General features: G+C 42.0%; 3 protein-coding genes across 12 annotated transcripts; all 3 read left to right on the top strand.

Moving 5' to 3' along the window:
- The first annotated feature begins 39,990 nt into the window (after positions 1 to 39,990).
- On the top strand, positions 39,991 to 59,498 carry CDC16 (cell division cycle 16). Of its 3 annotated transcripts, none has more exons than XM_052664744.1 (18): positions 39,991 to 40,152; positions 40,509 to 40,560; positions 41,135 to 41,232; positions 41,864 to 41,902; positions 42,386 to 42,526; positions 44,421 to 44,580; positions 45,235 to 45,329; positions 45,930 to 46,063; positions 47,938 to 48,017; positions 49,501 to 49,550; positions 50,190 to 50,263; positions 51,836 to 51,961; positions 52,053 to 52,205; positions 52,649 to 52,712; positions 54,230 to 54,291; positions 56,295 to 56,430; positions 57,585 to 57,675; positions 58,140 to 59,498. In XM_052664744.1, exons 1-18 carry the CDS (start codon positions 40,105 to 40,107, stop codon positions 58,403 to 58,405), a joined length of 1,869 nt encoding a protein of 622 aa, XP_052520704.1. In that variant the 5' UTR covers positions 39,991 to 40,104; the 3' UTR covers positions 58,406 to 59,498. The 3 variants fall into 3 exon arrangements, with proteins under 3 accessions (XP_052520704.1, XP_052520703.1, XP_052520705.1); XM_052664743.1 differs by having other exon boundaries at positions 40,506 to 40,560; XM_052664745.1 differs by lacking the exon at positions 39,991 to 40,152 and having other exon boundaries at positions 40,506 to 40,560; positions 41,137 to 41,232.
- A 2,177-nt stretch (positions 59,499 to 61,675) lies between these two features.
- On the top strand, positions 61,676 to 84,993 carry UPF3A (UPF3A regulator of nonsense mediated mRNA decay). 4 transcript variants are annotated; one of them, XM_052664753.1, is made up of 10 exons: positions 61,676 to 61,902; positions 62,237 to 62,343; positions 69,417 to 69,523; positions 71,791 to 71,889; positions 71,980 to 72,090; positions 76,019 to 76,074; positions 76,166 to 76,324; positions 78,661 to 78,821; positions 81,470 to 81,544; positions 83,577 to 84,993. In XM_052664753.1, the coding sequence occupies exons 1-10, from the start codon at positions 61,699 to 61,701 to the stop codon at positions 83,809 to 83,811; spliced, it is 1,314 nt and encodes a 437-aa protein (XP_052520713.1). In that variant the 5' UTR covers positions 61,676 to 61,698; the 3' UTR covers positions 83,812 to 84,993. The 4 variants fall into 4 exon arrangements, with proteins under 4 accessions (XP_052520713.1, XP_052520714.1, XP_052520716.1 ...); XM_052664754.1 differs by having other exon boundaries at positions 81,470 to 81,708; positions 83,577 to 83,755; XM_052664756.1 differs by lacking the exon at positions 69,417 to 69,523 and having other exon boundaries at positions 61,789 to 61,902; positions 81,470 to 81,764.
- A 4,777-nt stretch (positions 84,994 to 89,770) lies between these two features.
- Positions 89,771 to 100,856, top strand: CHAMP1 (chromosome alignment maintaining phosphoprotein 1). Of its 5 annotated transcripts, none has more exons than XM_052664735.1 (3): positions 89,771 to 89,910; positions 90,356 to 90,456; positions 97,169 to 100,856. In XM_052664735.1, the coding sequence occupies exon 3, from the start codon at positions 97,228 to 97,230 to the stop codon at positions 100,072 to 100,074; it is 2,847 nt and encodes a 948-aa protein (XP_052520695.1). In that variant the 5' UTR covers positions 89,771 to 89,910; positions 90,356 to 90,456; positions 97,169 to 97,227; the 3' UTR covers positions 100,075 to 100,856. The 5 variants fall into 5 exon arrangements, with proteins under 5 accessions (XP_052520695.1, XP_052520693.1, XP_052520696.1 ...); XM_052664733.1 differs by having other exon boundaries at positions 90,356 to 90,471; XM_052664734.1 differs by lacking the exon at positions 89,771 to 89,910 and adding an exon at positions 90,074 to 90,207 and having other exon boundaries at positions 90,356 to 90,471.
- Positions 100,857 to 133,152: the final 32,296 nt, after the last annotated feature.

The following is a 133,152-nucleotide window of genomic DNA, read 5'->3' as shown; positions in this document are numbered from 1 at the left end:
GACAACTGGGGTTCACACTGTGGTTACTACACTTGAAGAAAGCAAAGATCTCCACTGCGGACCCTGGGTGCTGAAGAGAAGTCTACCTACTGTTCCTACCACTTGCCTTTGCAAAAAATCTCGCATTTTTGCTGGCTGTTGCTGCAATGCTGGGCCAGGAAGAGGCCCAGAAAGAAAATGGCTTTAATTACAGGAAAAAGGGGCCAGTGAGAACTGGTTGTTACAACAGCCGAGATAGGACACTTTATTTTCATGTTGTATGCTTTTAAATTACTTTTTAAAAGAACAATTTGCTCTTTCTTCAGCACTTCTAAAAATCTGTCAGCCTGATGTCCTTCTAAAAACTGAAACTGTGTTAAAATCCAAGTCACTACAGCCAGCTAGCACAGAACATTTAGTATCCTGATGAAATTTACCAACATGAAATATCTTCAAGTTAGACTTGTAGAAGCACTGTGTCCTGGCTTATATCTGCTTTACTTCAGCCCATTGGCTTTTATTTCCTATTAAGGAACAAATCCCTTTATTCTTCCATAAAAGATTATACTGTAATGAAATTGCATTAAAATCTTACAGGGAAAGAAAAAAAAAACCAACCCCACAGTGATTACACACAAGAATGAAATGTGGTAAATTTTACTGCAGTTTAGTAGATGTGCATCCATTCTCATCTCTCCCACATCAGCTTTTTGTGGACCTGCTGTAAGCACGCAAAAGCAGCAGCAGACAATCCTAAGAAAGAAAAACTGAGCAGCAATGGGACTTCCTGCCTTTTCTTAAAATACTGGATACTGCTGTTTACAATAAATACGTGGTTAAGCAAACAGGCATATAAATGTTCCTATTTCACAAGTCACTGCATATGGGTAGCCATAATCAGCACTTTCCTTTTTTGTTTGTTTTTTTTTTTAATGTCATTGCTTCACTTACGCTCTTTCCTGTTCTGGATGAGAATTAATTGGACAACACAAGACTCTATCCTTATTCTCCAACTGTAAGGCAAAGCTTCAGATTGCCTTAATTTAGCAGAGCCAGCAGTATCTCTTCCAAGGGGACCCTTAGGATAGCTGATACTGCAGCTTCTCCCTCCCATCACCATCAGGGAGTGGTACAGTGCCCAGGGGGAAGCCACAGGGATTACACTACCAGCCCCTACCTGAAAACACCCATAAAGCAAACACTTCTCTGGCTCCCAGCTATGACCCAGTTTTGTGGCATAAGAAAGATATATGACAGATGCTATAAAGTTTACATCAATTTGGAGAAGCTCTGCATGATTTATGCACAACCAGCACTGTGAGTAACACAGCTATCCCACACGAGGCTCTAAGCTTTTAATAGACTTTTCCATGTAGTCACACATTTACTGTGGGTCAGATCCTGTTGTCTTCGATTTGGTCAAAAATCCCATTTCCCACTGAAGTCAACAGTGGCGGGTCAGCATGTGAAAGCCAGGCTCGCTCTCCTTGGTGAATAGCTTCCATTCAGCTCTCTGGGATTAGTCATGGGCATGAGTAACATCCAACAAGGGCAAAAGGAGCAAAATCCGGTCCTCATTAGGGACTGCTAAATGGAAACATACCTCACTCAGGACCACTTGTGCAGGGAACTCTGTTGGCAAGGTGCTACCTAAGAAAGACAATGCAGCACAATTTGGCACTGTGCTTTAAGGCTGATTTTTTTCTAGCAGAGGCTAATTATCCAGGAATGACTGCATGGAGGAGCTCTCTCCCATCACAGTGCATGAGCAAAGATAATCTTATAGCATGAAACACAATTAGCCAGATGGTTATTTGGAAGTTTTTGGAATAGCAGCAATTTCTCTGATCTGTGAGATAAAAAGTAAAATCAAAGCTGAATTTAAAAAAAAAAAATAAAAATCATATCACACTTGATTCCCAAGCATTTAATTACATACTATCATGGGTAACTACTAATCTGCCCCAATTATGCAATCTTATTTTATTGATGTTGGAAACACATTTATGGCTACTATATAATGTGTATATTTAAGTAAATATCTGAGCAAACAGTCTGGAAAACACATCATTTGTACCCAGATTTGGTTACTAGCACGATTATCATCCGCCACCTGCTGGAAATAGCTGTGATATCTCAACTTAGTTCCACAGATGCAAGCTCTGGTCACTCATCAAGCAAGCACAGATGCCAAAGAGCAGAATATCCTCCTTAAAGACAAGAGTATATTCCTCTTGCACGCAGGGGGAAGGTTGATTTGCACATGAGGGGCTGTCAGTGCATTCACACAAAGCCCATATTCATAGAATCATAGAATGACCTGGGTTGAAAAGGACTATTGTGACATTGTTTAAGCAAATAGGAACTGAATCTGCAGAGAACAATGTCATTTGCTTGTATTTGACCAGAAAACAAGATATATAAACTGAAATTAAAGCATCCAATTACTGCCAAACTGGCATAGTGCTGCCATAGGGGATCAGAGGAATTTATTCCCTTAACCACACCGGCTTTGAGCTTCATTTGAAGAGAGATGGGCCATTCTGCCATTATGGCTGTCCCTCAAAACCCTTCAGAGGAACAAAACCCGCCTGTCCAAAACATCTGTTCTCACTCAAAAATAAAAATAAAAGAGGGAGGTTTGGATCTGGATGTGGTATTTCTTAGAACGTCAGAGCCTTGCAACTTGCTACTTCGGTGCCAGTAAACCAGGGCAAAGAATCCAAGTAAGCCAGAGGGTGAATCTAAAGCAGCATTGCAGGACCTGCTTTCCCCTCTGCCTTGCATGGATGAGGCTGGCAAGACATGCAGGTGAGTCCAGCAGTTCTGGTCATGCATGTGATTTTTGAAGGTTATCTGGGTCTGTGGGATGGAGTAGAGAAGGAAAGGCAAGAAAAACACTCTCTCTGATAATGCTCACATCCAGGCATCTAATACATTTATAATTTCTAACTTTCTCCACTAACTAAAGCAGTTAGATGTTTAGAGCAGGAAGAAGTAGTATAAGCCCTGAAAGCACTACTTAGCAATTTACAGCAAAATCTGAAATGCAGCGCAACGCACATTAGTAAGGATTAATGCTGGCATCTGCTCTTCTGCACACACCACTGGGCAGAGCAACACACGCTTCTTGAGCAGGCTGCTCCAGAGCAGCAATACTCACACAGTGAGCACTAACCTCAGCCCATTGCTGCATGCCAGCACGCACCCACCTGCACACATACCAAGCTGTGTTTCTGTTGGCATTGGTTTCTAGCCAGAATCACAGAATTATTTGCATTGCAAGTGTTGAAAGCCCATCCAATTCCAACTCCCTGCCATGGGCAGGGCTGCCCCCCACCAGCTCAGGCTGCCCAGAGCCCCATCCAACCTGGCCTTGAGTCCTTCCAGTGATGGGGCACCACAGCCTCTCTATGCAGACTGTGTCAGCGCCTCAACGCCCTCTCAATGAAAAAAAAAAAACCTAATCTGTCTTCCTTCTTTTGGTTTAAAGCCATCTCCCCTTGTCCTATCACTACCAGACTGTGTAAAAAATCAGTCTCCAGCTGTCAGCACCAGGCTATCTGGCATTTTTTATGTAGGTCTTGAATATTGTTCAAAAGAGTTTAAATCATATATATAACATTGATGGATACATACACATATATAAAACTTAATTACAGCAATGTTTTTCCATTCCCACCCCCCGTCCCTCCACTCATTTCTCTGACGACAAGTGGGTAACAAGTTTTTTTCTTCCCAACCAAAAACTAATGCCTGCTCAAAGCTTCCATAAAGGGTCAAGCATAAAGGAAGCATCTGGCAATCTGCTTTAGTACAGTAGCAGGTGCCCAGCCCTCCCTCCTTCATCATGACAGCACTCAGCCCTTAGACAGAAGTGTCCAGGTACACTGCACACAGGGACAGAGCGTGCCCTCTCACCCCAGCAGCTTTTTCCAGTTGCTTTTTTTATCCCCCTGACTATAGACAGACTCCTCAACCCCTCGGCCGGGTGGTTTGCTTTTGAGTTATATGATAAGTATGCTCCTTTGCAGGGTCAAAGTCACAGCTTTGGATCCTATCATGTAACATACTGAACTGGCAGAAGAACGTTTTGGCTTCTCTCAGCATCTCCAAATGCTCATCCAGGGAAAGGCAGTGAATGAAAGGAGTCTGGGCATGATCCTCAAGCACACCCACAAGTGGCTTCAGTCATGCAGCTCAGTCTGTTCAAGTGCTCAGAGTTGGTCACATGAAGATGCTTCATAAAGTAAAGCGAGGAATTGTCATGACTGTAAAACAACCAGGAAAGCTACTAACAAAAAATATTATTGTCCTCTTCAAACATACAGAAAACATTTAAACTTCAGAAAACGTATATTCAGCTTCTTATATTTTTCTTAGCATATATACAAAGTTAAAAGCAAAAGCAAATAGCATGAAATTGGATTTTGTTCATAGTGAACAACATTATCTCCAAAGACCTTTTTAGTACCTGGCCATAAACATAAGCAGGTGCTGAACTGGCAGCACCAGAGCCAGGTTATTTCTTCAGCAAAGAAGGTGGAAGGGCCAGCAATTCATTAACCTTGCAGCAGAATCCAAGAGGGAGAGGGAGCTAACCTCACGCTTCCAGTTCCTAGCACCAGCACCACCCTGCAGAGCTTACAGCCCAATGAACAAAATGTATGAACAAAAATCAGAAAAAATAATTAAAAAAGAAATCAAAAGAGAAACCTATGAGAGCCTTAGGTGCTGAGGTATCAGGAAGGGAGCTTAGCACATTCTGAGCTTAATGTATTAAAGAAGCAGTGCTATCGACACACTTCTTTTATGCTACAGGATACACAATTATTTCTGCTTTGTGTGAAAGCTGCACAAATACATACCTTTTATGTACTGGAAAACAATTTTTTTTTCTTCAAAAATCTTACGTTCAATATTTTCTTATTCTTTGCCTGTTCTTCTGAGAAATCATATGCAAGTCTGTTTGCACATAACACAGAAATTACCATGAATATTACTTAATACACTTGTATAATCTAAAGAACAAATGTTTCATGAATATCTGCTTCATCTTGTAGAGACAGCAGCTCCAGTCCTTTGGTTTGTTCATGATACCCTCTGTCACAAACCATAGCTCTGAAGCAGTAGGGAGTTCTTGGCAGGCCACACTGCCATCAACATTAGGGATGTTTCCTTATTTTTTTAAGGGATTCATCACCATCAGTTAAGATAATCCTTTGAATTCTTTTGGATTTAGTGTCCTTTGCATCTCTCAATAAAACATGCAGCATTTAAAAGACAGAGTCTGAGACCCTGCCAAGCAGATGAGGGTCTAAGCACTCCTACTCATCCAAGAAGAAAATACAGTATTGTATTATTGTGCATTAGATTTCATATACTTTTGAAGAGATGCATTTCAGCTTGCTATACCTTGGTATTTGTACTGATAGTCTCCATATCTTTCTGTTACATTAACAAGAAAATAATAAAAACCCCAGCAGCTGGAAGAAAACACTCTAAATTCTCTCATCACTTGTCTGAAAATAATTGTTTTACAAATCAAAATCAGTATGCATCAAAGTTTTAATTTTATGCCTGCTCCTGTTGTTTAAGCACCATTTCACAATAGGTTTAAGAAATAAACACAAAAGTCGCCCAGAGAAGCTGTGGTGCCCCATCCCTGCAGGTGCTCAAGGCCAGGTTGGATGGGGCCCTGGGCAGCCTGAGCTGGGGGGGGCAGCCCTGCCCATGGCAAGTAGATGATTTTTAGGTCCTTTCCACCCCAAGCCATTCTGTGATTCCATGATTCTACGATTCTATGATAAGTTAATCAAGATACAGGTTCAAGGGAGTGCTAAGCTCAATTCCACAGCAATAGCTGCCTTGGACAGCAAGATGATGGAGGTGCTGCCATTCCCCTGCATCTACACAAAACACTGTGTGTAAGATGATCAATATAAGATGATCAATGCAGAGAGCCCTGTGCTCAAGTGGGCTGTTCCTTCTCCTTCCTGGCACAGAGCAGCTCTGGTGAGGGAAGTTTGGAACTCTCAATCAAACCTCTAGCAAACTGTCTGCTGAGGCCCAGTCCTGGGGAGACCAAGCTGAGCTGAAGGAGGAGAATCGGCTTTTCCATTTTTGTGTGGGCCCAAGGAAGCATCTTTGCCCTCTTGGCTCCCTGCTGAACATCACCGGTGAAGCCTGAAATTCAAGACAGCCTTGCACGAGAGCCACTGGTCACTTTTGTAAATAACTGACTTTTGCAGGCCTGTTTGAGCTTTCAGTAACTCAACAGCCATCAGACAGCACATGGATATGGACAAAGAAAGTTGAAGAGGCTATTGAAAAACAGAAATGTTTTGCTATAAACACTGTAGCTTTTTTTTGCTGTGGCTTTTGCAATGTGCATACATATAGATGAAAAAAAGAATGTTTTAAACAAGTTATTGCAGTGCAAAAATGACACCTCACACTGTAGGTTTGTTCATTGCATTAACTGAGGCATACCTTCCAATTAATAACTCAGAAAAGATAGCCTCCTGTACAGCACTCTGCTTATTTACAGAGACGTAGGAAGCATTATTAATAGTTTACACCTTGTTTTTCCTTAACTGGCAGGAGGCAGGTCTGCCTAGTGAAGCATAATTGGTGATCTATTTTATATATGAATAAAATACTCATTGGAATGCTTTGCTGCAAGGTTCAGTTCTTATTTGCTAGTTGTTAAATGTATTGTTTGAAATGCTACCACAGCTATTCATTCTTTTTCTTAGCAGAATACCATGACAACCATCACGTGACTGGCTACAAACATACCACAAGTCTCCAGGGCTTTGCTTTAGGAAGGCTTAGGCTGATATTACTCATGCTTTTTTTTTCTTTTTTTTTTTCCCCTCCAAAGCCCAGACTCAGAGATGCTTTACTTTGTGCAAGACGCATCGAGCCTACCAGCCAGTTTTACCTTGTGGCAGTAAATATCTTCAGCTAAAATGGGACAAAGCAAAGTACAAAGAGCACAGGAAAAGGGGAGGTACAGTTGTCTGATAAAGAACAAAAGCCTTCATGAAATAATAAGCTTACCTAAAAGCTCCAGCTCATCTCTGCTCATTCTTAGTACTGTTATGGAAGCGAACAATCAGTGCTAAGTTACAAGAGACGTGTTTAGAGAATATCCCACAAATGTAGGTATGCCTTTTGTGTCTGTCTAAAATTATCACAGTGATGTTCACCAGAAGTGAAAAAGATGGTCAGTCATCTGCTCCATAACACATTACTGCTTCCTTTTGAAAATACATAAGCAGTGAATACAATTAGTGATGATTCAACTGTATTGCTACCTTAGGAAGATTGTATCACAATATAATTAGCTTTAATATGAAGAAGTAGTTCTTCATTATTTCCAAACCGGGTCTGTTTCATTAACTGTATAAAAATATCTTCCTTCCTTCCTTCCTTCCTTGCATTGTTCCCATAATTTGACTTGCAGGTGGGAAAAAGTTAAAGATGAGGTAGAGAACTGAATTTGAGATATTTTCCTAATCAAATGGGCAATATTGAAATAAATAATTACATTTCCTTCTGCGTGAATTAACCTTGAGAGGCTTACTAGGACACCGGTATGGTCGCCTGAACAGCCGCTCTTTTAAACCAGGGCACTGGTTGAAGTGCAGCAGAAATGCTCCCTGCAGCCATCATGCTTACAGAACTCTCCTTTGTTTGGCATACAGAGCACTGAGTGCGCACACAAGGGCATTCAGAGGCCAAGAATAGAGGTTAGATATCCCACTGCTATATAGCAAAGAGATGTATTTAAAGGGAACAAAACATTTCCCACAGCTCAGCTGCTCTTGGAGTAAACACAAGTGATCGTTTCTGAATTTTTTCTTCAAGAAAAGCAAGTGACTGTAATGTCAGGCACAGGGTGGCCTACCAAGGGTAGAGTGGTGCTCTTTACTGTGGGGTTCTCACCTGGGTCAAGAAGTGCCCAGTGGGATTGGCCAAGGAGTAGGCTCTCCAGGTAGACAGTGTGGACACCTCAGGTCCCACCTGGCTGCCCTGAAGTTCCACAGCACCAATGGACAGAAGGGGAATTAATCATATCATTTTCACAGAAAGTAAAATTATACTGATATGAACTCCAAAGAAGTCTTGTTTCTAAAGCCACTTTTTGCTTTCCAAGGTTGTAACAAATTGCATATCTGTACATTAAAATCACATATTTCATAATTATAACATTTTCCTCTTCACTCTGCTGATTTCCACTGATTGTTACAGTAACAACCTTCTTTTACAAACTCTGTGTTTTATTAAAATTACTTCTTTTTATAAAAATTATTTCAGTAGAGTAAATACTGCCTGAAGAAGCAGAGGAGATAGCAGGGGCAGAAACCAGAACCACTGTAACCCTCAGACTTGCCGAATTCAGTTCCGCCACCCAGCAGAAATGAGTTACTTGGTCCTTTGCAGATTCACTTTCTTGCAGACCACTGCCACGAGCAAGCGGCTGAATGTTTTCACAAGAAGCTGAGAAGTTTTTGGACAAAGATGAAAACTGCAGCAGTCACAATTAATTTTGTAAATTACTCACCTTCTTTATCACATGCATCTCGTGACAAAAATCATGGCATTGTTGCAGTCTCCACAGAAGCCCAGCCAGAGGGAGATCTCTCTAAATCCTCCCACTCTACTCCCCATTGCCACCATTTATTCCATGTGGTTTCTTCAGCTCAAGACAACTCAAAATTTATTCCTCCTCCCCAGGTACTGCTATTGTTTTAACTTCATTAAAATAATTAGATCCAGAATTCGTTTTTAACAATCTTTTTAAAATGCTAATAAGAAGAGGCCTGGGAATAATTTCAACACAAATTGCTTCTAGTGTTTCTTACTTCTTTCTGGCAGCATCCTGAATTTGCATCCCTCTGGAAAACCTGGCACAGCTCAGGAAACTCGGGGCTTTCTTACACTAGTTAAAAGGCTGAGAGACCTGGGGCTGTTCAGCCTGGGGAAGAGAAAGCTAAGGGGGAATCTTATCAATGCATATAAATATCTAAAGGGCAGGTGTCAAGTGGATGGGGCCAGGCTCTTTTCGGCAGTGCCCAGCAACAGGATAAGGGGCAACAGGCACAAACTGGAACACACGAAGTTCATGCAAACACATGGAAAAAAATATGTCCTTTGAGGGTGACAGAGCATCAGAACAGGCTGCCTTCTCTGAAGATTACTCAAGATCCACCTGGACTCTTTCCTGTGTAACCTACTTTGGGAACCTGCTTTAGGCAGGCTGATTTTTGGACTGGCTGATCTCCAGAGGTCCTTTCCAACTCCTACAACTTTGTGGTTCTATAATGAAAACCGTCTGCCTTCTCTTAGAGACTCCTTTATCACCCCCACAGTAACCTGACTGCACCAGCAGAGTTGAAACAGCTGCCTTTAACATTTTCATTTCCCACTACTCTTCTTCTGAGCAAGTCTGGCTTTGCTGATACAATGAATCATATGTTTAGTAGGGTTACTGCTGGCTAGCAAAACAGAACATGACAATTAAAAGATTTCCTGTAATGATATGCAAGGGTATTTCCAACAAAAATGGATAAACATTCCTTTTCTCTTGCAGATCCAGGCAGCAAAACCCTTAGTAGACACAAGTGCCCGTGCAGCTTACAGCTGCCTTTATCTGAAGTTGGGGAAGCTGAAAGTGTTTGTCGGGTGTTTCACTTAGTGCTATCAGGCTTACCTTCATTACCTCCTCTCAAGGAAAACAAAGAGACTACCAGATGGCCAAAAATTTCATTATTTTCCCTCTTCCAGGGACTGCTGTGACAGGACTATCAGGAACCATGGGTAGCACACTCTCAGCTATTCATTATTCTACTTTTTTGATTACTGATTTAATCCATTCAGACTGACAAGCAATAAAGCATTCAAGTATCCTTTTAAAAGGTACTTCTGCACAATCATGGAAAAAAATGACACATTTTTTTCATGCATCAGGAATAAATAACACAATCATCAAGATGCACATGGAGCAATGAGCTAAATAATAGGATGTGAACAGATTCAGTGCACAAGAAATAACAATGGGTAGCCTTGACTGGCAGTTATCCTTCAATATCTTACTGCTCCCAAGAGGTAAATTTTTATTAAAAGATGAGAGTGGAAAATCAGTTGTTACCTAATTAAGTGCTCACAAAAAGGAAACAACAATTTTAAAAAATAGTTTTAAAAAAACAGTAAAAAATATGAGCACCTCAACCCTTTCAAAGACTTAATTTATGACACGGTGCCCCTCAGGCAGTGGGAGCATTGCCCATATAAGGACTTGGGAATTAATTTCCTTAAAATTGTTTATCATCAAACCATGTGACATAATAATCCCCAGGCACTCTAAAATCATTTCACTATCAAAACAATTCATTTCTTCGCCATGCATAAAATCATACGCTATATTAGGAAGAGGATTCAATTGCTGTTGTTATGTTTTTCTATTACTGTAAAAATAGCACTGGTAAAATTCCTCTGAAAATGGAAAACTGCTACATGTTAACATGGAAATGGCAAACCCCCTACGTGTTAACAAAACTAAACCAAACTGAACAGGAACTTGCTGCTCTCCAATTAGCTCCTTTGAAGTACAGGTTCCATTACTTGGAAGTGAGACTACACTCTTAATCTCCTTCTCATCTTCCTTCTTATCAATGTGCTCCAGAAAGAAAGAAATCACTTCCAAAGGCTCTTCTGTACGGGTTAATTCAGAGTCTGAAGGGATTACTTAATGCACCAGTATTTAAGTACATTTGTACTATAGCATGGCCAGTATCTGACCTGCTTTGGTTACAAACCCTAGCAAACAAGGCAGGTGCAGTAGATGCCCTGCAGTAAGTTCCAACTCTCACTTTTGACACAATTTTACCCATTATAATTAATTACAGGAATAATTGAGATTATTAACAGTGTCCGTTTTAAAACTAAAGTGAAAAAGGCTAATCAAGGAAATCCTTCTAATGACGAACAGAACTAGCTTGTACTGCCTCATACATCTCTTTCCATTTGTTCCTAACACCCAGTGGTTGCTTGCAGCTCCTCCAGAACAAAAATGAGCTGCAACTGGGCCGAATCCAAACCTCACTTAAGTCAATGGAAAAATTACAATTTGATCCTAAGCTCACCCAAGCGAACAGAAGGACTCTTATTGACTTCAGAGGAGCCCGGATGAGTCCCATCACTTGTTTGTACAGTGTTCATCACAATCCCACATTTTGATGAGTGCCTATATATGCTGCTATAGGCACAAAGAATAATGATGAGCTTAGAATATACATTGACAAATATTTATAGAAATTCTGCTTATACTTATGAAATGCATTTGCTGTGACTACAGGGGGGTGGTTTAGGGTCAAATTCACTGCACTGCAAAGTGTTTGCTCTCAGTAGGTCACCAGTGCAGTGGTGAAAGAAAGGTTCTCTTAACGCTAGCACAGAGTTTGATCTAACCACTGTCTGTCACACTGTGTGTAAAGGTGATGGGGTGAACACTTAGGTACACGCAATACATCACTGCTGTTTATTGTGGTCTTGTAAAAACAGAAGCATTTCTTATTCCTTCTGTACACACAGTTGAAGAAAGATCAACTGTCAGCCATCTGAAGAGACAACCGCTCGCTGCTGGAGGTGTCCTGCATCATGAGGACAAAAGGACAACAAAAATGACTATGAGGCAAAACGGTAACATCAGCAGCACTATTTCTATCTAATGATCAAGTTACCTTTTCAGTGACAAGTGTTGATAACACAACCTGCCTTGTGAGGACACCTACTTTAAAAGGCAGCCTTAGGTATAATCAGCAATTCAGCAAGTCACTTGTTTGCCCTGTCACACAAGATCCAATGCCTTTAAATTAGTTTCTCAATTTAACAAGTAAGGGAGTGAAAAAAAAAAAAAAAGAAAAAAGAAAAGAAAAAAAAAAAAAGAAAGAGAACATTGCCCTACTTTCAGAGAAATAAATGAAGCAAACCTATTACGTAGCAAAGCTGTTGTTACTGCTAAGTGAGTCATTGCTACTGACTTTGCCAGTTGTTCCTACAGACATGACTGGAAAGAAGGAGGTCCAAAGCTTACAGATGAGATGAAATTAAAAATAATTAAAAAAACAGGAGCGGGAAACTTGCAGAATTCAGGGTATAATTTACTCCTCAAAGGAGACTACACAAAGTATCCCTTGAAAATTTATTATGAGAGAACCACCTCACAGACTTTTGATTCATGAGGAAATTCATATCATTAGAAGTGTGCAGCAAGGGGATGGGCTTCTGAAGTGAAGGTAAAACCCAGGTTGTACAGCAGAGAATAGTTTATATAGCTTAGCTTATAGTTGTTATCTCTGGTTATTCGTTTACAGACTACTTTATCACAGACTGACTGCTCCTCAGGCCCTAAAGTGTTTCCAGACAGCAAAATGCAGCTCAGGCGCCACTGACTCAGGTACAACTCAGTGCTGTCATCCTGACATTTGAACAGCTCCTTGGAAAGACAGGAATGATCTGAGATAGAGTTTGTCATGTCCATATCATGTAAATCCACATCATGTCTAGGACATTACACGCTTGTCACTAGTGACAAATGCCCAGATCAGCATAGGCATCAGCAAGCATCAGTAGAATATGCTGCTGAAGGTATGATTCCATAGGTTATGGAAGAAGAGCATCCTCCTTCTTTCCAGTCCCTCTCTCCTTTCCTAATTCAAGTGGCAAACTCACACTGGATCAATTCTGGTTTTATCAAATCTCTCCTCAACCTAACAAAACTTGAGAAAGCAGCACAAAACTACCAGATAAAACCAATCAACCCTGGTCAGCTCTTCTGCCACTTTCCACAAAGGTTCTGATGAATTCCAGAGATAGAGAAGACCACAAAGCTGGCAGCAATGGGGAAAGGAGCAGGGAGAGAAATGGAAAGAGCCAAGTCCTTCCTTTTCTGGTAATAGGAAACTGCTATGAGATCAGCTTAGCTGCCTGGGAAATTTCAGTGTAAGAAGTCACAGAAAGATGAGGACTCCGAGAAGTTTGCGGTAATATGCTTATCTCGATTATCTTCGTATTTCCCATCTCAGTTCATCAGGTTTGTAAACAAAATAAAGGCATAAACCAAAGCAACTGAAACAGATTTATTGAGCAACTCAGACACCAGTCATGTCCTCACCTACATTGCAGCAATAAAGCAATTTCCAGGCTGGAGGGCAGGCGCTAATTCGAGATAAAAGATTAAACCCACAACCCTCTTGTAAAACGTACCGAATCTCTTCTCTGTTTGGAAGACCATGAACAAAACCTGTCCTTTTAAGGAGGACAAAAGGATTGGGTTGTAAATGTTGGTTAATGCAGATCACAGAGGAGAAAGTCCCCGTAGGAGAAGTAAAAAAGCTTAGGCAAACGTTCCTATGACAGAGGATTGACAGATGTTTCATATTCTGGCTTCCTAGGCGTGGGAACATGAGTAACTGTTGAGAAGTTTGATTCTGTTTATATGTTTTTCCCCTCTAGTTTAAACAGAGACCAATGAAACCAGGAGCTGCAAAGAGTGAACCTAGAGAACTGTGCCATACTGGATAGAGTTACAAACTCTAAGCCGCAGTATCGAGTTCAGAGATGGCATGAGGATTGGCAACGGGCTGAAAAATACACAGCCAACGTTGTAAGATATCTTTGTGGGCGGTGTAAATCACAGAGCCAAAAGGTAATCCTGAGCTTCTGTTTTTCCTTCCCGTTTATTTCTGGATGGGAAGTGCACACAGAGCATTTTGCTGTGCTTTTGGCTTTATATAGTCTCTTTCAAAACATCCAGCAGACGAAAACATAATGGGCTCACAACTGGCTGAAAGGTTGGGCTCAGAGAGCCTCACCTCTGGCCAACATGTTGCAGAAAATGGGGTCACGTTAAGCTGGTGGCCACTCACTAGTGGGGTTGCGCAGGGCTCCATTTTAGGACCAGTTCTCCTTAATGGTCTCATCTATGAGCTGGGGACAGGTGTACTGATTCTGTGGACAACATTAAGATGGGAGGAGCCCTTGATTCCCTTGAGGGTAGCAAGGCCTTGCAAAAAGAGCTTGACAAATTAAAAGGCTTGGAAATCACCAATTGTATGAAATTTGAGCAAGTGTAACCTTCCGCACCTGGGATGGGGCAACCCTGGATCTATGTACAGACTGGGGGATGAGAAGCTGGAGACCAGCTCCATGGAAAGGGATCTGGGAGTTCTGGCTGACAGCAAATTGAATGTGAGCCAGCAGTGTGCTGCAGCTCCTCACAGGGAGCGGAGGGGCAGCGCTGAGCTCTGCTCTGTGTGACAGCGACAGGGCTGAGGGAACGGCATGGAGCTGTCAGGGGAGGGCAGCTGGGGGTCAGGGAAAGGGGCTGCAGCACAGCGCCGTGGGCATGGAGCGGGATGCACAGGGCTGTGGGCACGGACCCCAGTGCCAGAGTTGAAGGAGCATTCAGACACTGTTCTCAGACATAGTTTGGATTTTGGGTGGTACTATATAGAGCTGAAAGTTGGACTGAATAATCCTGAGAAGCCTCTTCCAACTCAAGTGATTTTATGATACCGTGAATCCGTGAGTGCTTTTCAGACTTCATTTAGTTTTAAAGTGCTGTGCTTTCTACAGTCAGAGTATCTTCCACAGAAAGACAGCTCTTAGAAACAGAAAACATTGAACTCATTTGTTAAATGGGTTAAATAGAAAATGTTTAATTCATTAAAGCAGTGGCTTAACAATTCCCTGAGAGAAACAGCCAAACACTGCAGCAATGTCTGCAGTGACCAAATGGAATTTGGCCATCACTGAGGGTTCCAAAACCTACATTGACCACTCTGCGCAAAGTAATCCACTTCTTACTTTCATTACTAACGGAAATAAGTTTAACAACAATAAAAACCAACACACAACCGCTGTATGTGGTATTAGCAGGCTTTCCCAGAAACAGAATATTGACAGTCTTTAACTTTCCATGACCAAACTCTCTGGCTTTGAGCTTGCCGACTCAGGCTCCCAGATTTCCTTGAAAACCAGGGGGAAACAGAGGTGGGCAGCAGTGCCCACCAGGCAGAGAGCTGAAATCACCTCTGCCTTTACTCACCCTCTGCATCACCTGGTCCCGCTGGGCCTCCGGGTGGTATGTGCTGATTTTTGGGATGCATCCTCTGTCATGAGAGTATGACTCAGTCTACACGGGTGTGGTTCAGACCCCTTCCACCCTACATTACCCTTTACCACTAGCCTGAGGACACTGAATTCAGGTTCCTTCTAAACATATGCAAATAGATTTTCAAAGATGCAGCTCATCCAAATCTACCTCAGGCTTCCTGAGGACAGTAAATGGTATTTCTTTTATCCCAGGACTATCCTTCTGCCATAGGATTTGGTCCCAATTCGAGTTCCTAAGGATTTTCTCAGGAGAGGCAAGGTACTTGAAGCAATTAAAAAAATGTTTAGCATTGCAAACAAGACACAGAACTTCTCACCAACTTTATTCTGAGACCATTCTTGAATGCAGCTATATCTCTTTTACTAACACTTCCCAAAATTATTCAGTATGAGGCAGAAAGAAAGTATAGGAGGCTTCAACCCAAACAGGTAAGACTGGACAAAGAAATAAGAACCTATTAAGAGAGACTTCTATTTTACAAAATATTAAGCAGCTTTAATTACTATCATTACAAACTGAAGAATTATACTAAAAGTAGTTTGTTGTAAAGCCAGGTGCTCCATAGTGAGAAAGTACTAAAATTATGGTAGTACATTTTTTCCCCAGGGATTTATATTTTGACCATATTTTCATTTTTGCAGATTTTAACAAGTGCATAAATAAATTCTTCTAAAGAAGTAAACACAACCTGCAACCTTCCCCACGTTGACTGTGCTCCATAAACAGTAGGTACTGGAACATTTGTAAGAAGTTATCACCAGTAAATCCTTTTACTAAACTCCACTTCAGAAATGGCTGAGCCATTGTGAAGAATCACAGAATAATTAACGTTGGAAATGACAACTAAGAATATCTAGTGCAACTGTCCACCTGCCATCAATACTGCTCATTAAATCATGTCCCTCACTGCCACATCCGCATGGTTCTTGAACATCTCTAGGGATGGTAACTCCACCAGCTCTACAGGCAGCCTGTGCCAGTGCAGCACCACTCCTTATGACAAGAAATTCTTCCTAATATCCAACCTAACCTCCCCGGCACAACATCTTGTCCTGTCACTGTTACCTGGGAGAAGAGGCTGACCCCCTCCTTTCAGGTCGTTGTAGAGAGGAGGATGCCCACCAACCCTCCTCTTCTCCAGATTGAACATTCCTTCAGCCACTCCCCACAAGACTTGTGCCCCAGACCCCTCACAGCTTCATTGCTCTTGTCTTGATATGCTCCAGAGCCTCAATGTCTTTCTTGTAGTGAGAAGCCCAGAACTGAACACAGTACTTGAGGTCCAGGATAACAATCACCTTGCTCCTGCTGGCATACTGTTTTTGATGAGAGCCCGGATGCCGTTGGCTTTCTTGCTTACCTGGGGACACTGCTGGCTCATGTTTAGCTGAGTGTTTACTAACACTTTTAGATACCTTTCCTCCATGCAGCCCTCCAGCCACTCCAAGCCAGTAATGATACATGGAATTCTTGTGAAGAAAGTGCAGGACCCAGCACTTTGTCTTGTTGAACTTCATCCCATTGGCCTCAGCCCAGCAATCCAACCTGAACAGGTTCCTCTGTAGAGCCTTCCTAACCTCAGGCACATCAACACTTCTCTCCAACCTGGTGTAATCTACAAACTTACTGAGGGTGCACTCAGTCCCCTTGTCCCAGTCACCAATAAAAATATGCAGGATAGGCCCCAATACCAACCTGTGGGAAACACTTCTTGTGACCTGTTGCCAGCTAGATTTAACTCCATTCACCACCACCCTTTGTGCTCCAGCCACTAACAACATTTGAAGGCTGGAAATATCTACCACAGATTTCTTCAGCTAAACAGAGAAATGCAGTGAAGTTAGAGCTGAGCATAGCATCACTGGAATTATTTGGCAAGATCTGCAATGGTGCTACTGAGTGATTTCTTTTTGCTTTTATAGTACACCAGTCCATGGTCAATCACTAATAAATCAAGTTATGCTTCTCCTCATCGACCATTCTCTCTGTTACAATTTAAATACATAAATATTTTTCATAAATAAATTTTAAATAAAGATATAAATTTAAAGTAAATCATAGAGGCTTATGAAATCAAGGTATCGTCATGTTCTTTATTTTACCTACATTTTTACTGATTTCTTTCTTTCCTGGCAGAAGGAACAATTTAAAAAGAAACAACACAGAAAAAAAGAGAAAATGAGAGAAAAAGAATGGGATCATCCTGGAGAAAAATGGATTCCATGGATGGACAACTAGCTGGATAAGGAAAGGAGAATAAGGAATTGGCTGGATGGTTGTACACAGAGAGTTGCGGTCAGCAGCAAAATGGCCAAGTGGAGACAGGTGATGAGTGGCTTTCCTCAGGGATTAGTGCTGGGGCTGGTATTACTTTACATCTTTGTAGATGATATGGACAGAGAGACTAAGTAGACCCTCAGCAAGTTTGCAGATGACACCAAGCTGAGTGGTGCAGTCAACCTGCTAGAGGGAAAGGATGCTATCTAGTGGGACATGGACAGCCTTGAGAGGTTGGACCATGCCAAATTCATGAAGTTCAGCAAAGCCAAGTGCAAGGTCCTGCATCTAGGTCAGAGTAATTCCAAGCACAGATACAGGTTGGGCAGAGAATGGCTCGAGAGCAGCCTTGAGGAGAAGGATTTGGGGATGAAAGATTCAAGATGAGCCAGCAATGTGTGCTTACAGCCCAGAAGGCCAACCACATCCTGGATTGCATCAAGAGAAATGTGACCAGCAGGTCAAGGGAGGTGATTCTGCCCCTCTGCTTGCTCTTGTGATACTCCACCTGGAGTACAGCATTCAGTTCTGGGGCCCCCAGCACAAGAAGGACATGGAGCTGCTAGAGTCCAGAAAATGGCCACGAAGATGATCAGAGGACTGGAGCACCTCCCCTGTGAGGGCAGGATGAGAGAGCTGGGGTTCTTCAGCCTGGAGAAGAGTTGGCTCTGGGAGACTCCAAAGCAGTCTTCCGGTACCTGGAGGGGGCCTATAGGAAGCTGGGAGAGATGTTTTATTAGGGCGTGTAGCAACAGGACAAGGGGAAATGGTTTTAAACTGCAAGAGGGTAGATTTAGACTAGACATTAGGAAGGAGTGAGAGTGGTGAGACACTGGAACAGGCTGCCCAGTGAGGCTGTGGATGCCCCTTCCCTGGAAGTATTCAAAGCCAGGCTGGATGGGGCTGTGAGCAACCTGGTCTAGAGGGAGGTGCCCCTGCCTATAGCAGGGGGTTGGAACTGGGTGATCTTAAAGGTCCCTTCCAACACAAATCATTCTATGATTCTATGTCCACCACTGAAATGGAAAAGATCAACTAGAATAAGAGAGTTCAAGAAATAGTATTATTCCAGCTGTCTCCTGTGAAAATTTAGGAAGTAGCAAAGGGCTCTTACTCAAAGTCCCCCTTGGGTAACTATGGCATTCGGAAATGTTGCTGTCCTCAGCCTTCTGCTTTGACTTATTCTGGAAGTCTCTCCTTTTCTGGCGTAGTTGTCCAGTAGAACAGGGGTTCATTAGTTGCTTTTGGGATTGCAAATCAACATACATTGCATTAGCATTATTTGATTCCTTGGTCTTGTGAAAGTGGTAACCTTTCCTCTACACTGTTATTTACACTGTACAGCAAAAATTGTGAGAGAAATTGCAGCATGAGCTGGGCTATCTGGGGGAAGCAGGTAGAAGGGGCCATACGGTTTAGAATGTTGTAGTTTTAAGTATCCTATAGGAGTGTAGATATTAAATGCACCATGTTTTCATTACAGTGAAAAAAGCATAAAGCAAGATGGTATAAAAGCCATTTCCTTTTATAATCACTAACAAAACTACTTCGCATTTACAAAAGATGACAACGAAGGAGCCTTACTGGGAAAATCTTCATCACTGAAGAACTGTAGCATTACTAATAAAGTAAGATTAGGGCTTTTTTTCTCCTTGTGATGGTTTTCATCTCAGTATGAAAAACTCGTCAGTGAAAACCCAGCTGAAAGATGATAAATACTTCAGAGTGAGGGCTTTGAAATGCCTTCAGAGGCTCAATGAGCCTCTTCCTACAAGGAACAGTGCTCAGTGGACCAACATTCTCCCAGCACAGCTACAGAGACCACTTCCTTCTTACTCATGATTTTATGCAATGTTTGTGTCAGTCACGGTGATTGCATTCCCTAAGAGAAAATACTAAAAATACAGAAGATTTGTTTCTAGTTTCCCTTTTAATGGGATTTAGCAGCTTGAAAGAAAGAGGAACAGAACCACGTGACCCATAAGCTCTCTGCATGTTACAGTCTACCACTTTTAGACCATCACTGATTCAGTGCTCAGGGCACAGAAACTCATATTCTTAAATGCATATTACTCACTTTTTTTTTTAATTCTTCAAAAGAAAATGTATATGAAAAAAATCACAAAACGATCTCAGCTTAGCAAAGCAAGGAAGCATCAGTTCTTTCAGATGAAGTACGAAATGAAACAAAGCAGGAAGGAATAAATGCCAGCTCTTGCTTTAAGTAGGATTTCATCTCTAATCATTTTGGAGGCTGCCAACTTTTGAAACAGACATCCCAGCAATAACTGTTTGCCTCCTGGAACTTGAGAATGCTTTTTAAGACATTTTCTCCTTCCTCATTTTAACTTCAGTTCAATTAACAATGTCCAAAGCACTAATGATGACCGCCCATTTCCTGAAGCACAGAACCTCTGAAATACAAGACTGTTGCACTGAACCTATGACAGGAATAACAGCTATCACAGCCAGTGAATCTGCCGTGTAACAGGGAACTCCAGACTTCAGAAAGTTTGCAGCTTCCAATGGCAGGATCACACTTTGACAGAAAAACTTCATCTCACCTTAGCGCCTGGGCCAAGAGGGAGAGAGGATCCCTGTTTGCCCAAAGCAATAGTAGGACACACTGTGGCAACATACTGAGTGCGCCCAGACTCAGTGCAGGTGGGGTGATGCCACATCCAGCCGGTTAGGGCTCATCTCAAGCCACCAGCTGCAATGGGAGAGTGGCAGGGCAGGCAGGCTCATCTGTTGTGGGGCTTGCCTGTTCCAGCAGTCACATCAGGCAAGCACAAGCCAGCTGTTCCATCCAACTGCGCTTTGTTTCTAAGAGAAGGGTCATGCACCCTTTAAGCAAGAGCCCACGAGGCAGTAATCTAGTGAATCAAAGCTTCACTAGCAGAAGGAAGAGGCTGGCTTGGCTTCAACAGAAAATACTTTTTTTCCTTCTTATGTCCTATGCCTTTATGGCTATAGTCAAACTGTCACAAAGTCCCATGCTCTGAATGGTTCCAGGTTGAATAGTCAGGGCATTCTGTGAGGGGCTGGCTCTCCTTAGCAAGTTCTATGGATTGAAGCAAGCTAAATTCTTTAAAAGCTTCAAACTAGAGGATAATAAGTTTGTCTGCATGCAACTGCCTTATAATTAAGCAGGTATGTTACTCTCTTCAAATCGCTGCCTTCAAAGTTGAAACACTTTACTGCTGAAACACTGACATGATTATAAGCCAAATACTTAGAACTAAAGTTCCACTATTAAAAAAAATAAAGGTGTTGAGTTACCAGAAACGTTAAGCTGGGTGTCAAATTCTGCATCTGTTTTCACTGCTATAAATCCAGGCTAACAGCCACTATTGCAATTAATGTAGATATAAAAACCTTACATTAAGAAATCGCATCAAAAGAAATGTAAATAAAATAGGAGAGGAAAATAGTTTTCACTGTGTTAGTGAGCTGAAGCAGTTCATTGAAGATGAATTTAAGATAAAGGCCACAGCTGATGCAAGAAGGAGTAAAGCCACATACTCCTTCAGTAAAGTGGAAAATGGTTACTCACTGCCTGGCAGTATTTAACACCAAAATAGCTCTTTTAAGGGTCAATAGAAACACATGGAGCACAGCAAAAACTGTCACCACTCAATAATCCCTACCGGTTACCATGGAAAACTATGACTATGGACACAATCAGAGCTTGTCCAAGTTAGGAATGAGTAATCTCATATTCACCACCACCGCCCCTCTTTTATCTGGACAAACACCAAATACAAGTATATTCATTATTATTTCTTTAAATTTATCACAATACAGAAGAGGATATTACTTCAGTATTCCTGAACTGCTAGTTCCTGTCCACTTGCTTGTGTTTTAAACACAGTTTTCATGATTTCTGGAGAATATCATTCACCTGGACTTCCACGCTCTGGATTTAAGGAAAAACAACGAACTGCGACCATATTGCTTGTGGTTTCAAAAAAAATTAACCAAGCTTTCAAGAGCTGTTGTGTTTGCATTATTGTATTAAAATACAACATTGTGACACTGACAACCGAATTGTTAATCTGTATAGAATAGGTAGAGTTCATGTTTTCCAGTTTGCTCTTATGAAGCTAAGAAATCTTCTTTGGAAGGATTTTCACTTGATGCCCCAGAATCCGGAGAATTGGAAAGACAGAATGAAGGAAACATCACCAATGTAGCAATAAAGCTGTAATGATAAGGATCTTCCTTTCTTCCCAACACGGATGTTCAACTCTCATGGCCAACCTTGCTGAAGTCAGCTTAATTACCCTATGTTTTAGATGTGGCAGTTTGTTTAGTAGGGACACAGTACATGTGCATGTACCTACAGTAACACAGGTTAACTTAGGTGTATTTAAAAACTTCAGCTGCAAAAAGGTAATGTAAAGAAAGCAGCAGAGTCATCCAGAGCTTTCTAAGACAGAGAACAGCATGGCAATTTGTTAAGACCTGGAGTTTATGCTGTTGATTTAGCCCTTCAGCATTAAAACGTGCTTATCCCTTCATGAAGCCTACCATTAAGGATAGAAATGTTATCTCCATCATTGATAAGAGGAACTCCAGCATAACGGCTGTCATATTAATCTGAGGGTCACACATGCACCTGACTCCCAACACCCCATTCACATCTGCTTCCTGAAGGTCAGTTTACATTTCAGAACAATCCAGCTCCAAGCAAGGAGCTCTGCTATAAGAATTCAAACTCTATTCTTAACTATGAAACCAATTCAGCTGTCCCCAGACACTTCATTCTGCAAATTCAGGCACGTTTACTTAAATCTGCAGGCAGACATCCACAGAGTTCAAGGCCCACATTCACAAGTCAGTGAGAGTTTGGTGCTCAGAATACCATCTGTGGACGCCACTTCCTTGCCAACAAGAGGTCCAATTATTCTCTTCTGCAGATGAAAATCTAGAGTCTGAGCAAACATATGAACCACAATGTGGGGAAGCACTAGATCTCACTGGGCTACAGGAAGACACTACGTAATTTGTCATCCTGGAGCATTGTTACAGCTCTCCAAATTGCAAGCCAACTTCTACTGGGATTTTGCACATGGTATCTATAAAACCATACTGCTTTTATTCCCACTGCAGCATTTTCCTTCCCACAAGCAGAGGAGGCTGCTCTTGCAGAGCAAGGCTGAAAATGTTAATAGGGCAGCACACAGTCGCATTCACAGTTGTGTGCACAGTGCAACAGGCAGGAGCAGAGCAATGCTAGGTGCAGGTGATGCAGCACATGGTGACAGCGGCAGATTTCAACCTCAGCCCCACAGTGCAGGGCAGAAGCAGAAATCTGGGCAAACAACAGGCAGGGGAGAAAGAATGTTGCCAGGCTGGGAAAGAAGAAGCCTACAGGAAGGAAGATGGAGGTGCTGTAACTCCTCTGCTACTGTGTCAGAGGCACAGGCTATGACAAAACCTCTATGCCTACTGTTGTTTCAGCCCTCGTGCATCATTCTACCCACAGCAGCCAAAGAAATGTTAAATGAGGAAGGAAAGCTGGGATGGAACGTCCTGGTCACCTCCACATCCGGCATCGTCCTCCGTTTCCTTACTAGCCAAATATAACTCAGATTTGTTTCACTGTGGTATTTTCTTTTGAATCAGCAGATTCTTTGTTGTTCAATTAAAATAAATCATGCCAAATCTGTAGGAAAACACAGAAACTCAAGAGGCAGGGTAACTGCCATAAAATATGTATGTAGAAGCAATGTATCACAGTACCATCTCCTGGCAATTCACCCATCTGAAAAAGGGGGAATATCACAAACTAGTAATCATTTTTAATAAATATATACATATAAATAATGTTGACATTTTTCTTCAACAAATAGAAGTTTGAGATTTACACATGTTGGTAAAGGAAGGAAAACCTTCACCTTCTTCAGTAAAAACAGAGATGGAGCCTATGCAGTAAATCACAGCTACTTTTCTGTAGTGTTTTCTTGTAACTTTTGAGCCTTTTAAGAATCTGATTAAAAAGAATCACAATGTAGATAAGAAAGATGAGAAAGATTTTTGTTCTTATCTATTTCAGCAACACCCATAACCTGCATCAAATTAATCTTTCATTCTGCATCAACCAGCAAATTTTGAGTTGCATTTCAATTTTAAACTCAGTTTTCTTCATGAATTAAATATGGCACCTAGTAATATAATCACTGCAGCAAGGCTGGAATTTTCATTTCAATAATGCATTGATTAAACTCTGCCCCCCAAGAGCTTCAGTTTTCCATATGAGAAAGATTGCTTTGATTATCACATAACTGCATTATCTATGTATTAGGGTTTAAGCACAGGGGCATGATTTGGGAAGCATTTGGAATTGTGCCTGTCATATATAATCTATACACATATGCACAAATTAAAGGCCATTGAGCTGGATTCCCCGGTGCCTTTCTGGAGCTCAGCTGGCATAGCTGCACTGAAAATCGGTGTCATTATCAGGAGACAGACGATTGCTCCTGGCCCCCACCTCCCCCTCCCCAGAGCTGTCCTTCGTGGCTCTGCTTGCTGCATCCTTTGTGCGCTGCCAGCTCTTTGTTGTGGGGGCTGCGGCCTTTGATTTGATCCCGCTGCTGTGTCAGAAACAGAAAGTGGGATTTGCTGAACAGCATGTTACCGATAATTACTTTAATTTCACATCTCCATCTCTGCCAGGATTCTCATGCACAGCAATGCTGGCTGGCTGCACAGCACAAGCTTCATTTCACTTCTAGACTCCTTACCAAGAGGCTTAGCACAAACCAGAACACATACAAGAAGCTAACAGCGCAAAACACCGAGTCTTCACCACACATAGCTCCATTCCCAGAGACAATGGGAACTGAATTTGGGGCCAGCTGCTGGGGACACATACATAACAAACTGCATGCAGCTGTAGCTGAAACACCTGTGAAAACCCACTGTGAAAGGCAAGCAAAGAGGGTATAACCTTCAGGAAATACTGGTTACCCACCAGACAGATTCTCTGCAGCTTTGCTAGCTTATGTCTTTTGCAACGGTTTGATCTCCATGTTGCTGAGCACGTTCATACAGTCTTTAAAGTAATCTTCTTATGTGAAATTAAAGTTCATATTAGTTCATCTTTGCTGATGTTTTAACCTGAGTTAGTGAACTTTGGGATAGCTGATTTAAGATAAAGCTCAGACCTCTAATGGTGTTTTGCAGTACTCTTACAACCTAAATTGCACTTCTGGAAGATATTAGCAGCCAATGGTTAAAGTATTTTATTTCCACAGCTATATCCTAGGCTAGACAAAGCATGATCAGTTAATTAATGTAACAGCATGAGAAGATGCACAGGCTGGCAGATGGAAGCAGTCCAGACCATGTAACTGGTAACATTCAGGTGTATCTGCACTAACAATGAAGTTAGCTCCCTGTTCCTCAGGTTATGTTGGAACATCAGCCAAAGCAAGCCTCACCTCAATTGTGAGACATAAAAACTAGTATTTGCAAACCCTTAAAGACATCAGCCAAAAAAAAAAGTATAAAACATAGATCATATTATAATGCCAGTAATGCAAAACCTGCAAAAGTTTCTAAGTCTTCAGATATGGGTTAAAAAAAAAAAAAAAAAAAAATCCATACAAAACTTTGCTGAACATCAAACAAAATTCCAGAAAACAGGTGCTGGCAAACAGAGCCAGCCTAGACTCGAACCTAGACTGATGTAAGTATGCTAGGGATCTGAGCTGAATGCTTTGTGCAACTCGTTTCAGACTTCGATTTTGTGAGCTGTAGGCAAGGGCCTATTTCCTCTGTGCCAAGTGCAGCTAGTAACAGCTGTAAAATGGTGCTGGCTGCCTGACAGGGCACAACACTTTCATCCTCTGACCTTTCTGAGAAAAGGACCAAGGCTGGTATAGGTACACACTTGCACATTTTTTCCATTACATAACATATTATCCTGATGCAACTAATTATTACACTGTAAACATGACTTTATGTTCATCATTTCTCAGAATGATAAATATCTTCTCCAGCCGAGTTTGTAAACATATACCCTTTGTAAAAATCCTGCTTGCAATTAGATCTTCTAAGTTTTACTTTGCATGCTGTTACCTCCGATATTAGAATTAGATGCATTTGGTCTGCATATCCTGTGCAACAAACATTCTCACCACAACATACTTGGCTTATATGACAAACCATATGGGAGTTAAAGGAAAAAGCAATCTGGAAGTTTAAAATCAGGTGCCCAAATAAAATGCACTGTTTCAAAGCACACTGTGCTGTCAGACCAAAAGCAAAACATCAAACTAGCTTTTGTCGGCTGGCTAAATATGGTTCTGCATCTTAATTAGATAATCAAGTTCAAATCCAAATGTTTGCTTCTATTTTCAAAACATTCCTTATCTGACCACACTCTCAACCACAAGAAGCTGAAGCCACAAAAAATCGAAGGGCAGGGAATCACATTGGGTTAAAGCAGGCAAAGTTGACTTTACTATCTCTTCCAGTAGAGAAGTCCCCTTGAGTTCACGGATCAGGGCCTTGGAGAAGAAGAGGCAGTTGCAGAGGACCTGGGACCTTCACGTTCCTTCACTTCCTTTCTGCACACTCCAGGAGCTAGGTTACCATCTGGCATGGGCTTGCAGCAGCTGCACAAAATAAACTTGAGCAAACATACGGGGACAGGTGTGACTAACAATTAAGAGGGAGAAGTACTGCATTTCAATTGACCTAACAAAAGCTCATGGGGAGTCTGCATCTCTGAGCATGTCATGTCCCACCTTTCAGCTTTATTCTTCGACCTTTGTGGATGGGAGGAGGCTTCAGCCACTTCACTGCTCCCAGGCACATTTTTTGTGTTACACCTTTAACTTTCTCCCTTAAACCATGCACTGACTGGTCAACATAAATATGATAAGCAGTAAAAAGCTTTGGATTTCTCTTGATTACTTTAATTCGCTAAACTCCCTTTCAGCTCCCTGTCCTCTCAAAGCAGAATTCTGTTTAACTTGAAATATAACTTGGCTCATTTATGCAAATGGAGAAATAAATTTGTAAAGAGTGCAATAGACAGCTTACAATTCTGGAAACACATTTGAATGTCCTTAGAGGGACTGGGAAGTTAATAAGTATAGCCTATTGTCTACAGAGGTGACCGAGATCGCTGCTGAATGCCATGTGTCTCCTGTAATACATATTGAGCAAATCTCATAAATAGAAAAGGAAATGACAGTTTTCTCTTCACACAAGAAAAATACATTCCTTCTAGATTCCAAATGAGGAACTTGTGTCCCAGGGAGGTGAAACGCCCACTTCATTTAAAGCCTTGCTACTTGTGATTCACTTGTACAGAATGACCCTGTTAATTTGATTGTGGCAAACGTGTGAAGCTCTAGGAAGTGGTTTTCAAATTCACAGTTTCTGCAAGACTAAACAATTCAACTTAGCTGAGTTCATGAGAATGAAAAGCCTGAATATCAGAATGAGCTCATTCAGAAGACCGCACAGGGCTGCTTAGGTTGTAGAGACTGGGACAAAAAGTTGGAGAAAGCTGCCCCTTGTGCATGGTTCTGTGCTCGGAAAGGCCTGCCAGATATGTTCCTTCTATCTCCCACCCCACTGCTGTTGTGGTTAACCTAGCATGGCCACACACATGCAATGACCTTGAGATACGTCAAGCCTCAGTCCTTTCCTATCCTTTCCTCCCCGCAAGAGGAGGGAAAATGACAGAGCATCATGCAGAATCTGGCTCTATGGCAACAGAAGTTTTCCTCCTCCAGAGGAATTCCCTTCTGGCTATTTGCAAATACAAAACAATCCCTGCATCTGCTGAAAAAGAAAAAAAAAAACCATGAAATCTGGTGATTTTGAGAGAAAGCTGGTTATGAGAGAACCTGGGATCTCTCTGCAGGTCCCTCCTCAGATGCACAGGCCCAGCCTTCAAGTGTAACCTGCTGTTCTTTAGTATGATAGTGCTGAGGTGTCAGCTTAACCTTTAAGTTCTTTATTATGAGTGTGGTGAGGTGCTGGAACAGGCTGCCCACAGAGGTTGTGGATGCCTCATCCCTGAAGGTGTTCCAGGCCAGATTGGATGGGGCCCTGGGCAGCCTGGTCTAGTGTTAAATGGGGAGGTTGGTGGCCCTGCATGTGGCAGGGGGGTTGGAGATTCATGATCCTTGAGGTACCTTCCAACCCGGGTCATTCTGTGATAGTAGATCTGCAAGATCTCCAAGCAGATTTTAAGCAAAGTCCATACAGAGATGAAGGTCTGCATGCATCACAAGAGTGAAGTCCAATCAAGTTAACAGGTGAAGGCTTTGCCAGAACCGTTGGGCAGGAGAACACATGCTAAAAGTGAGTCACTTCACAAAGATCATAAAGCATACAACAAGAGCACACAAAGCTGGTGTACTGGGCTTCCAGTGCGTTATTCTAGAAGCTAAAACAACCAAGTCCATAGTTAGAAAAAAAGCAACTCTTAAGACTCATGCCAAACCAACAGAAACGCCACCTATATTCTTACTACCAACATCCAAATAACTGATCACATTTCATCACGAAGAAACATGTTGCTATTGCCTGAGGCAAGTGCAGAATCTACTAATGAACCCAATAGGAACCAATGAGATATGAAGCCTGAACTCGACAAACAACATTCCAGTTGCTGCCTTATGATTTTGGTGAGATGTGTTTTAAGACAGATTCTTCAGTGGAATTTGTTGCTTTTTGTAAAATGTGTCTAACTGTAGCACAGTGCAATCCAAAACATAGGCAGGTCCCATACTCACACACATCTTACAAGCACTGGCAGCCATGGTGCTTTGAGAAACACCACTAGCAGAAATGAAATGAAGCAGTTTCAAGTGCATGTTAACATAAGGCTCATGAGTCTTGCTTTGAAAGAGTAAAGCATGGAACTTACTCTCAGCCCAGATGAAAAGTCACCTGCTTTACATTTTGTGATCAATATGAGTAGTAAGGTATGCTCGCATTTTCTTTACCAGCTCACAAACAGAACCAGATATAACAACTTGTATTACTGACTGCCTTTACTGTAGGAGCAATCATAGCACCAATAACGTTATTCCTCTGCTTTCTAAAAGCAGCAAAAAATATATCCTCAGCATCTCAGAGTGCAGTGAATTGAACTGCTAAGGGTTTACAGACCAGCAACGTTTCTAGAACTGTATTTATTACACACACCTCTGTTGCCTCCAGAAGCTCCCTGAGCAACACTTCCATCTCCTTCATGCCTATGTTGAGAGCTCTGTGTTTTTCTTCTAACTTGTCATATTTATTTCTCTCAAATTTATTATCTCCTGTCTGAAGATAATTTAATCACAGGGTTACCATGTAAAATTTCAAGAACAGATGAGTTAAGGATCCTATAAGCTGTCCATCAAAACCAGGTTATTCCCTATAGACATCTGTGGAAATGCTTGGAGCAACAATTGTCTCATTTCCTGCCTAATGACCAAACCACTGCAGTTCTACCCACTGATGCCTAAAACATCCCCTAAAATATTTGCATTGATTGGGCATAGCTTTTAAATCTAATAAATCCAAACTGACAGTGGGATAATACTGTGGGGCCTCACAAGCATGAGCAGCAAGTAAAACAGAGGCATTACTGTAAAGCCTTGCTGTAAGAGCTCACTACAGCTTTGGCTTTCCTCTTAAAGCAACCACATATTGTAGGCACTGTGGGGCAGGGCTCCACTATTTCTCTGCTCATCTCACTTTCAGTTTAAAGATCTCTAAAATCATAAAAGATTGCCAGCTACTCAACAGTTGCAAAACACCAGGAGCACTTGAAACTTCTGATACAAGCATTTATACACAGAGCTGCTCCTTCATCCATCTGGAGAAGAAGAGAGGGGATTTCACCCCAACACAGCACTGTCCGTCCCTCTCACCAGATCTCCCCCCTCCCTCCACTCAGCACACAAGCCAAAAGGACCCACGCTGCCAGAGACACTTTCTGGGGTTGCAGTTCTCCCCTGCAGTACATCTTGATCGCACAAGGTGATATTGCTGAGGAAAGACATATGACCCAAAGAGGTGTGCCCTTGCAGTGCAAGCCAGCGCCTGCAGCTTCCCACACTGCACAAGATGAAAGTAATGAAGACTACAGAAAGCTTTCTAATTTCCCATGGTACTCAGGACAAACACTTGGGGCTGATGCAACTCGCATTTCTTGTTAGCCTAAAAAATAGAGGTGATTATTTCCAAACCTAAAATACTTGTGAACAATTCATAAATCACTGTTAGAAAATGAAATGCCCAGGGAGCGGGGCTCTGCCTGCCTGGCCATGCTGAACAAGAGCTAAAGGTACCACTGCTGGGAGAATTCTCAGCACCAGCTGGCTGATATCACTCCATGGCACTCCAGGTCCCATTTGGTTCCATGCATCCAGCAGGAGGCAGGGTCCTTCTCTGCTTGCTCACCACAAGAGGACAAGAATTATTTGTACAGTCACTGGAAGCAGTGTCAAACAAGCAAACAGAAGATGGCAAACAGAAGTTCTGCCCTTGTAAAAACAGCTCACAGAACAGAAGAGAGACTTTGTCTTCCTAGCTCAGCCTTGCTTTCTGTTTGCTTATCTTCCTTCAGGTGAAACAAAATATATCCAGCTCTTGAAATTCTCAATATATCGATGTGAGGAACACAGGTTCCGTTTGTAAGTTGCCCCGAGGCTCAATAAATGGCGTTTAACAGTGACCCCTAGTGTTGTTTAGCAGCACCTTTGCTTTTTGCTGGAGGATTATTCTGCAGCTTATCAAAAATGAAAATAGAAATAAAAAAACAACCCACCAGCAAAATCTGCTATTGGCACATAATATGGATATCTGAACGAGATCCAGATGACAGATTTGTTGATGACATTTTATTTGAACAAAGAGTCTCTATACAATTTCTTTTTTCCCCAGCCAGGCCTATTGCTACAAATGTGACCAATACATGATCTTACTACACACGTTTTTACATCACTTGTATAGTGCAACATGTCAGCTCTTTATGATGACAACCGTTTAGGAAAACCAAAAAGGAAGAGATTGAACTGCATCTAAAGTACGGTACAGGAGAGTAAAAAGCAAGGGCAGAAGAATCTGGAAAGTAAGTGGAAGAGAAACTTCAGATCTTAGGCATAATGGCTGCATAAATAAAATACTTACATAGCAAAACGAAGCTTGACAACGTCATCAGCTCTACAACATTTTTGTTATCTATGAGGATAACCAGACCTACGGGAAAGCTGGAGAGGGACATTTTATAATGGCATGTAGTGACAGGACAAGGGGAAACGGTTTTAAACTGGAAGAGGGTAGATTTAGACCAGATATTAGCAATAAATTCTTTACTGTGAGGGTGGTGAGACACTGGAACAGGCTGCCCAGTGAGGCTGTGGATGCCCCCTCCCTGGAAGCATTCAAGGCCAGGCTGGATGGGGCTGTGAGCAACCTGGTCTAGAGGGAGGTGTCCCTGCCTATAGCAGGGGGTTGAAACCAGGTGATTTTAAAGGTTCCTTTCAACCCAAATCTTCTATGATGATTTTATGAAACATTCAAGACAAAAGGTACAGTTCTCCAAAGACTACAATTGCCATTGCAAATCCAGATTAAACAAACCATATGTAGCCAAAACCTCATGTAAAGTATCTGGTTTGACTTGAACTTAATGAGGACTTCCATTAGCAAACCACAAATAAAGAAAGAATGAACAAATAAAAACACAGCAAAAGAAGTGGCTAATTAAGAGCCTGAACTTGTAAAAGGTGCAGCACTGCAGTCAGACTGACTCCAGGGCAAATGAAGGAAGACATGCTTCACAGGCACAGATGCTTAAATTTGTGTTGCCTTCGCCAGATCAGCTCGAGTTCACTGAGCTGAGTTTGAATATACATTTTGTTATTCCACGCATCAAAAATATGTAATCCTTAATCTTACTAATCTTCATTTGAAAAGGATGAGATTATCCATGTTAAAAGTATACTCAGTCCCTGCAAACCAGTTATTATTCTTCCCTCAGAAACTCTCTGCAAGTTTTCCCATTGCTGATGGTGCCACCAATCAGATTTCCAAGTTTCCTTCTGTGTTCCAAAGGCAAGCTTAGTCAATAAGTATAAATAACACACTCACAGTTATTCTTGGCTAAGAACACCAAAGTTCATTCTTTTATTTCCATACAGATTTTTTAAAGACAGAGCTTTTCTACTTGTATTTTCTTTTGACACTTACATAGCAATTTGGATCAACAGAAAACTGAATGTTATTAAATGTGTTGGGTTTTTTTCTAAATCACTGCCTAATAAACATCTTCACACATTTTTTCAACCTACTGTGTCATCCTCTTGAAAGATCAGGGGAGAGAGAGAGAATGCAGTAATAATTATGAGAAAGGAAATACCGCAAACAACTACTGAAAGCTCAAAACCTCTTCATCTCCCCATGTCATTTTCCACTTAGACTAAGGATCAGTTTGTAAGTTTTCAGCTTTCCCAGAGACAACAGAAATTCTCTCTCACACACACAGTCAGGCAATTGGAGACAAAAATTGCACAGTAATCTGGAATGACTTCAACACTAGAGGGCAGGAGAACATCCTTTAAATCAAAGTATTGCAGTTCCAGCAGTTAACCTTCACCAGCAGAACTCCTCTTTGGTCTGGTAAGAAAATAGAAATAGTATTTCTATTCTTATGGACTACTTACATCTAGTAAAAGTATCATGATTTCTACTCCTATTTTTTAGTGCAAGCAAAGCAATGCCAGTTGAAGCTGAATGAAATGAACAATAAAGTCTCCTTTCACTACAACATGCTGTTTTAGAACATGCACTAGCACACCTCCAGTCATCTATGTAATTTACGTAATCACTACTGGCAGACCTAGTTAATGTTTAGTTAGGCTTCTCCTGAAAAGGATTTTTATATATTGTTATATATTGCATATAACTGTATATACATAACATAATATATTGTAGCCAACTGCAGAGAGATCTGTGTTTATCCTATTTACTGAACTTCCTTCCTCATGCAGAGGATCATCAGGTTCTGCTCTCACTACTGATCTCCTTGATACAGATGGCTGGGACTGATATTTATCAAGGACTGACAGCCTTTCCTGGCTCACAAGCATCTCTCTCTGCTGTACAGTAAAGATGTGATCTAACTCAGCCTCGGTGAGAAGTTGTGTCTTTGACAGAACATCAGAGTACTCATTTATTTATAGGATGCAGAGCCATGCCTATTTGTCACATCAGACCATCTTTAAACCAGCAAATTGGAACTAAAGCAAAGAAGCAAAAAACAGTTTGGAACTTCAAGTTAATGTCTGCAGTAGTCAGTGCTGTCAGCAGAGCCCCCAGTGAATGAGTCACAGACTCAGCCATCTGTCTGGAGAAAAAGCATGCTCAGTTCTCACTCTTAAACATGCACTGAGGGATGCCATAAGAGGGGATTCACCTTGTGAGCACAACTATGCCCAAATGCAAATGTGATTAAGCAAAATACTCAGTGCACCTGCCAGTCCAGTGATTGTGATGTCTCTAACACTTAGCTAATGTGAGATTTTAATCTACTGCTCGTGGGAATATTTTTTTTTAAACTATGAATAGAGAAGTGCTTCTCTGACATACATGCTGACATATGCAAGGGTCAGATATGGACCATACATTCATTAAAGCAGCTCTATCAGTAAAGAGAGAACATTCAGAGGGTGATGATAATCACACCAATAAAGACAGGGGGAGAAAAATGATTCCAAAGATGCCACAAAATCGCTTTCAAAGGAAGCCAAAAGTTGAAGTAGATAAACTTACATTAGTCAATTGTGGACATTTCTGCTTTGCATACATTGCACCTCACTCAGTCATTGATTCATTTTCTTTGTGGAACTGAAGGATACAAAGGAACTTCTTTACAGTGAGGTGACGGAGCACTGGAACAGGCTGCCCAGGGAGGTGGTGGAGTCTCCTTCTCTGCAGATGTTCAAGACCTGCCTGGATGCCTCCCTGTGCGACCTGCTATAGGGAACCTGCTTTGGCAGGGGGTTGGACTCGATGATCTCTGGAGGTCCCTTCCAACCCCTACAATTCTGTGATTCTGTGATTCTGTGAAATGGCAACATCTTGTAAGCAGGTTGCATCTCTGAGACAGTGACCTGAGAGATGTACAAGTTATTTTCTGTATACAATTGTTTCAAATTTTGCACCTTAACAATAGAACAATCAAAATGCTTACTTCTTCAGAAGAAATGCCAACAAATTGGATTTCATATTAGCTAACCAGAAAGAGTGCCATGGATTATTTTTTTGCCCATGCTGCTACCTGCAGTAGCAAGCAGTCCTCATCAAAGCCAAGGGAGATGAATATCAAGTGTGCATGTGCTCCAGCTGCACTCCCTGCAATAGGGACTCAATCTCATAGTCAAGAGATAAAGTTTTCATATTATTCACTATTTTAGTGAATCTAGAAAGCAAATTTTCCAAATTAATCAAGCAGACACAGTCCTGTCACACACAATTACATGCACATTTCAACTGAACAACAGGTTTTTTTTTTACTTAAACGCTTCCATTCAGACCCATGCCCCAAGCATCAAAGTTCTTAAAACATCAGACCATGCATATGTTATGATTCACAAGTATGGTCTGCTTCCTTCCTTTGCTCTTCATCCAGTTATCCCACTGTTTTTTGTTCCTGTACCTTTACTGTACTAAATAGTAAGCGCTGTGGGGTTTTTTTTGTTTGTTTCAGTGCTGTAGCTCTGTGTATGAAAATATGCACAAAGAATTTTCAGTTCTGAGTAATGGAGGGTTTAGGAGCAGTCACTATTTTGAAAAGGTCAGCCTGCTGAGTCCCTACAGGGAGGACTTCACAGAGTCCTCTTCCAACCGAGATACCTCCTAGCCTGTGTACACACACTCCTCAAACACAGCCACCTAGGGTCAGTGCAGGGGCTACTGTGGACTCCTCTGGCCTCCTGAACCAAGGCCAATGATATAATCTAGACTGGTGGCAAAGGAAGCCAGGAGCATTTCAGTCTCCCAGCACACCCAGCTTGGCTCACCACCTCTACTTTTTCTGGATTTTACCTCTACTTCGGTAGCCCCTATGGAACCATATTAGTTTGCATACTAGCCAACATAAGCAGTTCATATGCTTCTCAGAAGAAATCTGAGGGACACAGAATCCAAAAGAAAATCTAAACAAAGCAGTAATTATCTCTTAGGAGCAAGTCTTACTTCTATGCCACAGCTTCTACATATGGAGGAGCCTATCTGTAGAGAGTAATAGAGCTTTGTAATAAATGGTGCCTTTTACAGTGCAAAATACTTTTCGTAGGGTTAAAATTCAACTTGGACAGCTTCATATTTTATTATGAGTAGCAAGAAGTGAAAGGAAATTGTGTTTTCTTTATTGACTTAAAACAAGTTTCTCTGAAGACTTTTGAGCAAGGAAGATTAAGCACCTGTATACTCAATGTATATAAAGATGTTATAATTATAAACTAAACAAAAGAGTTTGGCAAAGCAAGTTATAATAACAAAAAGAGAATAGATAGAAGGCTTGCCCCTGTCCTGGGCTCACTACAATACTCCAGAGGAGGGATCTCCAGAAGAGATCCTTTCCCACTGGTAGTCAGCTCTTAAATGGGAAACGGCTGGAAACTGCAGCACAGGAAGTTCCACACAAATGTGCGCAAGAACTTCTTTACAGTGAGGTGACGGAGCACTGGAACAGGCTGCCCAGGGAGGTGGTGGAGTCTCCTTCTCTGGAGATGTTCAAGACCTGCCTGGATGCCTCCCTGTGCGACCTGCTGTAGGGAACCTGCTTTGGCAGGGGGGTTGGACTCAATGATCTCTGGAGGTCCCTTCCAACCCCTATGATTCTGTGATTCTGTGTGATTCTGTAAATGGGTGAATTGCCTTCACCTGTGCTCCCGTGGCTGACTCATTGCTCACCTCAGGTGATCAATCAGAGGTTCAGGCCGTGGTTCAGCACTTCCCATGCAGCATCAGTAAGCATCTCTGGCACCCATACTGGTGCATGTGTTAAAGAGAAAAGTCTTCTAAAATTAAACTCTTGGAAAAAAACTGAATCCAAATGTGATTTTGGTTACTTCTGATACCAACCACAGGACTGGATGGAATCACTCTGCACTCACCACTACCACAACAAATCAAAACCTGCTGCAGAGAACAAATCTAAATACCAAAACTGTTAAAATTATTATTTTAGGAAAAAATACATATATCATTAGGTTTACATCATTCAGATAACCATAAACAGCAAGCAGCAGATGACCCAACAAAGACTTATTTCCTAGGAACAGATTCATGCATCCCCACAAGTTATTTGACAAGTGCTGGCTTCAAAATCAGGGCAGTAAAAGGTCACTCACATACACCAGAATCACAGAGGATGGCTGGAGTTAGTTTGGTCCCTCTGGCCCAACTCCTTCCCAGCAGGCCCATCCAGAGCAGGGTACACAGGACCACAGCCAGGTGGCTTTTGGAGTCCTCCAGGGAGGAGGCTCCACAACCTCTGGGCAGCCTGTGCCAGCGTGTGGTAAAGCAACGTCTCTCCCCCCTTCTATTAGACTTCTTGGTGCTTGGTGCGACACATCTCCTTGGATGGAATGTGGAGGATCAGTATGTGAAGGGAATCCTTGTGCCTGGCCCCTGCTTGCCCATGGGTTGGGAGGGGCAAAGGATTGGAACACTAAGGCACCCTTTCATTGCATCTGCCTCCTGCTTCTCATCTCATTGCCTGGGAACAGTTGTGGAATCAATCAATCATCTCTTGACAGACTAGTACATCTGTACCCAGACTGTGACCCAAGGAAGCAGTAGGAATTTGTGAGTCCAACAAGTTCTGGGGTTGATGCAACTTGTGGCAAATAACAGAACACTCTGCCATCCAAAGGGGCTGGTACGAAAAAGCACCTGTCAAAAGTCAATACTCCTATAAAACGCGATTCTAAGGGAGGCCCTTTGAGCTCTCATGGATCACAAGAGGCAGTGAACGGTATCTCCCTGAGATACATGCCTCCCACATGTTACCAAATCCTCAGGGCTCTCTATCAACAGTGGCCAGGGCAAAGTTGTCTCACTTGAGTCAGCCTCAGTCATCACCTACGGAGGAATGCCAATGTATTGTGAGTATTGTTCTGAACTCGACTAGAGAGAAATGCTAAGGATAGGCTAGCTTACTCTTCTTCCATCCACCTCCCGATTCATATATGTTCTTTAATGATACATGCTTGTTTCACAAGTGTGGATGCTGAGATATTTTATTGGATCCACATATCTCTGGTTATCCATGTGTGCTCCTGTGAGTATCTGTTTCACATTTCTACACTGATTTAACAGGATATCCTGTTAGTAAGTTAGTGCAAATCTTGTCATTCATGAAACTGTAATCAAGTCGCAGTTTAATTGTTACATATTTCAATAAATGACCTTATTAAATTCTAGATTAATTAATGATTAAGTGTCAACAATATTCAATCATTTGATCTGTCTCATATTAACAAAAAAATCTTAGATCACTGCTAAACATAACTAGGTGAAATATATTTGCCAATTCCTGTGACGACACAGAGCTCTGTCACCTGCACAGCACAGAAGTGCTTCCTGATGTTCAGATGGAAATTTTCCTCTTATCTACACAAAACAGCTGAGTTGGAACTGTTTCTGAAACCATCACAGAAAGACAATCTGCTGCTGGAGCATTTGAGAAATCTCTCTCACCACAACATAGTCCTCTGTTCCAAAGCCCTGATGTACCACCTCACTTCAGTTACAATACCCAAGTCTGAAAAAGAACTTATTTTTCCAATATAAAACTTTTTTACATAAAAGCCCAAAGTGAACATTCACACCTTAACTGGAACCAGTTTACATGAACAAGCATGCATCTGATTCAGGAAAAAAAAAAAGAAAAGAAAAAAAAAAGAAAGCATCAGCAGGAAGCTGTGTGCTACTGTGTGCTATGAGAACACAGCACCTAAAGATATTTTTAGATCAAAAGAAAAAGAAAAGCAAGAAGGTTCTCAGTGCAGATAAAATACAGAAAGTTCCAAGAGTGAGAAAGTTTTAATATGACTGTGCATCCTTCCCCCTCCTCTCAAGATTTGAGATACTAGAATGCAAATTTTTAAAGCATTTTTTAACTGATTCTCCCTGCCTTCACGTCTCTGAGTACTACTAGCAAAGCAGTATGTATATCAATGCCACTTCACCATCAGAATAGTTTAGCACATCATGGTTTCCATTAGGACAGAGCTGATTTTTCCTTTGTGGTGTCATGTTTTGGCTTGCAGAGAAAAACAATGTTGAGAACACACCAATGTTTCAGTTGCTGCTGAGCAGAGCCATGCAGAGCCAAGGACATTTTGTTTTCCCAGCTTCTCATGGTATCCTGCCAGCAAGTCTGGGGGTGGAGGGGGGTTGGGTACATGGAGCTGGGAGCAGACAGAATCAGGACAGATGACATAAACTGACCAAAGGGATATTCTACATCATATGACATCATGTGAAAAAAACTATAAAAGAGGAGAGTTGGATGGACCAGCAGGTGCTGCTTGGGGACTCACTGGGCATTGGTCAGAGGGTGGTGAGCAATTGTGTTGCGCATCATTTGTTATATATAGAGAGAGACAGAGAAGTATAGATATACATTATATTATCATTATTATTATTCTTTTTCCCCCTTCTTTTTTTGTCTAAGTAGAGAGTTTTTATCTCAATCCATGAGCTCTACCCACAATAGCACTATTTTGGAATTTGAAAGAGAAACTGAAATAGTTGTGAGAAAACTTAAAATTCAATTTTCCCCTCTCAACCAATACCTCACAATCACCGTCTCACAGCTTGTTGTTCTCATTGCCATGGCTCAGCCTGCTTTGACCACACTCCTCCATCACTTCCAGAGAAGGACTAGCCTGCCTATGGATGCTCTTCGAACAACAAGGTACTTCATGATGAGCAAGGCAAAGGCTCTCCTTTGCAGAAAGGGGCCTGGATCCCAACTGCCAGAGCCCTGTAGAGCAGCCATGCTTGAGCCTCCTCACGCAGTTCAGGCATCCATGTCACAGCTCCCACCCGTGCAGTGACTCACTTGGATGAGCCAAGCTCTCATGAGAACACGAGAAAGCAGCACATGACACACAAGCATTGCAGAGCAACCTGGGATAATGGACTCTGATATGACAATGTAAGAGCTGTAGAGATAAAAGAATAACATATCCTGTATGCATTTCTGCGTCTCAGTTTTCTCACCCAAGCAGAGCACTTCTTGGGCCTCCCCAGGGTGCTGTAGGTTGCAGATCTTCTACACAGGTCACACCAGCTCCTCTTGAGATGATCAGCATCTTCACCTCCCCCAACAAGAGCAGACTCTTCTCTTCCAACCCCCACACTTCCTGTGTATCTTTTTTTTCTTCCCCAACCAAGTCTTCTACCTTAGAGATGAGCACCAGCTCCTGTCTCTTTCTGTCCTGCTGAGATAGTTAAGCATCCCTTGCTCTTTCCTCAGGTTCACCAGCTCACTGGCCTACTGGAAAATACTGAGCTCTGGGAAGCTACCACTACACTTGCTCTGTGAGGAGGATGTGATGTTTTTAAGCAAACTGTGGGCTCCACCACTCACTAGTTTGTAAACAGTACAAAAATCCCAGCTGAGCTTCTTTTCACTGAATTACAGAATCACAGAACAGTTTGGGTTGGAAGGGATCTCAAGTACCATCAAGTTCCATCCCCTGCCACAGGCAGGGCTGCCAGCCACTGGATCACATAATAAACCAGGCTGCCCAGGGCCCCATCCAACCTGGCCTTGAACACCTCCAGGGACGGGGCATCCACAGCCTCTCTGGGCAGCCTGTTCCAGCACCTCACCACTCTCTCTGTAAAGAACTTCCCCCTGACATCCAACCTAAATCTTCCCTCCCTCAACTTCAAACCATTTCCCCTTGTCCTGCTGTTATCTACCCTTTCAAAGAGTTGACTCCCCTCCTGTTTGTAGGCTCCCTATAGGTACTGAAAGGCTGCAATGAGGTCACCCAGCAGCCTTCTTTTCTCCAGGCTGACCAATCCCAGCTCCCTCAGCCTGTCTTTGTAGGGGAGGTGCTCCAGCCCCCTGATCATCTTCATGGCTCTCCTCTGGACCCTCTCCAAGAGCTTTCTCAGTAAAAATCTTCTCTCTGACATCCAATCTAAATCTCCCTATTGACGCCATCCCTCGCTCCTGCTTTACCAACCACTCCTCTCAGCTTGGTGCCATCAGCAAACTTGCTGAGGGTGCACTCCATCCCATCATCTGCATCACTGATAAAGATGTTAAACACTACCGGACTCACGACGGACCCCTGGGGTCCTGCTTAGAAGCTGTACATGTGTGAGAGGTCAGCAGACCGGCACGTGTAAGGCAGAAACGACTTAACCGAGTTTAAAGGAAGCTGGCGGTCTTTCATGCCCTCAACCCTACACCAGCCGCCTCGCTCGCGGAACGCGGCGTTCGGGGTGCGGCTCCCGTCAGGAAGGGGACGGTCGGCGCCGAGCGGGGCCGGAAGGGGCGGCTCCGCGCGGCACGGCACGGCAGGAGCGCGCCCGGCCGGGCGGAGCGGTGAGCGCTGCCATCGAGGCGGGCTCCGCGCTCTCACACGGTCCGCGGGAGGATGAACCTGGAGCGGCTGAGGAAGCGGGTGCGGCACTACATCGACCAGGTGAGGCGCGGGGCGGCGGCAGTTGGGCTGGGGCCTCGCTGAGGCCCGACGCGGGATAACCCCAGGCTGAGCACTCGGCCCTCAGCTGAGCTGAGCTGAGCTGGGGCAGCGGGGACCGACTGCAGAACTGCCCCGTCTCACGTTGCTGACCTTGGTGTCCTTCGATACTGGGGGACTGCCCCCTTCACGCTGATTTTTGAACTTGTGTGGAGCTCAGATGGCATTCACCATTCATTAGGCATTGCATACGTAATCCGACATTAAATGCAAGCAACGTGTAATAGATTTCAAGGTAAGCTAGGTAAACAAATTTCCAGTAAATCATCATGATAATTTCTGTCATTCCTTTACAGCAGCAGTATCAGAGCGCCCTGTTCTGGGCAGACAAAGTGGCTTCATTGTCTCATGGTAAGCATTAGCATGTTGCCTTGTTCTTCAGTCGCCTCTTTCTGGTTAAGTCTACTTACATTTCTTTAAATGGCGGTAGGGCTTTCATCACAAAAAAACCTAGGCTACTAGTATTTTATATTATTACGCTTTGCTTCAGCCAGCGTGGATAGAAGTGCAGAAGTCTGATCAGCTTTCACTTCAGTTTTCCATTGATCTTTTCAGTAGGAGACAGTTTTGAGTTGTGTTTTGTGTTCCAGCTATTTCCAAGGGCAGGGTAGCTTACAGCTCCCATAGACAGCTGTTTATTGATGTTTTTTTCTCAAATCTATATCACCGTTATCTCCTTCTCATGCACTTCTAGTAGTTCATTGTATTCACTCTTTTATGCACTCATGTCTTTAGTTTTGAAATCTAAACTTTTTCCATTTTAACCTTGCAGTGATAGAAAGTTGTTTTTATATACATATTATCCTTTACATCGTGGTGTGCTGGAATAGTGGAAAACCGATATTCTTCTAGTAAATATTCTGTATGAAAATGTTTAAAGATATTGTATCAATTGATGGTTTATAATTTCCTCTTTATTTTTAAGAGGAACCTCAAGATATCTACTGGTTGGCCCAGTGTCTTTACCTAACAGCTCAGTATCATAGGGCAGCACATGCCCTTCGATCTCGTAAATTGGATAAGGTAAGTCGTTTTAGATGAATTACTGCTGTTCCACTTACAAACTAATGTTGTTAACCACAGCTTCTTTGCTGTCAGAGGTTAAGGTCCCCAGGAATATTGATTATAAAACCTACATCATGCAGTTTACCTGCACCAAATACAGCAATACATTTCAGACTAGATATAAGGAAACATTACCACGAGGGAGATAAAGTGCTGGAAGGCTTCCTAGCAACATGGGTGATGACCTGTGCCTGTCAGTGTTCCCGGAGCATTTGGGCAGTGCCCTCAGTAATGTGCTGTAACTTCTGCTTAGCCGTGAAGTTGTCAGGCAGTTGGTCAGTGATCTTCATAGATCTCTCCCAACATAACTGTTCCATGTATTGGCCCAAGGTAGGTCGCAGATAAGGTAGGGGTCCAAGATGTGGAGAGATGGGGTGTCGCTTAAAGTGTAGTTATTTCAGTTGTCCTCTGCTCAGCGAATGAGTGTGGTCAAGAGTGAGTGTCCTTTGAGTATGAGAAGTTACAGACTTAAGTAGTCATTTTGAACAGGAAGATTTTCCTTGGGTGAGAGGGCAGGAGAAGCTGTACAATTGAAAAATGAGAGAGTTCTCTTTCTTTATTAATAACATGAATGCAACTTCTCTTTCAGTTATATGAAGCATGTCGCTACCTTGCGGCTAGATGTCATGTGAGTACACATTTTTTGCCTTTATTGGAAACAAACTAAATAATAGCTGTGTCTTGGGAAGATTAAATGTGTTTGAGGCTCAACATTCATTGGAATGCCAAGTTTAAATTTTGGGACAGTTGATTTCAACATTTTGCCTTCAGTATGGTTGTTGGAGTATCCATTGTAGTACTGTAGTGCTGAAATCCAATTGACCCTTTGTACAGAAAAGAAAATATTTCTCTAATATTTTGTGGGAAAAGCATGTGAATATTTTTAATGTAAGTCCTGTATTATAAGTGGCTGGTGAAATGGTTTTATTTAATAGATAGTAACAGTAAAATGATATATGCATGTAAATTCAAATTTGGACATAAACCCTACTGGCAAATACTAGTTGTTATAATCTGTGCCTTTGAAATGTAGCACTAGGTATATTGACAAATAATGTACAGATGTTTCAAATCCCAACCTTGTTTTTTGCACACGCATATTTGTGGCTAGTATGCTGCCAAAGAACATCAGCAGGCCTTGGATATCCTTGATATGGAAGAACCAATCAACAAAAGACTCTTTGAGAAGTACATGAAGGATGAAAGTGGATTGAAAGACTCTACCACAGACTGGGAGATGTCACAATCTTCCGTAAGTGACATTTTAAAAATAACTACTTTTGTAACTAAAAAGTGTGTGTGAAGTCAGAAAGTGATTTTGAAGCTGTAGGTGTCTAAGCACTCCTTTCTGCAGAAGGTGGCTTTCAGAAATGCTGAATCATTCCTCTTTCAACCCATAAGTCAGCTGTTGACTTGCACATATGAAAAAAACTTTACATCTTCATTTTACAGAAACATCCTGCAAAGTGCCTGCCAGTAATTTACAGAAGGGTGTTCTCAATCTGGCATTGATTTTTAGAGTCTTTTAGCTCTGTAGTGCAGTTTCTGTCTTGGTAATGTAAAATAACATTTCTTTCAGTTGTGCTTCAGGTTCTAAGATGATAATAACGCAGGTTTTCCTCTCCTGTAGGTATTTGTTATAATGAAAGAATTTCTTCCACGTTGTCACACTTGGAAATGATGTGGCAATTGAGTGAAGTTTTTCGAAGTTAAGTGGACAAAATTCTGTGTAGGCACACAGAGGGGATTCACAGTGTGCATTTAGAGTTGAAGAGTTTGTTTGTGCGGATGTAAAATGAAGTTCATTAACTGAAACTACAGCAGGGGGGCTGACAAACTGATTTTTCCCTGAAAAACAGGTGCAGCAAAATGAGTTAAATTGTCAGTGTGAACTGATTTTTTTTTTTTTCCCCCTTTTCTAATACTGTGCTATGTAAACATTATATTTATTGACTTAAACCAGAGGAGGATTAGACTGAATTACTCTGTTGCACCCTAATGGATACATTTAAGCTAGCCAGGCTAACAAAGTTTAAACAAACAAACAAACAAAAAAACCCAGCTTTGAGTGTTCATTCTTCATCCTTTGGTGTTTTCCCCCTTTCGTGGTACTTCTGCCCTAGCATCTAGTTGACTGATTCTTGAACTAAGTTGAGCAAATATTTTGTCTGAAAAATAATGCAGTCCAAAAACTCAACTTCCTCAGCCCTTCTCTTCGTGAATACTTAGGACAATTTAGTTCTCCCCACATTCGTGAGTAGGTTTGGTTTGCCAAAGGAGGGAACTAGTGAGATTGAGACTGTTACAAGGAATTTACATCAAACTCCTCACTAGGATCATAGCTTTTTCAAAAGGTACTTATTTGATTGATGTGCACCAATGCTTGTTCTGGACTAAGAGTGAGCTTAGAGGGAACAATATTACCCTTTCTTTACCAGCCTCCCAGGTTTTATTGTTGTCAAAACAGCTGTACTCTTTCTAGTATGCAGACTTCTAAGATGATTTGCCTGGTTAGTGTGACAACATATATGCATAATTCACAACCTTTTTGTAAGTAACTTGATGACAGTTCTGTGGCCTTCTGATTGAGCTGAAGGTTGGAGTTTTGAAAGAACACGTTAGTTATTAGATGCCCTAGCACTTGTTTGGTAATAATTGTCTTTTCACTACTGTCTGTGTCTTAGATTGAAAAGAAAAATATGTTTACCCACAGTAGCTGAGTTTGCTGAGTTGGTCTTTTTCATCTTCACTGAAGACATTCTTGTCTTATGAGAAGTGTGTTGTGTAAAAGAAAGAGGTGTGGAAGTATCCATTTCCCTTTGAAGCGTAACAGGAATGCATTTTATCTATTTTATCTATCTTACAATTCAGTGGCAGAGGTTGGATGCTCAAAGTAGGAAATACAGACTCCTGTCCTCCCTCTACTTGCTTCAAGTGTGTATTTGTCTGGCTGTAAATAACCTCAAAATGTATTAATTTGATTCTTAAACTCATAGAAACTTTTATATTTGAAAACAGTGCTAGAATACCAGGTTCCATCATACATGAATGCTTTTTACTTTTCAGGGAGCCCATTTGATTTGTGCTCAAAAGCAAATTGCAAACATTGATTCAGTCTTTGACCTCCAGCCCTGCTTTTCCACCAGATCAAGAGCTCTATATGCCTTTTGCGAGGGAAGATCTATGATGCTTTGGATAATAGAACCCTAGCAACACACAGCTACAAAGAAGCCTTGAAGCTTGATGTTTACTGCTTTGAAGCATTTGATCTTTTAACATCGCACCATATGCTGACTGCACAAGAAGGTCTGGATGGCAGTATTTCTCAAATACAAGTAAAATTTATCTGCTTTCTTAATATGCCATTTTCCTGCATTAAAAAAGAAAAAATACAATACGGAGTTTAAAAGCTGAAGTAAAAGTTGTCCTCAGTTGCTAGGAAAGTACCAGGTGATGATCGTATCAAAAGGTTTTATTTTGAAATGAATGAAAATTATAAGTTTGAGCAGATTGTATTTGAACATTCGTTTTTAGTCTTGCAGTTCTAAGAATTAAAAGGAACAGAGTCACCCAGCTGTCTCATTTGTTAGCTGCAGAAGCTCCCATGCTTTTTGTTCAGCCTGACCAATGTTTTTTCTTGTTTTCAACTTCACAGCCTTTGAATTCACAAAATCCTACTAGTTTTTGCTTGTCTGTTAGTAGGTGTTATTTAATAGAGCATTCTGAGAGGTAAACTGACATGTAAAATGAGTTACAGTAATGGTGTGCTATGTCATTAAGTTTCATTTAAAAGTCTAGAAGGAAGTGAGAATTTGGTAATTAATTTCCATAACTAATATTCTCTTTTTAATGCATCTGTACTGTTTTTTTGGTTTTTTTTGCATCTGAGTTCTTACTATGTTTGTTCTTGTCATTTTTTCCCTAATGTGACTGCTTTAAATTATTCTTTAATTTCTATAGAAAAGGAACTTCTTGAATCTCTACCTCTTAATAAACAATGTACAGAAGAAGAACAAGAATTGCTGCACTTTTTATTTGAGAATAAATTGAAAAAGGTAAAACCATAAGCTGACTAAAAAGCTGTTCAGTTGTGCTTAAATCTTGACTCCAGGTGAAAATGTTCGTTGTTAGTGTTTTTACTCTGAACTTTAGAAATACAAGTGCTTTGTAGTATTGGTCATTATTTTGTTGTTTTATGATTTATGATGCAGTAGATATCATTTGATGGAAGATGGTATGATAGTTTTATATAATCCCATCTGGTTTAGCTTTATTTCCTGAGAAATGGTTAGGTGGGGAAAAGCACATCAACAATGTAGGCAAAATGTCCATTGCCTAAAAATAACAGGTCATAACAACAGCCTTCCAAAATCTTTTTTTCTGAAGAGAAAGTGAGAGTACTGGAAGCCAGCTTTATCCAAGTCGATATTCATTTGTACAGCTCATACTTCATATATGGACATTATCAAGCATCTATTGTGCTCCAAATGAGTTTTTAAAGTACATTGTAAAGAACCATTTTATCAAATACAGATTTTACTCACTTTCAGTTTAAAACAAAGAATGGTAAGCTTTATGTAGCTACATTCTTTTAGAACTAAATAAATATCTGATATTAGATTGGATTTGCAAGTTGTGTTTCTTTTGTCTTGCAGTATAATAAACCCAGTGAAACACTGATTCCTGAATCAGTAAATGGTCTTCAGGAAAACCTGGATGTAGTAGTGTCTTTAGCTGAAAGACATTATTATAACTGTGACTTCAAGATGTGTTATAAGCGTACTTCACTGTAAGTATACAAAGTAATTTTTAAGAGTTTTTTTTTGCAATGTCTTGTGGAATAGTAATTATAACTGGTGCAACTGTTCAATTCATCATAGGATCGTTTGAGTTGGGCCCTTAAAGGCCAAGGGACAGCCTAACTCCCCTGCAGTGAACAAGGACAACTGCAGCTGGATTGGGGTGTGCAGAGCCCCGTCCAGTCTGACCTTGAGTATCTCCAGGGGTGGGACATCCACCACCTCTCTGGGCAATCTGTGCCAGTGCTTCACCACCCTAATCATAAAAAACATCATTTTTTCTTACATCCAATCTAAATCTCTTCTCTTCTAGTTTGAAACCATTTCCCCTTGTCCTAGCACAACAGACCTTGCTATTCTGTCCCTTTCATGCATAAGTTTGATACAAAATTTCAGACAGTTAAAATGGGTAGTTTGTGCCCAGTAGTACGTGCTTCTTCTGTAATCTGTAGCAAAATTATCCAGAGCAAAACTCCGATTTATCAGCGTTGTGCTGTTTTCTTCCGTTCATTCTGTTCTTTCATGTTATCTGCCTGCTTTTGATCTGGCCTGCAGAACAAACAGATCTGGTTCAGTTAACCACTGGTTAGTTAAAGAGTATGATTTCTCTGGTGGTGAAATTGCCTGTCAGTTGTTACATAGCCAGGGTGTGCACAACTGTTGGGTTGTCAGATGGATCAGAACAACATGGATTGCTTCTCAACTAACATAACGCTCAATACTTACTTCTGGAGCTATTTTGTCTGCTGACATAAGAAAACTAGTTTTGTGTGTGTACTGCATAGTCTCAGAATATGAGTCTTGTAAAGGTTCAGTTTACAGAACAGTTTTTTCTTATCTCAAACCATCACCGCATAGAGTGTCCTTTAGAAGCCAGTAGAGGCAAGATTTCTGGAAAGGCTGCAGAGAATGCTGACTGCTTTAGTGAGCTTAAACAACTGAGAAAAAACATGATTCTGCTGAAATCAATGACTCCGATGAAGTCATTTAAATCTTTTTTTTTTTTCCTCTGAAAATTCATTATTGCTACTCCTCTAGCAGAAATTGGCATTAGCACATGACTGTCAAAGAGGAGACCATCACACATTCTAGAGCTTGCAAACGGGAATCTCAGAAGTCTGTAGAATAAAAATGCTTAGAATCTTACAGGGAACCTTTATACTTTTTTGTTTTAATTTGAAATACTTCGAATTATTTTTAAATGTCAACAGAACTCTTAACTATCTGAAGGTGTACGTCTTGGAAAACGGAGTCACAGCTCTTGTACTTCTGATAGAAGAGATTCTGCAGATTTCAAGGCATTTGCTTCCCTCTGCTTACTTTACCAAATGGCAGTGCTTAGAAAAAGGGCGCAAGTCTACAAGCTGTGTCCTGCACCTAATCCATTTCTAAATGTCACTATAAATAAAAATATTAAAACTGAGCTGTGTTTCCTCTGGCATGCTGCTTAACATTGTAGAGCCTATTTCCATAAGCTCAGAAAATACAGTAGCATTACAGGAAAGTTGCTGACAAGCCCGTGGAATTTATAGGACAGAGAACAGTAATATTGTTGTCTGCTATTTAAATCACAGGTGACCTGCAAGCAAACACATACTGTGTTCTGTTGTTGTTGTTGTAGTTATTCTAATTGTATATTCAGCTTGCCAAGATGTTGTGTTAGTCTTGTTAAGTTAAATGAATGGTTATTTTTGTGGTCTTAAACCTTTATTGTGCTGGTAATAGGCACAGACTAGTTACAAATGGTAGTCTAATGCTGAAAGAGGTAATTAACTGGAACATTACACAACATAAAAGCAGCCTATTTAAAACATATTAAAGCTTTTGAAATGTGCATTTCAATTTATTTGTTTGTTTATTTCAGAGTGATGGAAAAGGATCCTTTCCATGCAAACTGTTTACCTGTCCATATAGGGACACTTGTGGAACTTAATAAAGCAAATGGTAAGAACCACAACGTTTAATGACAGTTAAATGAAGTTAAATGACTGCCAGGCTTCAATTTTAAAAAAAGATTCAAAGATGTCAAGAAATTCCCTTATAAGCCATTTTAAAAAATAGCCACTCCTAAAATAGGATGTGAAAAATAACGGGTATTTCTCTTCTTATTTGTGAGAGAATAATGCTAAGTGGAAAAGAATGGAGTTCTAGAGCTAATGGTGAAGGACAGGGCAAGGAATCTGTACTCACTTGTGATCACAAGTGTCGCTGTCTTTCAATTCCTGGGCTACGTACCCACAAAGTTTGTGAACTCTACTGTTCCACTTTAACTGTTTCATCTTGTTTTCAGTTGTTCTTCTAGAGTATCTAGGTGTAATTTTCTCCAGCAACAAAATATGTTAATTAATGTAGGAGGAAATCTTCAGCAGTGCATATGCTTAGGTGTGGTGCTTTTTCCATATTAAAAAGCCTCTGTGTTCTCTCCTTGCTTTTGCTACTGTGAAGGTCTGTTTTTAGTTGAAATAAATTTATAACCAGAGAACACCTTTGAAATTATGAGAATTGCTCACTTGCAGTTGGGATGACTTCTTCTCACTTCAAACTGCATATAAATGTGCAAATCAAGTGAAGGCCTTGAAAGTCTTCAGTGCCAATTGAAAGATAGAATAAGGAGCTCGTGTGTTTCACAGTGTCTCTGAGGATAGTGTGTTGTAGTACACAAATAGGTCAGTAGGTGTACTGTTATTTCCAGTGTTCAGTTATTTGAAGTCTGCATTGAGAACTTTTTTGTAAATAAGCTGGTATTTTTTAAGCCTTTTTTTTTTTTTTTTCATAGTTGATTTTTCTGAAACAGAGGAATTGATGCAGAGCACTCAAGTACAGAACTCATCAATTTAAAAACACCACGCTCTGAGGAAACACTTGGTTTATGTACTGTAATGCAATTTCAAAAGGCATTAAAATTGTTATCCTGTATCCGATTACTTCCTGTAACCTGCGGTCAATTTTCTAATAGAAATAATTGTAGTTATTCAAAGAAGTAATTGCATGGGATATTTAAGTTGGTTTTGTCCTGTCTTTGGCATGTTAGTGCATACAACACTCATTTTGAAATTGATCTGGCTGATACCTTTTTAGATGCAGAAAGCTGAACTGTGTTTTACCTTCACACAATAGATTTAAGTGTAGTTCTGCAGGCATTTACTTTGATGTATGGTAGTTACCAAAGTGGTTGCAGGGTTCTTAAGGAGTGAGATGTGTAGCTGCTTGTTTGTGTACTGCAAATATACATTTTGTTTGGTTTATCTAGTTGCAGAAGTGCCTCTGTATCGAGGCAATGTGAAGCACGACCACTAAAACATTTTTGTACATGGTGTATTAATAGCACTAGACATGCTGCATATTCATGTAGGAAGCTAAGGGGCAAGAAACATCTGAATGTTTTAGCATATTTTAATTTTCTTTTCTTGTTTCTTCCCCTTTGCAGAACTCTTCTATCTTTCTCATAAACTGGTGGATTTGTACCCAAATAATCCTGTAAGTTGTTCTAAGCCTCCATTACCAGGTAGTTTTCCTTAAATAAAAGCAAGCGAAAGTGGTAATGGTCAGTTTAAGATGTGTGTGTGTGTGTGTGTGTGTGTGTAAATATAAATATAAATAAATGATGATCGGAACTGAGTAAAATTGTTCACACCTTTTTCTCTGCGTTGTAATTTTCTTATATAGAGATTTCTTGGTGTAAGAGTAGTTGTAAAACATTCAGTGTGAGGATTTCACTTGAATAATCATTCAAAGTGTATAATAATAATAAATTAAGCCTTTCTGGGCAATCTGTTTCAGTGTTCGGCTTCATTGTGAAAATTGTTTTCCTTTTATTTAGTCTGAATTCCCCATATTGCAGCTTGTCCGTGCTGCCTCCCATCCTGTCACTGTGCTCCTTGTGAGAAGAGGCTGGCTTTTGTCTTCTGTATTACCTATCATTAGCTAAAATTGAAGGCAGCAGTTAGCTCTGCACTTAACTTTCTCTTCTTGAGGCTGAGCAAACCCATTTAATGATGTAAACTTGCCAGCATTCCATCTGCTATACACTGTTCCCCTGTGAAGTATAACCTGCTATGATGTTTCACTGAAATCAATGTTGTATATCTAATAATTATCTTGGTTTGTAATCTGTAGGTGTCGTGGTTTGCAGTAGGTTGCTACTATCTCATGGTTGGCCACAAAAATGAACATGCCAGAAGATACCTCAGGTAAAACTTGTTTTTCTCACTTGCATATCTGTTTCTTATTCACTAAGTAAATATTTAGTCTTCACAGTTGTTATTATAACTCAGAGTAAGCAGAAGGTTTCATATGGTGGTTAATACTGCAATATTTCTTTTGCTATACCAGAAACAGGGTATAAACAATCTAGACCTGAACCTTCCAGATGATAAAAAAATTATTTACAGGCTTACATGGAATCTCTTGCCAGTCACCTTCCTATTATGAGCAGGTGCAGTCCTTAACATTCGTTCGTGCCACCAGGCTAACTATGGCTAGGTAATCCAGCCTCAGCTCTTAGCTTAAGGACACTTGGGCATTCTCCCAGGTCCGGATTTCAAATCTAAAATGGAAGAGTTAAACAGAAAATCCTGCCGTTTGGCTATCTGCTTCTCTCTTTGCACTAACAGGCTTGTACTTGTAGGCTGGTCAGCCAGTCCACTGCTCTTTCCTGTGATAGATGTGTGTTGATTGTCAACACTGGTTGGAGAGCTGTGAAGTTACAGCATTTGTTTTGATAGTGTAAGCTTAACTGAGACGCCTTGAACCAACCTGTAGTAGATTGGTTTGGTAGTGTACTACTACAGGGCTAACATTAACTGTAGGCTAGGCAGTAGTTCATTAGAAAAGTATCTGGAGATACCATGGATAAAAACACAGACTGCCATCCCATACCATTGTTTTGGAGTCACAGGACATCACAGAACAGGGTAGAAGGCACATCTGCACTGTGCCAGCAATATGTAAGGAAAGGATTGTTCCAGCTGCTCTAGAAGGAGGTATCTGCATGCTCATCTATTCCTACAGATTTGCAAAAGGGCTCAGCACCAAGTAGGAAAATGAGGTTTTGTCAGAACGTAGCAAAGCTGTATTGTAATGCCAACAAGTCATTGTATGTAAAGAACGTGGGAGGAATATGAGGCATTTGAATTGAATTTAAGAGAATGCAGCAAACAAGAGTTTTGGATGAAGTGGTTCATGGGGCAAGTTTTTTGAAGTGATTTAGGCTGTCTAAGATGTAGGGTGGAAAGATGCCAACGTTTTGTGTCAGGTTTTGTCCCAGAAGACCGAAAACTCTTCTCCAGGATCTTCAAGATAATAAGTTTAACTGTGACAAAGCAAGATTTAGACTGAATGGTTGTTAAGGATGGCTAAGTAACCAATAGATTACTTCTGAAATACATCGGAAACTTTTAAAAAAGGATATGACATGTCTGTCATTAACTGTTAATTTACATATATTTTATACGCTGTGTGTCACTACTGACTGTTCCTATATTTTACCCGGTGTGCCTAATGTAATTGTTTCTTTTCAGTAGTGTCAAGTAATTTCTGGTGTCCATGAACAGCAATAGAAATAATATAGGGAATTCTTGAAAATGTTTGATACTAGTAAGTGTTGAACAGTTCAAACTTTTAAAATGACCTTTATTGACATCCAGTCATGAAAGATTATCCTAACAGATACCTAATGTCATATGATGTTGCTATGTAAGTACTGTCTGAAGCAGATGAAATTCAATTTCAAATGTCTACTTGTAATCTGCTCTTGTTTTTAGCAAAGCTACTACGCTTGAGAGGACCTACGGACCTGCCTGGATAGCGTACGGGCATTCGTTTGCTGTTGAGAGCGAACACGACCAAGCAATGGCTGCATACTTCACAGCTGCACAGCTCATGAAAGGGTATGTCACAAATGCCATATTCAGAAAAGTTGAAGCTGGTCCATAAGTAGTAGAGAAAACTGACCTGTATCTTACGAATTTTTCTTTCTAGGTGTCATTTGCCAATGCTCTATATTGGACTGGAATATGGTTTGACCAACAACTCGAAGCTAGCTGAAAGGTTTTTTAGCCAAGCTTTAAGTATTGCACCTGAAGATCCTTTTGTTATGCATGAAGTTGGAGTGGTTGCATTTCAAAATGGAGAGTAAGCTTGCAAAATGAGATAAAATATAATTTTAAGGAAGGATTATTCTGAAATGTGATGTGCTACTATATCTATTAAAGTACTTACTTTGTATTCTATAGTGTAAAGTATCACCTGGTTAGGTGATATTTATGTTTACCTACGTTTACCTCGTTTAGGTAATGTAAAGGCTTTTTGAGATTTCAAATATATTCTGAAAAAAATATAATGGATGGAAGTCGTTCATTGAACACCCTTGGTTTGCTTCTGGTTTGTTTTGTTTTTTAACTTTGTCTCGTCAGCCATTAAGATCGTTTGGCAAAATCGCTTCATTTTTAATGATGACTGCATTCATACAACCAAATACAATCAAAGAACTGTTGATTGTAATACAGTAATCTCATACTGGTAATTAGAACTCTTTGCTAATTCACTTTTCTTTCCTCCCCACTCCTATTATTTAGCTGGAAAACTGCAGAAAAGTGGTTTCTCGATGCACTGGAAAAAATCAAAGCTATTGGAAACGAGGTATTTTTCCTAGTAATACACGTGATCATAAATCCATGCAACTCCAGGAAGTTTTTTTTATTAAAGCAAAAGCAATGCAATAGAATGACTTCAAAGTCTGGACCAACTCATTGTAATTATGTGTTCAGTTTTACAGATGAGAGTCATCATGTGTTATTTTCAATGCTACTGGAAATGGCCAAAAGTATGTTTTAATTTGAAATTAAAAACAAATGATAACAAAAGCAGAACAAAACTGTAAGTGTTGATTGGGAAGCATGGAACCCAGGTTGCATTCTTAGTCTTAGGTATTAGTAAATGAATGGTTTTTGGCCTGAAGGTAGAATTGGGTATGTGTGTGGAAGGTAGCTTCTACCGTGTGGAACTGCGCTCTTGAATCACTTCCACTTTTCTTTGGAAGCCTGTAGGTGTGGATTTTTTTTCTTTCTGCCAGATGGAGATTGTGTGGGAGTGGGTCCAGGGATGCTTAACTAACTTCCTGAAAGTTAGCTGAGCTGTGAACTTACAGATAGCTTTCTAATGATTTTTAGCTGAAATTCATTTAACGAGGACACTGCCTTATGCTGCAGTACTTGTTAGCAGTGTATCTCCTACCAAGATAACGACCTTGCTTCTGGAGAACAGTGAACCTCTGACAATTAGAAAGCACTGAAAAACCACAATCCTATCTATGTGGACAAGACATAGATTTATTAAAACAAACCAGACAGATGCTAACTTATAAACTCTCTAATGTGTAAATAGATTTGTTTTATTTTAGTTATGGTTGTACTGTTTGTACGTGCAAAAGCCACAGACTGTAGATCAGGCTTAAACTTATGCAGAAGCCTCAATTCTTTTGTGTGACATTTTTTCTTCTTTATAGAAATACTAAATGTTGTATGTGCAGAAACACACACATGGAATTTTAGAATTCTAGAATTACAGTAGGAAGCACCTAAAAGAACTAGAGATACTATTCTATTCTATTAAATCGAAAATTCCTAATGTGATCAAGTCAAATAAATGACTTTTCAATTTCAGTGAAGACTGTTTTAAGGATTTTGTTGTACTGGCTATTTTTCTGTTTGTTTTATAAATGAGCTCATTTATTTAGAGCAGATGAAGTTAGACTATGGAGAAGAGAGTAGAAAGACCCACAGCATTTATGATTTTTTTTTTTTAGTATGAATATCTAATTTGTGAGTCTTAATTCTCCTAGGCTTTGAGACCTTGAAGTATGACTTCTTGTTAAGCAGAAAACAAACTTTGTTTAGTTTGTATTAAGGTGTCAGCGATACTAAAACTTGAAAGAAATGTAATTGGGTTTGGGGAGTCAGTAGTTGAAAACAGGTTTATTTTGGGTTTAAATACATTATTGAAGCAACTGAGTATTTTTGTGAAGTTCTTCTTGGTTGTGATTGAATTGTTTCATTTGTTATGGGGTGTGGGTTTTTTGTGTGTTGTTTAAGTAGTCCTGTAAGATTTAGTTACAATCTAGCAAGCTGCAGCTGCTTGAATTGTTGATTATTTTGCAGATAACAGTTGATAAGTGGGAGCCTTTACTGAACAACTTAGGACACGTCTGCCGAAAACTGAAGTAAGTAGATATCACAGGAGCTTCAAATATCTGTAATACTACAGAAAATGCCTTTTTCTGGGCCTCCTTGTTTTCATCAGGATTATATACCACATGAGGGCAATGTGGAAGCACCTTATAAGAAAAACCAGGTTCCCTAGATCCGTGTCTAAAATAAGTACGGAGATTGCTCCTTATGGACAGTCTTTCACGTGCAAGTTAAAGTACTTAATGTGAAAGCCTTTCCTCAGCTGTTGGTTCTTAAATAGAAAGCTGGTCATAGGCTTTTAGCTCTTCAGATGGGTCTGAAAGCAAATCAGCTACTGTCACAATCCTGACATGCTTGACTATGTGCAGTGAATTAATTCAGCACAAAACCACCTTTTATGCTGTTCATTGCTTGGATCAGCGCTTAAGCTTCTATTTTATTACTTTAGCTCAGTGTTCAGTGACCTTAACAATAAAATGTTATTCTATGGCTTTTAAGGAGAGCACTGCTTCATGTTTCTTTTCATATCCGCATCTCTGAGAACAGGAAAAGGAAGTGCAAAGTACATATGAAAGCTTCAGTGGTTTCAGCCCTGATAAATGTTCTCTCTTACTTTAATTTTAACAAGTGTTGTCTTACGTTTAACCAGTACCATATATTTTTTAATGCTGTGGTTTTAACTGCAGTTCGTGTTAGTAAGATGCCAATGAAAAGATTCCAGTTAGATATAAGCTGTATGTCTGCTTTGGCTTTGATAGTAATGGTTTTGTGTTAGAACTGCAATTATTCGTCATTTTTGTTGGGAGATACTGATGTATAACAGTTACCTGCTCTCACAAAATCAAATTAAAAACGTGTTTGTTTTTTTTTTTTTTTTTGGGGGGGGGGGGGGGTCAAATAATTCAGTTAAAATTCCTTTTGTCTTTTTTAATTTCTTGCAGTAACTTAGGTACTGATTACATCCTATTCAGGGTGACTTGCATTTTACTATTTGCTCAGGTTCAGAAAGCCAATCCAGTGTATTTTCGCATCCTTGTAAACTGTCTTTCAGGAAGATGAGAGTTTAGGCAGCTGCACGTACATTTTGATAAGGTAGAATGTCCGTGTCTGAAAATCTGACTGGTCTCTGTAGTTGAAATTTGAAAACAGCACATTAAAAGAGTGGTAGGTAGTCAGACAGGTCAATAGTGTACTGAAACTAACATTTGAAGCTATGTGAAAGTTTTGTGCAACAGGAAAGCAGCTGCAAATTTTTATGCCTTGATTTATGTCTTTAACAACATTATGTATTGATGTTTGCTTAATTTCATTACAGCTAGAGACATGAAAATTTCTTCTGAATAGACAATTGCTGTCTTTATTTTTGCCAGCTTGGTACCATAGGATGCTAAACGTGACACTCAAATTTTGCAGAGTAGCACCAATAACTTTCACTTAATCCTTGGTTTGTAAAAAAGCAAATGCAATAAGCAGTCTATGTAAGAAAGAATTTTCAAAGAAAGCATGGCTCACTTGAAAGAAATTGTGACTATGTGTAAATCTTGCTGTTCTAATGAAAACAGCGTCGAAGTGGAAGTAACAAAAGTCCTGTATGCAGCACTAAAGGGTTGTGAAATTTCTGCTTGGGGAGCTTTTCTCATTTTGAACAGTGAGTGATTCAGTCTCATTGCTCCTTTACTCCCCTGGGAAGAAGAATGAGAGCTACAGAAAGAAACCTAATTTTGCAGTGAGCAGCATTAAATATCTAAAGAAATTTACCATATCTAATTACTAGAATTTTCTCCAAATGGGACCTAGCTGCAGACAGCTATTGCGCTACATAAGGGGAACAGTGATTTCTCAATTATGCTGAGGAAGAAAATTATCAACATCTGTGACTCTTGTGTGCTCTTTATGTTAAGAAAACAAATCAAAAACTTCAAAGTTCTTGACAGGATTGTCTGTCACAGAGGTAAGGAAATTATCAACAGAATACTATAACAGCATCTTCCACTCTGAAGCTTGCTAATAGATATTCTGTATTTAACCCCATCAGGAAGTACGAAGAAGCACTGGAATACCATCGCCAGGCTCTAGTACTGATTCCTCAAAATGCTTCGACTTACTCTGCCATTGGCTACATACACAGTCTAATGGGCAATTTTGAAAGTGCCATTGACTATTTTCATACGGTATGTATGCTTAAAGCGCTGGTCGCTGAGTCTGTATTTGCCATTTCATTTGGTTTTGATTTTGGAACAGATTGAATGTTATCCAACCCCCAAATTATTGTTCATTTTATTTATTTATTTATTTATTTAAGAAGTCTTCCCTAGTTTTCTATGAGTTAAGTCTAATCATTATTTTTTTTAAAACCACTTTTTTAAACTCTGTTGGTGGATCCTTCTTGTAAACCAACTCAATTATCCTACATATTATGTGTACGTTAACAGCTTCTACAGCTGAAATGGTTTGAAGTAATTCCAACCTATGCTTCAAAGAAATTCTGCACTAAGTGTAGATTTTAAAAATGGGCTGCTTTCTGTTGTCATGGATTTATCTGGATGTGTTTAAAAACTGGATGTGGTGCTCAGGGACATGATTTAGCGGAGGGCTGTTAGAGTTAGGGTAGGATGGTTAGCTTGTGGTTGGACTCCATGATCTTTAAGGTCTTTTCCAACCTGAGCAATTCTATGATTCTGTGATTGTATTTTACTATTTTCAGGACAGTTTTTGAATATTTCATGTTTTCACTGAGTAACAGTGAATTTCAATGAGTGCTAGATTTTTCAGCATTCAGGTTGATAGGGTTGAGAATTTAGCTGCAGTTATATGTACTTAGAAGCTTGTATCATGTAAATTTAATTGTAATTACTTAAGTATGTCTCAGTCTATTTCATTATCAATTGTAGTTTAGCTATGTAAAATTAATTCCTTGCAGCTTTTAGAAATATTTTATTAGTGTATCTTCAGCTTGTATCATGTAAATTTAATTGTAATTACTTAAGTATGTCTCAGTCTATTTCATCATCAATTGTAGTTTAACTATGTAAAATTAAGTTCCTTGCAGCTTTCAGAAATATTTTATTAGTGTATCTTCATGGCTTATGAGTGATTCTCTGTCTGGATACATTTCCATTTCTAGTTGTATTTTTGTGGTTTGCTTTCTTAAGTCATTTCATATGAATTGGTTGCACGGTATTTTGCTTTTACAGCAGGGACTACTTTGATCACATTGTCAACCAACAAACTCAGAATAGCGGACTTAAGATGCAAATGCTTTTCTATGCAGCTAAAGACTTTTTCCTGTTTTGATTTTATTTTATTGTTTTATTTTTTTTAATAGGCCCTTGGACTTAGGAGGGATGACACGTTTTCAGTCACAATGCTCGGACACTGCATAGAAATGTATATTGGTGATTCTGAAGCTTACATTGGTAAGTCATTGAATCCTTGGAAGAGAGATCTTGCATCAAAAAAAGACTGTCTACTGTCATCCTGCTTTTCCAGCAGATTTTTCACACAATTGAAGCAGATGTTTCTTCTCAATGTTGTCAGTTAATACATCTGGAAGAACGATGCAGCTGTGTTAAATACCTTGCATGCATCATGGGTTGTATCAACTTTAAACAATGAAGAAACCCTCATAGAAAGCTGGGAAGGGAATTGGCAGCTGCTTCTAGCAATAGACTTTGAATCTGAATTTTACTTTGTGTGTGTGTGTGTAGGTAGGTAGTAGGCTGCTAGATTTTTGTCAGACCAACACTTAAACTTTAGTTATTAAGTGTTGACAACACCTTGTTCTGAATACACAGAGAACCAGAGTCGTTTCTGGATATTGTTTCGTGATATGTTTTGGGAATGTTTGTTAGGGATAAACTGTGTTTGTCTATTTTCCTAGGAACAGAGATCAAAGACAAACTAAGATGTTATGACTTTGATGTACACACAATGAAGACCTTAAAGAACATTATTTCACCTGCCTGGGATTTCAGAGAATTTGACATAGAAAGACAGACTCTGGATGAGAGTGGTATAGTAACGTTAGAGACATCACATCAAAGGACAAATACTGATACCAGCCGTCCGTTGGAAGAAACATTTGAGATAGAAATGAATGAAAGCGATATGATGCTAGAAACATCAATGTCAGACCACAGTACATGACCATAAATTCTGATAGTGGGCACATTTTGTCTAAGTATTTGTTTTAGTGTTTTTGTTACGGTGTTATACTTTCAGGAATTTGCTATTTTTATATGAATTCATACTACTATGCTGTATTTAACACCACAGAAATAATGCTTGCCTTAAGGATGATTAAAAAATACATGAGGGACTATTTCCAATTTTATTATTTCTACAAAGTTAATCATATGTGATAAAGTAAAAACAAATAAATAAATGCACATTATGTTTTTAAAACTGTTTACTGATCCTTGTGTCTGCCATCAGTAAGACTGTGAAGGTTTAAAAATAATACCTAACATGGAAGAGTTTACAGTATTGCCAAATGGATTAGCCAAGGTCTAACACAGTATTATTGTAGCTTCTGAGTTTTCATCCCGTCTGTGAGGAATGCTTTCTTAGTAAATAGACCAAAAAATCCATGAGGTTTTACACTTACTACTTCATAAGTATGTATTTCTTCACAGTGTGATTTCAGTGGATTCCCATCACTTGACTCTAATTGGACGTGCATTAAATTGATGACAAAGCATGTTACTTTGTTATGCCTTCTCTGAATTATTGTTGGCTTCTTTGTTGTTATTCTATATTGTGCTACTGAGAGGTCGTGTGAGAACTGTTTCTGGTAAGCTGATGGGACAACAATATGAATGGTGAAAATACCGAGGTAAATTGGTGTTTCCTGCAATGAATGATACCTGAACTATTTTTCAGTAGTGTAATAATAAAGTTGTAAGCCACAGTGTACTTCTGTAGAAAATGCAGTCATTCTCTTTACACACAGTTGTTTTGCCAAGGCAAAGGATAAACTGAATAATATAAAACTTTTACAAGTCTCTAGAGTGGTGTTTTTAAATGCCATTGGCTCACTGAAAAACAATGAATTAAAGCATATGTTTTTGTAGAGAAGCAATGATTTGTCCATCCACTGAACAGAATTGGGTCTGTCTGCCTTCATAGTATGAATGTTGAATGTATTTTGTGTAAATAGCTCCTTTCCCTTTGTGCCTGTTTCATCTATGTCACTACGGTGGGCTTAAAATTAAAAACATAATGCTACAAGCTGTCATAATTTTTTCTTCCGTGACTTCTTGCTGGATTTTGACATTTAATGTTAAGAAAAGATTCTCTGAGGTTTAATAGTCCAGGCTTCAGTAATAAGTATTTCAGTGCTCAAAAGCTAGCTTTTTCTTTTTCTGTAGATAAGGATTTTTCATTAAGTTTCAAAAAAAAAAAAAAAAACAACACAAAAAAAGGCTAATTTATCTTTTAGCAAAATAGAATGACTGGTCTAAAATACAATTTTTATACCGTATTTCACTACATTCGTGTTGGCATTTAAACAATCATTTTTCAGTTCTATCCTTAGCACAAAATATACGTGTGATTTTTCTTTGTACAATTTTCATCTGCTTTACTGGGACATGGTTTAAAAAACAAGTGGCATACTAGTGCAAGTCATTAAATATTTCCTATACTAAATTTTATTGATGCTTTTCATAAATAAGAAGAGACAAGGGATGAACCCAAGTATATACATATATATTGAAATCTTCCTTTTTTCTTGTTTTTTGGTAGTCTATCTTATTTCATTAGTAGTCTTGATATGATACAAATGATAATACATTTGTTTATTTTTAATCTACAGTAGGTAAATTTAAGATTCTAGTCATGCATCCCGGAAAGGAGTTTCTACATACATGTTGGCTAAATACTCCAGCAAATCTGGCCTCTTGCTAATGTCAGCAGTGGATGTCTGTGGATTTTTTCTTTTTTTCCTATGTTGCTGCTGTTTTCATTGACTAAGTAGTCTTAAAAATTGATAATATTTGGTATCAGTTCTGATCTGATGGTGTGTTGGCTCTGATGGCAATCCTGCTTAGTTGTAGTCCTCCACTGCTGAGAGCAATTGGCTTGCCCCTTAGCCACTTCCAGAGCTGTTATAATACAAATTTGTATGCTTAGGGTGTAAATCAGGTATGGGATCTGGCCTAGCACTTAAAAAGCTTTTCTCTGTCTGATCTCTCAGGTTGAAAAATTGTGAACTGCTGTGTAAAAGTCATCAGTGGGGCTGAGTGGAGAGAAAAGGGAGGGTACAGAAAACTGCTCTTGCTCTAAAGGCAGTGTGTCATGACCCTTCAATTCTGCAGCTATCTGCTGAAGTTTTTTGGCTGGTTGTTGCTAGCCCTTCTTTATTGCCACTAAAAGTTACCTAGAAGGAAACATTTTCAAAATGTCTTAGACTGTGAATGATTTTTCCTGGGCAACACCAGAGAAATTCTTGATGAAGCCTGGTTTGGCTTCCAGTTCTTCAGGTAGATACAATTAGGTTAGTGCTTGTTAAGCTAATGTTGTGCATGCCTCAGAGAGGACTTCAGGAAAAGCTTCTTTCCTTATTTCTGTTCGAAATCTTCATCTTTGCACCTGCATCTCCTGCTGTGCCTCCCAGTACCTGTCCTGCTCCAGCCTATGACTAACATGCCTGCTAAAGCAACGTCTTACACATAACTGCTCTCTCGCAATCCTAACCCACTGTGGGGGAACACTGCTGTTGTCTTCAAGGTTTTCATGATTTGAAAACTCATGGACACAGGACTTGCAAGCTGATGCCAGAAACAACTGTCCCTTTCCTCATGGTGTGGCATCCCCAGCACCTGGCTAGCTTTCAGCCCTAGCCCACCAGGCCAAAGGGGAATGGTTTGAAACTGAGATTAGATGTCAGGGGTACATTTCTCAGCGAGAGGGTAGTGAGGCAGTGGCACAGCTGCCCAGAGAAGCTGTGGTGCCTCATCCCTGGAGGTGGTCAAGGGCAGGTAGAGTGCGACTCTGTGCAGCCTGAGTTGGGGGCAGCCCACGGCAGGCTCGGCTTTGAGGTTCCTTCAAACCCAAACCGTTCTGTGATTCAATGACTGCTGCTCCCATCCTGCCACAGGAGACGCGGCTGAGGCTGTGGCAGGGAGGGCAGAGCCAAGTGTCCGCTGTCTACAAGGCAATTGGGCTCGCGGACCACGATAGGACGGTTCTTCAATTGCCCTTTCCATGCACACAATGAAGGCCCTGCGGGATTCCTGAAGGCACCTCTCCTCAGAACATCCAGCAGAGAGGACGGGGATGAGAACAACGACGGCGATGCACAAGGACGAGCACAGCCCCGCCGTCGCTACTCCGGAGGCGGAGGAACTCCCCTCGCCCCTCAGCCAAATCTCGCGAGATTCCGCCCGGCAACTGGGCAGTTCTCGCGAGGTTTCCGCCTCGCTGCGGGCGGCGGCTCCATGCGGTCGGAGCGGGAGCCTGGGCTGGGACCGACGAGGGGCGGCGGCTGCGGCCGCGATAAGCGACCCATGGAGGTTCCCCTGGGGCGGGAGTCTCCGCGCCGGGAGCCGGACACCGCTCCCAACCCGCCGCCGTCCCCGGCCCCACCGCTGCCCTCGGCGCCGGTTAAACTGCGAGATGAGAAAAAAACGGCGCTGAGCAAAGTGAGGGGTGCGGGGCTGGGGGTGGCGGGGTGGGGTGGGGGCGCGTAACCGCCGCGCTCGTGGCGGGATGCGGCTGCGGGCGCTGAGGCACCGCGGCACCGTGTGGGGAGCGCTGCCTTCCCCCGTGCCGCATCGGGAAAGCGGCGCCGCGGATGTCCTGTGTGCGGTGTGCTGGGCTGCCGGGTGCCGCCCAGCGCCGATCCTCCAAGGGACACCGAGGCTGAGGCTGCAGCCGCAGCTCCCAGGAGGGGCTTTTAGAAGAGGACCGGCGCGATCAGTTCGGTCTTTTTGGTGCTATTCAGATGGAAGATAACTCTCCCTTTTATCTACGCAGGTGGTTATTCGACGGCTCCCTCCTTGTCTAACCAAGGAGCAGCTGGAGGAGCAGCTACACCCTCTCCCTGCTCATGATTATTTTGAGTTTTGCACTGCTGATCCCAGGTGAGGATGAGCTGTCCGTGTAGGATGTCAGGTGCTTAAAGCATAATTAAGGCAGTTTGGACACTAAATTACTTATTTTGTCCAGGGAGCCCATTTGTAAGTTACATAAAATATTTGGATATATATATTTGCAGAGATGATACATTCCTGCCTCTTCCATATGTACTCAACGGTTTTAAAACAATTTTTTTTGCGTGCAAATAGAGCATAGTTTTGTTTGAAACCATCACCCTGCTTTTAATTTTAATTAGTAAAAATTGTTGTTAATTGGCTATGATAAAGACAACTGAGGGGAAATATCACCAAATTTTTCATGAGTGCCATTCGACCTCAATTTCTTAATTTGCTTATGTATTCCTGTCTTTATTTCATACCACTTTTTTTTCAAGTAGTCAACTTTTATTCATTAACATACTCAGTATCACAGTGGTAAAATACCATTCCCTTTTGAACAGAACAATTTCTAGATGAATTTAACCATGGAAGTAACCAAAGCATCCTATCTGCTACATCTCCTTGTGCTCAGAATAACTAAAGGATGTGATTCATCTTGCCCAGCTTAGCCTGTCTTGGTGTGCGGTGAATCATCCTCCATAGGCGTACATATTTATATATGTACATATATACATGTTCTCTCAGAGTCAATTCCACAAAAAGAAACCAATATCTGTTTAGTGGCAGTTTGGTGCTTGCTTTCTCCAAAGAGTGTCTTCATCCTAACTGCACAAATGCCAGGAACCAGTTCAAAAATGAAAATTTTAACTTTCCAAAGCAGTTGTTGGCATAAGAATCTAGTTTATCACCAGTCTTCTGAAAGATAAGCAACAGGCAACAGTTGGCTTTCTATGACTATTTGTTGTTTTACTGGCCCAGCATCATGTTGCCCATCCCAGGTCATGTTTTCTATACATGGTCTTTTTGTCTTCCACTGATTCCACTCTTTCTAGATCTTGTACCAGGCACATAGTAGCAACCAATACAGGAGGTTGAGTGGCAGTGAATTCATAGAGATTAAATGCTACCCAACGAAAGAATGGCTTGGAGAAGCTACGCAGAGAGGAGGACACTTTTTGGAAGGAGAGTGAGGCATACAAATGGACAGGTTATGATTCAGAAGCAGACAAGTTTGTCCTTAAGTGCTGTTGGATCACATTTTAGCCCCATGTGGGGATTCCAGAGAACAGAAATTTGTAAGAGTTCATTCAGTTTTCTCCAGCTGTGGAATACAGACATAATACTTTTTCACTCTTAAGCTGTGCAACTTTGTGTTTGAGAACAATGTCAGAAATGGAGGTTCAGAATGGTTCAGAAGCCAAATACTTAACTATACAAGTATTAATCCATGAAGATCTATTAAACACAAGGGTGTGAGTTCTGAATTACAAAGTCCCTGGGCTGCAAATGGCTGAAATGATGCAGCAGGTGAAGTGTCACTTTGTAGTTTCCTCTTATTTATACATTTCCTCTAAGCATCCTCTACCAGTTGTGCTCAGAGAGGACTTACACTTTTTTCTTACCAAGGTCATCTCACCCCACAGGACAGAACAAACATTTGTGGTCTACCCATGTGTTTTTGTAAGATACGCATCCATATATCAAGTCTGGTTTTACTGTTCTTGTGATAAAGGTTACTTGTAATTTTATAATGTCCTGTTATTATAACCAAACTGTAAAACTTTTAACAATTTCATACAACTCAGATGTCATTATTGTGTAACACTGTTACATCCATTTCAGTAAAATCATTTCACAAAGTTTGACTCTTGTGTTGTAATTCATTCATTTTTTCTGATGCATTTGATTCACTGCATTAAGTTCCGTTTTCTCTCTTGTACATTGGTATCAAAATACAAGCAAAGCAGTGTGTTTGTCACTGATTCTGTGGCCTTCAGGAGGGTTTGATAAGCATGCTACCTGTAGTTGACAATGAAGAGGCTGCCTACTTGGTGGTCCGGTCTTGTTCTCAGGTGCCAAAAAAATAACTACATCTTTTAGATATTCTTTCAAGGCTTGCGTGTTTGTGAGCCTTCTAAAACTACAGTGCAGCAGTTGAGCTCTGGTGCTGCAGGACTTGGGTCATCCCTCAAGACTGGCAGTGACTGCAGTACTCGCTAAAAATGTTGTAAGAGTAAAGAGATGAGAACAGGAGCTTTGCTTCTATGGAAGCCAGTCAAGTAGTTGATGCCTTACCTTGTATCTAAGACAGAATCTTGCAAACAACACTCCTCCTCTGCCATCATAGGTGCTTCCCCATGTTTTGTGGAGGATTATTGTAGGCAAACAGCATTCCTACTGTGGGATGGCAGCGTGCACGCAGGAACTGAAGGACAGCACCTTTAAGGGAATCACCTGTGGTGTGATAAAGGAGGGAGTGGTTCTTGGTTGGTCACGCGGTGTTGCTGATTCTTTGCTGCCAGACAAATTGTGCTTGTTTTCTATCTGTAAAAAGGGAAAGCTCAGTTCATTAAAAATTACAGTACCATCCACTGTGTGAATGGCAATAGGTAGAGACAATGATGAAGGCCAGTGGATTTTAGCTTGGTGTACAAAGAGTTACCAAGTTTGATCCAAAATTATGCTTAAACGCATGGCTGGATGGAGGAGTTTACAGGGCACTCCAAAATCTATATGTTGATTTTATATATGTATTTAATATATGTATGTTAATGCATGTACATGTATATATGTACGTGCACCACAAATGATAAGTTGGTAAATATTTTAACTAGAATGTGATGGCTGTCTTTATGTTACTGTTTATATTTTACATAACAACCTTGCTGTCTCTTCTTAGAAAATGGTGCTAAAAGATAAGAAAAAGAAAGCTTTTAGAACATTTTTGTTGTAGAAATTGTCGTAAAAGTTTAAAGGGATGTTGTAGTTAGTATTATAAAAATGCCCATTACCTAAAAGATTGAATATCCTGCAGCACACAACAGAAAGCAAAGAAACTGTGTGTTGAAGTGAAGACATGTGAATAGTCAGACTCGTCTGGGTTATTTCCATAGAAATTCCTGTAATTAATATCACAGAGATGCCAGCATCATGTGCAGTGCATCTGTCCAAAATATGATGTGGATGGAAAGCAGCTTTACAGAAAGTAAACATGGGTAAAGAGAACCAGCTGTGTGATGGTAAAACTAGCCATGCAATCTCAAAACTGAACTTCAAATCCCAGGAGGTATCTGTGCTGGCAGATGATTGAGAAAAGGAGGAGACGTGCAGGGCCCGGGGTCCCTTTTGTAGAGCAGTGCCTGGGGAACTCGTGTGGAAGGCAAAGCCCTGCAGAGCAAAAGCTGTGTTTTCTCCAATGTCTTCAGAGAGCTGGTCTGTACCTTCCTGTGAGAGGATGGCAGCCACAGTGGCCTCCCAGCCGTGTGAAGCATGTGCTTGCTGCTGCTCAGCAGCACTGCTGAGTTCTTAGAGGATGGATAAATGGCGAGAGAATCTGGAGCGGGCAGCTGCAGTTGGAAGGTCCCTGAAACCAGGCTGCTATTAGGCATTTCTGATCTGCTAGGTTTAGTCAGCTTCCCATTTGGAAGTTGAGTTTCATGCATTCTTTTTTTCAGATGCACTGCTGCTGTTGGATAAAAAGCTTGAAGGGATCCGAAACGCAGATCAGGCTGTTATGTAACTGATATCCCACTCGCGTTTGAGGACGGGCTCTTTATTTGTAGAAGTGGCTGCATCAGAGGAGGAACGTGTACTTTCTAAGCATTGTCACAGCTATTTGTCTGTCGCCTTCTACCCTGATACATGGCAACAGTAATGGAGAGAGAATCCAATTTGATTGTGCTACTGTGCATACCAATATCACACTGTAGACAAGCATGCTTTAGTATGTTTGTATGTTTCTGCTGATGTGAAGTTCTTGAAGACTTAAAATGTATCTCAATTACGTTGGATCCCTTCTTTTTGAAGACAAAGTCTAAATCCTTGCTTTCCAGGGATTGTGTCCAGGGAACATTTACATGTTCCAGATGCACATTGTTCTCTTACTAATACATGTTTCTCTGTTTGAAAGATACTTTGATATCAAAGTCTAAGCAAAAAACGTTGGAAAAATTCTATGTTGGAAAAGATAATATTTCCGAATCAGTTGGGAAATAGATGGATGGTGTTGGTGTGCAAGCTGAAGGAAATAGTGAAGAAAATTGTATTTTCTTTTTTTTTTTCATGAGTCTTATGTGTCCAACTGTGAGTAATAAGTTACTGCAGAAGAAGAAAATCTATGGCCAAGCAGTTCTGTGCACCGAGCCAGAGAAGTAGCTTTTTTCAGTTAGTTTTGTGGAAACTGAGGGCTGATAAAGCACTGCAGTGGTCGTTAAATTAGGAACTCAAACTCAGGACTTCTCAATCTTAGATAGCAATGGTAGCAGAGGACTGGAGCACCTTCTGTATGAGAACAGTCTGGGACAGCTGGAGTCCTTCATCCTAGAGAAGAGAGGGCTCCAGGGGGAGCCTTATAGTGGCCTTCCAGTACCTGAAGTGGCCTACAGGAAAGCTGGGAGGCACATTTTATAAGGGCATGTAGTGACAGGACAAGGGGAAATGGCTTTAAACTGGAAGAGAGTAGATTTAGACCAGATATGAGGAAGGAGTTCTTTACAGTGAGGCTGGTGAGACACTGGAACAGGTTGCCCAGTGAGGCTGTGGATGCACCCTCCCTGGAAGCATTCAAGGCCAGGCTGGATGGGGCTGTGAGCAACCTGGTCTTGAGGGAGGTGTCCCTGCCTACAGCAGGGGGTTGGAGCCAGGTGATCTTAAAGATCCCTTCCACCTCAAAGCATTCTATGATTAGGCTGCTAACCCTGAAGGTTATTTTTGCTTGGTGAATCTTCAGTACTTCTAGTGTATAACCATATCAATCTCCAGTTTCAGGTCTCTTACACTAAAGAACATTTGGAGTGTAAGATAGGAATAGTATTGTTGAAGTGACAGAGGTTTGTTCCTTCCTGGGAGCCATCACTTACCAGACTTCTTTGCTTATGCAGCAGCTACACAGCACAGAGGCACTTCTTCCAGCACAACTATGAAGTGTCACAGTAGACTTTCCTTCTTTGCAGACACTTGCAACTCTTACTGTTTTCTAATGAGTTTTCTAATATTATTTTTTAACAGTATATACTGTTAAAAATCATGAAAGCTGTTAAATTTCATCCTTTTTTTTACTTGCTTTGAAAACACTGAGATGGAAGCTGGCTTGTTTCAGCTGCACTGCATGTTGCTAATGACTCCACACACTCCTGGAGATGCCTTGTGTTTCATGTGCAGACCGGAGGTTTGCAAATCTGATAACATAGAACTCTGCAGGGTGTGTGGAAGAACTCCATGGCAAAGCACAGCCATATGTACCCATGCTCATTTGGTTGAGCTGTCTAGATGTTTCCTGCGAGCAGACTGTACCACCTGTGTGAGCTGTGCTGGATAAGGAAGCATGCTCTGTGTAGCATCTTTCAGCACTGCTTTGTGTCAGCAGCATAGCACTAGCTGTGCCCAGTCAGGCATTTCTGTGGTTGCCTCCCTTCTTGGAGATCTTCTGAAGCCCCATGGCCCTGGGCACCCTGCTCTGAGTGGCCCTGCTGGAGCAGGGGTTGGACCACAGGGACCCAGAGGGTCCCTGCCAGCCTGAGCCATCCTGTGCTTCTGTGATACCTGCTTGCAGTTCATTCAAGGCTATTCCCTTCCTAGAGTGTCAAAATAGTGAATAAATATGTATGAAATAACAATTCCATAGAATTAGAAGGCGCATCTTCTGCATGCTTTAGAGGCACCTTGTAAAACATCTAAGTGAGAAAAGCCCTCTTGCACTACGTTAAGTGCTTCTCCTGACTACGATGTCAAGCAGAAGTTGGGGCATTTTACAACATGGTTAGATATCAGCAGTGCTGCTCTTTGGTCACCTTGCAAAATGCAAAGTGGAATTCACATAGACACACATCCGAAAAAGAGAAAATGATTACTTGTCTTGTAGTAACTGTTACTCTTTGAGATGCCACACACGTGACCTCTATCTTTGCTCTTTCTCACTGGATGTGAAAATCTCATTCTGAAATAGCTGTGATTTTAAGTCTGGTTGCAACTGTGTGTGCTGATTGTCTTCTGCTGCTGCTGGTGAGTTTATCTTAAGACAGTGCTTGTATGGCAGCAGTACTATGAACACATATATTAAATTTATGGGCTCACGTTCAAATCAAATACGTTCAAGTATATTAAAAAAATGTATTAACATGCAGACATCACTAAAAGCAGATTAAGCCAAACCTTTTTACATCATAATTGTGTGGGAGAGGGAGTTAAGTGTGCACCTTGCTCTTAGCTGATGAGTGGTAATGCATTACATTACCATAGTTCCATTGCTGGAGGTGGTGTGCCAGCCCTGAGGTTTGGATCTGGCACACTAATATTTAGAGTGGAATCAGTGCCAACAAATTCTTGAAGGATCAGAATTATATTGGGTAAGTACCTGTTCTTTCTTTTGCTAAAAAAGGTTTTTGATTTGTTCAGTAATTTTTCTCCACAATTAGACATTGCATACATATTCATGCACATGTCCAATTGAGTTTATTTGTATGGAATGCAGCATTTTAGCTTGCCAAGTATTAGGTTATTTAATCTTTCTTTAAGGTGGGAATCTCTTTAAATACAGTGATAGCTTGGCGACTTCCAGTTCACTGAAAGCTTTTACTTTCCTTCTACTGTGTCAGCAATGGAAGACTTTCCTATCATGCCCTAGAAGTTCTCCAAAAGCACTGCTGTTATTCATTTCTCAAGTCGTGAACAAATAGACTTCAAGCTTTGATCCTACGAAATGGAAATGTATGCTCTGCAATTTAAGGAGACAAAACAAGCTAGAAACATTTGCTCAGAATAAATTTCACAGTTGTATCAGGAATTCAGTCACCGAGTTGGTAGACATAATAGATATTTTTATATGTATGTAGAGACTTAAGTATGCATGATTAAGGTAGCCGTTTCCCAAAGACAATGAGAATGGCAGTGTGATCTATTTCATTTTTCCAGGCCTGAACGGAATAGTAAATAACAGAAAATAACATTGTTTCTTGTTGCAGCCTTTATCCTCATCTCTACTCAAGAGCATACATTAACTTTAGAAATCCTGAGGACATCCTTCTTTTTAGAGATCGCTTTGATGGCTATGTCTTCATTGATAATAAAGGTTGGACTATTTGTAAGATATTACATGTGAATACATACATACCTACATACCATTTTAGAACATTAATTCATTTCATTTTTTATAATTAAGCTTTTTTTTCCCTCAATATACAGTTAATTACATAAAAGTACACTAAAGCAAAATCTGGCTATTTAAAGATAATGAAGTGAAAAATGTATTTGTCCATGCAGTCTTACTTGTCTGCGTGGTGTGCACAATTCATCTGCATTTTTGTAACTCAAGCAGCACATTGTCAGGATCCTATTCATTATCTTATGTGAGCTTCACAATTCATCACAACAGTGACCCAAAACATTGCAAGCACGAGTGGCTGGATTCTTTGGTGTGTTTCTGTGAGATAAAGCAGTGCTATGCATTCCCCTGCTGAGAAAGCAAAACCAAAACCATTGTCCTCACCATTTTGGTTGCACGATATAAGATATGTATGCCTTGACTTTTCAGAGAGCATTTATGTTTGATAGAACCTCAGATGCTTTCAGTCTGATTTCCATAACTGTGTGTGCTTACCTGTATTTGTCGATAAGAGCCTGAACATCTTGAGTTGCAAGCAAAGGAGTGAAGAGATTAGTTGCCGCCTTTGAAATGTTCAGTTTGCAAGTTTGTCCAACAGATCTCTGAAATGTAGGTGTGCATAAATTCTGATCTACAATAGTTTTAAGCAGCCATAGCCAAGAAACAGTGTGTTACTGTAGCTGTTCCTTGCCTCACTCACAGATTCTGTTAAAAATTGCGTGGGTTGTATAAAAAGAAACTTGATTTGTGGGTTTTATTGAACATTGTCTATTTTGTGTGCTGAGTGTTGCAGAGGTCCTGTGAAATAGTCTTGTCTGGTCTTACTGGAGAGAGATTCTCCATTGAAGCTGTCTGCCAAACTAATAAGTATCTCTGCAGCTTTTCCTACCTCAGATATTTCATATGTTTCATCACTCAAAGTGTTCAAGACCAGGTTGGATGGGGCTTTGGGCAACCTGATCTTTGAGGTCCCTTCCAACCCAAACCAGTTAATTCTGTGATAAGCTTCTAACTTGGATTTGGATAGATTTTTCCAAAGGTGGAGAACAGCACATTCCTCACTGTATATGATTGCCAGATTTCAAATTCTGCTGTAAAGTAGGAGACAGGGCAACTCCTTACTAACAGAGTTCCTTAATGTTCATGTTTTATCTTGCCTTCTTCTCTGAAACAGCTGGGTTGTTTTAGCTGAAGTAGAAATAAACTATTTTTATGATTCTGCCAAGACTCCACGTAGTCTAAATTAGGCACATTCCTCAATGTTATGCTGGATTGAAGCCAGAATATTGTGTACACTACAAAACTGAGTTTGGAGACAGATAGTCAGTTTGGCATGGTTGTTTGCAAATACCAAGCCCAAGCTTGGATTGCAAGTGCCTTCTAGTGAAGCTTGTGGCAGTGTTTCATTTATGAGGCTCAAACTAAAATAAGGATTACTAGGTTCAGAATGGTTAACAGATTTAAATCATATTTTCAGTAGACTTGAGCTAAGTGTGGTCTTGAACCTGCATTAAGTGGAAACCAGGCAAAATTCGAAAGCTACACGCTGTCCTCACAGCAATCCAAAGACGATTCCAGGGTGCAAGGCAAAACTCAAAACCAAAGAATCTAGCCAATAAACACAAACTAGAAGTTGTGTAGTTCACCGTAATAGAAAGCAGAAGGAAGAGTTTCACACACTTGTACACTGTGAGTTTTAGAATTCTGAAAGAAGGCAGCATTTCTTTCCACTGTATATTAGCCAGTTGTTTGGTTGGTTGGGTTTTTTTTTTTTAATTTAGATTTCTGGCAACAAAATGTTACAGAAGTTGCTCAGTTGTTTAAAATTCACCTCCCAGTAGTACTTACTCGTTTGTCAGCATGAGATTTGATGTCAGTTTTTTCTATTCAATGGCAATCTTTGAAGAATTGAAAGAGAATTATAAATGATAATGTAAAACTTTTACTGTGCAACAGTACTCGTCTTCATTTTGACAGCTTTTGCTAGCATGTCAAAATAATAATGTAATAATAATAATGTTTAAGAATGTGATTCAAATATTAAAGTATTTTGTTTTGAATCCAAAATACAGCCATGTGCGATTTGTCCTTAGAAATTTAGGATGGGAATTTAGAAACATTCACCTTTGCTTTCAAGTAAGGCTACCCAACGCAGATTTGAAGGGTTTGGAAAACCTTACTTGAATACAAGGGATGCTTCCCAAAACAAAAATTAAGTGATGATCTCTTTTAAGGTTTGGAGTACCCTGCAGTGGTTGAATTTGCTCCATTTCAGAAGATTTCAAAAAAGAAGTTGAAAAAGAAAGATGCCAAGGCTGGGAGCATTGAAGATGGTAAGCATACCTTCATGATGTCACAGTGGAAAATAGATTCCATTTCTGTCGTGTGAAGTACTAACATAGTTCAAAAATTTATCTTCACAGACCCAGAATATAGGAAATTTTTAGAAAGTTACTGTGCTGATGAAGAGAAAATCTGTGCCAATCCTGAGACTCTTTTGGGAGAGATTGAGGCCAAAACAAGGGAACTCATTGGTCTGTTTTCTTGACTTTTCTTATTTTTGAGAATATTTAATATATTATTTTTATATCTTTAAGGTATTACCTGCATGATATGACCTGTTCAATCTGGTAGAGGCTGAGGTTATCACACTTAGAAATCTTATTCCCCAGCCAAGTAGTGAGAGGAAACACCTCTCCTGTTCTTTTGAGGCTCTGTGCACTTGACTTCACCAGAAGTTCTGCATGGGGAGTGGCTTCAGTTAGGTCCTTCGTGCTTCTAAATGCTTACGGTTGTGTTATAAAAAGATGTAAGATTTATTTTCAAAAGATAAAATAGCTAAATGCTTAACAGTTGCTCTCTGACATTAGCTGCTTTTATTGTGAAACATGAAATGACCTCTGTTCTCATGGGCAAGCTTTTGCAAAAGCTTTGAAAGTAAGGCTACGCTTTATTCTCTATATGCATGCAGCATGACTTCCACAGTCTCATGGGGAATCTTTAATAAGATATCGCTGAAATCTTCCTGAACAAATTACATCAAATTTCAATTACAGGTTTCAGCAATATGAATATTACTAATAACACAAATCATGAGTGTGTTGTCAACGAAGGGCAAACTGTGTGCTGTGATCCATATTGCGCTGTATAACAGAAACATGATGCTTTGTCTTCTTTTCAATTCAGTCTTTCAAAGAGTACCTTTATGGGACTGACTTAGTGACTGTAACACTCCACAGCAGTGCCATGCTTTAGATAATTATTTGACTATCAGCAAACATGTAGAAGAAGGCTGTTATTAGAAGATGCACAAAACAGACCTGGAAAGATGTGGGGAAAAAAAAAGCAGATGGGATGAAATGCAGCACTCAGCACAGCAGTGCTGACTGCTCACGTTTTTCTGAGGTTAGAATATCTTAATTGCTAGGACTGTTAGAAAACTGAACTGCATAGAGAAAAATAAAGCTGTTTACGGAGTTTGCAGCACAGACATGAATGATGAGGAGCAGTAAGCATTGCAGGAGGTGGTCACAGGTGATGAAGCCTCCCTATCATCATGCTAAGGGCAAGAAGCCCTGCCCAGCTCTGGCTTGGAGTAGTTCTGCATTTTAGCACATTGTCAGATCTCTTTCAGAACTCTTACATTACTGAGAGAAAATTTTCCTGGTAGGGAAGACCTGTTTTTCATTGTAGATGTGATGTGACCTATGTCTTTTCAAAGCATCTAAATAATAGTGCTACATCACACTGAGAAACACTGATAACTCCACAATACTGGAACTTGGCAGCTGCCAGAACTCAGCTTTCAGGGTAACAGGGATTACTGGTGTGCTGCACCTCTAAGTGACAACCTCTAGAGCACTCACTCTTTCCCCTAGTGTGACAATTTGCTAGGAAAAAAAAACAACCCAAAACCAACCAACCAAAAAACAACTTTTGCTATTATTATTTCTTTATAATTTAAAAGTAGCCTGCTCTTTTGTTTTGTTTTGTTTTTTTGGTCCCTGTGTGTAACAAGCATTTATGCAAAGCAGCATTAGTTTGTCTTCATGTTCATAAATTAATAGCGTGCTGGGAAGATGTGGAACTTCAACAATGTAGAGGAAATGGAAGTTACAGAACTGTGGCCATTTAGCAAATTCTGCTATCAGTAACACTGTGGCTCTTCTCACTATGGAAGTTTCCCCAGTAATTTTTATTTACCCTCAAATCATCCTAGTATTTAAGAGCAGAGCACAAGCACTCAACTTTTTCTAAGAAAGTCTACAGTTTCCAGAAAGATGAACTTAAAAATACTCTGACTCTCAGTGAAGATGATTAGCTTTGAGAGCCACAGATTTCAAAATAACAAAGTTGCCTGAAAGCAGCTTGACACAAGGAATGTTAACAGTCTGTGTGTGTTAAACCACAGAAAATCTAATCAGTTGTTTTTTGCTACCAGTACAAAAACATAGATCACTTCAGTGGATGGCAAGTTTATAGCAAAAGCGTGTGAGACGTTAGGTTATGTGTATGTCTAGTTTCAAAGGTGCTAATAACTACTTAAGTTAATGAAAGATGTGCCCAGGACTTTGTTGGCAGAATTGGGCCTTACATTCTCAGCATTTCTCCAGGTAGCGTTGCTACTGCAAGCCAGCATGGTTTGTGCATCACGTCAGATGCGTTAGCTCCTCAATTTCAGTGTGACAGAGAGGTATAAAACAGAATTTCTCTGTAACAGGATAAAGGTAAGCTCATTCTTCTGGCTTGTTTGTAGAAAGCAAGATAAAATATAAAAGTTGTTGCTGATGGATTTCTTCATTTTGTAATTCGTTTTCTTTCAACATTTCTTAAACGTTTACAGAAAAACCTTAGATTTTTATTTAGAGTAAGGCTTATAAATGAGGGGAGTGTGATTCAAATTTTATTGATATGCATCTTTTTTTATCTTCCTCTTCTGATAGTACTCGTCACACTGCCTCTCTTCTGTGAACTTCCATGTTGCCATTTCTGATCCAACCCCTTGCACTGCAGCCTTAGTTCATGTCTAGAATCAGGTGCTGGACCCCTGGTGTGGCAGATTCTTCCTCATATGTTCTGGTGACAATCTGTGGTCAATTCCAGCGTGGGAATTTACAGGAGCAGGAGAGGGCAGCAGAGCTGCAGATTTGGGAGGCTGGAAGGGAGGACAGTGAGGACCTAAAATTTGTCAGAAATTGAGGGCACATAGGGAAGAAAGAAAAAGCACTGGAAGTATAGGGGTAGAGAGAGGAATATCCCAAACCAGCAAGTCTGTTTTGCTTCTTGCTTTTGAACATTGATATTTGCTAAAGATAAACACTGAATCAAATCAAACTTATTAATTCATAACTTCACAACAAAGTTTTTTTGTTTAGGTTTCTTGTTTGTTTGTTTTTTGCTCTGAAGTTATTTAGATATTCTAAACAAAAACATTCAAATGGTTTTGGGATAGGAGGGTATGTCTGGATTTCGGCTGCGCCATTTTAAATTTGATTGAGAATTCCTTTTTTTTCTTTTCCCTTTTCTGTTCTTTCTTCCAAATCGTATCATTTGCTGTTCTCTTCTGGTTTCAGGAAGAGACTATAAAAATTGTAGAGCATTTTTTAGCTAAGTATTTTCTGTAACATTCTTTTCTGCTCACAGTATGTGGGTTCAAATTTGAATTCAGCGTTGACAATCGTAGGTGCCTTATGTATGATACAAAATTTGATGATGTCTTCAAGCGTCAGTAGAATTTGAGGATGGCTCAGGCAAATGACTTAGGCTTGACTTTGGGGTGTGAAGATAGTTCTGTAACGTAAGAATGGCTGTGTGATCCAGCAAATGATCACCCAAATATGTTATTTGGGAAACCAGAGCTTTGTTGAATCTGTTGACACTTTGTTGTATCCTATATCCTATATCCTATTTATCTTTTATTATTCTTGTTTTTCCATGGAATGGTGAATGCTAAATGGGAGTCTAATGGAAATGTTATATGTGAATGAGAATGTTTCTTTCATAATGTACTTTGAAATTTGGAACTGAAGAGTGATATGTGAGATATGTGGACTGTACATGAACAGCAATCTAACTAGGTTTTGATGTACAGAAGTTAAAGGAGGAATAGATACAGTAGTAGGAATGTGGTAGAATTAGATACTGAACACGGTTATTTTTTTGATGAGCAAGAGAAAAATGCCATTTTCTGAAAATATATGATTTTAAATTTAAAAGTTAAATAATCAAGCAACTTATCTCTGTTGCTTCTTACCCTATCAGCAAAAGAAAAAAACCAACAATCCCAAATAATGTGCTTCTTAAATGGAATGATGGGAACACCATCCATATAAAATAAATAGTTTTATGTATTATTTGGCTCTCTTGCAGATAAAGTTAGAAAGAAGGGATTAGTACTGAAGTAAAGAAATGAGTACATATTTTAGGAGTTGAACACTATATCACAAATTTTTTGTGTTTTAGCTAGAAGAACAACACCCCTTTTGGAATATATTAAAAATAGAAAATTAGAAAAGCAGGTACGTTCAGATTTTTGCCTGAAGTTCAACATTTATGTTTCAAGTGGTTTCCCTTTGGGCAATTCACAATTAATCATTTTGAACTCTTCAGAGAATTCGAGAGGAGAAAAGGGAGGAACGAAGGCGGAGGGAATTGGAGAAGAAGCGTCTGAGAGAAGAAGAGAAAAGGAAACGCAGAGAAGAGGAAAGACGTAAAAGGAAAGAAGCAGAGAAACATAAGAAAATTTCTGACAAAGAGATAAGGATCAAGGTACCTTAACAAAACCAAAGCAAACCTCCTCTGCTGAAGTTACTCAGAAGTTCTTTTGGTTTCAGGCTGTTTATACCGTGTACTACGGTATGGCGTGGTGATAGCAAAGTTGTTTTTACTGGAAGGAGGAATAAAGTAAGGGTTAGGCTGAGCACTGTTGTTGGGAAGCCTGACTGATAACCTTAGATGCAATGATGTGCTAATGCAGTTACAGTGACAGGCAACTGTGAGTATGTCCTTATATAACAATGCCACATTGTGTGCTGACATAACCTGACAGAACCAGATTGCTCTGTGCTAACACATCAGAGCATTAATGCAAATATGGCTTTTAGCTCTTTGTCGTGTAAATCTAGCCCTATGTGCTGAGGGTGTTTTTTGTTTATGCTCAGAACTGGTTTATTTTAATAGTATCCTTTTACCCAGCTATTAAAAATTCTTGTTATAATTTATAAATAAGGATATATTTTAATAATGTTATAATTATACATTAATTTTATAGAATGTGTAAATATTATCATTATTATCATATTATTATCATATTATTATATATGGTGAAGGGCCTGGAGCATCTCTCCTATGAGGAAAGGCTGAGTGAACTGGGTCTGTTCAGCCTTGAGAAAAGAAGACTGAGAGGAGACCTGATGCAGGTCGATAAATATCTAAGGTGTGGGGGGCAGAATGGCGAGGCCAGACTGTTTTCAGTGGTGAGTGGAGACAGGACAAGGGGGAATGGCCAGAAACTGCAGCATAGGAAGTTCTGCACAAATGTGTGAAGGAACTTCTTTACAGTGAGATGACGGAGCACTGGAACAGGCTGCCCAGGGAGGTGGTGGAGTCTCCTTCTCTGGAGATGTTCCAGACCTGCCTGGATGCCTCCCTGTGCGACCTGCTGTAGGGAACCTGCTTTGGCAGGGGGGTTGGACTCGATGATCTCTGGAGGTCCCTTCAACCCCTACAATTCTGTGATTCTGTGATTCTGTGATCATATATAACTGTACTAATTGTATATAGTAACAACATTATATATAATTTCAATGTGTTATATTTTAGCACTCTGAACGGATGTGCTTTTAATGACTTAGATGGATGCATTTTGTGGTATTAAGTCTCCACATTTAAAACCTTCTTTGTATAAGACAAGAAACATAAAAAAAGCCCTATTCACTTCATTTAAATTTGGTGGTGCTGGAAAATTTTGGTAGGTCTTTGATGAGGTAAACTGATGTAAGAATCTGTAGCCTAATACAAGGATGCAGAGATTCACTCCAGATCTTGTGAGGGAGTCAAACCACAAAGCTATGTAGCTTCCTCCTCTTCCTTTTCATCTCAGACAACACTTGCCTCCATCTAAATTTATAGGAACAGCACGTTCTGAAGCAGCTACACTTTTTTCATATTTGTGTGTAAGGGCAAACATTCTAGAACTTCAGAACAAAAGGGACTTGTCCTTTAAGAGATATTCCCCTAAATTTGTTGTCCAAAAAGCCCTAGTATTCCTGATCTGTCATCTATGGGAATGTGACCTTGAAAACTAGTTCTGTCCCTGAGGAAAGGAAAAATACTTGTAGGTTCTCCTAGGTATTGAAGAATAAAAACTTTTCAGGGGAAAAAAAAAAAAAAAAGGTGGAATGAAAAGTTTGTTAGAGATATTCTACTCGTTATTGAAATGTTAGAAGACTACCTTGAGACACTTGGTCCTTCTATAGAGGTTATAGCTGTAACTCTAGATACTGCCCTGTGTGGATTATTTGTTGAGGAATTAATGGAATTCTTGAAAGGTTTAATCTCCAAAGTTACAAAGTAATACAGTATTTCCTGCTAACTCCTTCATTTTCCCTCAGTCTGTATTTTTGTTAAGGTGTATTCATACGAAGCACCAATTTCCACATGCCAGTCAGCCCCGAATAGCATCACACATTTTATTTATAATACTTGAAGGAGTGCACTATTAATCCTGCTCTTTTTGTAGTATTGTAGAGGTTCTGCTTTTATTTTATTGGCAATGACGTTGAGCTCTGTTGTTACATGATTTCTAAGAAATCATTGACTATACATAAAACTCAGGAGAGAAGAGTAGGTAAGTGCTTTCTCCAATATTCTTGACAAATTCAAAGCATGCTGGTGAATGCCTGTTAGTGACTGCACCTCCTTACCAAAAGGAAACTGCTGTTCAGAAAATAACTATTAAAAATATATACTTTATAAAAGGTATTCACAGCATTTAATAAGATATCTTAAATCTGAACAGGTCGTTGTTATATTCAATACGTTGTTAAAATGTCCGTTATATAAAGATAATAACTTTATGTCATAACATAAACAAATATTTCTAGCTTCTTAAGAAGCCTGAAAAAGGAGATGAGCCAGCCAGTGAGAGGCACAAAGAAAAAGATGAAGAAGCTGACACTGAAGAAAACAAGTGGGATAAGTCTCCTGGACCTGGGAGTATAAGATCCAAGTCGTTGGAAGGTTCATTAAAAGAGCTTAAGGAGAAGTAAGTGTTTATCTTAGAGACTCGAAATTAGTTCCAAAAATCTTTGATTTGAAGGCTTAGCCAGGATGTAAGAGCTTGGTTGGGTGTTCGTCAGAAGGGAGCTGATTTCATTTTGCATGTGTGTGAATCTCTCACTGTCCTTTTTGTAAAAGGTGTTTAGTAACAGCTTACTGACCTGATGGTAGTAATAGTGGATGCAGTTTGTTATTTGTGAAATACTTTGAACTCCCAGATTGGAAGGATTTCTGCATGAAAAGTAATTGAGAGTTTCATTCTTATTTCACCCATTCCATCAAGAGCTTGGGTAAAGCCCCGTTTCCATTACCGATGTCAAAGTCTAAACTGCCTCCAGTCTTCTCTTTTCATCACACCTTCTTTATTTTCACTGCAAAAAGCAGATGATTGTGTTTGATTTGGGACACTGGCAAAATAGTGGAGGTAATAGTTGCAGAAGGCTGTCTCTGTCTCTCACTGCCTTTTATGTAGCATACGCAATAGTGGGAACGAGGTATAGCTCACTTCTGTAGCTACTGTATACTCAAAGTGTGTTGAAGTGTTTAGCAGCTGATTCTCTCTTCTATTCTTTGGTGTCTGTGTCCCACTGTGAGCAGGATTCACCCAAGAGAGCTGTAATGTAAGAGTAATGTTGCTAAGATAAATAACACTTTTCCAAATGTGTTCTCCACTGAGCTCTCAAAAAAAGTACTTTGCAAAATGAAAGAGCTGCATCTGAGATGTCATGTGTGTGTGTAACTTGTACATATGGGTGAACACAGCATTTAAGTAGCTTACCTAAGGTTGTATATGTGATGTGTCAGAGAAAGATCAGGACTGCGCTGTAGGAGGCTGAGTACTTTAAATGTGACCATTCTCCTCATAGCTTATTGAGTTTTGTGAAGAGCATACATGAGCTGGAAATGTTCTCATAAAAGCAAACAGAAAAGTAAAGAACTGTAAACAATGGAAAACAAACCCAACAAATTTGCTAAGTAAAACACTTGATTCACCCGTGATATTTTACATATATTGCTCATCTCTTTTATCTGTGAGCAGGGACCTGAAACATGGGCTCAAAGTTTCAGCATGCCGTGTTCTGAAAGGTCCTGAAAGGTGCTGAAAACTTCCATTCTCTGGTGGAAAATGAACATATTCAGGAAATCTTGAGTTGATGTTCTTCAGCAAAGGAAAAACAGGACAGGAAAAGTGCCCAAAAATGCTCGTAGGGGCAAGTCAATTTTTTGCTAGTAAGGCTTTTTATGGACTAAGCTTTATGTTCTGCCATATAGCATTTTTAGTATTGATCCTGTGAATTTAACAGGGCATCAGTATAGCTTTTCCAAGTGTAAAAGAGAATCCTTTTGGCTGTGCATGTACACTAAGTTACCTTGTCTTTCCAAGTGCTTGCTTCATCATGACTATTGATTATTAGGGTTAATAGATACTGTGTTATTGACACAGAAATAAACCAGAACTTGGAACTCTACGTAAGGGGCTGATTTAAGGCTTGCTAGCTATAGCTTTCTACATTTACTTTGTAATCAAGTTATTGCTTATCCCTTTGTTTCCACTCCTCTTCCCTATGACTGAACTGTAGAAAGCTGCTCCGGCCGCACTGCAGCTGGGGTCTGTCTCCCTCTCACTGGGCACAAGTTTTCCTCCATCACTTGCAGGAGGAGATAGCAGGGCACTGGAAAGCACTGCAGCAGCGAATCTGGGTGTGCCCCCTGTCTTTGGACATGACACACTGCAGAGCCTTGCTAGGACCTTCCTCCTTCAATTTTAAGCATTCAAATGTATGAAACATACAAAAAGAAACTACCCATATTTGCTGCTTTTAAAATTTAATCTGCTCTGTAATCTTCCTTCATTATTTACAGTTTTGTTTTATGAGAGAAGTGCGTGCTTGCTGAACTGGAACAGTGAAGTGAATGGGAGAGCTGAGAGTTGTATCAGACAGGCAGCAAAATGTTGCAAACTAAGAGTCTTTATAATATAAACCCATTGCAGCAGAGCATACATTTAAGTATTACGTTGTGATAAGGTAATGATGCCCAACAAACAGAAATATTAAGTTAGGCAAAAGTGTTTGGAGACAAAATAAATGCTGGGAACGCAAGCATTTGTTTTTACAAATACCTCCTCAAAGATCCAGTGTTTGTCAGTGAATAATTTTTGCTAATAAATGGTTGTGCAGGATGTGCACAGTTCCTTTGGGCACTGAATGCTTCCTTTCAAGGCAGCACTCTTGTCCATAGGTACAGCTCTTCTCAAGAGCGGCCGCAAGACCTGGTGATGCAGCACAGGGTAATGTGAGGAGCACTGGGGAACCACGTAAGGGATTGCAGTGGGGGATAAAGGTTGGAGCAGAGGCCTCCCACAGCAGGTGCACAAAAACCAGATTTTGCTTGCAAAGTTTTATCTGCTACTTTCTGAACTTAGTGCGTCATGGAGAGCTGGATATACATAAGTGAGACATTCAGCAAAATTGCACGTAACTCTTCTTTATTAAAGGAAAAAGCCTTCATACATAACTGACCTAAAGACTGTTGAAGACAAAATGAAGCTTTGTATTCCATATGTCAATAGCTTTTTTTTTTTTTTAAGCTGTTTATTGCTTGGATTTCCTTTCTTTTTCTACACTCTTATAGGTCACAAAATGATAGTGACAAAGAGCAAAGAGATTTGGAGAGAAGATTTCGAGAAAAAGAACCTGAAAGGCAAAGGTATCGACTGGATGATGGCAGAAAGCATAGAACTCATTATGAGTTTGACAAGTTTGTGAGAAGGACTGAAGAAGAGCTGAAATGGGGGAAAGGATACAACCAAGACAGAGGAAAGAAAGGGAACCACAACTACAGCTTCACTGTGGAGGCAGTAGACAAACTGGGTAAAGAGGACAAGTGTGATGACATGGCATCCAAAAAGGAGCGCATAAGAAATAAGGTTCTTTTATTCATTTAGGATAATTTTTCATTAGTTAAATATGCTTCAAGATCACAGGTTTTTCTTTTGCAAACTTAGCATAAAGATGCTTTTTTTTAAAAAAAAAAAGACAGAACAATTCTTTATTTCATTTTCAGTAAAACCCCAACTTCTTTTTATTGCCGTCAAAGAACAACAGCAGTTAAAATAAGTTACAGTCACAGGTCTCTGCTGATTTGTATGTACCATATTCAACAATACTTTCTGTCTTACTTTCAATCCTAGCATTTTTAGAATGCTATTCTTGGAAGCCTTGCATTTTATGAGCCTATTAAAAACTGTTACACTTCTAGTTTGCAATGAAACTCAACAACTGTGGCATGCTCATCTCTGTGTTTCCATTACCCTGCCCATAAAGCCCTTACAATTGGCCAGGACATCACTAAGGACATAACGTGAGTAGTGACTTATCTAAATAGCTAATTCAGAAAGTATTTAGGTATGTAGAAGGTATTTAGAGGAATGTGCCATTTCTTCAATATTGTATACCTGTCTGTTGGAGAAGGATGTTGTTTGCTTAGGATTTGTGCTCAATGTCAGGGAAAGAACAGGTGCAAAACCAGTGCAAATGGGGCTGGTAGCAGGGTGTGTAGCAGAGCTGTCCCTCCTCATCTCCCAGGGACACGGGCATCGTTTTTCTCAGGCTCTGATTTCATGGATGTGCCAGAGTCTTTTCAGGAGGTGGTTATCCTTGTCAACCTCATTCTCTATCTGTTCTGGTCCTAGATTTTCTGCACAAGATGACTGAAACATTATTTTGTGTAGAAATTTATTCAGCATGTGAATCTCTTCTTTCAAACCAAATTCCTGATACGGGTTGGGGGCGAGAGCTGCCAAGGAGTGAGCTGGTCACGTGTGGCATGAGTCCATATGGATCACATACAAAGCTGGCCCGGCTGGACTCACTGTGCAAGCCGTGTGGGTCAGTTTGTGGGAAGAAAAAAAGGGCTGTTTTAAAATAGGCTGCTTATTTTGTTTGCAAAGCTTAATGTAAGAATTTGATCAAATAGCTGTGGTTGTGGTGAATGGGTTGCTCCATAACATTAAAAACTGGTATTTGCATGAGTAAAATAAACAGTCTACTAGGAAAAGACTTCTTAAGCAGCGTTTCTGTAATACATTTTGTTCTTGAAATTTCAAGAATAAAAAGCACTCGCAAGAGCTGTGGAACTTCCCTGTTTGCAGGCTCAAGGTCTCTTTTCCTCTTTTTCTCCCATTTCCCAGTGGTCAAATCAGTGTTGTTGGGTCACACATGTGACTGAGTCAGCAGCACTGAACACATTCAGATGAGGATAATTTTCTAGCTGTTATCTGCTAATGGGCCTACTGGTTTGTCTCATTTCATTGTGCTTATAGTTAATATTTGTCACTCATCTGCCAAGTTGCAAGTGTGCAGGCTGTCATTTCTGATTGCTGCTGGTGAAAGTAGCAACATATTTCAAAGTTTTACCTAGGCATGCATAGTAGTACTGTGTTTGATTACAGCCAGCAGTATTTCTCCTTGTTTATGTCAAATGTGTCATAAGATCTTTCCTTTTTACAGCTTTCTTCACTTATTCAAAATGCTTGGCTTTCAAGAATAGTGTTGTAAGCAACACAGATATTAAATACTCAGTTGATTTTCATTACACTTCATTTTTCCCCAGCTCTTACAATACATGAAGTAATTTAACACAAAATCTGCTTTCTTCACAAAAACTAATCTCTTTAAAACCCCACCTGTGTATCCCACACAGGTTTCTCAGAGAGTTAACCTCATCTGCTCCCCCCTAGGATCGCCCAGCCATGCAGCTGTACCAGCCAGGGGCTCGCATCCGAACGCATACGGGATCCACGAGTAAAGCCTACGACTGCAGTGGGAAGTCTTCTGAAGAAGCTCTTGACAAAAAATACGAGGTGGATAACTCAGTGGGAGGTGGCTCTGAGAAGAGTGAGGAAGCAGAATAAAACAAACTGGAGGAAAGACTTGTGGAAAGGGATGAACTTCAGATTCAACATCGCCACATAGAGCTGTTTCAGAAGCCCAACATCAACAAAAGTGTCATAGCTTTCTCTTACTTCCTCTGAAATAAAGGAAAGAGTGACTGGAGATGTATAAAGTATCTTACAACAAAGGGATATGATTGCTTTTTTACATAAAGCAGAGCGAACACCATTTGCCCAATGTAAAAGCAGTCTGATGTTTTATTAGATTCACCTTGAGATATCAAATCTCTAATAGTTTTAAAGGAATATTTATAGAAAACCTCAGAAGCGATCTCACCTTTCCAAGTCTAAAGAAACAAAATGTGGATTTGTGTCATTGTGAGGCCTGAAGCACTTCCAGTGTGTCTGGTGCCTGGCAGTCCCAGAGCCCCCTCCTGCACACGGTGGTGCTGCCCAGCGCTGTGCAGCCCGGGGAGCTCTGCAGCCAGCAGTGTGTGCAGGGCACAGGAATGGCAGTGGGTGTCTGTATGTACCTCGTTGTGTTCACATTGTTTTTCAATTAACTACAGCGTCTAACAAGTGTTAGTAAAGCTACAAGTGTGTTGTTAGAGTGTTTGTCATTTTTGGAGCCACTTCTGCCTTTTATGTTTTAATGGATTCTTGTACTTGAAGCAGAAAAAAGCTAACACAAACCTCAGCACTTAAACAGTGCGTCTGGTTTTCTTAAATTAGCTGGGTTTTTTTTATGGTTTTGACACTGACTTTTCAAAAAGTGATTGTACAGTGATGACCTTTTATATGCTGATGTTTGATGTGAGTTGCGGTTGCAGGATCTGGACAATGTGAGACACGTGAGAGTTCGATCTGTTTGAAGAAAAACAAACACGAGTGTCAGCTGCAAAGTCCCATTTTGTAAGATCCAAGTCAGATTCTGCCCTCTGATGCAGACACATACATATGTGTGTGTGTATATATATATTTACAGTGTTTCCATCGGTTTCAACAACAGCTGCATGTTTATGGAAGGGCAAAACTCACTCATCTTTTACAGCTGAAAGTTTCACAGTCATCCGAAACTGAGACCTGCTGTGTTGATTAAGTTAATTGTAAGACATTCATTTATTTTTTACATCCTCTTGGAGCATTTTGTTAAGCATAACATTTAGTTGTTCTAGAACTGAAAAATTATTGATTGTATTTTCCAAGATATTAAGCATTACGTGAATAAAAGCAACAAGATTTTCACTATGATTTTAAGAACTGATCTTCTGTAGTTTGTTTGTTTTTTTTTTGTCTGTACTCTGAAAAAAACATAAGTAGAATGCTATGCTACTCAGTATTCCTCAGAAACAGATAAAAATAGCATTGAGAAGAATTTTAATATCAAACTATGTAAGTGAGAGGCCAACTAAAACTACTTCAAAGCTTAAGTGAAACAACTGTTGGAAAACCATTTGGTTTTATCTTCATCTAAAGTTTATCTTGTTCACCAGGTTTATTCTGTCTGCTGAGAAGTGATTTGAGCTCAGCTTCCTGGCTGTGTGAAAGAGCCTGACTTGGTCTGAAAAGGAGACCTAACCAGGACAGTTCTGCAGTAGAGGCAGACAGGGTTCAATGGATTGGGGTCTGTGTAAAAGCAATCATTTGCAACCCATTGAGGTGCCCAGGGGACGTGGGCAGAGCTGTGCTGGCTCAAGGAGGGGTCTTGTTTGTGAGAGGAATCTGTAAGAGCAAGAGAAATAGAGCTTGTGCACATGCTCACGTGCTTGGTATTTTTGGCCAAAGGTGGCTACCAGGCTACTTTCTCACTATCCCATGCGTGCTTGGGCTATAAGTATCTCTTGGTGGCATTATAGGTGAGGAACTAAATAGCTTCTGTAGCAGTAAACTTCCACTTGAGGACTTGCCACATTTTAGTTACCAAAGATTGGACTTGAAAGCTTGGCTCAGTAAAAACTGTCAGGGCTTCAACATTCACGTATTTCGGGTAAAGCTGTCACCCCCTCACTAACTAGGACACCTGCATCCCGTCTGACTGCAGGGAAGCTGGCCTTGGGTTTACACATCTGCACAGACAGGGTATCCAGAACATTGATATTCACAGGGAAAGCCAGGCAGGAGGAGCTGCCACCTGCTCAGTGCTTGCTCTTTTTCCTATGCGCCTCCTGATGACACAAAATAAATGCAGGCTTGCAGCCCGTCTTTGTACAGAGTCACTGTGGCGTGAGAGCTTTATTTCCACAATAGCAACTTTGTTTTGCAAATTCAGCTTTGCTGAAAGTAGATCCGGCTTCCCTGAGAAACGGGAATTGTATCTAGTTGCATCACAGCTGATTTCGGTGCCATCTGCTTCTTTGTTTTTACAGTATAGCGCTCTCTTCTTTAATACAAATCTTCACCACCTTGATAGCCTCCCTCAATTTCTGTTGTCCTATTTCTTACTGGATTCCAAGGTCATCAGAATTTTGCAATATGGAAATCACCTTGTCTGTCAAGATGGAGTTAGGCTCCATTCTGTCATGATCTATTGTGTCAAAGGAAACGGATGCGGGATATAAATATTCAGTAAAAAAATCTGCACTCACGCCTGTAGCAGTTGTCAAGAGCAGGCAATTCAGTTCCCAAACATCATTCTGCCAATTTCAGATTCCATTTTTAAACACATTCTGCTGTTTATTTTTAATAAAAAACAAATGGCTACGAGCCATTTCCAGAAAGTCTTGGGAGATACGTGGCTTACTTCTTCACGCTGCGTGCACGGTTTGGGCTGGAAGATTTTCCCCAGAGAATAGGAGCAGAGCAACAAGCCTTAGCTTGCTGTCATGTGCCTTTGCATAAAGAGCTGGGAGCTGATGACAAGTGACCACTCCGACATCCACGTCTTGTATTCAAAAGGAAATGAACCTAAAAAGCATGCAGGTGCCCCATCTGTGGTGCCAGCCTGTTCCCGTTGTACCTACAGAGAGAGAGCACGGACACTTAGCCACGAGTGCTGACAAAACATGCTGCCTCCGTGTGGGCTGTGAGGTATGACGGATCACTGCTAAATGCCACCTGATGTTACAGCAGATCAGGGAGACAACTACCAGCCCTTCTGAAAACACTGCACGTTTTGGTTAATGTTTTTTGGTTAATGTTTTAGCACTGCTGAGGTTTGTATGTGGATTCTATCTGAAAGTGAGAGCAGAAGCTTTTGTTTTGGAGGTCTTGCGGTTTTCCCCACACTGTAAGCCAGAGATCCTCAGGTGGCAAACGATGATAACTGCTGTATAAAACACATATAAAACATGGAGTGGACACATTCTCTTCTCAAAAAAGACCCAAACCAAACAGCCAATAAACAGACAAAATCAATGACGGAGCTCCTTTAAAGGAGAGGAATTAAACTCTTGTGTCTGAGTTGCTTTTAAAAATATCCTCGTGCCAAAAGACTTAGAAAAGAAAGCCAATTACTGCTGTCACCCAGCTCTCAGTTATTTAATTTCTTAATTAACTTTGTGTTTAACTTTGTGCTATTATGACTTTTTTCGTATGTGCACTGTTCTATGATGTGCTATTGTTCAAACAAAAACCACAGAGGACTTTCAAAAACCAGAAGAAGGGAAGTATCACAGAACTTCACGCTTGAAAAAGAAATGTAAATTTATGCTTTCTCTGGAGAAACATTTCCCATCAGAATCGTGCTCAGCAGGCAGGAAGGAGCATTCAGTATGAATTACAGCATTTAAATTATGTCACTTTTCAAAATATCTTTTGCCATTACTATAAAGTCAGAGCTGTCTGACAGATTCCCAGCATGCTGAGCAGCTCTAACAACAACAGAGATTTTCATTTCCAGAAGTGTAACAGTGCAATAAACTTTTTCTACTTACTGGCATTAGTGCATGCTTGAGAGCATGCCTGCATCTGGGCATCCTCACCTCTGCACCAGCGATGGAGATGCAGTGGAAGCCTTTGCTGGGTGAGGGGACTGACAGCAGAGCTCAAGATGGGTCTCCTGTGGTGAGGACACCACCACGCTCATTCCTCCTAACCTGTACACAGCAACACCAAACCTGTCTGCCAAGAGTGCTTCATCTCAGTCCTGGCAGGCTGTCCTTTCTCCCAGTTTTCTGGGACAAAGCTTTCTGTAATGCAAGTGTGAAAAGATATAATTGTTCAAATTATGTTTGTTAGTTATGGAAACTTTGAGCCAAATATTCATGGGGATGGCAGAAAGTATTTTTACAGTATTTTCTTGACTGAAGTTACGGTAAGAAGCTCCATGTGTCAAATGTTTCTTTTTTTCCCCTGAATTTTATCCTTAGAAAATATTTTTAAGATATGTTTTTAAGAGATCAGTATGAAACTACGAGATTGATAGGATAAAGCTAGTTCTGTGCAGAGCTCGGCTCCACCAAGCATGCACTAAGCCATCACTCAGTCCCAGTGACAGGAAAGGGCTTCACACAGCCCTCTGTCTGAACACAAGGCCCAGTGGACAGCCAGCACCTGGTTTTGGTGGTTCAAGTTCAACTGGCACTATGCTGAGGATCTTTAAAGCAGAAATCAGCCTGCAACATGGCTGAAGAGATACTGATGGGTACTGCCTTTTGTGGATGACCTATCAAAGGATTTAAGACTTTGAACAGAAAAAGATGATATGTTTCTCACCCATAGATTTATTCTCATTTACTCTTAAAATATCCTTACACCCAACTTGTTTGCTGATAGTACTCAGGTGACAATGTCACAGATTTCCCTACTAACATCCCAAGTCATTTTTCCCTGAATAAAATCAATACATCAAAGCTGGTAGTAATACAACCTTAAAGTTTGGACTGTAACTTTTATTCCTCCTTATGTCTGGACATGTGAGATTCTTTCATTCAGTGTGGTGATGGCATGTGGCAGCTCTTCACAGAGACTCTCATTCTTACTGCTATAAATAAACATTACCAAAAGACCTTGTTACTTCATTGCTACTGAAATTTGCATCCAAGATACAGTAGCCCAAAACCTTTGGCAAAAGACCAACAATTTATTCAGAAGCACTAGACTAAGATCCAACGGTCAGGAGATTTTAAAAGGAAAGAAAGGTACTACAGGGTTTACTTTCTGGACAGGACCTCTTACCTCAGCTGCTATTCTATGATTCTATGAAATATTTATATTAAAATGTTGGCAAAATAAATAACAAAGTGGTTTTGGAAGGGGCAGAACTAAACACAGCTACACAAATACTGTGAATCATAGAATCTCTGAGGTTGGAAAAGACCTTAAAGATCATGGAGTCCAACCACAAGCTAACCATCCTACCCTAACTCTAACAGCCCTCCGCTAAATCATGTCCCTGAGCACCACATCCAAACGGTTTTTAAACACATCCAGGGATGGTGACTCCACCACCTCCCTGGGGAGCCAATTCCAGTGCTTAACAGCCCTTTCTGTACCGGTGTTTCCTGACAGAAAGCTGTATTTCACTGGCCAAACAAAGCTTCACCTAGCGCTGTTTTAGCAAGAGTAGGTTTCACACAGAAGTGCCTTTCTGAGCATTGTAGAGGACAGCAGAACACAGACGGGCTGAGCGAGTGTCCCAGCACGACAGCTGACATGGGACATCTGCCTGCTGGCTTGAAGAAGGGTACCGAATTGACAAAGGGAACGCGACTTTTCCGAATTAAACACAATCTTTGCAGGCGTCACTGTAAACGAGAGATTCGCCCCTTAATACAATTTAGATCTGTAATTTAATATAACACGGCAAGATGCGGACCGGAGAAACCCCGCACGCCGTCCCGCAGGTGACCGCCCCACTGCCGCCTCAGCCGCCTCCCGCCTCCTCAGCGGCCCCTCCACGGGCCGAGCTGCGCCGCTCCGCCTCACGGCGGCACCACGTGACCGACGCCGCGCGCCGCCCGCCCGTCACGGCTAGGGAAGGCGGGAGGCCGCTAGGGGCGGGGCCACGAGCGGAGCCGGCGCTTCCGGTTGGGTGGCGGGCGGGCCCGGGGGGGCGGTGAGGCGGCCGCCATTCGGCCGCGCGCCTCCTCCCGGCGCCCCCCCACGTCCCCCTGCCCCCTCCTCCTCCTGCTCTTCCTCCTCCCCGCCCCTCGCACGGCCTGAGCCCGCCAGCGCCGCCGGCCCGGCCCGGCCCGCCGCCTCCTTCCCTGGGCTGTGCCCGGCCGCTGGAGGTGCTTCGGCGGTGAGTGCGGTCGGAGGGGCGGCCCTCCCCGGCGCCGAGCGGCCTCCTCTCCTCCCGGGCGGCGGGCCGAGGCCTTCCCCTCCGCCGGGGCTGCCTCGGGGCCGCCGGGCGGGGGGCCGCGGGGTTCGGGTGGGGGCGAGGCAGGGGGGCGGCGATGCGCCGGGCCACCGACGCTGCTGCTGCTGCCGCCGCCGCCGCCGCCGCCCGGAGACCTCGGGGCGGGAGCGGAGCGTCGGGAAATGCCGCCGGGGAGGTCGGAGCCGGCCTCGTGCCGAGCCGGGCCCCGCGGGGAGGGAGGTACGGAGCTGGGAGCCGGCACTGCAGGGAACGGGAGGAGCTGGGGCGCGGGCCGTGCTGAGCCGTTCGTGGGGAGGTGGAGATCTGGACTTCATTCTTCTCTTCCCTGAGCCGTCCTCACGTCGCATTTTGTTTCGGTGTAATGCAGGTGGAGTTCTTAGCCCGAGGTCATCGCGGGAAGGGTATGGTACGGCGTGGTTGTGTGCGCTGGTTGGTCCCGTGGTGCTTCATCAGCTCAGCTCTGCAGAAGTACGTTATTTTGAGGTCAGTTTTGGAAACTAGCAGTGCTTTTTTGCCTAATACAGAGGCAGTGTGCCCTGTCAGAATTATGTGAAATGGTAATTTCTTATCTTAGTCTTGATGTAGGTATGTCATAGAAACATAAAATGGCCTGGGTTGAAAAGGACCACAGTGATCATCTAGTTTCAACCCCCTGCTATGTGCACAGTTGCCAACCACCAGATGAGGCTGTCCAGAGCCACATCCAGCCTGGCCTTGAATGCCTCCAGGGATGGCGCATCCACAATGTGGATGTCAGGTACTTTGTACTTAAGGTTGCCCTTAGGTTCTTGTATTAGGATCTCATGTTGCTCTGCAGACTGTCCTTCTAGCAAAGACAGAAGGCCCATGAGGTAGGTAAAGTGCTACATCCTTCATGTTCTCCAAGCCATCTGCATTAAGCACTGATGTCACTGTTCAGTTTTCCTCTGAGTTGAACCTGGGACTGCATTGTGCAACAGCTCCCTTGCTGGACCAGGTGCCTGCTCTCCTAGCACATATCTTAGTGTTGGTGGCTAGTGAGATCAGGGTGTTGGAGCCTCCATTCTTAGTGCAGTTCTAAAGGCTGGACCTAGCAATCACTCCTGATGGAGCACTGCACAAAGGGGGTGGCTGGTGGCGGGCAGCTTGGTGCATTCAGGTTCCTGTGGGCTATGTGGTTTAGCAAGAGCATGGTGCTGCCTCTTGTTCTCCATGTGTTGGTGCCGACTCTCACATCTCCTCTGTGTATTGCTGGGAAGCACCTGCTCTGCTTCACCACTGTGGGAGCTGAGCTTCTGTTTTTCTTTTTGGCCATCACACAGGTTCAGGTGTGTGAACATCAAGCATGGTGTTGCCACAAGACAGCTACCACCTAGTTCTTGGCACTGCAGGAATGTGTCACTTCCCCCTTTGGTTAAACACAGTGGCAGTCTGGTCTATTCCTGCTGGTGGAAGCAATGGTGCAGCTGTATCCAGTTGTCTGGTGCTGGGTATTAACTTTACAGTCAACCATCTTCGTTGACAGATGATGTGGCTGAAGTGTTTGCCTGAGCTTTGCTGATGAAAGTGAAGAGCCATCTTTCTTATGTGGTGACAGGGTTTGTCACTGCAAAGCAAAGCTGTAACAAGTGGTACCTTGGGAAAGTGGGAGGATTATCTGAGGAAGACGTTTATAGGAGAGTGGGTTTACTTCGTCCTTTGCTTGGTGAACTGATAGAATGGTGCTGTGCACTTGTGTGAGAGGTTGCTGGAAACCATTTCTTCATGCTAGTATGTTGTTCATTTTTCAAGATTGTGTGGATGACAGCACTATTTTTTAAGTCCCACTGGATATGGAGAAAACAATGTGGATATAGGGAATCATATAAAATATGACTTTCTTTTGAGAGCCTTTGAAGCTGCACTCCTGATGTGCTTTGTACATCCTCATTCTCTGCTTGTCTCTCATTAGGATCAATTCTTTATCAAGAGGAAGAGAAGGATATCTCCTTCTGTCACTGAGAACTGGGTTGGACTGGTTTTGAAGGATGATAAAACAGTTTGCTTGTTGCCATATTCTGAAATTCTACGTGTCCTGTTAGAAACAACCTGTAATTTTCTATGTTCACAGGCAGTGTAGTTCTTCAGCTTTGAGCTTTTCCTTGCTTCACTCTGGCACTGCCTCATGACAGTCGCAGCTTATCTTCTGTACAGATGCATTAAATTTTGCAGCAGAGTACAAAATGTTTATTAAACAGTTGTGTAGCTATGGAATTGAAATGGGATTGAGAAGTGGAGACATTTTGTTAGTTGCCAGTGTCATTGTGTTTGCCTACTGCTGGGCCAGTGTTTGCTGGTACACAGGGTCTCCTGCAGATTTCTTTTATGCCACTGGGAGGTTTGTGAGAGGTGTTGGAATGAATGGTTAATCCTGTACTGGGATCCTGACAAACAATGAAATGCTGAATCTTGGAACTGAGTCTGAAGTGGCCATAAGTCCTGCTGGGGAAGAATCTGGAGATGTTTGCTTTCTGCATTAGTTTGGACTGTTCCTGTTGCTCAGCTTAACGCAAGCTGAGTCCCTTCATCAGATTTTCACTTGAGTCCTGGGTGTTGATCTGTATCCCTACAGGCCAGCAAAAACCTGTGGTCGAGTTAAGAGCTGAGCTGGTGCCAGCGCTGTTGCCATGCTTGATAACTGGGTATGGTGAGCTTGTAGACAGGAGCACTTTGCTGTTCAGATTCACTGGAAATCTTAATGTCTCAGGAAAAATTTGAAGAAGCCTTGGCTGCCCTTAGCTAAAGTACTGCTGCAAACTCCAGAATCGTAGTAGAGGCTTCTTTTGTTATCAGTACTTGGTCTTGAAGCAGAACGTGTGGACAGGGCAAGTGTAAATGCAGGGCTTCAACCTTCTGCTTTGTTTGTAATGTGTTCTTACATAGTTAATTGGTTCTGTTTGGTTATATCTGCATTTGTGGTTTGTTTTGTCCTGCAAAATGAGGAAAGCAGGAGGAGATGCAGCAATAGCAATTAAGTAATCCAGAGCACTGTGTAGTTGCAAAGTGGCATGAAGCCTCAGCTCCAGTCACTGTAGCATGGTGTGTCCTGCAGCTGTGGGTTGGAACCTGACAGAGCATTTAGAAAAACTGCACAGCAGTTATTTGTACTTGTGCAGACAGCAGCTCTTCTTTAATCTTAGGGATCTTCAGCAGGTCTGACAGAAACTCCCACATCCATGTCATGTCTGTTGTTTTTTGTGGGATCTTGTTTGTCATGCATGCTGCTTGATCTTCATCCTGAGATTCACACTTCTTCAGAAGGGTCTTCCAGATGATCAGAGCGATGTTTGAGCTTGCTATTTGGTCAGATGCACATGGGGCACTTTGCTGGGTCCTTACCCTTTTTATGGACAGGAGTTGGAGCAGTGTAGAGGTAGGTTCCTTTGAGTTTTGCTTTGAAGTATTTATGCAGAAGCAGCACGGTCCACCTTGTTTAGCATTGTCTCAAAGATGCTGCTGAGCAAATGTTGTGCTACATCACAGTTCATGCAGGTCCCAAGCCATGGAAACTTGGTTATTGACCATATGGTTGCTAGCCTGGCTGGCTTGGGGCTGTTTGGAAAACAGTGACTTGCTGTTCTTCAAACTGCACCCAACTATGCAAGGCAGCATCTAAGGCACATTCCAGTCTAAAATATGGTCTGCTTGAAGGCAAAGAGAAATACAAATCATGCAGTTATCCATGTGACAAAGCTGAGTGTAGCTGACTGGGGGCTGCAGCACCTCTCCTACAAAGAAAGACTAAGAAAGCTGGAGTTATTTAGCCTGGAGAAGAGACATCGTTGTTGCCTTCTGTACTTAAAAGGGGGTCTGCAGGAGTGTTGGAGAGGGCCTCTTTATCAGGGTGCATAGCAGGGGGGTAAGACATGAGAATTTAAACTAAAGGAGGGTAGATTTGTCGTGTCAATCATGTCCTGCTCAGGGACATGATTTAGCGGAGGGTTGTTAGCGTTAGGGGAGTATGGTTAGGTTGTGGTTGGACTCAGTGATATTTAAGGTCTTTTCCAACATGAGTGGTTCTGTGATACTACGATTTAGATTAGATGCAAGGAGGAAATTCCTGAGTGTGGTAAGGCACTGGCACAGGCTGTCTGCAGAATCTGTGTATGTTCCTTCCTGGAGGTGTTGAAGACCAGGTTGGGTGGGAGCTTGGAACCAGGGTGGTCTCTAAGGTCCCTTCCAACCCAAATCATTCTGTTGACTTTAAGATAGAGGAGGGCAATAATCGGATATGTGGAAGCAGTGGCATTTTGAGCTCAAAGGGAGAAGTGAGTAAGGATGTTAACAAGAAAGTCTTACAGACTGGCTGTTCAGAGACATGCTCAGTGAACCTGCTTAATTTAAATGGCAGTACAAGTTAATAGTAGCTCAGCACCATGCACATTTGTTACTGGTCTCAGAATAGCTACTTTAAAACTAGAGTTACTGTTCTGTATAGTCATTGCCTAAGATGTGGCAGTACTGAGGATCTCTTGCTCAGTAGTACACCTAAATTAAGTAGAGATGTCAGCAGAAGAGGCACTTCTGTAGTGACTGCCAGCTACAGTGCACTGAAGTAATAAAAATCAATCATGGTGAGTGCAAGAGAAAGTAACCCAAACTCTTTAATGTTACTCATATATTAAAGCCCTGAATGTCAACCCTTTAATATCTGGAGATGAAAATGAGGAAGTGCCTATAAGTTTTCCACTTCTAGAATCACTTCCCGGTCAGATAAACTTAGCAGCAACTGGGAAAGCTTGTGGAAGGGAGGCAGGGACTTCTTCTCATGTTGTATTTGAAAGAAAATGGAAATGTTCATTGTGAAGTAAGACAGGTCCAAATAAAGGCAGAGGATGGAGTCTGGGTGAAGTAGAGTTAAGAGATGAAAGTAACAGACAGCTCCTGAAATTGCAACATGCAGGTTCTGTGTGAAGGAGAGGAAAATCGCAAAAAAAGGTAGAAGAGATTGCGTGGAAAACTGTATTGTTTACTGTGGTATTTTTCACCTGGAAAATACTTTTTTTTCTCTCCTTTTTTTTTTTTTTTTTTCCCATGCGGGAGGGGGGGAACCAACAAAAATGGAGAATTCAGATTTATTGACAATTTGTATTCTCTTACAGGTCTGAAAATGTGATTAGTGCAGTATGTTGTTATTGTCCTGATTATGTTTCGCTGAGATTGCGTTCAAACACATTTGTTTCCTATAGCGCCATGTGATCAGTCTGTTGGTTTTGACTTTCAAAATTTCCTTCTCACCTGTTGCTGCAAATCTCAGCCAAAAAAAAAAAGAGTGAGAGAGAGAACCTGAATTCCTGAGGAATTCTGGATCTGTTGGAGCATTAGGACAAGGCTTGCTATGGGTTTTTCCACTTGGTGAGTTGTTTGCTATTGCACAGATACCTCATCCATGTAAAGCATGATTCATCTTCAGGCTCTGTCTGTGGACTCACCGTGCTTCTTGACTGGAACGTGTGCTTGTTTTGAAAAGCTCCCTGTTCCTGTACTTAATGTAAAGCACATAGATACAGCACGTGCAAAGTCATTCCATGAACCACCACACCAGTGAACCTTTATTTCCTATGAATGTGTGCCCTCTGACCTTCAGCCAGCTCCTTGCTGAGTTTTTTTGCTGTGCCCATGCCATCCTTCAGCAGTACTGCTAGCCTGCTTTCCTTCTGTCCCTCATTATAACCAGAGTCAGACACTGCTTGTTCTGCAGGTTTTAAGACTGGTTGCATACTGGCCGTGTTCTAATTATAAGCTGAACAGGACCAGTAACAGTTAAGTGAAATCTTCAGCTTTTACCTCAGTGGTTACATTTCCTTAGCCTTCTGCTACTCAGTTTCTGTTTTCCACGAAACTTGTGGAAGTTTAACCTGCTTTTACTTTGCTTTGCCCAATTTGATTGGTATTCACCGAAGGGCAATGTTTTTGTGTAAGTCTCATTCCCATAAGAAACCAGAGCTTAAAAATAATGCTGTAGGAGTAAATTGAGAAAACTTGCATTGGCTACATATTTTTTGACTAGTTATTAATCTATAGGTACACTCAGGCAGGGAAAATAATGTTAAATTGACACACAAAATTTTGGATACATCTGGATGTATGTCTTACAAATTAGATTGATATGGTAGCATGGAAAAAAAATCAAGTGTGCAATTCACTTAAGTACTGAGAAATGTCCAAATATTCCTTTTCAGCAGTGGTAACATCCATGTCTAGGTGGAAGTGGCTTATAGACATCATTCAGACTTCATTTTCTATTTATTGTGCTAGGTAATTGAGGTAGCTTCTGATGGAGATGATGGAATACAGCAAAATTATTATCAATGCTTTGCATTCTTGATGCAGCATTTCTGTGTTTTTGTTGGTTTTTATGAGGTCTTACAGAAACAATAATTCTGATATGTTTCCATCCTGCACCGAAACAAACAAAATATCTTGTATGTGAGGACTGGCACACAGATTGGATAAAAGTCACCGCTGTTTGGTTTTTGAGATTGCACTGTTGATGTTATTAGGGCAACAAGATGAAACAATGGAAAAATCGTTCTTACAATAGATAAAGTTTTTATGAGCAGTGGCTTTTATTTTTTCATGTAATTAGTGAAAGGAAAATAGTGTTTAATGGAAGAAGGCAGAGCGTAGGATTTAGGCTTCTGTTATCTTATTGAATTTTTTTTTGTTTGTTTTATCAAAAACATTTAATTTGTTCCAGAATTTTATGATGGAGAATGCATTTTTGAAATGGCTTGTTTTTACTGGCACTGTTTCAAAGTACTTTCTGATTTCAGTTTACATGCATAACATAAACGAAAACACTCCACGTCTTGGAAGAAAGGACAACTGAGAAAGCAAGTCATGTTTCTCAAATGGAATGTGAACTTAACTCTTCATTGCCTGGATTCTTCTCTTAGAATTTACTTATGTATTTTTTACACTGTTAGGAAGGCCTGCTGTTAGATAAAGCTTTGTTTTTTTTCAAGTTCCACTGATGCAAGCTGACTTGGAAAAACCAGAGTGGCCTATATTTGCATTTGTTTATGAAGTAGTTAGTACCCATGCAAAACTTATGCTTCTGAAAATGATGGGAGGGAGGGGGGAACATACAGTTATTTGGCAAAGCTAAAATGAACACTGAGAGCTAACTGTACAGATTTCCCCCCCCCCTTTGTTTCAGGAACTCTGAAGCTTGCTCTTTGTAAGGTGAAGTGCTGTGAAGACTGTTAACGTAGAAAAATGGACGTGTTGCAGATACTGCGTAAAACCACAGAACGCTTGGAGTGTGATCACTGCAGCTTCAGAGGAACGGACTATGAAAACATACAGATTCACATGGGCACCATACACCCAGAGTATTGTGATGAAATGGATGCTGCTGGTTTGGGGAAACTTATCTTTTATCAAAAAAGTGCAAAACTGTTTCACTGCCACAAATGTTTCTTTACCAGCAAGATGTATTGCAACGTGTATTATCACATCACGGCACAACATGCAGCACCAGAGAAATGGAATGAGGAGCGGAAAGGACAGGTAGAAGGAGGTTCAGATTCCTCCAAAAAGAATGGTGCTGTAGAGCCCCAGAAATCTACCCCTTCCCCTGAGTCTCTCAAACCTGCTCTTTCTCCTGAAGTCCCCAAATCTGAATCCAAGCTTCAGAAATCATCAGTGTCCCCGGAGTCCCAGAAGTCATCTCAGACTTCTTCCTCTGAGCCGGAGAAGCCAGCCCAGATCATGTCCCCAGATTCAGAAAAGTCAGTTCAGGCTGTGTCTCCAGATCTGGAGAAATTCGTCTCAGCTGTGTCCTCAGACTCAGAAAGGTCATCCCCTGATGCGTCCCCCGACCCGCAGAAACAATCCCCTGATGCATCCCCTGACCCACAGAAGCCAGCCCCTGCAGGGTCCCCAGACCCACAGAAACCGGCCGTGGCTGCGTCTCCAGAGCCCCGTCGCCATTCCCCTGCTGTGTCTCCAGAGCCCCGTCGCCATTCCCCAGCAATGTCTCCAGAGCCCCGCCGTCATTCCCCTGCTGTGTCACCTGAGCCCCGTCGCCATTCTCCAGCCGTGTCTCCAGAGCCCCGTAGATACTCCCCAGGTGTGTCACCAGAGCCAAAGAAACCTACTCCAGCTGTATCCCCCGAACCACGAAGGTATTCCCCGGCTGTGTCTCCGGAGCCTCGGAGGCATGCTTCTCAAATGCGTAGGCCTGCTTCTGCTTCTTCTCCTGAAACCCGGAGGCCCGCTCCTGCAGTTTCACCAGAGTCGTGGAGACCTGGTCCCACCGTTTCCCCTGAACCCTGGAGATCTGCGCCTCATGAAATGCAGAAGTCTTCCGCAGTTTCTCCCTGGGCTCCAAAGGCTTCCATAGAGTCTCGAAGGTCTGTCCCCGAGTCCCGAAGGTCTGGCCCTGTTGCATCACCAGAGTCTAGGAGGCTCGTATCTGACTCGTGGAAATCGACGTCTTTTTCTGAATCCCAGAAGTCCACTCTTGTTTCTACTGAGCCATGGAAACCCATCTCATCTGTTTACCCAGAAGGCTGGAAACCTGTTCTGTCCCCTGATACGTGGAAGCATTCTTCCCCTGTTTCTGCTGAGCTTCGGAAATCCAGTCACGCTGTTTCCTCTGACTCTTGGAAGCCTTCTTTCTTTCCCGAGGTCCGTAAACCTGCTTCCTCGGTGTCTCCTGAATCTTGGAAACTCTCTGAGTCCCGGAAATCTATGTTCTTTTCTGAAACTCAGAAGTCCGCTTCTGCTGCTTCCTTTGAGGTTCAGAAACGATCCCATTTCCCTGAGCCTCGTAAAAGAGCTCTGTTCCCAGAGTCACGTAAATCCAATCCTGCTGTTTCTCCTGATGCCCAGAAACGCGCTGTCTTTTCTGAGACCCAAAATAAGGTGTCTGCTTCTCTTGCTTCTACTGAAGGCCAAAAACATGCCTTATGTTCGGAAGTGCAGAAGTCAGCTCTTGTTTCTCCTGAGGTCCAGAAGCATGCCCTATTTTCTGAAGCCCAAAAACTTGTTCCCATTTCCCCTGAAGTTCAGGACCATGCTTCCTTTCTGGAGTCTCAGAAATCAACTTCTCCTGAAATTCAGAAACACAGCCTCTTCAATGAGGCCCATAAACAGGCTCATTCTGTCTCTCCAGACACACAGAAACAAGCTCTTTTTCCTGACTCCCAGAAATCTGCTGTATCCCCTGATATTCAAAAGCAAGCTGTATTTTCTGAGATGCAGAAACCTGCTGCTTCTATGTCCTCTGATGTCCAGAGACATAGTGAAACTACTGTACCTTCTGAAATCCCAAGAAACATCCTGTTTTCCGAGTCCCACAAATGTGTTCCAGGTTTTTCCTCTGAGCCCCAGACACCCAGTGAGTCTGGTGAGAGTGACTTTCTTTCTCACAGTTTAGATGATCAGAAACCACTGGATGACTTATTCTCACCAGATGAACAATCCATATTAGCCAAAGAATCACCCGAAGACATGTTATACTCATGCCCCAAAAAGAAGCCCAGGAAGGAAAACCAGGACAATTCAGATTCTGAACTGAATAGCAGTGAGTGTGGAAAAGCAGAGATGGACTCGATGGAGATGAAGGAGCGAGAATCCAACAGTGACCAAGAGCAGTATGATATGGAATCCTCTGATTACAGCATAGAGAGCAAAATAGGTGCGACTACTCCCAGTCAGCCGCAGTGCGTTCTTCAATTTACCGAAGAGAAAGAGGCTTTCATTTCTGAGGAAGAAATAGCAAAGTATATGAAGCGTGGCAAGGGGAAATACTACTGCAAAATTTGTTGCTGTCGTGCGATGAAAAAAGGTGCCGTCTTGCATCATTTAGTCAACAAGCATAACGTGCAGAGCCCATACAAATGTAAGATATGTGGCAAGGCTTTTCTCTTGGAGTCCCTTCTTAAAAACCATGTTGCTGCTCATGGTCAAAGTTTGTTGAAGTGTCCGCGTTGTAATTTTGAATCAAATTTTCCCCGAGGCTTTAAGAAACACTTAACCCATTGCCAAAGCCGTCATAATGATGATACACCTAAAAAACACTTGGACAGCCTTGAACCACTTGAAGAACAAATTTAACTCGTATTTTTCCTTGTGTTAGAAAAGCTGAATTTACAACAGTGTTCAGAAGTGTTGCTGTATGTTATCCGAGTAGTTTAGCTGATCTGACAAGTCAGAAGATGCATGGTTTGTTGTACTATGTTTAACTTGTCTTATAGATGTTTTACTGAAATTATTTACTTTTCAAAGTCATTTTAAATACATGTCCGTGTCTTTTTATTACCCATCAGTAGAGTCATATTTTTTTGGATGTACTATGTTTTTGAAACCAAAATGGATGCAAACTAGTTTTGTAAAGATTTGTAAAACATACAGGCAATTAAGGACTGGAGTGGCAAGCAACCCATGTATTTCTGTGAAGAATGAGCTTGGTTTTTTGCATTTGTTAGATGTCTTATTTTTAAAAATGTTTTTATCAAATTTTTAAGATGAAATTTCTTACCAAATTAAAAGTGAATGAGCCAGGCACGAGAAACTACCAACCCTTCTGGAATAACTTGGCCCTGAGGTTGTAATTGAGTGTATAGTCATTTGTTGGAAATTTCTTGCACTCAATTCTCTGTCTTTCTTGTCTCAGTTTTAGAAGCATTGAGGTACTTATTTTGTGATTATGTATTTTGGCCATGTGGTAAGCATGAACTAATATACATTAAATTGATGGATTAAGTCAGATTACGTATAGCTCAACATTTTCTCTTGATAATTCAGATGTTTGTAATGTCAGGAAAAAATACATTTCTTGTATCTGGTGAAATGTTATGCTTTAATCTTTTAACAATAAAAGAAAGCACCCCAACCTGGCATTGGCCATTTCTCTTTTCCTCCAAATCAGGAGCAGAACTTTTCATGTTCAACGTATTGTCTTTGGCAACAAAAGATGCAAAATCACCCTAGAGTTCAGCTCTGCATACTTCACGTAAGCACTCCATAATTCAGCAGGAGCACGGGTTATAAATGCAGGTAGTACAAAGAAGGTTTCATTTTCCCTAGGCTGAATCGTGGGTGGGCTGAAGCAGTTGTACATGTTGGTGTAGAATTGGAAGGTGGTAGTATTAAAAGAAAAAAAAAAAAGCAGCCCTGAAACCAACAGCAACCAAACAAGAAGCTGTTGGACTGGGAGATCTCCATGTGTAAGCTCCTACCTGAGAGCTTCAGAGTGATCTGGTTGAAGCTTGTGTTGTGCCTGCTGTGTTGTGTTTCAAGAATTCTGGAAGGGAGGAAGAAAGCATTTCAGGCTTTATACTTAGTTGTCTTCTCGTTGCTTCCTCTTAAGAGCACTTTGCAGGAAATCTTGCTCCTACATACAAGCAATTGTAATCCATCCTGCCAATTGCAGCATCATCTGTGTATTTCCATGGGCTCAAGAATAGAATTCTAGATTGTTTTTCTTTCTTTGAGCAAGAACAGAAATCTAAGCAACTAGTTCATTAATCCAGCTCTTGACTACTAAAGCTCTGCTAGTTTTACTTTGTGTAAAAGCTGTCTTTCTCTGCAGCTATGACTTAATCAATCTTGGCACAGTCCTTTGGTTAAAAATATGCCACGTGCCATTGGATAACAGGAAGAAATCAAGGTAGGATTTGTTTGACTTGGAAGTAGTATGGCTCATGGAAAATTGAAGGACGTTTCTGGTGTGTGTATTGTGTTCAGACTGCTGTTTCACCTCTGCCGTACACACTGCTAGTTCTGAGGTCCTTAAGATGTGTAGGATGATCTGGTGGGAATCTGAATGGATCTGGCTCATTTCTATGAGGAAGACGCTTTGGGTTCTGAACTGATTTGTTCTAACTTCAGTTTGCTTTTGGAAGTGAAGTTTGGTGTAGGAACACAATCAGGTCAGGGGTTAGGAACTGGGGAAAAAACCAAGAGGTTTCTATACAGTGTAACTATTACAGACACTGCAATTCCTTCCCTATCTGAACCATGTGGGCTGCTCATGCCTGAGAAAGAGCATTATCACGTGTGTTAGGTATAAAGAAGACAGTTCTCCGGTGTTGCCTACCCTTCCACCATAAGGCCATTGATAGCCTGTACTGAGAAATGCAGTAGGCAAAAACAAATTCCACATACAGTATCACAGACTATACAAGGTATGCAGTGGTTCATAGGTGATGCATACAGCTATGAAGAGATTACCTTGGTTTGAGAAAAAAAAAAAAAATCTCTTTAGAAATGGTATTTTCAAATGTAGAGAAAGTGTAGAACTCCTCTGGGAACAGGGCTGCAAAGGAATTAAGGTGAGTTCTTTAGAGCTGAAGATGGATTTTTTGTGTATATTTTAAGTACAGTTTTTTAATCACGTAAAATAATTTAGGGATTGAGTATAGCAGATTGTGTCACCACAGCTATTGCTGAGCTCATACATAATATTTTAACAAGGACAGGAGAGGGGAAGAAGTTGAACTGCTTGCCATTGTGCTGCTGTTACTAGCAGGACTGAACAGACTTCCATGTAAGTAAGTGGTGGTCAAATAATGGCATACATAGCTTCTGGTACTTACTTTCCATGGGGAGCGAGAAAGGTTGATTAAGGAAGTATCGAAGCTAGATAAATCAACTTAAAACTTGGAGAATGTGAGATTTATGGAAGTGAGTGTGAAACTGAGAAGGAAATAGATGGATGTGTGGGGCTGCAGCTGAATTCCAAGCTTTCTATGTATGGTTTGTAATAATCTGAAAAAACACAATTAGTTTCTTTTCAGGTATGTAACATAAACAATTCCTGGTGCATGTATAATGCTTTGCATTTTCTTTCCTGTAGGTTTGTATGATTTAGTTCAGCGTGTACTAAAATCAATCACAAAAAATGGTTTCTAATGGATTTCTTAGTCAAAGGAGAAGTCCAAAATGTGCTTTTTTTAACTGCAGGCACAATCAGGCTGGATCAGCACTTGGATGTTGATCAGTTGTTTCTAAAGATCACAGCTATAGGCATCCTACATATAATTGACACTGTTAATTATATATATAAAATATATATATAAAAAGCTTTCGACCTGGTTTTGCAAAACTAACACTCAGAAATGACTTCACTGCTGCTATTTGTATGTAAGTAAGTTGTATGTAAGTAAGAATGCATTTTGAGGCTTACTGCTTGGTACGTCCTGTGGACTGCATTTTAGTGTAGAAAGACTCAAGGGAACTGGAAGTCAACAAACAACACCAGGTAATTTACTCATGATGGCACAGAAGTCTGAAGGTTGGTTTTCTCTGCTTCCCAAATGTTGGGAAACGCTTGTTTTGTTGCAGTAACAAACAATGCATGCTAATGTAAGTCAGCATAGTACAGTCATTCCCCAACTTTGGTGTACACGCTCAGTTTATAGTTGGGTATAACACCAATATTCAAATTCTCTGGATTTTCTTGCAATAATTGTTATTTTCAGCAGTAAATATTTTAATTTCCTTCAGCATACCCAGGAGTAACTAAATGTCTGTCCTGGTAGATCAGTTCTAGATCAAAGGAATCATCTGGAATACAACCACTGCAACATGAATATTAATATAACACTAATGGTTCTTGTATTAATAAGCAAATTAATTGTGGAAAAACAACTTTTTTAAATTGAGACCATTTTGGATTCACTAATTCAGTGTTTTGATACAAGGATTGTGTGTCCTCCATAATCCCCTGTTTGGAGAAAGGGCCTCTGAAAGAAGTATTTATTTTTAGTCCCTTTAGTAGAAGCCAAATCAAAGTAATTTTTGCTTATTTTTATTTGGCGGACTATTTTTTTCCCCAGCTGTACAATCACAATGTTAGATCTATTTATTTTATTTTATTTTATTTTTATGTTTTAGCACTAGCGAAGCGTTGTCATCTCCACTTCATAAGAAGCTGCCTTGTCCCTTCATGGTCAGCTCAGGGAAATGGAACTGCAAGCTCCCTCTGGAAAAGAGGAAAAAGACAAGTAGCAATTTCTCCCTTGCCCCTGTGGTACATCATAACCACCTTTCTCCTGTCCACTCTGCAGTTGTATGGCGTTATGGCAATGAGGAGTAGTTAGCTGATACGGCTGGAAACTGGCTGCTTTTTTTCCCTTGTGTTGTGGAGCAAGGGCAGCCTGCTGACCAGCCTTGCCTTGCAGCTGCAGGCCCCATGCACTGGACACAGGGGATGTTGCATCTCAAAACAAAGGGACAGAAGGGACAGTGGACTCAGATGGGCTTATGGCAACGCTGGAAGAACATCTGAATCATGGACTGCATGGTGAGATGCTTGCAGGAGTGTCCTGGTCACCCAGCTGTGTGATTTCCTCACGTCTACTTTATCAGTCAGCTGCTTGTTGGGTCGGTCTTTTCCTTCAGTGCCTTCACCTTCTTAGTCTGTATCTCACTGAACGTTCCAGGCAAGATTCTTTTTATGCCTTGTGAAAGAGCGCTGAAACCGTAAGTTATAACCCCAGACAGTGTGGATACATCGTGTATACATGCTGAGAGCTTGGTTAGCTGAGCCCTGGCTTCTGGGCTGAGCCCTGCTGACAGGCTGTGGGGCAGCTCCAATTGCACCTAGACTGCAACTGAGATTTGTATCGGTATCGGGAACTTGTTGCTTGATTACCTGTGTCAGATGCTCATGTGTTTGTCGCACAGCATCTGGCACTGGCACAGGCTGCACAGGGAGGAGGTGGAGTCACTGTCCCTGCAGGTGTTGAAGTACTTTGTGGATGTGGTACTGAGGGACGTGGCATGGTGGGCATGGACTGGTGGTTGGACTGGATGATCTGAGAGGTCTTTCCCAACCTTAATGATACTGTCATTCTGTGGAAAAGCTGATTAGGAAAGGCAGATCACAACCTGTTTTTAAGTGAAAATAACTTTGGAAAGGAGTGGAAAATAAAAGACGTGGGCAGCGTGGCATCTGGAGACACCTTAGGAAAAATGACAAGGTGAAAGGAAGTCTGGATCAAGTGTGTGCAATATGCACAAATGCTTGCAGGGTGGCCAACAAGCTGGAGGGACTGGAGTTGCTTGTGATCACAGAGCAATGCTGTTGGAATGACTGAAGAAAGCTCAAATGCCTTCAGTGCTCCCAAAAACACGACCTGAAATGCTCAGCAGTGCTGTTGCTGCAGATGTAAGCCGCATGCTGTGCTGGTTTGTTTCAGAGAGCTGAAAGTGACCAGATGAGTAGGTTGGAGGAAATCAGATTTCTGTGGCTGATATGTCTCAGTGTGTCAGTGACACGTATATTGGTGGTGCAGCCTCACAGATGGGACAGGAGGCTTAACATGAAGAGCATATGTGCACTAAAGAGATAGGGATGTGACCTCCGCGCTGTAGGTCATATTTAGGGGATTACTGCTTGCCTTAATCCAGGCACCATTCCTTAACTTCTCGTTGTTGGATCTCCTGTGTGATTCCCAAAGCAGAAACAAGTCTGTAAGAAGTCTTGGCTGTAAATTTCTTTTTAAGGATGGGAATCATTTGCAGGTGTCTGGATTAGTGGTTAAACAAAGTATCCTGCTGTGGTGCAGGCAGGGTTTTAGTAGCCAGAAGGGGCAGAGCAAATCAGGTAGGGCTGAATGGAGGCTAGGAGCTACATGCTGCTTAGCAAACAAGAATGCCATACGTGGACCAAAAGCTTATTTCCTGAATGAATCCACTGCCACAAGTCACCTCAGGTGCTCTCGTCTGTGTCCTGTTAAATGAAATACTTTCTTTGTTGCTGAAAGGCACAGCAGCACCCACTTGAATGGTCAGTGCCATTGCTTGAAGTTCAAACCATTCACTGCATCAATTTATTATTTCTGTAGAGGTTAAATTATGGAACCATGCAGGTTGGAAGAGACCTCTAAGATCATCGTGTCCAACCATCAGGGCATCCCCACCACGTCCCTCAGTGCCACATCAACACAGTTCTGGAACACCTCTACCTTCCTGGGCAGCCTGTGCCCAGACTGCATCACCACTCCTCAGAAGAAAGAGTCTGGTGCTAGCACTCTGTCAAATACTGTTTTCCTCTTGTTTCTGCCAAGTGCCCTTTCCGTTGCTCTTCTTCCTCCACTTCTAAAACAGCACTGTGGTTTCAAAGTCAGAATCTGAAATAACAGACAATATAGAATATTATCTTCTTCTGAAAAAAAAAAAAAAAAAAAAAAGCAGGGTTGTGGCTGTGTGCAGGTAGGGCTTGACACAAAGGATCAGAGTGAATCTTGCTAGTGTGCATAAGCACGAGATAGAAATGTGATGGGAAGAGGCTGTCATGTGTGCGCAAATGAAATATGACTTTTATGGGTATCACTTGTTGAGATGTGAGAGATTTTGTCACGGCTTTCCCTCATGTCCTTCTTCCTGCAGATCTCAGAACCAAGATAAAGCTCAGAACTGAAGGCCAAGCAGCCTTTAGGCTGTAGTACATTCTTTAGACCCCTGATCGTAACAGACTTTAATTGATGTGGACTCAGCAGGTTGCAGAGCAATGTGCCAGCTCTGTCCCCCAGTGTCTCCCACCTCTCCCACCCTGCTGCAGCCCCTCGCCTTCTGGTTTAGCTATGCCTGCTCCCCTCAGCTCATAGAAGCCGAGCTGCAATAGCTGCTGAGATAAAGTGAAGTGACAGATGGACGGGGAGAGATAACAGCGGCAACGATGCGGAGCTCTCGGTGTTAGTCTGCAGCGAGCGCTGCTTTATCGCATCTGCTGCCCCGAGCCCCTTTCTGGCCAAACGATCCATTAGAGGGAGCTGCAGAGCAATGTATGAGTACTTCAGCTATAGGGCATCGTTTTTACACCTATTAAACACGCGTATGGAATAACAACACCTCAACAGTAGGTTCAGAAATGAGCTCTGGGCTTTCCTCCTCGTTGCGGCGAATTAATTTTGGCCCTACAGAGCCCAGCCTCTCTACCACTGTACGCAAGCCCTCAGTTTTAAGGCACTTGTTTATTTTCTTTGAAACCCTTCCCTGCTGCACACGTGTCCTGTCCACACAGCACGTGTGTTATTTATACCGGTATTTCAAAGACTGATCTCATCCCTGAAAAAACAATCTGGCTGCAGCACTGAGGGCAATGGAAGGACCAGAACTAGGAATTCTGCTGGGATGAGGCCGTGCGCTATTCAACTTCCTGAGACAAAAGCTGTTTACAGTTATAAAGTACAAAAATGCCCCCAGACTGCTGTCCTGCATTAGATTGTATCAACAAGAGGGCCTGGGCCTGCTCCAGCATTCTCTTTCCTCGCACTCATTTGATGGGGGTAAGCCAAATGGTCGGCTTAGCCTTAACACAACTGTGTTGTCACCGAAAGCACGGGGAAACACAGAGGTAACAGCTCTGCCATGGCAACCCAAAACCTTCCTGCTTTGCTTATGGAGAAAAAAAATCCAGAACTCTCTTGCTTTCAAACTTCTTTAGGAATTATTCAACAGTGAAACACTGCAATCAAGAGGCACAAAGAATCAGGAGGGAGAAGTCTGAAGACTTCCATCATTAGATATTCTGAAGCTGTTGGTAAGAAATCCCTTGACACATTCGATTAAAGAAGCCCAGGTGAAGCTGTAAGGCTCTTTCAATCCACATAGCCACAGGGTGGCTGATGCTGGCAGGGTCCTTGGGTTCCTCTGGCCCACCCCTCCCCAGCAGGGCCACCCAGAGCATGGTGCCCAGGGCCATGGCCAGACAGCTTCTGGAGACTTCCAGGGAGGAGGAGGAGCACTTGTTTTTATATTAAAACCCATGTTCTTTATACTGAGAACAATAAATACAAAACAAGGTCAGATCATCTGGAAGCACACGCTCCTTTCAGCAGTGATGTCCTGCTGCAGGACAAACTGACAAAATGCCTATGACAAATGATGCTGGGCGGGACTGCTGGCTCAGCCCTCTCTGCAGCCTTGAAGCTGCAAGGAAGGGTTTGCATACCTCTGCGTTTGCAACACAACTGGAATGATTTATCTCCTCTGCGCTATGTCAGGACATTTATGTCCAAACAGCTGAAGTGAAGATTCCAGTTTGGCTGATAAATCACACAGAACACAAAAGCCCCACCACTGGCAAGCCCAGCAGCAGTGACACTGTTGTGCCGCAGCCGTGTTGGGCATCCTGCAAATGCAGCACAGGCACTTGGGGTGGTGTGGGTGCTGGGCAGGGCCCTGCTGGGGGACCCCAGTGCTGAGCACAACCTTGGGGGACCCCGAGCTGTCCAGTGCTGTGGTGGCTGCTGGCTGGGCTGGGTTTGTCTTGCAGCTGGCCTCTGGGTTGTTTGCATGCAGGCTGGCTGCTGAAGAGATGCAATTGGGTTTATTTAATTAAAGAAGGGGAAAAAAATCACTGGCTAATTGAGTTTAAACTCAGTGGTTTATAAGAGAAAATGCCAAAGTTAATTGCAGTCACCATCTGTCTCAAAACACCCTTCCTCTTTAAATACTTCCAATGTCGGTGATTTTTTAATATCCTTTTGAAGTTCACTCCAGTGGGGAGGGCTTACATCCAATGTTTTTGTTCCCCAGAATCTCCAACAGCCAACAGAACGGCACAGTGACCTTACAGCACAGCTTCTGTAAAGGAAACATGGCTGGACATGAGCTCCAACCATGCTGAGCTCAGCTCGGTGCAGGAAGCATCGTGGTTTTTTTCTGGGGATGTACTGGAGGAGGTCTTTGTGGACATATTTCTGCAAGGAGCAAGTTGCAGCCAGGAACAGGACTCCTTTCCCCAGCATCTCCCTTCCACTACCTGACCATCCTGCAGAGCACAGCTTTCCCCACACGTGTGTGCACCTTGCCCTTACAGCGGTGTTCTGATACATGAGATATGGGGTGCCTTTGGGTTGTCCTCCAGTCCACCTCTAAGTCACAACCCAGGGAGAAAGCCCAGAATTTATCCCACAAAGCTCCCGCTGCACAGCTGGGCTCCCTGCCCTCACCACGTATGCCCTCATGGTGCTGCCTCATGTCCAGGAGGTGCTGAGGTATTGAAGTTAGTGCTGTGATGTCGGACTCATGGTGGATGCAAGGTGGCTGTGGGGCTGGCAACAGGAAAAGCAAACCCAGTCAGTGCAATTAGAAGCTCATTTGTCTCATTACGTGTGTGTTCTCTGAAGCAGTCATTAGCCAGCAACTGAGGCAGCGCCACTGACTGAGTGTGCAGGGGAACACAGGAACTCATGTGTACCGAGTCCTGTGAATTCAAGAAGATCATGAGGGAGATTTACTCTACATCTGGAAGGGAAAATGCTTCATCCTGATTCAGAGAGAAACAGAATCCCTTTTTCTTGATAAGGAGACAGTGCTGCTACCAGTCAAACAGCACAGTGACAGCTCCTTGAAACCTCGCTGCTCTTACAGCCGGGATAAAATCTGCCCTAATGGGAGCAATACAGAATTAGGCAATAAGATTAGAGATTGTTCCCGAATCAGTCCACCAGGATTAGCCAGGCTTTGTTCCATGGCAACTCAGCTAAGAATAATCAGGGCTGCAAACAGCGCTGTTCCTGTTCCTTGGGTGGAGCAGAGAGACCAACCGGCCGTCTGCAAATGCTGTTGGTGTGTTTGGTCATTCTGAAGTGTTCCTGCTGCTGTGCTGCAGCTGTTTGGTTAGAGCTGGTACCTTTGACATCATAGGTGATGCGTACAGAGTTCAAAATCCAGCAGACAAGCTGAGTTCATCAGCATGATGTTTTGATTGCGTTTCCATGTCGTTTCAGTGGGACATGATTTACGGCGCTGGCAGTTCAGGGTGACTCTTTTCCCTGCCCTGAGTCACCGGTGGCATGAGAGGCATGAAGGAAGGTGTGAGACACAGGCTGGGTGCTCCACATGCAGGCTGGTCATCTGCAGTGCAGCTCTGCTGGGAGGGGAGCTCAGAATACCACCTTGTCTCATTCACACTGCAGTGCTCACACAGCAGTCCCCTTCTGGGAGCTGCTCAGCTGGGCTCGGGGTAGGATGAGTAGGCTGGTGGAATGGATTTTGCCAAGAAAGAACCTTGATAATTTTATAAGAATCATAAATCAAGCTTTTCTTTATGTTACTTCTTTGTAATTATTTTAGTGGAATTTGGCCTCTTCTCCCAGTAACAGCAATAGGATGAAAAGTAATGGCCTCAGGTTGCACCAGGAGAGGTTGAGGTGGGGTGTTAGGCAATATTTCTTCTCAGAAGGAATGGTGAGGCAGTGGCACAGGCTGCCCAGAGAGGTGTTGGAGTCGCCATCCCTGAGGTGTTTAAGAACTGTGTGGATGTGGCACTGAGAGACATGGTCAGTAGGAATGGTAAGGGTGGCTAATGGTTGGACTGGATGATCTGAGAGGTCTTTCCAGCCTTGACGATTCTATGATTCTACAATTCTATGATTCTATGATTCTACCTCACATTGTAATATATTTTTTATTGTAAATGCCCCCGCTTCTCTAAGATGCCCATGCTTCCCTAATCTTTGCTTGGACACTTGTGCTTTCCCAACTTAAACATGAATCGTGTCACACACTTGGTTATGGTGGTGTAGTTATTTGGACTACGATGATGAGTGTGTGTTTAACAGCCTCACTGCAGGCAGCACCAAACGCACAGGGCTCAGGTAGCACTTACCTGTGCATGTAAAACCACAGAAAAACACTCTGGTAGGGAAAAACCACCACATTTACTGGGTTCTGTTTTAATGTGTATTTCTGAACTGACTTCTTTTTCTCTACAAACCAGCTCCAGAAGAAGGCACAGGGATACCACGGCTCAGTGCTCCCTCAGCAGACTCTGTGGAGCACAGCTGTGTAACAGGAGCCCTGTTCTGCCCCTCCTCCCCACATGCTCACGGGTGATAATGCAGCAGACACCACTGCTCTGGGCATCCAGGAGCCTCTGTTCTCAGAGTCCTGGTAGATGGGAAGAGCAGAATGCATCCCTTCTGGCATTATCTGTCTGGCTGGAGCATGTTGTCCAGGCCCTCCTGTCGGTTCTGCCAGGGATGGTTTGGCCTAGCAGAGACCCTGTGCCTGTAAGCTCTTTAAATAAGTAGCTTCATTGAAAGCTATTCTGGAGTGTCCATTTACTTTTAAAATAATGTAACAAATAAACACGTAATTTGTGCTTACGGTTGCTCAGGGACTCTGCATTTGAAGATCATGTCTGCATAGGAAACACCTTGCAGAGACGTGGCAGATGGTCTTCATGGGCCACATCAGTTGGAAACTTGCATGCAAGTTTGCTGAGAGCCTGAGTCTCTCTGAATGCAGCCATTGGGCTGTCATGGATTCTCCATACATGTCAGAACTGCCACATGTGGCTGCAGTGTGATGGGCACTGGTGTCCCTTCTGAGAGCTCCTCCAGCTGCATGGTTCACCAGAAGAGTACCACATGTACCATCAGATTTTCTTGTTCCAGCAGCAGTGCTGCTATGGGGCACACTTTTTCCATGAGGGGAAGTATACCTCGCTTCCATCTGTTCCCATTTTAAACAAAACTTTTAAACAAAAATAGCACAAAGACTCCCCTTCCCTAAATTACAAGAGTTTATTCAATGCTTCATGTTCTTTTGCCAGACTCATAAAGAACACCTCCTTTTTAATGCTTTGCAGGAGAGCACTGATTCTTTATCCAGGGCTGATTTAATCTGTATATATTGCAGCCTGATATCCTGCAGATGTTTGGCTAAGCTCTGACAAAAGAGCCCTAGTGAACCACCATGGGAATTTTATCATAAGCCTCTGAGGAAAAAAATGTCCATCCCACGAGATGTGTCAGGGGTCAAACAGAAATTGTCAGACCTCCTCCTGGTTTTGAAAACAGCCATCATCTTAACTTCCATTCATTACAAGTATATAAAGGTTTTTGTCAGCAGTTTGTCCTGTTATTTATATGCTGGTAGGGTAACTAATTATTACAAGTTCCATACACTGCTAATCTTGCCATAATGGTATTTCTAGTATGACAACTTTCATCTGCTGACTAAACAAGCAGAGTCTTGCCTTTCTTCAGCATGGCCCTGAGTCAAAAGCACTTCACTGGGATTTCAGGCCATGAAGGCTCATCTGTGCAGCCTTTGCAGCAGTGCAATCAGGCAAATTTTAGTTAAAGCAGCACAGCCCCCAAGGATGGGTCCTTAGTGCTTATGTCAGCACAGCCCATGGGAATAAATCTGTGGCAGTAAGCAGCCCACACTAGGATAGCTGCACAGATGTCCAGGTCCAACTGAGACAGCCTCACTATTTCCACCAATGTACAGCAAGCAATGTTTTAATATATGACCACAAAAATAGTTCATAGAGGGCTCTGGAAAAAGAAGTATGAAGCAGTTTGTGTTAGGGACAGGGGCTTAAAGCCACAAAAATGTGAAAACAAGTGTTGAAATATATACAGCAGACAACGAAGATGACATTTAGAATCACACAAAAGTGTTGTCATTCACTGCAAGTATCAAGTGTACTTCTTCCATCTGTCCAATCTAATATAAACAGCACGTACATCTGAAAACACCTCTATCAAAACATTACAGATACTCATCTCGCCTTGGGGAGATGATAAGGGAAGAGAGCAAATGAGGTATGACAGCTGCTGGAGGCATCGTTTAGTGCATGGTTAGAAGGCATTTGCATTCCTCTCTAACGAGCATGGTGAAAACATACCTAGGATAGCATAGGTGAGATGAGACGGGATGATACTGGTCACAGTTAGCAACTGAAGCATATTAACATTAAAGTTGTTTTCTTAAATTATTTTCTCCATGTCTTTCAGAATGTTTTTCATTCAAAATATACAAGTTCACCATGAATAACAATAACAAATAATAAAAAAAAAGATGCAGCATTTAAAGCTTCACTCCGGATGCTAAATTTACTGGAACAAATGTGAATGTTTTTATTGCCACTATCATATTTAAAACCAAGTCTTCCTTCTGTCTGTTTTGTTGTTTTTTTTTAATCTCATAGCAAGCTGTTATGGTTCAGTTCCTCATCTCTTCCCAAACATACACAGCATTAAGCCAGCAGACTCCCTGCATGAATTCCTGTTTGAAGGAACAACTTTGGTTTAAACTGAAACTCAGGGAATTCTAGAGACAGTTTTGAAGAAGCTTAGGCTAACTGATCACAAACATTGTTTTCTTGTCTGATTATCAATGAACTCACATGACTTTTGTCCTCCCACCCCGCTATCAGCAAGAAAAGTGAAGCATCAGGATTTGGTCTGACTCTCACTGAAGACAGGAGCCAGGCTGTCATCTGCCCTTAGCAGTGACTCACTGGGCCCTGGCTGGCTCACAGATAATCTCACTCTAAGAACAGAGGAGCAAGAACCAAGGGCTTCCAACACCTTAACATACAGTGTGCCCACTTCTGAAAAGTGCTTCAACCTATCCTGGTGTCTTTCGTCTGTGGTCTGGAGAGAAGTACTTAAAAACCCATCAGACTACAGATTTCAGCAGTTGACCTCAGCAGTTTTCTTTGAAAGGACATCATTTCCCTGATGCTCATAACCTGGTTACTGGAGAGGATGCGAGCTGGCTGGCATTTGGCCAGAGCTCTCTGGCTCCTCTGCCTATTGCTGCAATCATTCCAGTCCACTGCCACAAGCACCACTGGCAGATTGAAAAAAACAAGGATACGTTAAAGATGTTTCAGTTTTCATAACAGTTTACGAAAGGAGAGCAAAAGCTTATTGCTGATTTAGAGATTTAAGAAGCTGCAGTGCTTAGAGACAGATGAGGCCATTTTCTGGTGGCTGTTTCTGCATGGGCACTGTAAGAAACAGTGGTGAAGTGTTGATTTTCTTGAGCTTCAGACTCAGCTCATGCTCTTGAGACAGCTCTGTGCTTCCCCTGACTGAGCTGCTTGGCACTTATGTGAGCAGGACTCTAGGGAGAAATACTAACTTATCCAGGGGGCTGGAAACAAGATCCCCTGGCAGTGTGATTGATGAGTGGGTGTTATTTTGTGATCCTGCCCTCCTCTTGTCTTTTTACTCACACAGCAAACTTGCTGGGATTCAAGTTCATTAATGTAGAAGAAAGCTTTCTTGTTGATTTGATATTAAAACAAATGAGGAACAGTTGTATCTTAACAAAAATGTATTACATGTCATCAGAATATGGTGGGATATCTTATATTTCTTATGTATTCAATCTTATTTCAACCCTATATGGTATTGATATCTTTCTCTTACAATGCAGCTACCTGGTAAACTTCAGATTGCTCTTTATTCTGCGTTCCAGCCATCATTTTCTGTGCATTTTGCTTTAGCAGTTTTCTTTGTTAGGACAAGTGCTTGTATCTCCTCATGAATAAATTCAGGCTCCCTCCCTGCTGTGCTGGCAGCAGCTAGAAACAGTGGAGATCCACCACTGCTGTTAGATGAGAATATGCCCAAGGATGAGTTTCCTCAGTGCAAAGCACCTGGTTCTCATCTAATCAGCACTCCAAGGGTCACCAATGGCACAGTCACAGAGTCATTTGCTCTGGCTGTACAGAAGGCTCGGGACAAAAACAGCCAAGGGATCACACCAGAGTATCATTGTCAAAGAACAGAGACCTGTATCAGAAACATCTATGTTATGTTTGGTAATTATTTCATATGTCCAGCCTGAGATATTGAAGATTCAGTTTTTGGAGCAGCTGGCATTTGACCTTTTCTCTAATCAAGCCAGATAACTCAATGCAAGCCCTGTGGGGAAGAACTTTTCTTAGCTTCTTTCTGAAACTCAAAATTCTGGAGAGAAAAGAATCCTGGTCTCGGCTCCTCACCTGTACTCAGGATGGGCAAGAATACGAAGGAACTGCATTTACTGGGGATGACTTACCCAGCTCTAAGTTGGAGATGTTTCCAGAAAATCACAGAAGCACAGAACAGCCCAAGCTAGAAGAGACCCACAAGGATAATCAACTCCTACACCTGGCTCCATGCAGGACCACCCAAAAATTAAACTCTATGTCTGAGAGCATTGGCCAAATGCTTCTTGAACTCCAGTAGCTTGGGGCTGTGACCATTGCCCTCGGGAGACCATCTGACAATGTTTCCCATAACATCCTTATAGGTTAGCTTAAGAAATGTGGAACAGATAATTGGATGGTTAGGTGGATTGAGAACAGTCTGACTGACAGAGCTGAGAGAATTGTAATCAGTGGGCGCAGAGTCTGGTTGGAGGCCTGCAACTAGCAGTGTTCCTAAGGGTGCTGGGTCCAGTCTTATTTAATGACTTCATCAGTCACCTGGATGAAGGGATAGAGTCCATCTTCAGCAAGTTTGCTGATGATATGAAGCTGGGAAGAGTGGCTGACCACCAGAAGGCTGTGGTGCCCTACAGTGAGACCCGGATAGACCGCAGAGTTGAGCAGAGAGGAACATTATGAGGTTCAACAAGAGCAAGTACAGAGTCCTATATCTGGGGAGGAATAACCACATGCATCAGTACAGGTTGGGGGCTGACCTCCTGGAGAAGAGCTCTGCAGAGGACATGGGTGTCCTGGTGGACAACAGGCAGGCCATGAGCCAGCAGTGTGCCCTGGTGGCCAAGAAGGCCAGTCAGATTCTGGGGTACCTTAAAAAGAACGTGGCCAGGAAATCAAGGGATGTGATCCTCCCCCTCTACTCTGCCCTGGTGAGGCCACATCTGGAATACTGTGTCCGTTTTTGGGCTCCTCGATTCAAGAAAGACAGGGAGCTGCTGGAGAGAGCCCAGAGGAAGGCCACAAAGATGGTGAGGGGCCTGGAGCATCGCCTTTATGAGGACAGGCTGAGACCTGGGGCTGTTCAGTCTGGAGAAGTCTGAGAACAGATCTTATCAATGCTTATAAACATCTTAAGGGTGAGAGTCAAGTGGATGAGGCCAGGCTCTTTTTGGTGGTGCCCAAGGACAGGACAAGGGGCAACAAGTACAAACTGAAACACAGGAAGTTCCATATGAGCATGAGAAAGAACAACTTGACTTTGAGGGTGAAGAACACTGGAACAGGCTGCCCAGAGGGGTTGGGGTCAAAACCTGCCTGGATGCTTTCATCTGCAAACTGCTGTAGGGAGCCTGCTTCAGCAGGAGGGTTGGACTTGATGATTTCCAGAGGACTCTCCTAATCCCTACTGTGATTCTGTGATTCTTTTCCAGGGCCTGACCACTCCCTGGTGCAGCCCCTTTCCCTGACAGCTCCATGCCGTTCCCTCAGCCCTGTCGCTGTCACACAGAGCAGAGCTCAGCGCTGCCCCTCCGCTCCCTGTGAGGAGCTGCAGCCGCCATCAGGCCTCCCCTCAGCTCCTCTGCTCTGCGCTGAGCACAACGAGGGGCCTCAGCTGCTCCCCATACTTTTTCCCCTTCAGAACATTCACCATCTTCGTAGCCCTCCTTTGGACACTTGAGTAGTTTCATGTCCCTTATGAAAATTAAGATAGAAGACCCTAGGAGGTCTTTACTGAGCATATCCAGCCTATTTTTTCAGACATTTGTAACCTGATTCTAAGGAAAAGCACGTTTCCTGTCCAACTGCCATTCCTTCCTGCTGAGGATGGTGACACTGCAACCTTTATATTTTTAACATGAAAAGCAAGTGTCCCTTGGTGTCCCTTGTCATAGCACCCGATCTCTCGCAGCTGACAAGAACAGAGGCTACCTCTCCCCCCTCCAAACATTTCATTAAATCAAACTGAAGTCAGAATGGAAAATTTCAGACCATCTGTTTAAAGTTATAAACAATTGAAACCAAGGTTATTTTCTGGCATGAGCTATCAACCATAACTATAGTAATCCTTATCCCAGGCATCCATACAGACTGGAAGGAGCAGCCCTTGAGAGCAGCGCTGAGAAGGACCGGGGGTTCCTGATGGATGAAAAGCTTAACATGAGCCAGCAGTGTGCTCCTGCAGCTCAGAAACCAAATGGTATCCTGGGCTCCATCAGAAAAGGGATGACCAGCAGGGACAGAGAGGTGATTGTGCCTCTCTGCTCTGCTCTTGTGAGGCCCCACCTGGAGTGCTGGTCCAGGTCTGGAACCCCAGTACAAGAAAGACAGGGAGCTGTTGGAGAGGGTCCAGAGGAGAGCCACAAAGATGGTCATGGGGCTGGAGCACCTCCCCTACAAAGACAGGCTGAGGGAGCTGGGCTTGTTCAGCCTGGAGAAAAGAAGGCCCCATCCCTGGAGGTGTTCAAGGCCAGATTGGATGGGGCCCTGGGCAGCCTGGTCTAGTGTTAAATGGGGAGGTTGGTGGCTCTGCATGTGGCAGGGTGTTGTCAGCAAGGCAATGCAACAGCAGGGGGGTTGGAGATTCATGATCCTTGAGGTCCCTTCCAACCCAGGCCATTCTGTGTTTCTGTGATCAGGTTTCATTAAGTTCCTTTAAGCTGTGTTCCTTTTTTTATCCACAGAAACAGTATTTTCAATCTAGAGCTCCAAATGCATTGGAAAAGGAAAAACAAAAAAACACAGAACTCCCCTTGCTGTATAGATGGCCACAAGTTGTATCAGAGGAGGTTTAGGTTAGACATAAGGAAGAACTTTTTCTCTCAGAGTGGTCAGGCACTGGAATGGCTGCCCAGGGAGGTGGTGGAGTCACCATCCCTGGCAGTGTTCAAGAGGCATCTAGATGATGTGCTGCATGATGTGATTTAGTAGCTTGTGGTGGCAATGGTGATGAGGAGATGGTTGGACTAGATGATCTTATAGGTTGTTTCCAACCTTGTGATTCTATGATTCTATGAACAGGAAGCAAATACTCCTCCAGAGACAAAAAAAAAAATAGAGGTACCATTCACTGCTAGGACTCCAGCCTGTGTGGCTGTCTGTGCTTGCAGAAATGACTTGCTTTGAGATGGTATATGATTTTGCTGCCATCCTTGGCAACAGATTGCTTTCATTCCCCATCCACAGCTCTTTGACATGAGTATTTGCTCAAGGATGTGATTTAGCAGAGGTTTGTTAGAGTTAGGGTAGTATGGTTAGGTTGCAGTTGGACTTGATGATCTTGAAGGTCTTTTCCAACCTGAGCAATTCTATGATTCTGCAATTCTATATCTGCTGCTTTGTTATGGCCTCAGAGGAGTTAACAGCACAGTCTGCAAACTTTCACAAAGAAAAAAAAAGTTGGATTTTTTTTTTAATCTATTGCATTTTTTACATTTTTTACATTGTTTACATATTTGCGGTTATTGCTACCTAGCAGGTGACCTGCAGGGCAGTGTGTAAGCTTAAATGCTTTTGTGGCTATCAGATCATCAGTTTCACAATCACCTAGCAGTTACTTTCCACTGGAGAAAGTCTGAGAGGGTGAGAATGATTCTCTAATTAACATCCCCAATGCATCACCATTAGATAACACGAGGAAATTGCTCACAGTTTGCTGCTTCATCGCGCTGTGGTGAGTCATTCCAGATCGGCTGGCATCAGGGCAGCAGAAAAGCCTGAACTGAGAGCAGAGATGTGAAGGTTGGTATCATTCCCACACAAAGCTTTTTCATACAACGTGTCTCCCACCCTTCAGTCACAGCTGAAGGTTTGCCCTGTGCTGTCCCAGGAAGTTTGCCCTCCACTTGTCTCCCAGAGTTGGAAATGTTGGCACTTGGGTCGGGTGCTCCAAGGCGTGTGGTGAAGTGCATATTTCTCGAGCTCAATGGCAGCTGCCACTTCATGTAGGGATTAGCTGGCTGCCGGCCTCTGAAGCAATAATATCCACTTCTCACTAACTTCCACTTCTGGAGGCATCCTGGCAGCTATGGGGCTGTGTGCCTAGAAGAGGAGAAACTGGGACCTGGCACCCTGCTCAAAGCACTGCACTCCCCACAAAGGATTAGTTGCCCTTCGTGGAATTCCCCATCTGACCACAGCCACCTGCGTACTGCTGTGTCATCCCAGACCAGGGCTTGGGCTCCTCCCATGTTTGGGGCACAGCTACTGTGTGTAGGCATCTCCTACGTGTCATCTGCCTTGTTTCAGACACCCACCTCCATACAGGAAGCCTAAGCAACCATTTTTGGATCAGATCATCCTACAAAACTGTACTTGAGCAAGACACATCCACCTCTCTGTGTTCAGAAATAAATCTGGAAAATTTAGCTTTAGCTCCTCCAAGGGGAAGTTGGTTCAGAACTGATTTATTAGTGGAGAGGCATTATCCTTATTACACCTTCTCTCTGTCTAGTAATGTAAAGAAAGAGAAGCAGAAGTTAGAATTATCTTTTAAAATGTCTTGGGAAATGCAGGGTTTCTCATGTTCCTCTGGAGGAGTGGGAGTAGATTCATGTTGTGAAGTATATCTGCATTTTTCCCAGCAACAGCATCATTCTGTTACCTATATGTAAAGTGTCCACAATAACTGTAATGTGATTGATGTAAGACGACGTGTGTCGTTTTTAGGTTCTGTCTGCTGCCTGTTCACAAATATGATGGGTGCATGAAGAGCTGGCACCAGACCAAGGTGCTCTGAGTTAGTGCAGGGATTCAGAAATACTTTATAGGACTTTATAGGCTGTTCCTTGCCACTGTAATCCATCATTAGCTTCTCCTCCAAAGATTAATCTCTTCTAGGTGGGTTCACTGGGCCTATTTTTCTCTGCAAGCACATTCCCTGAAGAGGTAAAGTATTCCTCCAGTGTACTCCATATCTGACAACTCTTCTCTGAGAAAGTATGTAGACCTTTAGAATTAGTTTCAGTGTATGAAAAAAATACTGGAACTTGTGTTTTGTTCAGCAAGTGACAGAGAGGATTCCTTCCAGCAAGAAACAATTGCTATGGTTTAGCTCTTGTAGCAGCATGCCTGTTAAATCCATATTAAAGTGTGACCCAGCTGCTCTTTGTCGGTATTTCAGAACCAAGTGGCAAGGCCTTATGCTGCCCTGTATCCAGAGAAATGCTATACTTTGATGTTCAGTGCTGGTTATCGGCAGATCCTGACAAACTCCTCACTCACAGCCCCTTCTCCTAGCACTGAGCAGCCTCATCAGCTGTGCACGAGTTCTCAGTCCTCCTCTGTCTTTATTTACTTTCCTGAAAGGATCCTCTTCCCTCAAAGGGTGTCCCTTCTCATTCACTGGCATCAAAGCTAAGTCTACTCCAGAAACACACCTGGAAATGATAGTACATGTTACATCTAAGCCCATGGATTGTTCAATGTGTATTCAAAGTCCTTTGATATTAACAATGTATGCAATGCAGGGTTTGGTTAAAACTCATGTCCCATCGCAAAATTCCACCAGGAATGGCCACACTGTGCTTCCTGTTTTTGCACAATACTTACTACATTTGTGTAGACTGTGCTGAGTAAAATGATGAGAACCTCAGAGGTGCTTGACTGATGAGAAGAGAGACTCTAAGGCATGGATTGGACTGGCAGGATTGACATGTCTGGGACAGACAGACAGAAGGGGCACTTGGTCTAACTTTGAGTGGGAAGATGGTGTCACACTAAAATGCAGTCTCTTAGATAATATTAATGCACAAGTGATATTGAAGCTTTGAGATGTGGGAGTTCCTCGCTTTATATTGCCTTTGTCTAGTGCTGAAGCAGCCTGCTGTTCTAGCCTGTCTTTCTAGACTCTTAGTCTCTATCTCCCTGTCTCTTTCTAAGTCAAAGTCCTTAGTGCTGGTTGTAACTCTCCTAAGACATCTTTTTGTCTTTTCTTTTTAATAAGCAAGGCCTGTTAAACAATTTCTGCTCCTTATCAAGCTTTCCATTCCTAAGAAAAGAGGGGTTTTCTTCCCCTTTAGGAACATTTGTTCTACTTCTCAGCATTACTCATTTTCAGTATACTGGCAGGTAATATAGACAGCAGGCTTTAGCAACAGATTTTCGGCATCTGAGTCAGAGGATGTATTATAGAAAGAATATAATGTTCTTCAGAAGGAATTAGAGCATTCAATTTGGGACATACGAAATGTAAAAATTCTCAAAATAGAGAGGTTGTAACAGCTCACCACATTGTTCTCAGAGAAAATATGGCCAAATTTGCTCCAATATCTTCTAAGAAAACATGCAACGTCTCTGACATTTTTCATCATCCCTCTTTGCAGGGGAGTTTTAGGTTGGATATCAGGAGAAACTTCTTTACAGAAAGGGTTGTTAAGCACTGGAATTGGCTCCCCAGGGAGGTGGTGGAGTCACCATCCCTGGATGTGTTTAAAAGCCGTTTGGATGTGGTGCTCAGGGACATGATTTAGCGGAGGGCTGTTAGAGTTAGGGTAGGATGGTTAGCTTGTGGTTGGACTCCATGATCTTTAAGGTCTTTTCCAACCTGAGTGATTCTGTGATTCTATGATTCGATGATTTTTTGCACCGGTCTTGACTTTGAATGTAGCGCCGCATGACTTTTGTAACCCGAATTCCATTCTTTCTAATACAAAGTAGCAAAGCATTTGAGTTCCCTGCTGCACAACTGCGTGGAACATAAAAGTACCATCAGTGGGAATTGGTTTGAAAGATTTGTGCATTTTCCTACCTGAAAAGTCTGTCTCTTCTGCTAAGACTTCCAGCATGGCCTGCTGCTGTGCTGCCGCCATAGCAGGTTGTAGCTGTCAGCTGTGGCTCAAGCGAGCAGAGATACTCCAAACTCATTGTCTTCCCACTCCTTGCTCTGTCACTGGAGGTGGTAGCAGCCATTAGCTGGGTGACATTTAAGCTATTTCAAATACAGTTGAACCCACTTCCAGACATGGGGTTAGGGAAAATCCCTGGTTTGTGATCTGCTTCAGGAAACATGAGATGATGATCCAGGAAATGACTGCAGAACAGTAGGTATAAAAATTGTACAAAGCAACCATTCACATACATGAACAAACAACAGCAACAGCAAATTAGTAACAGTAAGAGGCAAACCTTCAGTATTGCGCCCTTTCTTTGTGGATATAAATGCAAATCTTTGTGGAACTGCTGTACAAACAAGCTTTTGTGATCATTTGACTAAACGTGATGAGGAACATTGGAAACAGAAGGCTTTTCAAGATACTTCTCAGTTTCTACAGCATTTTCTATGCAAAGGGTAACTAAACAAAGTTTCACAACCCATTTGTGTTTCTTTTGTATTGCAACCATGACCCTCTGCAGTACCCCTACGTGAGTGGTCCTGTGCTAGGCCTGGAGCACCTTGATGAGAAGTATTGAGACTTCTTCCCTTTCTCTTAGAAAGCCATTCCCCACAGGCATCACCGAAGGCCCCTTCCTCACAGCCTTTCCTTAAAATCCCACTTTACCATGCTGCCCGGCAGCAGTAACAGCAGGCTAGTAACACTACTGCCAATTGCACTGACTGCCTTTGTGTCAGCCTTTGATTGTTTCCTCTTCTTCATACTGCCAACAGATTAAAGGGCTGGGGCAGTGCTTATCTCCTCCTTTTCTGTATATCACTTAGTTCAGCAGGATCTAGTTCACAGTGAGGCTGTCACAGAGATTGCAGAATCATAGAATCATAGAATGCCCTGGGTTGAAAAGGACCACAGTGATCATCTGGTTTCAGCCCCCTGCTATGTGCAGGGTCGCCAACCACCAGACCAGGCTGCCCAGAGCCACATCCAGCCTGGCCTTGAATGCCTACAGGGATGGGGCATCCACAGCCTCTTTGGACAACCTGTTCCGGTGCGTCACCGCCCTTGTGTGAAGAATTCCCTCCTAAGTTCTAACCTAAACCTCCCCTGTCTCAGTTTAAAACCATTCCCCCTTGTCCTATCACTATCCACCCTTGGAAACAGCCATTCCCCCTCCTGCTTATACACTCCCTTCAAATATTGGAAGGACACAATGAGGTCTCCCTGGAGCCTTCTCCAAGCTAAACAAGCCCAATTCCCTCAACCTTTCTTTACAGGAGAGGTGCTCCAGCCCTCTGCTCATCTTAGTGGTCCTCCTCTGGACTGGTTCCAAGAGTTCCACATCTTTCTTGCTGGAGGCCGCAGGCCTGGACGCACTACTCCAGATAAAGCAAAAGAAATAAAAAATACGTATACTGCAAAGTAATAATAGAGTTAAATGAAGGAAGTAATAAAGCCTCATACTTAGCATATTGTGCATATTTTTAAACGTTTACTAATGGAAAAGATCACCATAGAAATAATAATTGTTGCTATTTTTGCCTTGTGTATATCTTTTCATCTATAAATTTCTGAGCACACTAATGAAAGACTTAGCACATATCCAAGTACAAATAATTCCCATCTGGAAGCATAGGATGCTGAGAGAGAAGTAATCAAATGCCAACAATGTCCTCATTTGACGTTATCACTGCAGATCTGGTGGTTAGTTTCCGTTTTTAATTAGCTCGCACTCTTGGTTTAACAGAATTAGATTATGCCCTCCTCTACTTTTTGTTGCACGGCCCTGTAGTCACCGTCAGATCTTGGATGTTTGCTATGGGCATGTACCAGCAAATCTGTAACTTCTGAAGTGACTCAGTCATAGGCTGGAAACGCCTGCATGCTACTCTGCTAGGGTTCAGCAATAAGGCTAAGTTCAGCTTCAGAGCTGAAGTTGGTAATTTCCTTCCCATTGTACCACACATTTTGTGTGGTAAAATAATTCTTCCCCCTAATTTCTTACTGACAGCATTAACATTTCAGCTTTTCCTCTCTGGGCTGGCAACCGTCTCTTCTCTGTCAGAAACAGCCAAGCAATCAGTGTCAGCACTAATGCACACCTTTCCTTTGGAATCAGGCAGCCCAGAATCCAGTCTTTTCTGTAGGAAGCAGCAAGTTTTTACCTTTCTTTCTCTTTCTTTTACCTTTCTTTCTGTAAGTGGCTTGATGGCTTTTCATTTTGCCATGCACCAAGGGGAAGAGATGAAGGTAAGGACTTTCTCATTTTCCATTTGACAGCAAGATGAGTGGTTCCCATACCTGATTTGGAGACCAGCAACCCATATGCAACCCTCAGAGAGTCTAACTGCTCTCCCCATTTCACAAGCTAACAAGCTCTCCGCCATCCATGGGTCAGCTCTGAGTCAGCCCTGGGTTTGTGCCATGGGCCTGTCACGAGGAGCTAGGCAGCCAAATAGGCAAAAGGTGCCACACTGAGCTCTATCGTTCTGTAGCTGTTTCAGTTGGAATTCCTTTTTCATACTTCCCAGAGCAGACAGAGACTCAGACCCTCTTTGGGAAACGGGGAAGACTTCACTCAGCTCCTGTCACTGAGCCAAGCCCCCTGCCCAGCTCTGCTGGCCCTGATGCTGCCTGCTCAGATGGCTCAAAACAGAGAAGAGGAACAAGAAGGAAAAGTGGCAGGTGGCAGCTGCAGTAGAACCAGATCAGGAAGCCTTTCCTCCTTGGGACAAGCAACATTAGGAACCGCATTCTTTTTCTGGCTGTGCTGTGGTTGGCTATTTAAAAAATGTCCTTGTGCTGCAGACTTTGAGCTTTTTGCTTTAAAAAATCCACAGCATTCTGTGACATTCTCCCCATCTCACCTGGGGCCAGCCTCAGACGAAAATTAAAGAACTTGTGAGTGTGAGGATCAGGTGAGGAGGCCCCTTGGTGCTGCTCTGTGTACCGGTTGTGATGCTTTAAGTAAGTGAATTGTTTCAAGGGGTGATCAGTCTTTCTTGTCAGGTTTGCTGCATGGCCTTGCCTGTGCAAGATATGTAATAGCCTTTTCTGTGGCCCTCCTGTATTAACAGAAAGCTGGCAAAGCTGTTGGTAGCCCTTACCAGTTGCCCTTCTTGTGACGAAGCCACCCTGTTTTGCAGACGCTGAATTGGCCAGGATAGCTGCTTTCATCAGCACCAGAATTTGCCTACATTAAAGGCTGGGGGTGAGTGAGTAAAAAAGTGGCGAGCAGGCCTGTGGGGACTGGCATACACCCATGCAGTGCTGTTCTTTGTGCAGCCTGGATGACAATAATCCTTTTGTGAAATTCTGAGGGGAATTAGCAGAGGTCTTTGGTATCTGTTGCCAGCTGTTGCTTTCTCCCCCTTTTTTTTCACTTCTCCTGGTTTGACAGAAAAAGAGATAGAGTTGGCTAGATGACTGATGTCAAGTCCTTGGATAAGGCATCTAAATATCTGACGTTTATCACTGAATTATGCAATCAGTATAGGATGGGAGAAAATGTAATGGTGAGACCAATTCATTCCTAAAGCTTGCTAGCAGGACAAGAAAATGTGCCAGTGGTAACAGTCAAACTACTCAAGCTAATTAGAAAGCACTGCTAAGATCTATAAGCCGGTGGCTTCTATCACAGAATGACCCAGGTTGGAAGGGACCTGAAGGATCATGAATCTCCAACCCTCCTGCCACATGCAGGGCCACCAACTTCCACATTTAACACTAGACCAGGCTGCCCAGGGCCCCATCCAACCTGGCCTTGAACACCTCCAGGGACGGGGCATCCACAACCTCTCTGGGCAGTCTGTTCCAGCACCTCACCATTCTTCTGTAAAGAACTTCCCCCTGACATCCAACCTAAATCTTCCCTCCCTCAACTTCAAACCATTTCCCCTTGTCCTGTTATTATCAACCCTTGAGTTTGACTCAAGAGTTGACTCCCCTCCTGTTTGTAGGCTCCCTTTAGGTACTGAAAGGCTGCAATGAGGTCACCCCTCAGCCTTCTTTTCTCCAGGCTGAACAAGCCCAGCTCCCTCAGCCTGTCTTTGTAGGGGAGATGCTCCAGCCCCCTGACCATCTTTGTGGCTCTCCTCTGGATCCTCTCCAACAGCTCCCTGTCTTTCTTGTACTGGGGCTCCAGACCTGGACCAGCACTCCAGGTGGGGCCTCACAAGAACAGAGAGGCACAATCACCTCCCTGTCCCTGCTGGCCACCTCTCTTCTGATGGAGTCCAGGATACCATTTGATTTCTGAGCTGCAGGAGCACACTGCTGGCTCATGTTAAGCTTTTCACACATCAGGAACCCCCGGTCCTTCTCCGCAGAGCTGCACTCAAGGGCTGCTCCTTCCAGTCTGTATGGATGCCTGGGATTCCTTCGGCCCAAGTTCAAAACCTCACACTTTGCTGTGTTGAACCTCATCAGGTTCACCTGGGCTCACCTTTCAAGCCTGTTGAGGTCCCTCTGAATGGCATCCCTTCCTTCCACTGTGTCAGCTGCACCACTCAGCTTGGTGTCATCAGCCAACTTGCTGAGGGTGCCCTCAATTCTGTCATCGATGTCATTGACAAAGATGTTAAAGAGCACCGGTCCCAAGGCAGACCCCTGGGGGATGCCGCTCGTTACCGGCCTCCACCTGAACACAGAACCATTGATGACCACCCTACTCTAACCAAAGTCCCGGAACCTGTGGTTGTGTTCTTGGCACAGGACTGAAATGTGCCAGCCCATCTGCAATGAGAGAGCAATGAAGTTTGCCAGGTTTGGACTGATCCAAGTCCAATTTCTCCTTAATTATGCTAATAGTAGACCGGGGACAACATATTTCTCTTGGCTTTTGACCTGATCATTAGGACTGCTACAAGTATTTCCTATCTCTTCAACCTATTTTCATCTGGAGGAGGTTACACAGTGTGCAGCATCTCAAGGAGAACAACACCCAAGTAAACTGAACAATATGAATGTTTCAAGTAGGAATAGGTTTTGATAAGCTATCCTAATGCTGTTTTGGTAGCTTCAGAAACAATTTGTTGGGCAAGAAGAATCTTGTTATGTAACCTAAGGGAAGGTGTGTTATCTAAGGTCCCTGGCCTGTGGCAAGACGTTGGCTGGAGTAGGTAGACCACAGTGACATGTTGTGTTCTGCAGCACCATGTGTCTGGTCAACAGTTATTGTTTGATCCTTTTTTTGCAGTAGAAATTAAAAACTGGATGCAACATCTGGGATCCAACCATTGACACAGTTTTCTGAAGTTGTCTAAAATAGTATGTAGCGTTTTCTGCCTACCTATATATCTGGCATCTTCAAGGGGCATTATCCCTTGTCAGACAGAGGGGCCATAGGGAGCCCAAACATAAGGAGCTGTCTTTTTGCACGGGAATGGTCTGTTTTGGTGGAGGTAATTTCACACTGCTGTAGGCAACTTTTGAAATCAGCTCCTTGCTGGAACACCAAATTTGGTGGCAGATTCTCCAGCTCATTTGCAGAAATGGATATGCCACAAGTAATTTCCCTAGAAGCTGTCTCCCAGCACGTGGCTGTAGATCTACAGCTTTGGTCCTTGTCTTGTTAGAGTGATGAAGAAATCCCTGCCAATTTATATGTCGCTTAGATGGAAACAAAGTAGAGAACTGTCAAAACACAGTAGGAAAAAAATCTTTCCCTCTGAAGTAGACACAGCAGCAGGGATGGTGGTGAGCTTGTGTTATGCTAGTAGAGAGAAGTACTCTCCAGCAGGTACATTGTGATGGAACTTTTTATCCCATGCCATGCAAAGACATGCAAGTTACACATTAGTGTACAAGGGCTGCTCCAAAAGTAATGCCTTCTATTTTACTATGTTGGCCCACAACATCTCAGGCAGATGATGGTATAGCAGTAGAAGCTGAACCTTCCCACTAATATTCCATTACATGTTGTTGCCATGTGACAGATGGCAGCAGAGGGGCATCCTGACAGAATAGCATCTCACGTGGAAGTGCATGAAGTAAAGGTGTGTCACTGAACTCCTCCATGCAGACAAAATGGCACCCACTGACATTCACTGATGGTTGATGAACACTTATGGAGACCAAACAGTGGATGTGACCACAGTGAGGCAGTGGGTGGTGTGTTTTGGCAGTGGCAACAGTGACATAAATGACAAATCATGTTCCAAACAGCCATGTACAGATGTCGCATCACAAAATGCAGAATGTCTTGATCAGCTCACTTGCTTGAATAGGCAGATTATGAACAGGGAACTGGACTGGCTGCACCATCCTACCACATTCACTCTATAGTCCAGATTTGGCACCTTCCAACTTCTATCTGTTTGAGCTGATAGAAGAGACTTGTGTGACATTTTCCTAGCAATGATGCTGTCACAGCAGCTGTGTAACAGTGGTCACCTCTGCTGGTGAGGATTTTTGCAAGCATGACATGCAGGCTCTTGTTTATTGCTGATGAAAATGCAGAGCTACAGCTGGTGACTATGCTTACAAAGAGTGTTTTGTAGTTGACAATGTGCTCTATCAAATAGTGTTAATATGCTCTTTGTATCTGTTGTAGTTTCCATGGAAATAAATAGGAGGCATTATTTTCAGAGCAACCTACGTTGTTTCTTCATTAGCGGTATGGGCCCCAGGAGAGGGACAAGCACAGGTGAATTGTCACAAACCTGTGTTTTGTCTTCTAGGTTCAGTGTTAAATGCTGCTTTTAGTGTTTCTGTCATGATAGTACGAGAAAGTCCTACAGTGTGGGAGAGTCTTACAGTATGGAAAAGTCTCTGCCCTTTCTTACATTGTGATCTTAGTAGCTAATGTGAGTGATGGGGGCACAGCAAAAGGTATGTTTAGACAACACAATCTCAATCACTGTGGAGGAGTATTGCTGCTAAAAGCACCTGCCCCCTTCTTTCCTTTGCTATTGCTGATTTGTTCAGCCTGACACTTGTGCTTCTCTGGTCCACCTTTGTTAAGAGTGCAGGAAACTAACTCCGCAAAGAAGTAAATCCTTGCTACGGCAGTAAGCTGGATACATTTACTGGAGGGAACCAGCAAGGATGGGAGTGTGTGCTGAGGAAGAGCAGGGGTTGGGAAAGAAAGGGGCAGATCTCATTGGAAACAGTGAGTGCCAGAACAGGTGAGCTGTCTTCTCCAAATGCAGCCCTACTGCTCACAGCTGCTGAATCATGGCACCATGGCAGACCTCAGCCCCAAGAGCCACTGTTGGATGGGCTTTGCTAAGCCTCTGGCTTGGGGGAAGTTACATGATCCTCTAGGATAGCAGAGAGAAATGAAAATGAGGAAAAGGGAAGTTGAAATGCAGGGGCAGGCTTTCACATCCTGCTGCTGGGATTAACTGGTGCGCTCCAAAATCTTCTGGGGAAGTCAAATGAAAAATCAGAACAGCACATTTGTTACTCAAGGGACGCTCAGTCTTAACATATGGGGGAATGCAGGGAAAAATGGGGTGCCGTAATCTGGCTCTGTGCACACCAGATCCCAGCACAGATGTCACATGGATCAGCCCAGGGCACGTGATCCCTGTGTCCCTCTGGGGAAGGAGGAGCGTGTGGCAGGAGATTTATGCTGCTTTTAGGCTGGCTGCAAGGGATGGCAGGTGACTGAGCATAATGGTAGAGAGGTGCAAGTAGGTGATGCTAGATCTCATGGAGAAAATCTTGCCAATACAACAAATAAACTGTGGGAACTTGCAGAGCACCAAAGCCTAAGTCAGCACTTGCATTGTGTAGCTGCAACATGTATGATTACCAAGAGTCCTAATGCTCCTAGTAATGGATTTACTGCACTGTGAAACCACAGACATAGGTAGAGGAATGCAAATGAGGTCTGGAAGCATTCAGAACTCCCAGATCTACTGTAAGCACTCATCAGGATAGATTAACAGCTTGCCATGTCCAGCATCTACATGAAAAGCTGGGAAGGGGGATGTGATAAATTACCTTTCCATATTCTGATTGCATCTAATTTGGTGACTGACCATCTGTCTACTTTGTTTAGCTTCCTTTTATGTCTGCAGCATATGTGCTGGCTTTCAAAATCACTTGCAGATGTAGAATTATTTCATATAACAATCCCTTTTATTCTTTCACATTAGACATTCAAGTGTATGGAATTAGATACTTAGAAGTATGGGGTACTGGAAAATGGATTTTTTTTTAACCAATGTCTTTCCCATAATCTTTTCCTTTCTTTTTTTTTCTTTTTTTCTTGAATGTGTGCTCTAAAGAGTTCTGGGCCAGCCTTCCCAAGCACAGAGCCTCAGTCCCAAGTACTGCCACATACCCATGTCCAAAGGGCCCCCACGTGAGGAAGCTATCAGTGTTGCCCCCCATGAGCAGATTCTTTGAACAGATACAGGAGTTTCCCATAGATTGTCAGGCCTGCAGTGACAACAACTGAAAGCTTTAAATAAGCAAAACCTGAATTCCACATGGAGCGCCTCGACTTTGCTTAAAATTTTGTTCCTGAGGATTTCAGGACAACAAACTCTAAGCACTCCTCAACTGGGAGTGAAAATGCTTTCAAGCCAGCTCTGAAGTTAATGTATTTCTAAAGACGTTTCATCTCCTCTCACGTCCTTTTATTTTCTGGCTCAGCTTTATACAACATGCTGGCACCATCCTTTTGCTACAACTCATCACAAGCAGTATCTTCTGCCTGCTGGCATTTGGCTCATGCTTGAAATGAAGGATCACAAATATTTCCATTTCTTTCATCAGAAAGTTAAGAATCTCTGCGTTAAATTATCAGTGATGAAAAGTCTTCTCTGCAAGCAGGTCTCGGTTATTCATCTGGAAGCAGGACAGCACGGATAGTGGACATCTTGAATCAGAGAGAGTTCAGAAAAAGCAGAAAGAAAGAAATATTTTGACTTGCATTGAAAGAGAAACATTTCCAAAACAGATGGTGAAATCAAAAGGCTTGAGAAAAAGAATTTGAGGATAAATGAATTACTTGGTTTGACCTAAAATGCACCAGCTTTGAGCGTTTTCTTTCATATTTCATTTAGTAGGAAGTGAACTTGAAGGAAACATTGAAAGAGAAAGCTGAAAAGAGATGCATTTTATTCTGAAAGGAAACCAGAACTGAAACAAATGATTTTTTTTTCCCCAAAAAGCATTTTAGTTTTTTTCTGACCAAACAATTAAAACCCAGCATTGTGATGTTACTGAAGCTTCTTGTGCCAGTAAAAGAAGGACCTCCAAGACATAATTCCTGCATCTGTCCATGTAACTTAAGTTGCTTTCCAGGTGGGAAGAAGAGAGAGAGCAGGAGGAGGATGCAAATAGCCATGAGGAGACAGCACTTGCAGGTTCTGCTGCCATCTCCTCCAGTGAAGGTCCCTGGGGCCCCAGCACTGGTTTGCTGTCAGGACTCGCAGAGCAAATAAATGTGCCTGGGGCTCCCAGCTTGCACTGTGAGCAGATGGGGAAGTCTAGAGCTCGTGGGAGAAAATCAAAACCTCTTGTTCTGAAATGGCTTCAATCTGCTGAGGGAGAGATCTCTGTACGGATAATAAAAGAAGCTGAAATTCGTATTGATGGTATAATCCATTTAGCATTCCCATATCTGTGGATTTAAGAAACAGCCATTAGATCAAGGAATTTCTGAGATCTCTTCCTGCTTGTTAGTGGCACCTGAGGTGAAACCTTGATTCAGGGCAAACTGCTTCTGCTTCTTTGGTATTTGATCTTCCTGAAAGTCATTTCTGAATCCTAGAATCATAGAATCATTTGAATTGGAAGGGAACTTGCTGTCCTTGAAAGACCGCTATCAAACTGCTATTTGCTCCTGCTAGTACAGGGAAGGCACAAGAAATTTCTGCCACGTATATAAGAGATTCTTACTGTCATGGGCAGGATAGCTCGGCTCTGAAATATTATTTGCCTATGAACGAGTACTGAGATAACCATCTTAATGGGGAAATAGTTATTTCTGGAAAGAACAGCCTCTTTGCAGAGCCATCTTTATATAAGTATGATGGAAGGTGTGACCATAGAAGTGTGTGTGTTACAAAGGCATGAATAAAGCCTCAAACCCATACATAATTCAGTAGAAGCATTCTAATCCAAGTATTTTGGCAGCGTGTCACTGTTTGGAAGGGCATATGACTGCTGGTGTTTGCTTGCTCTCCAGATATACTATGTACTCTGTAGATTAAAAAATAATCTATTTTGGCATAAGACAAAGGAAAGAAACAATAGCTTTAAAGCACAGATATTAAGCACAGAAATCCTTCTGGTGGCAATCACCACCAAGGAGGCTCACATTGAGCAAAAATGGTCTGGTACAGCAGGTTCTGGCTAGCAAAGCTCCATTGTCATTTATGAGCAACCGCATTTAAGTGGTTAGGATGTCTTCATTCTGTTCTGATTTGGCTGGTCTCCTTGTGCTTATTGCTCTCTGAGCACATAACAGACTAACCCTGCCACTTCATTTCCACGTTCAGTAACACAGTCCTTTCTTCATCAGGTCATTCTTCCATGCATTGCCATTTGCTGGGTATTGCACTGGAAGAACTCATGAAAGGTAATCATAGAATTGTCAAGGTTGGAAAAGGTCACCAAGATCATCTGGTCCAACCATCAGCTCATCACCACCATGCCCACTAACCATGTCACCCACTGCGATGGTGCTTCACTTGAATTGGGCAGCAGAAGTCCAAGGCAGGAGAGGCTGGGCTAGCTAGAAAATGCTTCAGAATAAGTAAGATGTAAATTTTAGGTACGGAAATTGCACTTGCAAAATATGCCTGTGTGAATTCTGGCTTTAGAGAAAGTCTGGAAGCCACAAAGCTGACCGCCTTTAGCTGGGAATGACAGTAGAGGAGGTTTAGACTGAACTACATTATCCAGTGCTTAGGATCCACCAAAACTAGTTGCAAACATACACAGTACATCTGAGGATCACCAGTGGTTTACCATCATCAGAAGGGGCAGAAAGCCATTCTCCTTTAATCCAACTCTAACCACACCAGCTCTGCTTGAGGCCTCACAGTTGTGCCCCTGCTCTTGAACTACAAATGGTGAAGAAATTCTAACTGGGCAGGAGCTGGCCATCTTTGTCTATGTCAGGGTTACTCTTCAGCCAGCAGGGCAGTTTCAGCTGGCTCTGTCATTCTTCCAGATAAGCACTAGAATCAATTCTTGGAAGAGCTGGAGGGTCTCACCTGGTGTGAGGGCTGGTGGAGGACCAGCATTTACCCACCAGTGGCCAGGAGCAAGAGGGCAGTCACAGCCCAGTACCTGGGAGCTGATGTACTGTAATTGCGCAGCTCAGAGGTTATAAAGGTCGATACTTGCTGCAGGATTCATAGTGCTGCATTGCTTTTTTCTCTCCATGTAGAACTTCTGAGTTTAGAGGGAAAAGCAGTTTGTTGGAGGCACAGTTATGTGCCCCTTGCAGCTAGAAGTGTAGGTGCTGAGTTGGCAGGCATACTATAAACAACGTCAGAAAAAGCTGAACCTTTGGACTGAGAATTACTCACCCCTGGTTTGCTTTTTTCTCCCCTCCCATGTCCTATGAATCTATGGAGACACTGCTTCTCCTTATGTCATCAAACCCGTGTCAAGTACGCATGCTTTGTCCCTTCCATGGAAACTCAAAAAGCCAGAGAAATAACATAAACACAGTTGAAAATCTCATCAAGAAGCAACTGTTGG

This window comes from Tympanuchus pallidicinctus, unplaced genomic scaffold, assembly GCF_026119805.1.
Source record: "Tympanuchus pallidicinctus isolate F22 unplaced genomic scaffold, pur_lepc_1.0 scaffold6, whole genome shotgun sequence".
Lineage (NCBI taxonomy): Eukaryota > Metazoa > Chordata > Aves > Galliformes > Phasianidae > Tympanuchus > Tympanuchus pallidicinctus.
The sequence above is the reverse complement of the archived record's forward strand: the minus strand, read 5'-3'. Positions and strand labels throughout refer to the sequence as shown.

Coding starts and splice junctions, on each gene's coding strand:
- UPF3A (XM_052664753.1), top strand. CDS start 61,699: ATGCGGTCGGAGCGGGAGCCTGGGCTGGGACCGACGAGGGGCGGCGGC. Junction 61,903..62,236: donor AAAAAACGGCGCTGAGCAAA/GTGAGGGGTGCG, acceptor TTATCTACGCAG/GTGGTTATTCGACGGCTCCC. Junction 72,091..76,018: donor CAAAACAAGGGAACTCATTG/GTCTGTTTTCTT, acceptor TTTGTGTTTTAG/CTAGAAGAACAACACCCCTT.
- CHAMP1 (XM_052664735.1), top strand. CDS start 97,228: ATGGACGTGTTGCAGATACTGCGTAAAACCACAGAACGCTTGGAGTGT.
- CDC16 (XM_052664743.1), top strand. CDS start 40,105: ATGAACCTGGAGCGGCTGAGGAAGCGGGTGCGGCACTACATCGACCAG. Junction 40,561..41,134: donor AGTGGCTTCATTGTCTCATG/GTAAGCATTAGC, acceptor TTTATTTTTAAG/AGGAACCTCAAGATATCTAC. Junction 52,206..52,648: donor GTTGCATTTCAAAATGGAGA/GTAAGCTTGCAA, acceptor CCTATTATTTAG/CTGGAAAACTGCAGAAAAGT.